The sequence below is a fragment of the Bubalus kerabau genome, chromosome 10 (assembly GCF_029407905.1).
Source record: "Bubalus kerabau isolate K-KA32 ecotype Philippines breed swamp buffalo chromosome 10, PCC_UOA_SB_1v2, whole genome shotgun sequence".
Lineage (NCBI taxonomy): Eukaryota > Metazoa > Chordata > Mammalia > Artiodactyla > Bovidae > Bubalus > Bubalus kerabau.
In genome coordinates this window covers 70,602,245-70,746,423 of record NC_073633.1, presented here as the reverse complement: position 1 = coordinate 70,746,423, position 144,179 = coordinate 70,602,245, and the positions used below count along the sequence as shown (strand labels likewise).

Below are 144,179 nucleotides of genomic sequence, written 5' to 3'. Positions count from 1 at the left end.
ATTAAACACTTTGATATTTATTTAAATGGGTGTTTAGGGAAGTTCTTGAAATTGCAAATACAGGTATTTGCAATTTTTATCTTCCTGGTTAAGAGTTTCCTGAAATAATAAATATTGATGAAGACAATAAAATAGTTAAATTATATTAACGTAGAAGACATACTGTTTGTTCATAGTTTCATTTCTCATTGTGGTCATTCTTAAGCAAGAGCTGAAGATTAGGCCCTTAACATCTGGGAGTATGATCAACCCAGATCATACTACTCTTGGAGTTGTCATGACTGAGTATCAAGTTTCTAAGGTGGTTTTTTCCAGCCTCCTTAAGTGTAAAGTTTTTCTATTCCTTCTTTGGATGGTCATTTCTTGGATCATTTGATGGTTCAGTGCCTATACAGCAGGATTTAGAGTACCTCTCATTTGAACACCACAGTGCAAACAAATACTAAGAGGATTTCTGATCGGAGTTTGTAGTCCACTTTTCAGCCAGGATCCAATAATACCTAAATTAAACTAAGAAAAATGATCTCATCCCCAATGTAAATACCACAGAACCAGGTATGGCATATTAGCCAAATTGTCATATTTTATCATGTCTTTGTTTGCTTCCTAGAGCATTTTAACAATATTAAAGATCCCAAAGAGGTCTGCAGGACTAGAAACACAATAACACAACATTCTTTTCCAAAACCATCAGAAGATACCCTTTAAGAGACCAATATTATATCTAAATTTTTCTATTCTGAGCCAGTGTCTGTCCAATTTCATGAACCTCTTGGATGAGAGCTACAGCCTTGGTAGAATTGTCTGGCTCTCCCTGGGTCACAGCATTCACCTACATTCTATACTTATAAAATATGAAGGAAAGAGGCTGAAAGAGAGAAGAAATCAGTCCTGAATTCCCGTTGGGCAATTAGAGGTTCAATTCTCCAAAACCCAAGTTTTCTCCTTGATTTACATTATCTAACAACATCTTGTTCTGAGAGAGAAACCAATAGGCCAAAATGGGCTCTGTGTGGGGTCAGAAACTATCTTAGAAGTAGGCAAGAGTTTGCCAACGTAACGAGTTCCCATACAGTGTGCCAGGAGTATCTAGCAGCCCGTTCTATACTATTCGAATGCCAGTCTTAAAGAGTCCCCTTTGATCTGTTTTTAGCCAAGATACCCTTAAGACATTATCATACAGTGTTGTAACATTTTGGCATCATGAATCAGGAATGATCCAGGGCCGGGCAATGAAATTTGCAGTAGTAAGATCATTAGCAAAAGACTTCTGAAAGTAAGACGGCCTTCAAAAATACACTATTTGTTTCCTAATTCTCTCCCAAGTTATATTCTGTGAAAGTTCAGTTACAGAGCTAGCTTCCATGAAAGGTGCCTGAGTATTGTTTTGGTAGAGACAGGAACCTTCTTTTCTAGATAAGATATAACAGAGTTTTAAATTTATGGCTGTGTGGCCAGTGGAGGTATTGCCATCTAGAAAACCACCTCACAGTCAAGTCTAGTTCCCAGAAAATCAACTGATTCATTACAAGGAACAAGTACCAAAGAAAGACAGGGTGTCTCTTAAAGAAAAATGTGTGCAAACCCAAGAGTCAATCTTGTTGAATGCATCAGGCAGTTCACTACTAAAAAATAGCCAGATATTGAACTCATATCAAAGAATGATTGAGGAGACAAAAAGCAGAATCAAGAATGGAGGCTTTATAGGGAATACAAAGGTAGCCTTATACCAACAAAAGAGGCAATAAGATAGCTATTAATATAGAAACAAAGAAAAAAAGAACACATGTTAATATACGGTCTTGTTCAGTGTTCAGTGGATCCTGGGTAGAAGCTGTCTACAGTAGTCTTCTGCTTCATCTTGAAATCTCAGGTGAATGCCATCTCCTTCCAGAAACTTTCTACTTTGGACGATTCTTAGGAACCTTCAGGGACTTCCGTGGTGGTCCAGTAGCTAAAACTCCACGCTCCCAATGCAGGGAGCCTGGGTTCAATCTCTGGTCAGGGAGCTAGATCCACATGCTGCAACTAAAGATCCTGCATGCCTCAATGAAAATAAATAAATAAGCAGCCATCATTTTAATTTTTTAAATTAATTTATTTTAATTGGAGGCTAATTACTTTACAATATTGTAGGGTTTTGCCATACATTCACATGAATCAGGCATGGGCGTACATGTGTTCCCCATCCTGAGCCCCACTTCCACCTCCCTCCCCTTCCCATCCCTCTGGGTCATCCCAGTGCACCAGCCCTGAGCACCCTGTCTCATGCATCGAACCTGGACTGGCAATCTGTTTCACATATGATAATATTCATGTTTCAATGCTATTCTCTCAAATCATCACACCCTTGCCTTCTTCCACAGAGTCCAAAGGACTGTTCTATACATCTGTGTCTCTTTTGCTATCTCACATGTAGGGTTGTCATTACCATCTTTCTAAATTCCACATATATGTGTTAGTATACTGTATTGGTGTTTTTCTTTCTGGATTACTTCACTCTGTATAATAGGCTCCAGTTTCATCCACCTCATTAGAACCAATTCAAATGTATTCTTTTTAATAGCTGAGTAATATTCCATTGTGTATATGTACCACAGCTTTCTTATCCATTCATCTGCCAATGGACCTCTATGTTGCTTCCATGTCCTGGCTATTATAAACAGTGAGCAGGCATCATTTTAAAAAAAGAAAAAGAATCTTCAGTTTGAGGTCTCCTGTGGTGACTTTATTGCTGTGATTCAAGCATGGTTTGTGAGCTGTGCTTAGTCGCTCAGTCATGTCCAGCTCTTTACAATCCCATGGACTGTAGCCTGCCAGGCCCCTCTGTCCTTGGGGCTTCTCCAGGCAAAAATACTGGACTGGGTTGCCATGCCCTCCTCCAGGGAATCTTCCCAACCCAGGGATCTAACCCAGGTCTCTAGCATTACAGGCAGATTCCTTACTGTCTGACTCACCAGGGAAGCCCTCAAACATGGCTTATGCCTCTTTAATTCAGTTCAGTTCAGTACAGTCACTCAGTCATGTCCAGCTCTTTGCAACCCCATGAACTACAGCATGCCAGGCCTCCCTGTCCATCTCCAACTCCCGGAGTTCACCCAGACTCATGTCCATCAAGTCAGTGATGCCATCCAGCCATCTCATCCTCTGTCGTCCCCTTTTCTTCCTGCCCCCAATCCCTCCCAGCACCAGAGTCTTTTCCAATGAGTCAACTCTTTGCATGAGGTGGCCAAAGTACTGGAGTTTCAGCTTTAGCATCATTCCTTCCAAAGAACACCCAGGGCTGATCTTTAGGATGGACTGGTTGGATCTCCTTGCAGTCCAAGGGACTCTCAAGAGTCTTCTCCAACACCACAGTTCAAAAGCATCAATTCTTCGGCACTCAGCTTTCTTCACAGTCCAACTCTCACATCCATACATGACCACTGGAAAAACCATAGCCTTGACTAGACGGACCTTTGTTGGCAAAGTAATGTCTCTGCTTTTGAATATGCTATCTAGCTTGGTCATAACTTTCCTTCCAAGGAGTAAGCGTCTTTTAATTTCATGGCTACAGTCACCATCTGCAGTGATTTTGGAGCCCCCCAAAAATAAAGTCTGACACTGTTTCCCCTGTTTCCCCATCTATTTCCCATGAAGTGATGGGACCAGATGCCATGATCTTAATTAAGAGGCATAAATCCAAGGAACAACCTTTTGGGATATCACTACCATGCTAGTTAGCTAATATGGTCTTTCCCATCAGGATTCAAGAGCCGTCATTCCCTTATATTTCTTCCAAAAGCCAAGTCTTCAGGTTTTAGGTCATAAAAGAATATTTAAGTGTTTAGGAAAGACTGCTCAGTTCACTCAGTCATGTCTGACTATTTGTGACCCCATGGACTACAACACGCCAGTCCTCCCTGTCCATCACCAATTCCCAGAGTTTGCTCAAACTCATGTCCCTTGAGTCAGTGATGCCATCCAATCATCTCATCCTCTGTTGTGCCCTTCTCCTGCCTTCAATCTTTACCAGTATGAGGGTCTTTTCCAGTAAGTCAGTTCTTCGCATCAGGTAGCCAAAGTATTAGAATTTCAGCTTCAGCATCAGTCCTTCCAATCAAGACCCAGGACCAATCTCCTTTAGGATGGACTGGTTGGATCTCCTTGCAGTCCAAGGGACTCACAAGAGTCTTCTCCAACACCACAGTTCAAAAGTATCAATTCTTCATTGCTCAGCTTTCTTTATGGTCCAACTTTCACATCCATACCTGACCACTGGAAAAACCATAGCTTTGACTAGACGGACCTTTGTTGGCAACCTAATGTCTCTGCTTTTTAACATGCTGTCTAGGTTGGTCATAAGTTTCCTTCCAAGGAGTAAGACTTTTAATTTCATGGATGCAGTCACCATCTGCAGTGATTTTGGAGCCCCCAAAAAATAAAGTCTGACACTGTTTCCCCTGTTTCCCCATCTATTTCCCATGAAGTGATGGGACCAGATGCCATGATCTTAATTAAGAGGCATAAATCCAAGGAACAACCTTTTGGGATATCACTACCATGCTAGTTAGCTAATATGGTCTTTCCCATCAGGATTCAAGAGCCGTCATTCCCTTATATTTCTTCCAAAAGCCAAGTCTTCAGGTTTTAGGTCATAAAAGAATATTTAAGTGTTTAGGAAAGACTGCTCAGTTCACTCAGTCATGTCTGACTATTTGTGACCCCATGGACTACAACACGCCAGTCCTCCCTGTCCATCACCAATTCCCAGAGTTTGCTCAAACTCATGTCCTTTGAGTCAGTGATGCCATCCAATCATCTCATCCTCTGTTGTGCCCTTCTCCTGCCTTCAATCTTTACCAGTATGAGGGTCTTTTCCAGTAAGTCAGTTCTTCGCATCAGGTAGCCAAAGTATTAGAATTTCAGCTTCAGCATCAGTCCTTCCAATCAAGACCCAGGACCAATCTCCTTTAGGATGGACTGGTTGGATCTCCTTGCAGTCCAAGGGACTCACAAGAGTCTTCTCCAACACCACAGTTCAAAAGTATCAATTCTTCATTGCTCAGCTTTCTTTATGGTCCAACTTTCACATCCATACCTGACCACTGGAAAAACCATAGCTTTGACTAGACGGACCTTTGTTGGCAACCTAATGTCTCTGCTTTTTAACATGCTGTCTAGGTTGGTCATAAGTTTCCTTCCAAGGAGTAAGACTTTTAATTTCATGGATGCAGTCACCATCTGCAGTGATTTTGGAGCCCACAAAAATAAAGTCTGTCACTGTTTCCCCATCTATTTGCCATGAAGTGATGGGACCAGATAGCATGATCTTAGTTTTCTGAATGTTGAGCTTTAAACCAACTTCTTCACTCTCCACTTTCACTTTCATCAAGAGGCTCTTTAGTTCTTCTTCACTTTCTGCCATAAGGGTGGGTCATTTGCATATCTGAGGTTATTGATATTTCTCCTGGCAATCTTGATTCCATCTTGTGCTTCATTCTGCCCAGAATTTTTCATGATGTACTCTATATATAAGTTAAATAAGCAGGGTGACAAAATACCGCCTTAATGTACTCCTTTCCCTATTTAGAACTAGTCTGTTGTTCCATGTCCAGTTTTAACTGTTGATTCCTGACCTGCATACAGATTTCTCAAGAGACAGGTCAGGTTGCTGATCATAGTCGCTGATAAAACTGTATGTACTACAGGACCATTTTTTAAAGGGTTTCCTACTAAAGTTAAAAACTTTCATTGCATCCAAAGCATTCCAAAACCATAGACTTATCCAAAATCATATCTACTCACATTGCATGAGTTGAATCTCCTAGCCCTAGCTAATTGGCAAGTTCTGATGAGTGCAATGAATCCTGCCACCTGCACAAACATTACCCTCTGGCAAGAGGTCATGTTTTGGACATGAAGTGACACCTGTTATAGTGCATCCCACCTGTTTCAGTTTTAAGGTATGACTTGTCAAAAAACAAGATTAAGTCTGGATTTTAGTAAATCAGTTTGGGGCACAGATAGTTCACAACAAGAGGTTGAATATTTATGAGTTCCTCCATCTTCAGATTATAGAAAAATAACAGAAATTTAAAAACCAAAATCATGACTGGGAGGAGGCATGGCGTCTGGTCAGAGAACTAAGATCCCTCATGCCTTGTGGAACAGCCAAAAAGATAAATTAATGAAAAAAAAATTTAAGTAGAAAGGTTTATAATTAGGCAGATCCAGATCTGTTAAGGTTTAGATTTACAGGGAAGTGCTTCGGTTACCCACGATTTAGTTAAATCATATGATAGCAAGGCAATTTCAGTAACCAGGGAGATCCAGGAATCTTCCTAAATATTTCATTGTACCAGTCCAGATGGGCATCCCTGGTGGCTCAGATGGTAAGGAATCTGCCTGCAATGTAGGAGAGCCGGGTTTGATCCCTGGTCAGGAAGATCCCCTGGAGAACAGAATGGTAGCCCACTCCAGTACTCTTGAATGGAGAATCCCATGGACAGAACAGCCTGGTGGTCTTTAGTCCATGGGATCACAAAAAGTCAGATGCGACTGAGTACCTAACACTACCACTACCACTAGTAGGGGAAATTTTTTAACAGTTTGTAGAGAAGGCAATGTCAACCCACTCCAGTACTCTTGCCTGGAAAATCCCATGGGTGGAAGAGCCTGGTAGGCCGCAGTCCATGGGGTCGCTAAGGGTCGGACACGACTGAGTGACTTCACTTTCACTTTTCACTTTCACGCATTGGAGAACGAAATTGCAACCCACTCCAGTGTTCTTGCCTAGAGAATCCCAGGGACAGGGGAGCCTGGTGGGCTGCCATCTATGGGGTCGCGCAGAGTCGGACACTACTGAAGCGACTTAGCAGCAGCAGCAGCAGCAGCAGTCTGTCAACAGTAAGGGATTTACTGCTGGGTAAACTGTGTCTAAGCTAATAACAAAATCATAAACTTTTTTTGAAGTCTATGTCTTTCTGAGCTAAAACAGTAAAATGATAGTAGGATTAGTCTTGGTGTGTACCTCATCTTTGGAACCCAGATAAAAATCATCCACATATTACATGAGATTAGAACCACAAATAGTGGTTGAGGACTTGTAAAACCTAAGAGGATACCTCAATAAACTCCTGTGGCCTAACAACTCAGGTATACTAATGATTTTCCCAGAAGGCAAACAAGTACTCGTGATTTTTATTTAAAGGGACACTAAATAAAGCAGAACACAGATATACAGCTATAAAATATATAGTCTCTGAGGCAACCGAGATCAAATAGTCTTTGGGTTTGCTACCATGTTGTATAATAAAAAATTCAACAGGCCCTTGGACTAGGTAACAAAGCTAATGGGCAGCTGTACAGCCCAGTGGTAGAAATAGCCCACTAGTTCTGTTATCTAGTCCAAACTGGTACTGCTCACCATACAACCGGCCAATAGATCAAGAGATGAGTTACTGGGGCAAGGAATAGTGACTTTATTCAGAAAGCCAACAGACTAAAAAGATAAGGGACTATTGTCTCAAAGAACCATCTCGCTGAGGTCTGGATGCTATTTTCTTCTATGATACAGGGTTGGGGGTTGGGGGCTGGGAGTCAAAGGTAAAGTAAAAAGCTGTTCAGTTCAGTTCTGTCACTCAGTCTTGTCCAACTCTGCAACCCCATGGACTGCAGTACACCAGGCTTTCCCGTCCATCATCAACTCCCACAGCTTGCTCAAACATGTCCACTGAGTCTGTGATGCCATCCAACCATCTAATCCTCTGTCATCTCCTTCTCCTCCTGCCTTCAATCTTTACCAGCATCACAGTCTTTTCTAAAGAGTTAGTTCTTCGCATCAGTTAACCAAAGTATTGGAGCTTCAGCTTTAGCATCAGGCTCTCCAAAGAATATTCAGGACTGATTTCCTTTAGGACTGACTGACTTGATCTCCCTGCAGTCCAAGGGACTCTCAAGAGTCTTATCCAACGCCACAGTTCAAAAGCATCATTTCTTCGTTGCTCAGCTTTCTTTATGATCCAACTCTCACATCCATACATGACTACTGGGAAAAAAAAAAACATAGCTTTGACTATATGGACCTGTGTTTGCTATGACCAGTGCATTCTTCTGGAAAAAATGTTAGCTTTTGCCCTACTTCATTTTGTACTCCAAGGCCAAACTTGGCTGTTATTCCAGGTATTTCTAGATTTCCTACTTGTGCATTCCAGTCCCCATTGATGAAAAGGATATTGCTTTTTGGAGTTAGTTCTAGAAGGTCTTGAAGGTCATCATGCTAAGTCGCTTCAAGTCGTGTCCGACTCTGCGCGACCCCATAGATGGCAGCCCATCAGGCTCCGCCATCCCTGGGATTCTCCAGGCAAGAACACTGGAGTGGGTTGCCATTTTCTTCTCCAGTGCATGAAAGTGAAAAGTGAAAGTGAAGTTGCTCAGTCGTGCCCGATCCTCAGCGACCCCATGGACTGCAGTTCCAGGCTCCTCCGTCCATGGGATTTTCCAGGCAAGAGTACTGGAGTAGGGTGCCATTGCCTTCTCCAGAAGGTCATCATAGAACCATTCAACTTCAGCTTCTTTGGCATTAGTGGTTGGGGCATAGACTTGGATTACTGTGATATTGAACAGTTTGCCTTGGAAACAAACAGAGATCATTCAGTCGCTGTTGAGATTGCACCCAAGTACTGAATTTCAGACTCTTTTGTTGATTATGAGGGCTACTCCATTTCTTCTAAGGGATTTTTGCCCACAGTAGTAGATACAATGGTCTTCTGAATTAAATTAACCCATTCTGGTCCATTTTAGTTCACTGATTCTTAAAATTGATTTCTAAAATTCCTAAAAGTAAAAAGCTATAAGTTGTTGCAATTATTTCCTGGTTTTGACCAAACTCCAGAGAGTATGTGTTAATTTTTTCTTTCTTCAGCCATTCACAGATGGGCTGGGTCAGGATGTTTCCTGTAAGCCGAACAAAAGAATTTTAGCTTAACATTCAGACAAAGGAGACAGGGTTCCCAGAGATAGGCAATTATGTATACTTAAAGCTATAGAGAATTCCATGGACAGAGGAGCCTGGTGGGCTACAGTCCATAGGGTCACAAAGAGTTGTACATGATTGAGCAACTAACACTTTACACTCACTTTCATAGGCAGAATCCTTTTGGTAATTAATTAACTTGTAGCAAAAGCAATAGAATATAAAGGTTAAAGTAAAAGAAACAAATGTAATATAGAATCAGATTTGTTCTTCCCTATTACAGTTCTGTAACTATATAACTATCAACATAAAGAGTAAACCGGGGCATGTTCAAATTTTCAGAAATTGAATTTATTCAAGAATAGCAGAAGAATTGCCATTTGAGAAATGCATACTATAAGCAACTCTGTTAAAGGATTGGGGTGGGTGGTATTTATGGATAAGTACAAAGATGAGGTTATGCAATGAGGGAAATACAACTTCAAAAGATGCTCAGAGCAAGAAATAATGTTGTTTCTTAGCTCAATCACACTACATGCCCTAATAGGTGAAGCTATATATTGTTGAGATCATTCCTGCTTTTGGAACCTGGAAAGATCAAATAGAAGCCTGCAAACCTGAGTGACCTCACCCTGGAAGATACTTTTGTCATGTGATACAATGATGGACTACACTAATTATTAATGACTAAATGGGACTGAAGGAATGTAACAGTATCTTTTGTCTTTGTATTTTAGGTTACATCTACACTGGCATTGTTAGTAAGATTATGATACTGAATATAGTATTGGTATTGATAGTCAAATCTATTTGGAAATGGAGTTAAAATCCTGCTGGGCTGGATGACCCACAAGCTGGAATCAAGATTGCCAGGAGAAATATCAACAACCTCAGATATGCAGATGATACCACTCTAATGGCGGAAAATGAAGAGGAACTAAAGAGCCTCTTGATGAAAGTGAAAGTGGAGAGTGAAAAAGTTGGCTTAAAGCTCAACATTCAGAAAACTAAGATCATGACATCTGGTCCCATCACTTCATGGCAAGTAGATGGGGGAAAAGTGGAAACAGTGACAGATTTTATTTTCTTGGGCTCCAAAATCACTGTGGATGGTGACTGCAGCCTATGAAAAACCTAGCATATTAAAAGCAGAGACATCACTTTGCCAATAAAGGTCTGTATAGTCAAAGCTATGTTTTTCCAGTAGTCATGTACAGATGTGAGAGTTGGACCACAAAGAAGGAAGAAGGCTGAACACCAAAGAATTGATGCTTTCAATGCTAGAGAAAACTCTTGAGAGTCCCTTAGACAGCAAGGAGATCAAACCAGTCAATCCTAAGAAATAAACCCTGATTACTCACTGGAAGGACTGATGCTGAAACTGAAGCTCTAATACTTTGGCCTCCTGATGTGAAGAGCTGACTCATTGGAAAAGACACTGATGCTGCAAAAGACACTGATGCTGGAAAATATTGAGGCCCGGAGAAGAAGAGGGCAACAGAAGATGAGACGGTTGGATGGCATCACTGACTCAATGGGCATGAGCTTGAGCAAACTCTAGAAGATGGTGAAGGACAGGTAAGCCTGGCATGGGTTGTAATGAGTTGGGTTGTAATGAGTCGGACACGACTTTGCAACTGAACAGCAACAAACAACAGTAACAATCCCCACCCCTCATTGGCTGCTCCAAATGTTCAGCATATAAATAGAATGATAGCCAAAGGCCAAGCAGTAGCCTACAGTATAATAAAGAATTTCTTTGGCCCTTGCCACTAATTCCTTGAAAAGAGATGGTAAATCCTTGCAATTTTCTGAGTGATAGGGTTTTTTGTTATTTATAAACCCCTTGGATCACACCTGAGTTTATGCTAAGAGGTAAGATGTTTCAGGATGGGTGTTGGTCACCAGAAAGACCAGCCATGTGATTCAATGATTGGCAACTTGAGCCAGCCTGACCTCAGGGGAGGAGAGGAGGATTGGAGATTGAGTTCAGTCATGTGGCCAATAATTCAGTCAATCATGCCTCTGCAATGAAACCCCAATAAAAACTCTAGATTCCTGGTTGGTGACCTCATCAATGCACTGGAAGGATAAGGCACTTTGACTCCATAGAGAGAGGGCTCGGAAGCTCTGCAGAACTTCCCAGACCTCACCCAGTAAGTCTCTTTACTTGGCTGGTCCTGATGTGTATCTTTTATAGTAACACTGTAATTGTAAGTATGGGGCGTGGTGTGTGGGTTGTCATGTCCAGCTCTTTGCAATCCCATGGACTGTAGCCCCCTAGGTTCCTCTGTCCATGGAATTTTCCAGGCAAGAATAATGGAGTGAGTTGCCATTTCCTACTCCAGAAATCTTCCCAATCCAGGGATAGAACCTGTATCTCCTCTTGCATTGGCAAGCGGGTCTTTACCACTGCGCCACCTGGGAAGCCCCATTTGTAAGTATAACATTTGAGAAATGGAATATTTCTGGCCATATCAGTCATCAGCAATTGCAGCCCTCCAAGGTGAGCCCATGAGCCTGTGGGAACTCAGAAAGGAGAATACCTTCTATCTAGCAGCTATCAGACTACGCCACTCCCAATAGTGAGCCCTGAGGAACTCAGGATGTGAAAACAACATACCAGCCCCAGATTTGCATCTCCATACATAGAAAAGTGCTAAATTCCTTAACTTGGGATATCTGGTTTTCTTTAATTCACAAAAATACTTTTGACGTTCAGACTACCTGCCCCCTGTTGCAAGCTTCTATATAACCTGGTTCCTCCCACCCCATCCCCCCAGTTCTCTCAGGGTTACTTGAGATGCTGCCTTCCAGGCTTAAGTCCTAAAAATTTCTGCCAAATAAAAGATAACTCAACTTTTAGGTTGCATGTATTTTTTCAGTCAACATACTTTTCTGAGATCTGTGAGTCATGACAGCAAATTAATAAACATGAAAGGGGTCTTGGGAACACCTTGGATTTGTAGCTGGTTGATCAAAACGGCCTGGGGCCCTCACTTGCAGCTGGAGTCGAAATGAACAATTGTTATGGATTCTTCCCCTTAACCTGTGAGCCTGCTGCTTATTCTGAGTAGTTAGAATTGAATAGTTTTGCGACACCTCACTTGATGTCAGAATAACAGGGGATTGTGGAATGACTATCTTGTTTGTGGTCCCCATGACCACTGGAATGAATTTACAACCCTGCCCACTGGGCTTTCTGTCCTTTATTTAGGCTGCACCAGGATCTTAATTGCTGCACGCAGGATCTTTAATTGCGGCACTCAGGATCTAGTTTCCTGACCAGTGATTCAACCTAGGCCCCCTGCACTGAGGGCACGGAGTCTTAGCCATTGAACCACCAAGAAAGTCCCCAAACTGGGTTTTTTACTTCTGAGAAGATAGGAGTGGTACAAAGACAAGAACAAAGCATAATGAATCCTTTCTTTGTTAGGCTCTCAACTGTAGGTTGAGACCCCTGAGAACTCTAGGTTCAGGGGTTCAGGGTTGGCCACTCCAGAATGTACTGCTTTGGCATGTGGATTATTTCAAGCTAAAGACGATTAAGACCCAACCTACTCAACAAGGAGGGCTTCCCAGATTGTGCGAGTACAAAGAATCCACCTACCAATCAGGAGATGCAAGAGGTGTGAGTTCGATCCCTGGGTCAGGGAAGTTGGCCTGACCCAGGACCTTCAGTGGTCCTGAAGTTGGAAATGCCAACCCACTCCAGTATTCTTGCCTGGAAAATTCCATGGGCAGAGGAGACTGGTGGACTACTGTCTGGGGTCACAAAAAGTTGGACACAACTTGCAGACTTGACAAGAGCTTTTTCCTCCTCCTTAACAGCCTAAAAAAATTTAGATAGAGGAGCTAGTCCACGAACTATCATCAAAGATAACTACAAAGAATATGGGCAAGATGTGGTAAGCTGCAGGGGAAGCTCGGCAGGGCCTAGAGATCAAATTCCTCTGTGTCCTTTGTCTCTGTGTGGCATGGCAAACGTTTATTTACCGAACATTTACTCTTCCCATCTTCTTATAAATCATCTTCCCTTTTGAAGTCTCCCACTACTACTGCCTTCTTCTTAGCTCCAAATGCCATATAAGCTTCAATTTCCTGACTGCCTGGGGGTCTCCTATTCTTATGGGGTCCCCATACACATGTAATTAAATTTGTTTTCCTCCTGTAAATCTGTGTGTTGTCAATTTAATTAGACCAGCCAAAGAACTGAGAAGCGAAGAAAGGAAAAGATTTCTTCCCTTACAAGGATATTGTGCAAGTTTGGATAGACGTTTAGATAAATCTGAACTTTGATAGGTTTAATCCCAATAATCCTGCAGATAGCAATATAATTTTTTGCTGTTACTCTTTAATACATTCAATTTCAGCTTGATTTAGGCTCAAAGATATCTGTAAGTCAATGCTCAAATTAGTTACAACTGCCTTATAATTAGAGAAGTCTCTAGGAAATGGCAACCCACTGCAGTGTTCTTGCCTGGAGAATCCCAGGGACGGGGGAGCCTGGTGGACTGCCGTCTATGGGGTCGCACAGAATCTGACACGACTGAAACGACTTAGCAGCAGCAGCTAGAGATTTCAAGGACGCAACCACTGGGAAAGCATTTAACCTGGCAATTTCATTTGTATAATGAATCCCTCTCTTTTAAGTTGGTGGGTGAAGTGTCACAAAGAAGGAAAGACTGTTCCTCAGTTAAAGGTCCCAGAGTGACAATTAAGGTCTGGGTCATGGAGAATATCTGAAAATAATTAGGGACACCCACCAAAACTTAACATCTTTCTTGATTTCCTATCTCATTCTTTAATGGTTCATGTTTTTAAATATACATATGTATCTATTCTGTTTCTTGGATAAAAAATTTTACCAAGGATCAAAAGAAGAAACCCTAGAATTTAAATGGGGAGATCTGTGTATATATATATATATATATATATTTCTTTGAGCCCCTATTTTTGGAGGGAGGGGGCAAGAATACTGGAGTGGGTTGCCATTCCCTTCTCCAGGAGATCTTCCCTACCCAGGGATTGAACCCAGGTCTTCCGCATTGTAAGCAGACACTTTATTGTCTGAGCCACCAGGAAGTCATATCTCACAGTGGATTTCTTCTCAAACTGACTATGTTTATGTTTTAAACAAATAAAATGCCAGTTAATGTGAAACTCAATCACAAAGACTTGAGATTTTTGCTTTATGAAAACAGAGAACTGAAATTCTTTTATGCCATCAATGTGCCTTCAGAGTCCGTGAACCATGCTCTGCTTTTATTTAGGGGTAGAATGTTTTCCTGTCAGACCCCTTTCTTCCTGTTTCTTGGTAGAAACATGGTATAGAGTGCATCTCTTGCTTCCTGCTAATGTACAGGACACTGCTGCACAGCCCACTTGCAGTGCCTACCAGCCCTGCTCTAGGACATGATTTCTCCTGGTTCTGTTCTTCACTTACTTCATATCCTGTGCTTGATGGGAGTATGTGACATGCTGCTCCAACACTATTCAATTAGTGTTTGTCTTTACACTGGTGCCCTTGCTTACTGTATATGTTGCTTACAGCAGCAGTTTCAGGGGTTCTGCAGGGCTGGAGAAACCATGCATTCAGGAGGCCTGTGTGCAGTGGATAACAGACCAGTTACATGCCTTATGAGGTAGTCAGGAGACAGATCTGTAGGTTTGCTTCTCCACATTCTGATACCACAAGCTAAGAGGAACAAGGTTTAAGGGGTAGCGACTTCACTTTCACTTTTCACTTTCATGTATTGGAGAAGGAAATGGCAACCCACTCCAGTGTTCTTGCCTGGAGAATCCCAGGGACAGTGGGGCCTGGTGGGCTGCCGTCTATGGGGTCGCACAGAGTCAGACACGACTGAAGCGACTTAGCAGCAGCAGCAGCAGTGTGTTAATGGGCTTCCCAGGTGGATCAGTATAAAGAAACTGCCTGCAATGCAGAAGACACCAGAGATATGGGTTCAATTCCTAGGTTGGAAAAATCCCCTGGAGGAGGGCATGGCAAATCACTCCAGTATTCTTGTCTGGAAAATCCCATGGGCAGAGGAGCCTGGTGGGCTACAGTCCATAGGTCACAAAGAGTCTGACATGACTGAAGTGACTGAGCACAGCACAGTACTAACTACATAGTTTGTTGACCCTGGGGAGGCAGTTGTGTGACAACAATAGAATTTATGATTGATACTGTACTGCCCATATTGGGGAAATTTCTCCCTGTGGGCTTAAGTGTAAAATAAAAATTGGACAATTGATTCTGCCTTGAAGCACCTTCACTCATCATTCACTTCGTTGGTTTCCTCTCTACTTTCTTAGTTAACACAGACAATTGTTTTTCCAATGTCTTTTCAGTTTAAAAAAACTGCAAGTGTCTTTAAGAAGATTCTCCTTCTTCCAGTGGTTAATGACGGGTAAGTGCACCTAGCTTTTTTTTTTTTTTAAATCTTTAAGCCTATCAATTTGTTCTGATTCTTACTCTGTTTTTATTCTAAGACTCTTTTCAATATGCTCAGCAAAGTGTCTTAAATTAAATCCCATGTCATATTAAATTAAATCCCATATCATTGTCTTAAGGTCATGCACGAAAAGGTAGGAGAGAACTGGATCACATCCATTTTAGGATCTACTAAGATGGGCTTCCCTATGGCTCAGATGGTGAAGAATCCACCTGCAATGCTGGAGACCTGGGTTCAATCCCTAGGTAAAAAAGATCCCCTGGAAAAGGGAATTGCTATCCACTCCATTATTCTTGCCTGGAGAATTCCATGGACAGAGGAGCCTAGCAGGCTACAGTCTATGGGGTCACAAAGAATCAGAGACAACTGAGCGACTAACACAGAAGATATTAAAAAGCTGATCCTTGACATCTCGAATTGTACTCATTCTTTCTCTGCTTATAGGACTGAAACAGAGTCCAGCCTATTTTCATAGGGAACACTTCGGAATAGTCTCCAAAAGAACAGGCACACCTTCTATATAGCTTTTAGAAATTCCTCTAATTTCTTGCACAATCAGCATCTTTTAAGTCACCTCAGTGTCATCTTAGTCTGCCTTTTCCATCCAATTATTTTGTATCTGAGGTTTCCTCCAAAATTGCCCTATGATGCATTTTAACAATAATATAAATTTCTTTGCAGATATCTGTCAGTTTCACCTAGACTTTCAAAAGTCTTAAAATGGAACTGAGGTCAAAATGAGACTAGGGAATAAAATCAACCACAAATGACTTTTCCTATTTTCAGTTAAGAGATAAATGCTGTTTGGGGGTTTTCCCAAGAGGGAAGGGGAGCCGACAAGAGACACAGGACAGAGGGAAATGGAGGAGCAGTAAGAGTAGGATGAAGGCCATTAGGTTATATTGTGATCTGTGGAGATTATGTATGCTGCTGCTGCTGCTAAGTCGCTTCAGTCGTGTCCGACTATGTGCGACCCCAGAGACAGCCTCCTACCAGGCTCCCCCGTCCCTGGGATTCTCCAGGCAAGAACACTGGAGTGGGTTGCCATTTCCTTCTCCAATACATGAAAGTGAAAGTGAAAGTGAAGTCGCTCAGTCATGTCTGACTCTTAGCAACCTCATGGACTGCAGCCTACCAGGCTCCTCCGTCCATGGGATTTTCCAGGCAAGAGTACTGGAGTGGGGTGCCATTGCCTGGAGATTATGTATGGTTAGTCACTAAGTTGTATCTGGCTCTTTGCAACACCATGGACTGTAGCCTGCTAGGCTCCTCTGTCCATTTCTGTTTTTCACAATTTTGTTTTATTCTGTGGCCAAGTAAACCCTTCAGGAAGCAATTTTGGGATCTGAATTTCTTTGGGTACTTCTTTATACCAACCCCAAGACTGAATATCAGGTGAATAGAACATTGGATGTTTTAGACTTTGGCCTCTTTTATTCTAAAGTACTTCTCAAATGAACAATTTTGTCCACATCAAAGGGTCCCCAAAGTAGCTACTATAATGCTAAATTATCACTGGTGAAATTGTGCATTTAGAAAAATAAATATACAAGATTATGTTACAGCACAAACATATGTAAAAAGTAGGAATCTGGCTCAAAGAATATATGAACTCTAATATAGACCAGAGTGGGCAGCTCATTGGTTATTTATAGAAATAAAGTTTTATTGGAACTTGTCCATTTATGGCTGTATAAATAAGGACAATGGCAGAGTTGAGTAATTAGAAGAAAGGGTGCATGGCCCACAAGTCTGTAATATCTGAAACTTGACCTTTTACAGAAAAAGTTAGCAGGTCCTCAGTTTAGACTAAGACAAACCCAGGAGAGCCTGGAAATGGTTAGCTGTTGTTGCAATTAGATCAGCTGACTCTGGCCACACCATTGTGACACTTAGAACAAGTAACTAATGTTTTTGGCTTTTGGGACCACAGTGTGCCTTTTACCACCAAAGCCACTTGACAAAGGTGTTTGCTGGACTTGCCACTTTGTACCATGCATAAGAATCTGGTATTGTTGAGCTTGGAACAACCTTCCTAAAAGTCAGCTCAGAGAGACTGTATCTTCCTTACCTCCTCCTGGTCTCTGAATTCAGCTGTATCCAGAAAGCAATCTTCATCTCTCAGCTGCTTCCAGGGTAATGGCCAGGATGAAAGGGGTGTGAGTTTATACAAACCCATTTTGATAATCCAGGATTCAACACTGACCCCTGGGCATGCTTCTTTCTTTCTCTCTTGGCAACCTCAGGTTGGCCTGATGTACATCTTCCAGTAAAAATGCCCAGCCAGAAAAGAGCCTGGGGCATTCAAGCTACTTCTGGTTCAGTCACCTGGATTCTCTTATTGGATCAATATCATCGTACATCATTAGGATAATAATCATTTTGTTGAATACGCTGCTCACCGAATTTTTCCATAGCAGCACAGACGGGTCAAAGTAGGGGATATAACAAGTATCTGTGAGTTTTGTTTTGTTTTCACTTTTAGCTCTGCTTGGTCTTCATTGCTATGTTCAGGCTTTCTCTAGTTGCGGAGAGTGGGGGCTGCTCTTTGCAGTGACTTCTCGTGTTGTGGAGAATGGGCTGTGGAGTCCTGGCTCAGTAGTTGTGGCGCTGGGGCTTAGCTGCTCCGCAGCATGTAGGATCTTCCCGGACCAGGGAGCTAACCTTTGTCACCTGCTTTGGCAGGCAGATTCTTAACCACTGGACTACCAGGGAAGCCCTACTGTGATTTTTATAAAAATTCTTTGTCTGTCTTGTGACTGAGGCTTTCAGACAAAATGTTTGTGTGCAGTGGAGGCTGACTGGGGAAGAGGGGAGTGATGTTATAGATACCGGAATAGGTCACACTGGTTTTGTGCTAGTGGAGGGACAATAGCACCTTGGCCCTTAGAAGGGACCACCTCAGACTGCAGAGTTATGGAGGAGGAGGAGGAGCACTAATGATCTTTGTGTTTTATTAATAGAATCACCTTAGGGGGTCTTCTTCACAAAGAAAAATGCCCCATTTATAAGCAGGAAAAAATACCATGTTAGAAATGGTTACAAGCACCTTCAATTTAACTTGCTGGAGGCTTTGTCCTCCCCTAACTGATGGCTCTGACCATGATTTGATTGCCATTCTCCTTAACCTTATCAAAAAGTTTGTGAGAAAAAGCAGAGGATGACCCCAGATCCTGCATCTCCCATTCAAATCACAAAGTGCTTCCTCTGGTATCTTCCCCATTTCCATTCTGTCATTTTGTGTGGTAGACAGATGTCCCCTAGCTGATGGCTGGACAAGCACAACAGGTTGTACGGACTACCTTCAGATAGTTCCTCAAAAAATAAGGATTAGACTCCATCACTGAAACTAAACTGGAAAATTAAGGCTTGTCAGGTGGTCTGGCATTCCCATCTTTTTCAGAATTTTCCATAGTTTATTGTGATCCATACAGTCAAAGGCTTTGGCATAGTCAATAAAGCAGAAATAGATGTTTTTCTGGAACTCTCTTGCTTTTTTGATGATCCAGCAGATGTTGGCAATTTGATCTCTGGTTCCTCTGCCTTTTTTAAAACCAGCTTGAACATCTGGAAGTTCACAGTTCACATATTGCTGAAGCTTGGCTTGGAGAATTTTAAGCATCACTTTACTAGTGTGTGAGATGAGTGCAATTGTGTGGTAGTTTGAGCATTCCTTGGCATTGCCTTTCTTTGGGACTGGAATGAAAACTAACCTTTTCCAGTCCTGTGGCCACTGCTGAGTTTTCCAAATTTGCTGGCATATTGAGTGCAGCACTTTCACAGCATCATCTTTCAGGATTTGAAATAGCTCAACTGGAATTCCATCACGTCCAATAACGTTGTATGTAGTGATGCTTCCTAAGGCCCACTTGACTTCACATTCCAGGATGTCTGGCTCTAAGTGAGTGATCATACCATTGTGATTATCTGGGTCATGAAGATCTTTTTTGTACAGTTCTTCTGTGTATTCTTGCCACCTCTTCTTAATATATTCTGCTTCTGTTAGGTCCCTACCATTTCTGTCCTTTATCGAGCCCATCTTTGCATGAAATGTTCCCTTGGTATCTCTAGTTTTCTTGAAGAGATCTCTAGTCTTTCCCATTCTGTTGTTTTCCTCTATTTCTTTGCATTGATTGCTGAGGAAGGCTTTCTTATCTCTCCTTGCTATTCTTTGGAACTCTGCATTCAAATGGGTATATCTTTCCTTTTCTCCTTTGCTTTTTGCTTCCCTTCTTTTCACAGATATTTGTAAGGCCTCCTCAGAAACCTGTATGCAGGTCAGGAAGTAACAGTTAGAACTGGACATGGAACAACAGGCTAGTTCCAAATAGGAAAAGGAGTACATCAAGGCTATATATTGTCACCCTGCTTATTTAACTTATATGCAGAGTACATCATGAGAAACGCTGGGCTGGAAGAAGCATAAGCTGGAATCAAGATTGCCAGGAGAAATATCAATAACCTCAGATATGCAGATGACACCACCCTTATGGCAAAAAGCAAAGAGGAACTAAAAAGCCTCTTGATGAAAATGAAAGAGGAGAGCAAAAAAAGTTGTCTTAAACCTCAACATTCAGAAAACTAAGATCATGGCATCCGGTCCCATCACTTCATGGCAAATGGATGTGGAAACAGTGACAGACTTTATTTTTCTGGGCTCCAAAATCACTGCAGATTTCCTAAAGGAAATCAGTCCTGGGTGTTCATTGGAAGGACTGATGTTGAAGCTGAAACTCCAATACTTTGGCCACCTGATGCGAAGAGCTGACTCATTTGAAAAGACCCTGATGCTGGGAAAGATTGAGGGCAGGGGGAGGAGGGGACGACAGAGGATGAGATGGTTGGATGGCATCACTGACTCAATGGAAATGGGTTTGAGTGGACTCCAGGAGTTGGTGATGGACAAGGAGGCCTGGTGTGCTGCGGTTCATGGGGTTGCAAAGAGTCGGACACGACTGAGCAACTGAACTGAACTGAAGGCGTGTCAGGTGAAGGGACTCTACGTGGAGGTGCTGTCACCCTGTGCCCTGGATTGATGTAAGTCTCACTTGAGGAAACCTAACAGTGATAAACAACATTTTCCTTCCTGGCTCACCATGTGAGCCTCCAGGACTGGAATTCTTGTGCAGGAGCCAGGCATTAACTTGCCTCTCTCAAAATCAGGATGACTTTGCTCCTGAGGGGTGGTCATAAGACACCTTCAGGTTTTTAAGGAAATATCACCAGTTGATCATGTAGCCTTCAGATGATTATGAAGATCAGTCCAAAAAGAGGCTGCCCTGGATTACTGGGAGGGGTCTCCCAGGGAGTCAACGGGCTCATTATTTATGTGCATCCTTGCAGGTGTTATCCCTATAAGGGATATCATTGAATTAGAAAAGGCTGTGTAAAATTTGTCCTAGAATTTAGCTACACGCTGGGGTTGAAACTGAGCTGTAGTTGCAGGTAGACCTCTATGGCCTGTGCTCTTTCCATGTAGAATGCTGCTGCTGACCTTGCTGGCATGAGGTTGTGTGCTAGGCAGTCTGACCTTATTATGGCAGGTCTGGGATAACATCACAACCGGTTAATTTAGGAAGTCCAGGTGGGCATAGAGAGAGCTGGAGGTACAGGTTCACAAAGTTGGCCAACTAATAATGGTCCAGGGCACTTCTCTGAAGGTCCAGTGGTTAAGAATCCACCTTGCTATGCAGCGGATGTGGGTCCAATCCCTGGTCAGGGGTGCAAGATCCCACATGCCTCTGAGCAATTAAGCAAGCCCATATGCTGCAAATAACACCTGATTCAGCCAAATAAACAAATAATTTTTAAAAAAGGAAACAACTAGTAATGAGCCCAGGACTCTTTCTTTTGCCTTGTAGCAAGGCCAAGCACAATGAATATGTTGAAACCTTGCCCCCTGACCTGGCTGTCCTCCTGCAGACTGTGTTTATATGCTAAGGCTGAATAGCTCTCTGAGTCTGCCTTTAGGTATTTGTAGATATGCAACTCATCACACGGTGGCTGGATACTTGAGAAAAGAGACTAGAAGCATAGGAATGCAATCTATAGTTTTAGTAAATGGATTTGTTCTAAGGTATAGAGAGAATTAGATAGGGGGTGAATTCAATGGGCCAGGAAGTAAGGAGTACACAGGCATTCCTCTAGTATGTGGTTAAATCCATTCTTCTATAGCAACTGGACTAGAGGAGTTATGGTAAAAGAGTAGACATGTATTGGGGAAAACTTGAAACTGATCTCCGAAACATGGCTACAGATTAGAGATCCTGGTCTGAGATGATGGACTTGGGGGAACCAGTGAGTTGGAAGATCTTTGACAAGATCCATCTATGTTATCAAGAAGTTATAGGGATCTTAAGCAATAGATGTGGCCATTTGGCGGAGAAGGCAATGGTACCCCACCCCAGTACTCTTGCCTGGAAAATCCCAGGGACGGAGGAGCCTGGTAGGCTGCAGTCCTTGGTGTCGCTAAGAGTCGGGGACGACTGAGCGACTTCATTTTCACTTTTTGCTTTCATGCATTGGAGAAGGAAATGGCAACCCACTCCAGTATTCTTGCCTGGAGAATCCCAGGGACAGAGGAGCCTAGTGGGCTGCCGTCTATGGGGTCGCACAGAGTTGGACACGACTGAAATGACTTAGCAGCAGCAGTGGCCATTTGGATGCTATTAACCAAAACCAGGTTGGCATTGTGGCCCTGGCCGGGGCAAAGTGAACAGAGAATACTTGTTTTCTTCTTCTCTCTGGAAATCTGTTGGAAGGTCACCTCAGAAAGTTCTCACTACCAAGGAGGTCATTGCAGTAGAAATTAGTAGGCAGAAAGTAGAACCTGACAGAATACTTCCTGGAAGCCCCCTTCCTACACCCAAGAGGGCTGTGAAAAAAATTCTGAACGTTATTATTTCCAAGCAGGGAGCTGGAAGTGAGAGCAGGTAAGCCTGCCATGGCTCATGTGTTGCATGGTGAGGGAACACTATAGCTAAGGCTGCAAAGGGCAGGCCCAAACCCAGGACCAGGCTGAAGTACGAGGAGGGCCGGGGCTACCCGTTAGCTGAGGAAGACTGACAGCCTTCCCTTAAATAGTCTTGCTGCATTGCCAAGGTTGAAGATACAGACAAGTATACAAGCAGTCACTTCAGTTGTGTCTGACTCTTTGCAATCCTATGGAATATAGCCCACCAACCTCCTCAGCCCATGAGATTCTCCAGGCAATAATACTGGAGTGAGTTGCCATACCCTCTTCCAGGGGATCTTCCCAACCCAGGGATTGAACCCACGTCTCTTTTGTCTCCTGCACTGCAGGTGATTCTTTACTTCTTAGCCGCTGGGGAAGCCCTTCTTGGCCACCCTGATCATTCTGTTTAAAACGAAGGTCCTCCCACCCCCTGAGCCCCTGATGTGCTTCAGCCTGCTCTAGCTTTTCCGTGGCAGTTTTCACCTTCCAACATACTATGTCATCTACTTCTTTATGGGGAATATGGTTAACAGTCCATCTGCTCACTCCCCTAGAGCAGGAAACTTTTTTTTTTCACTGATGTATCCGAAACACCTGGTACATCATCAGTTCAATTCAGTTGTTCAGTTGTGTCCGACTCTTTGCGACCCCATGAATCGCAGCACGCCAGGCCTCCCTGTCTATCACCAACTCCTGGAGTTCACTCAAACTCACGTCCATCGAGTTGGTGATGCCATCCAGCCATCTCATCCTCTGTTGTCCCCTTCTCCTCCTGCCCCCAATCCCTCCCAGCATCAGAGTCTTTTCCAATGAGTCAACTCTTTGCATGAGGTGGCCAAAGTACTGGAGTTTCAGCTTTAGCATCATTCCTTCATAGGTGCTTTAAAAATATCTGTTGAACAAGTAAGGAACTTTAAAAAAATACTTGACTTGTCCAAGTCCATCCAGGCTGCTATAACAAAATATCACAGACTAAATTGATTATAAACAACAGAAATTTATTGTTCACAGTTCCGGGGGCTGGAAGCCCGAGACCCGAGTGCCAGTATGTCTCGGTGAGGGCCTTCTTCTGATGACAGAATTGTAGTTGTGTCCTTACACGGCCTCAGGGACAAGGGCGCTCTCTTAGGACTTTTTTTATGAGTATTAATTTCATTCACAAGGGCTCTGCCTTCATGACCTGCTCACCTCCCAAATGCCCCAACTCCTAATACTATCACTTTGGGGGTTTGACATTTCAACATATGAATTGAGGGGGCGGCAGGAAACACAAACATTCAGACTATAGCATGGTTCATGTTGTTTGTTGTTTGGTCCCAGTCGTGTCCGACTCTTTGTGACCCTGTGGACTGCAGCATGCCAGGCTCCACTGTCCGCCACTGTCTCCCTTTGCTCAAGTTTATGTCCATTGAGTTGGTAATGCTATTTAACCATCTCATCCTCTGCCACCCCATTCTCCTTTTGCCTTCCATCTTTCCTGGCATCAGGGTTGTCAGTGCTATATAAGTGTTAGTTCTCAAGGGAAAGAAAGTTCTAGAGGAAAAGAAAGAAGAAAAAAGAAATTTTGAACATAAATATAAAATTCTCGTTGTTAAATTAGCAGACCTAACCCTTCCTTAATTCACTTTAATTTAGGAGAAGCCAGTTGGTAAAGTTACATTTTCACACGGATTCATTTTGATATTTGGCAAATCTAATACAGTTATGTAAAGTTTAAAAATAAAATAAAATTAAAAAAAAAATAAATAAATAAATATCTAAGAAAGGGAAAAAAAAAAAAAAAAAAGAGTTTTGTTTCTTACAACCATAAACAGCAATTCATTTAACAAAATGTCTAGACAGCAGTTCCTCCAGATCTGCCTTAATGACATATTTTAATTAGTAGATACTGGCATATAAACAAAGAGTCGAAGCCCTTCATCACATTCCTTTTCAGATACAGAGGGAAAGCTGATACCTTAAAAACATCATCTCTACAGCAACACAAATTGTGTTAGTTTGCTAGGGCTGCCAAAGCAATGCACCACAGATTGAATGGCTTAAACAGGAATGTCTTTCTTACAATTCTGGAAGCCAAAAGTCTGATATCAAGGTGTCATCCAGATTAGTTTCTTTTGAGGCTTTTCTTCTTGGCTTGTAGGTGGCTGTCTTCTCCCTGTCTTCACATGAGCTTTCTTCATGTGTGTTTGGTTTCAGATTTCCTCTTATAAGAATACCAGTCATTCTGGATTAAGGCCCACTCTCATTTTAATTTATTTACCCCTTAAAAGACTATCTCCAGGTACAGTCCTATTCTGAGGCACTGCAGCTTAGGGATTCAACATATAAATTTGGGAAGGGCATAGCTCATAGCAATAGTAAAATTTAAAAAGAAAAATATTTGTATTGACAAAGGATAAAATTAAGCAAGATCTTTCCTTAGCTAAGCTTAGTTGGACAAAGAATATAAGGTATCATGCAGGTCTCTTTTGAAATCTGTTCAAGGTAGTCAATTTCAAAGTACATATTTGGAACAAACTGAAAATTTCTTCAATGTTTTTTGCCTATAACTGTACCTAGGCAATGCTAATTTTTAGGAGCATTATTTGAGCAGCTTCTGAAATTTTAAAGAAAGGACTGTTATTTGAGGAAGAGAATGCTTTTTGTAAATGCCATATAGCTTTTTCTCTATTAAAAAAAATAAAGAAAATAGATGATTTTAAAATATCTCTGTTTCCAGAATTTATACACTTTCATAAGAAATCAGACATTTTTAAGTTATTTTTTGATTCAAGAATTGTGGTTGTCCTTTTTAAAGTCATTATTAGTAAGTAGCATATATTTAGCTCTCTAACCATTAGAGGTCTGTAATCTCTAGAGTATTTGATCTGTCTGCCCTATCCAGTTCCCTTTCTGGGAATTGTCCTTTTCCCCACTTCATATGGTTACATAGGGAGCAATTGCCAATGTTGCTCCATCATCTGAAATATTGACACCTGTGCAAATTGACCCAGTGATCTGGCATCCAGATCAAAGTCTATACAGGTGTCAAGAAACAAAAAGACAATCCCATAATAGGGGAAAATATTTGCAAATCATATATCTGACACAAGGGGCCTGTATCCAAACTATATAAGGAGCTCTTATACTCAACAAATGTCCCATGGGAAATAGAGTTGAATAGAAATTTCTTCAAATAAGTTATTCAAATAGCCAATAAACACATGAAAAAATATCAAACATCATTAGCCATCAGGGAAATGCAAGTCAAAAACACAAAGAAATGCCATTTCACATCCACCAGTATGACTGTAATAAAAAAAGACAACAAATAATAGGAGTTAGCAAGGATGTAGAGAAATTGGAACCCTTGTAAATTGCTGGTGGGATTGAAAAATGGTGCAGCCACTCAGGAAAACATGGATGAACCTCAAAAACATGATACTAACTGAAAGAACCAAGACACAAAATGTCATATATGATTCTATTTATATGAAACATCCAGATTAGGCAGATTTTAGAGACGGAAACAGGTTAGTGGTTGCAAGGAGCTGGGTGTAGAGAGGAATGACTACTAATGGGTATAAGGTTTCCTTTTGGAATTATGAGGATGTTCTCCAATTAGATATTGGTGACTGAGGTATACTTTTGTGAATATACAATAGATTCTCCTTTTTTGTAGTAGTTCTATTCTGTAAAGTTGCCACAAACACTGGATTAGTGACTATTGAGTATTGTTCCTAAGGGAAATATAGGATTGAGTTCCCAAAGTTTCTGGTCATAACATTTTCATCTATTAGTCTTACAAAAGCTTGTTTTGTGTGTATTTCTGTTTAAAGACACCTTACTTAATATAGATTTCTTATAATTAATTTTATTTAATATTACTTTATATTAAAACACTGGCCAGGAAGAGTTTAACATTTTCTTCACCCTGGATAATGTGACAGTCCATTTCTTTGGCTTTCCATGTCACAACTATGCTACCTAATATAGTTTGTGCTTTTTTTAAAGTTGGTTATCATCTCATGAATCTACCAATTTAGCCACTTTTCCATCACCTCATCACACACTATAAGTGTTACATCAGTACTTGGCAGATTTCCTCTTCCTTTGTCTGGAGGTACAGCATTGTTGTTTAATTAACATTGACCTCATAACCAAGAGCACTATAATTCATGCCTGAAAAACAATTACCTAACATGTGTTTTCTCTGTCATGTCCCTCCCAGCCTTCCTGTGTTTAGAAACACTAGACAGCACTTCAGCACTTTGAGCACTCCATAGTTGAAGGCCATTCTAAACAGCAATATCACCAACAAAAGCACAAAAGTGTTAAAAATGTGCCCTCAATAGACTACAGGAAAGGTACTTGGCTTCTAGTACGAGAGTGTGTATTCAGCAATTCAGATTTTTCACCATTCTTCTCAGGTCCATGAATGAGCAACTAGATCAAAAACCACTGAGGTTTACACTTTAAAAGTGAACTTGACAGTATTGTTGAACCCAAGTTTACATGCCTGAAGCATGGTAAACCCAAATAAACCAAAGCATCAGAGTTTGGAGCAGGGAAAGGTTTATTGCAGGACCAAACAAGAAGACTGGCTAGGTCAGGCTCAAAAAGCCCAAACTCCCCAGTGGTTTTCAGGGAAGTTTTTATAGGGAAAACTTGTGGGGATGTCTGCAGGATGTGTTCTCTTTCTCTGATTGGTTGGCTGGTGAGGAGGTAACAGGGCCATATTCCAGGAATCTCTATCATCATCCTTCTGGTTCCTAGCAGTCTGGGGTCCAAAGCTTGCTTGTTCAGCCTGAGGTTACAATCTTCAATCTGGGTGAGGGCCTTAGTTCCTGTAGAAGAACTCAAAGATACGTATCAGATTTAACAGAAGAATCAGGACCCTGCCTCATCACTGTACGATGGTGTCATGTATGGGTGTGAGAGTTGGACCGTGAAGAAGGCTGAGCCCCAAAGAACTGATGCTTTCAAACTGCGGTGCTGGAGAAGACTCTTGAGAGTCCCTTGGACTGCAAGGAGATCCAACCAGTCCATCCTATATCAGTCCTGAGTGTTCATTGGAAGGACTGATATGCCAATACTTTGGCCACCTGATGCAAAGAACTGACTCATTTGAAAAGACCCTGATGCTGGGAAAGATTGAAGGTGAGAGGAGAAGGGGATGACAGAAGATGAGATGGTTGGATGGCATCACCAACTCAATGGACATGGGTTTGGGTGGACTCCAGGAGATAGGGAAGGACAGGGAAGCCTGGCATGCTGCAGTCCATGGGGTTGTGGAGTCGGACATGACTTAGCAACTGAACAACAACAAGAAATTGTTTCTTGACTACCTTTCCTTTGTTTTTGCATTTCCTCACTCCCCTAATTACTAACTTCTTGAATCTGCCTTTGGAACTCAGGAAAGTTGAAGCCTTTCCCTACAAACAAATAACAGGGAATATGAAAAGGCTTTTGTATAGTGAGTCCCCTACATACAAATAAGGTTCCATTTCAAGAGTGAATTCATAGGTTCAATTTGTTTGTAAATCCTTCAAAGTTAGTCTAGGTACTCAACTAACACAATTGGCTATATAGTACTGTATTGTAATAGGTTTATAATATTTTCATACATATGATACACAAAAAACAAATAAATACAAAAAATAAAGAAAACATTTTTAACCTCACAGTACAACACCTTGAAAAGTACAGTAGTACAGTACAACAGCTGGTATACAGGAGCTAGCATCTAGTGAACAGGAAAGAAGAGTTACTGACTGACTGAGGGAGAGGAGTCGGGAGATGGTAGAGTTGAAGGATTGTCAGCAATAGAAGATGGAAGACAGACTGCAATTTCACTCATACCTGATGCTGATGGAATGCACATTCACATCTTTGAAAGCTTGCAACTTCAAGTTTCATGTGTAGGGGACTTACTGTACCTGGGAGGGCCCAGTAGGGTCCTGCTCAGCTTCAATAATATGTGAATTTTAAAATTATGTCTCATTAAAGCTGTTTTGTCTTTATTTTTTTACTTAAAAAAATATCAAGTGGGCAATTCTACACATAACACATAGAACTCATGATATATAGCTTTTTTTTTCTCCCATGTATCCTGTGAAACAGAAAAATACCATTCTATTCCATGAAAAAAGAATGAAATTGACTAACAGAGAGAAATAGACAAAGAAGAAACCCAGAAAGAGGACTTTCTGGGCTGTTTACAGTGCTCCAGACCCTGATTTCTATTCTTTGGAGGCCTGCTTACTCAGTTCTTTCTTTGATCCCACTGTAAGCAATGCTCCCTTCTTCCTTAAGCTGGCTCAGGTAGATTCTATTTCTTGAAACCAAAATAATTCAAATTAATATAATAACTTTTTTTAGAGTTTGTATATATAGTTTATTGTTCTTGTTCAATCACTAACTTGTGTCCAACTCTGCGACCCCATGAACTGCAGCATGCCAGGCTTCTGCCCTTCACTATCTCCCGGAGTTTGCTCAAGCTCATGTTCTTTGAGTTGGTGATGCCATCCAACCATCTCATCCTCTGTTGCCCCCTTCTCCTCCTGCCCTCAGTCTTTCCCAGCAACAAGGTCTTTTCCAGTGAGTCAACTCTTCACATCAGGTGGCCAAATTATTGGAGCTTCAGCTTCAGCATCAGTCCTTCCAATGAATATTCAGGGTTGATTTCCTTTAGGACTGACTGGTTTGATCTCCTTTCTGTTCAAGGGACTCTCAAGAGTCTATATAGTATATATATATATAGTTTTTTAGAGTTTATATATAGTATTGGAGTTTATATATATGATATAATATTATTTATAAATAATAATTTTTCTGGAATCTTTTTATCAAATGATGAGTGAGTTTAATTAGGTCAACTAGAACTTGAATGAACATTGAGATGGCTGTGAACCATAAGACTGAAATTCATGAGAGCAAGCTGGCATCTTGGTTTGGTCTATTCAGTCTAGTCCTACCATCCATTCCCTGTATGAGAAATGTTGAGTACTGTAAGGTATTCCTGGCACCGCAGTGTATTAGGATCCCTAGAACAAGCTCTCTTCAGGATAAGTAACAACTTGATTTGTGGTCCTGACTCTATCACAATGAGACATCTGTAAAAGGAGGCGATCAGAAAAACAATCAGTCCTTAAGGCCTCTTGCAGCTCTGATATTTTTTGTTATTTAAATTAAACATACTTCTTAAAATAGTTCACACACTATAGATTATCTTACTAAACCCTCCTTTATGGCCATCACAGAAGGTAAATGTCAACTCAGGCTGACTCAGCCCAGTGCATCCAGATCAAGTTACAGTGTCCAAACAAGCTCTATTCCAGCTCTCAGCTGAGTTAGCAAATTCCTATAAAAGATTATAACTGATAATTTAAGTGATATTTTTGCAGAGAGACCTTGGGGCATTTTAATCTTAATAATACAAAAAAGGGATTGTAAGCCTCTTTTTCCCTCTCTCCTCACAAATATTCAAACTCTTCGCTGTCCAAGAGCCCAAATGAGATTTCCCAGGTGATTTGAACCATTGGTATACAGCAACCTGGGAGGGTCTGGGTGGAGCAGTGGTTCTCAGAGTTTCAGTTCAGTTCAGTCACTCAGTCGTGTCCGACTCTGTGCGACCCCGTGGACTGCAGCACGCCAGGCCTCCCTGTCCATCACCAACTCCCGGAGTTCACCCAAACTCAGGTCCATTGTGTCAGTGATGCCATACAACCATCTCATCCTCTGTTGTCCCCTTTTTCTCCCACCTCAATCTTTCCCAGCATCAGGATCTTTTCAAATGAGTCAGCTCTTCGCATCAGGTGGCCAAAGTATTGGAGTTTCAGCTTCAACATCAGTCCTTCCAAGGAACACCCAGGACTGATTTCCTTTAGGATAGACTGGTTGGATCTCCTTGTAGTCTGAGGGACTCTCAAGAGTCTTCTCCAACACCACAGTTCAAAGCATCAACTCTTGGGCACTCAGCTTTCTTTATAGTCCAACTCTCACATCCATACATGACCACTGGAAAAACCATAGCCTTGACTAGACGAACCTTTGTTGGCAAAGTAATGTCTCTGCTTTTGAATATGCTGTCTAGGTTGGTCATAGCTTTCCTGCCAAAGAGCAAGCGTTTTTTAATTTCATGGCTGCAGTCACCATCTGCAGTGATTTTGGAGCCCCACAAAATTAAGTCTGTTGCTGTTTTCACTGTTTCCCCATCTATTTGCCATGAAGTGACGGGACCAGATGCCATGATCTTCATTTTCTGAATATTGAGCTTTAAGCCAACTTTTTCACTCTCTTCTTTCACTTTCATCAAGAGGCTCTTTAGTTCTTCTTCACTTTCTGCCATAAGGGTGGTGTCATCTGCATATCTGAGGTTATTGATATTTCTCCCAGCAATCTTGATTCCAGCTTGTGCTCCATCCAGTCCAGTGTTTCTCATGATGTACTCTGCATATAAGTTAAGTATGACAATATACAGCCTTGATGTACTCCTTTTCCTATTTGGAACCAGTCTTTTGTTCCATGTCCAGTTCTAACTGTTGCTTCCTGACCTGCATACAGGTTTCTCAAGAGGCAGGTCAGGTGGTCTGGTATTCCCATCTCTTTCAAAATTTTCCACAGTTGATTGTGATCCACACAGTCAAAGGCTTTGGCATAGTCAATAAAGCAGAAATCGATGTTTTTCTGGAACTCTCTTGCTTTTTTGATGATCCACCGATATTGGCAACTTGATCTCTGGTTCCTCTACCTTTTCTAAAATCAGCTTGAACATCTGGAAGTTCACGGTTCACGTATTGCTGAAGCCTGGCTTGGAAAATTTTGAGCATTACTTTGCTAGAGAGTGAGATGAATGCAATTGTGCAGTAGTTTCAGCGTTCTTTGGCATTGCCTTTCTTGCAGCTCTCAGAGTTTAGCCTGTAGCAGAATACCCTGGAGAGCTTGTTAAAAAATAGATTGCTAGGCTCCACCCCAGAGTCTCTGATTCAGCAGGTCCCAGTAGGGTCCGAAATTTTACATTTCTAGCTTGTTCCCAAGCAACATGGACTCTAGGTTATTAGTTCAGAAACAAACTTTGAGAACCATGGAAGAAAAATTCTCAAAGAGGCGATGTTTGGAGTCAGATGTTTTTGCCCCTGAGAGGTTGTCAATTTGGGGAATTGTTGTAACAGACATTTCAGAGCCTCCATGTTGGTTTTCACTTGACCTTCATCTTTCCTGTTTTTAGCTTTCCTTGTGGCTCAGCTGGTAAAGAATCTGCCCCCAGTGTGGGAGACCTGGGTTCGATCCTTGGGTTGGGAAGATCCCCTGGAGAAGGTAAAGGCTAACCACTCCAGTATTCTGTCCTAGAGAATTCCATGGACTATACAGTTGCAAAGAATCAGATACAACTGAGCAACTTTCACTTCACTTCATCTTCCCTATTTTTAGCTTTCCTAGAGAGATAGGGAGCTTCTCTTAAGAGCTTTCTAAAGCATTAGGTATATCTCCTGTCAAAGTCCCATGACATGACATTCCTGAAGCATCTGCCTGATTGATATGTAATGTGAGAATAGTTCCTTAATGAAACTGGTACATTCAAGCCTTACATGAATATTTTATGCTGTATCCTTTATCAAGGGTGACTTATCTTAGAGATGCAATTTTCTGGTACTCGATGAGTGCCTAATATGCACAAAGTACCAGATTAAGGGCTATGAATGCATGCCTACATGTACTGGCCACAATGTACTTATCATGGCTCTGTAGAACTCAGGGTACAAAGTAGAAGATGGCCTGTGGCATTAAGAGGGCCTGGGCAAAATTCTATCAAGCTCTAGAAGTGATCTCAACTGGTTTTGGTTTGGTTTTTCTTAAGGTTGTGAGCTTCTGGAAATTTGTCACTCCGTCACTTTAGTGCTTTTATGTCTAGTGCTTTTGTGGTACTATGAGGGCTTCCCAGGTGGCTCAGTGGGTGATGAATCCACCTGCAATGTAGGAGGCATGAATTCAATCCCTGGGTTGGGACGATCCCCTAGAGGAGGGCATGGCAACCCACTCCAGTATTCTTGCCTGGAGAATCCCATGGACAGAGGAGCCTGGTGGTCTACAGTCATAAGGTCGCAAAGAGTTGGACCCAACTGAAGCAACTGAGCACACACGTACATGGTACTATGAATGATTACTCTAACATTAGTGGTATAACATTGTCTCTCTAAAAAATATAAAGAGAGAGAGCAGCATAGGACCAAAGAAAACAAAGGGCCACTTATGGAATAAGAACCAGGTGACTGGCCACCCTTAATGGTTCAGTGGAACTCCGTTCCCTAACCTTGTCTCTTCTTCTTCCATCTCTCTCTCACACACCTCCAACCACACTGTCCCTTTTCAGCCTACCCATGGGCTAACCAAGCTGGACAATTTGCAGTTTTAGAAAGGACAGAGAAAAAGAGCATGAAAATAGCTCGCTCACCTTATCATTTGCAGCTGTTGGAACAAACATCCTTGAAATTCCACTGGGATCTGCGTTTATTTTTAGTCTTAGAATCAGGTGGTCTGGTATTCCCATCTCTTTCAGAATTTTCCACAGTTTATTATGATCCACACAGTCAAAGGCTTTGGCATAGTCAATAAAGCAGAAATAGATGTTTTTCTGGAACTCTCTTGCTTTTTTGATGATCCAGCAGATGCTGGCAATTTGATCTCTGGTTCCTCTTCCTTTTCTAAATTCAGCTTGAATATCTGGGAGTTCACGGTTCACATATTGCTGAAGCCTGGCTTGGAGAATTTTGAGCATTACTTTACTAGCGTGTGAGAGGAGTGCAATTGTGTGGTAGTTTGAGCATTTTTGGCATTGCCTTTCTTTGGGATTGGAATGAAAACTGACCTTTTCCAGTCCTGTGGCCACTGCTGAGTTTTCCAAATTTGCTGACATATGTGGATCACAATAAACTGTGGAAAATTCTGAAAGAGATAGGAATACCAGACCACCTGACCTGCCTCTTGAAAAGCCTGTATGGAGGTCAGGAAGCAACAGTTAGAACTGGACATGGAACAACAGACTGGTTCCAAATAGGAAAAGGAGTACATCAAGGCTGTATATTGTCACCCTGCTTATTTAACTTATATGCAGAGTACATCATGAGAAATGCTGGGCTGGAAGAAGCACAAGCGGAAATCAAGATTGCCGGGAGAAATACCAATAACCTCAGATATGCAGATGACACCACCCTTATGGCAGAAAGTGAAGAAGAACTAAAGAGCCTCTTGATGAAAGTGAAAGAGGAGAGTGAAAAAGTTGGCTTAAAGCTCAACATTCAGAAAACGAAGATCATGGCATCTGCTCCCGTCATTTCATGGCAAATAGGTGGGGAAACAGGGGAAACAGTGGCTGACTTTATTTTTCTGGGCTCCAAAATCACTGCAGATGGTGACTGCAGCCATGAAATTAAAAGACGCTTAGTCCTTGGAAGGAAAGATATGACCAACCTAAACAGCATATTATATAGCAGAGACATCACTTTGTCAACAAAAGTCCATCTAATCAAGGCTATGGTTTTTCCAGTGGTCATGTATGGATGTGAGAGTTGGACTATAAAGAAAGCTGAGTACCAAAGAATTGATACTTTTAAACTGTGGTGTTGGAGAAGACTCTTGAGAGTCCCTTGGACTACAAGGAGATCCAACCAGTCTATCCTAAAGGAGATCAGTCCTGGGTGTTCCTTGGAAGGACTGATGTTGAAGCTGAAACTCCAATACTTTGGCCACCTGATGCGAAGAGCTGACTCATTTGAAAAGACCCTGATGCTGGGAAAGATTGAGGGCAGGAGGAGAAGGGGATGACAGAGGATGAGATGATTGGATGGCATCACCAACTCAATGGACATGGGTTTGGGTGGACCCCAGGAGTTGGTGATGGACAGGGAGGCCTGGCATGCTGCAGTTCATAGGGTTGCAAAGAGTCGGACACAACTGAGCGACTGAACTTAACTGAACTGAAATAACTTTATGCAAAGCAATCTCTAGAGTATTTCAAAACATATAAATGAGAATGTGTGTGAAATCCAAACTGTGACATAACTTTCTACTCAACATGTATTTAGTTAGGTTAGATACAAGTTTCTGCTCATACTTAAAATTGAGCTGGAAGATATCTTAAACTTTTAAAATTAAGATATAACTGACATAAAATTATCTTAGTTTCAGGTATACAAATAATGATTCAATGTAGGTATATATTGCAAAATGATCATGGCAGTAAGTCTAGTTAATACACATCACCACACATCTTTTTTCTTGTGTTGAGAACTTTAAAGACTTTCTTAGCTACTTTCAAATATACCATACAGCATTATTAACTATAGTCACCATGCTATACATTATGTCCCCAGCATTTACTTATTTTGTAACTGGAATTTTATACCTTTGACCCTCTTCACCTCTTTTGCCCATCCCCCACTCCTACCTCCAGAAACCAATCTGTCCTCTATAATCTAAGAGTTAGTTGGGTTTTTTTGTTTTTTCAGATTCCACATAAAAGTAAGATCATATGGAATTTGTCTTTCTTTTTCTGACTTACCTCATGAAAAGTATCTTAAATTTTTAGCAGTAAGTGGGGAACAAAATGTACCTATATCCAAATTATTATAATAATAAAGAAAAATTTAAATGTACTCTCAATACATGTGCATGCATGCTCAGTCATGTCCAACTCTTTGTGACCCCCTGAACTGTAGCCCACCAGGTTCCTCTGTCCATGGGAGTTTCCAGGTAAGAATGCTGGAGTGCGTTACCATTTCCTTCTCCACTCAATACACAAGGCTATGATTTTTTTTTCTAAAAAAGATCTATTCTAAGTATATTTCTTTTCAAAAGTCAGAGCAAAAGAGACTGTGGTAAATACTGTTAGTCTTTTTTTTCCAGCCATGCCTGCAGCTGGTGGGATCTTTGTTCCTAGATTAGGGATTGAACCCAGGTCCCAGAAGTGAAAGTGCCAAGTCCTAATGACTGGACTGTCAGAGAATTCTCTATTTTATTTTTTAAACCAAGTGAATGATCTTTCAGTTTCCTTTTAATTCTAAATCCTGAGAGACTGCACCAATGTACCCCTAACCTTTTATCTAAATGATTTTTTGAGGCATTTATGATCTTACCTCCTAACTGTTACTGTTGATTAGGCATACTGTTCCATTCAGAGCTAAGCTTCCCTCTTATACAAGATCTAAGAAAAAATATTTTGAAATTATTTATAGAGCTGTGTCAATGGATTTGAGGCTATAGTAACATTAGCTGAAATATGTGTGATATAATAGAAAGCACAATAGTAAGTTCTGGCATTAACTAGCTGTAAGACTTTGAATAGCTAGCTTACTTCAAATCTCTGGGTTTTAGTCTCTTCATCTATGAAATAGAGTGACTGAACTTGATAGCTCTGAAATAGAATCACCTAGGAGCTTCTCAAAAGTGTCCATGCCAACCCCCATGCCTAAGCTCTTATACTCCAGACCACCCCAGCCAAAGCCCAGCAGGTATGTTCTGAAAAAGCTTTCAAGGTCATTCGGGATGGTCTTCTGGATCCTCCCTCTTCTAAAGATTCTCCAAGGATATAAAATATATCTTTATTTTTTATCACTTTATCTCTAAGGGAAGCCAAGTAAGAGAAACACTTAAAGCCCCTCAATAAAAATTTGCATATTTATTAATATTTTTAAAAGATGACTTCCTGTCTTACTTTGATTGAAATCTTAGAATTTCAAGCTCCCAGAAACCATTATAAATGTAGCTACCCCCATAGCTTTAAAAATGAGACTGGATTCTATATTGTTCTAAAACTGCCCAAACTTTATTGGCCTCAACATTTGGCTTATTTTCATACTGGAAAGTCCTCTCTCCCTCTTTTTTTTCTTAACTTTATTAGGAAAAAGGGAAAAAAGAAGTATCCTTTCTAGCTTAGAATCATTTAATCATAATCAAAACATTTGTTAAGTACCTTTTATGTCTGATATAATGCTAGAATATACATGCTGCTGCTGCTGCTGCTAAGTCGCTTCAGTCATGTCTGACTCTGTGCGACCCCATAGATGGCAGCCCACCAGGCTCCCCCGTCCCTGGGTCTCCAGGCAAGAACACTGGAGTGGGCTGCCATTTCCTTCTCCAATGCATGAAGGTGAAAAGTGAAAGTAAAGTCGCTCAGTCGTGCCCGACTCTTGGCGACCCTATGACTGCAGCCTACCAGACTCCTCCATCCATGGGATTTTCCAGGCAAGAGTACTGGAGTGGGGTGCCATTGTATTCTCCGAGAAGATACATAAAGCAAGTTAAAAAGAAATCATTGCTGCTCTCCGAAAATACATTCCAAAATCAGTAGCATTAAAAGCAAACTGTTAAGGTTTATGGTTTCATGACTCGAGGTATAGAATATTCTCTTGATCCATCACGTACTTCTTATTTTCTAAAATACATGTGTCTTTTTTGCCACATACTCAGAATGCATTTTCATTCTGATTCAATAAATAAACTAAAAAACAGACTGGATCCCTTGTCTTCTGAAGCACCTTGAGTTCAGGAAATGTGGATAATCATTGTAGCTTCAGTGCCTAGTACCCTGCCAAGCACAAAGTAGGTGCCCAATAAATGCTGGACTACATGAATAAATGGATGTGTTACCTCCTTCCTTGGGCCAATTCTCCAAGGCAAAGGTAGAAAAAGCAACTGAGATGGCAGGTTGCCTCGACTACTCTGAATCTTCACACAGGGCACTGGGAGAGTGAGCGGCCATCTTTCCTGGATCTAAGTTTCTCATTTCTGAAGTTTCCTTCCTAAGAGTCATGCGGTGCAAAGACCCTGTGAGACACTGTGGCTACACAACCACATGATTGATTATTTTCATTGACTTTGTCTTTTAATTCTTTAATTAATTGCCTCCTGATTTTTGAGGCTGCCTAAACCTTGTTTGTTTTGTTTTTTAAATATTGATGTTTATTTATTATTATGAGAATTAAAAAAAAATAATTCTAGGGGTTACTTTACAATGTTGTGTTAGTTTCTGCTATCAGATCAGATCAGATCAGGTCAGTCGCTCAGTCATGTGCGACTCTTTGTGACCCCATGAATCGTAGCACGCCAGGCCTCCCTGTCCATCATCAACTCCCAGAGTTCACTCAGACTCAAGTCCATTGAGTCAGTGATGCCATCCAGCCATCTCATCCTCTGTCGTCCCCTTCTCCTCTTGCCCCCAATCCCTCCCAGCATCAGAGTCTTTTCCAATGAGTCAACTCTTCCCATGAGGTGGCCAAAGTACTGGAGTTTCGGCTTCAGCATCATTCCTTCCAAAGAAATCCCAGGGCTGATCTCCTTCAGAATGGACTGGTTGGATCTCCTTGCAGTCCAAGGGACTCTCAAGAGTCTTCTCCAACACCACAGTTCAAAAGCATCATTTCCTCGGCATTCAGCCTTCTTCACAGTCCAACTCTCACATCCATACATGACTACTAGAAAAACCATAGCCTTGACTAGACGAACCTTTGTTGGCAAAGTAATGTCTCTGCTTTTGAATATGCTATCTAGGTTGGACATAACTTTCCTTCCAAGGAGTAAGTGTCTTTTAATTTCATGGCTGCAGTCACCATCTGCAGTGATTTTGGAGCCCACAAAAATAAAGTCTGACACTGTTTCCACTGTTTCACCATCTATTTCCCATGAAGTGATGGGACCAGATGCCATGATATTCATTTTCTGAACGTTGAGCTTTAAGCCAACTTTTTCACTCTCCACTTTCACTTTCATCAAGAGGGTTTTGAGTTCCTCTTCACTTTCTGCCATAAGGGTGGTTTCATCTGCATATCTGAGGTTATTGATATTTCTCCCGGCATTCTTGATTCCAGCTTGTGCTTCTTCCAGCCCAGCATTTCTCATGATGTACTCTGCATAGAAGTTAAATAAACAGGGTGACAATATACAGCCTTGACGTACTCCATTTCCTATTTGGAACCAGTCTGTTGTTCCATGTCCAGTTCTAACTGTTGCTTCCTGATCTGCATACAGGTTTCTCAAGAGGCAGATCAGGTGGTCTGGTATTCCCAGCTCTTTCAGAATTTTCCACAGTTGATTGTGATCCACACAGTCAAAGGCTTTGGCATAGTCAATAAAGCAGAAATAGGTGTTTTTCTGGAACTCTCTTGCTTTTTCCATGATCCAGTGGATGTTGGCAATTTGATTACTCAGCCATAAAAAAGAATGAAAATTGAGTCATTTGTAGAGACATGGATAGACCTAGAATTCATCCTATGGAGTGAAGTAAATCAGAAAAACAATTAATCATATATTAATACATATGTGCTATATATATGAAATCTAGAAAAATGGTGTTGATGAATGTATTTTCAAGGCAGGAATAGAAACATGGACATAGAGACCAGAGTGTGGACACAAGGGTGGGGAAAGGGCAATGAATGGGGAGATTGGGATTGACATATATACACTACCATGTGTAAAATAGATAGCTAGTGGGAACTTGCTATATAGCACAGGGAGCTCAGCCTGGTGCTCTGTGGTAAACATGCTTAGTTTTATAGCAACTGCAGTGGTGACAGCTTCCAAACAGTTCATCGCTGCTAACTGCTGTTCACACTTACTCAGCTTTGTGTACCTGGCATCTCACAGAACACCTGGATTGAGGAACAGTAGGGTTCATTGCAGAGGCTGCTGTATCTAAAAAATACACATGCTTGGGTCCCAGCTAAATCAGGTTCTGATTTAATTGGTCTTGAGAGCCACCTCACATCAGAATGTCTAAAATTTTGACAGTTGATCGGAAGGTGCAGCCAAGCACCTATGGGACAGACTCCACACACTTATTCACTGCCCCTTATTAAGAGGGAGATGAGTTGTTCATCAGAAGCCATGAGGTGGCTAGAATTTTTCCTAGCTTCCTTCTAGGATCTTTCCCTTTGATGGAGTCAGAATTCAAAGTGTAGAAATAGGGGTTGCTACAGAGAGAAATGGGCTTTTCTTGTGGCCCAGATGGTAAAGAATCTGCCGGGATTGTGGGAGACCTGGGTTCGATCCTTGGGTCAGGAAGATCCCCTGGAGAAGGGAATGGCAACCCACTCCAGTATTCTTGCCTGGAGAATTCCATGGACAGAGGAGCCTGGCTGGCTACAGTCCATGGGGTCGCAAAGTGTCAGACACGACTGAGTGACTGACACAAAGAGAAATGGGCACCCTTGTCACCCCTTTATGCACACCACTCAATGGCTCACGTTGATCCTGAAGTAAGACTCAAAATTCTTATACTGTCATGCAAACCCCCTACCAGGACCCCACCCTGGCTTTCTCACCTCAACTGGTGCTCCCTCACCTTCTCTAGAGCAGCCTTCTTTCAGCTCTCAACTGCCATGCCTCTCCTCACTTCAGACCGTCCCAGCTGTTGTACCCTCTTCCTGGAATACTGCCCACTCCTCATCCTGACTCCCAGCCAACCCATTCACTCATCCATTTGCCTCAATAACTCATATGCAGTGTTGAGGCTCACGATTAAATGTTCCTTGGTCAGGGAGAATGTTTTCTTTGACCTTCAGATTAGGGGTTATTCTCAGCACATAGGGTGACACTCTTAAGGCTATCATCAATTATTTATTTGGTTAATTGTTCAATTTCTGTCTTCTCTCTGCAGGGATGGGATGGAATCTGGCTGGCTCACCCTTCAGGGGGCTCTGTGGTCAAATCATTCTGTAACCCTTGGCATATTATTTAACCTCGCCAAGCTTCAAGTTTCTAATTAGTGAAGTGTTTGTGTCAATAGCGCCCATGTCATAGGACTGTGTAGGAATTAAACGAGGTCATTCATGCAGAGGCTAGTGATCTGATGCCAATCACATAATAAATGATAAGAAAAATGTTAAGTATGTTTATTTTGTGGTGAAGATGTAGGGCTTCCCTGGTGACTCAGATGGTAAAGAATCTGCCTGCAATGAGAGAGACCCAGGTTCGATCCCTGGGTTGGGACGATCCCCTGGAAAGGGAATGGCTACCCACTTCAGTATTCTTGCCTGGAGAATTCCATGGAGAGAGGAGCCTGGCGGGCAGGAGCCTGACAGGCTGCAGTCTATGGGGTCGCAAAGAGTCAGACACAACTGAGTGACTTTCATACTTTTTAGCTTAGATATGGTTCCACATGACCTCTTAGGGTTCTTTCCAAATCTCCTCTTACAATTGTGTGATATCACACAGTTTTGGAGTTTGTGCTGTGCTGTGCTAAGTTGATTCAGTCATGTCCAACTCTGTTGTACTCTTTGGACTGTAGCCCGCCAGGCTCCTCTATGGGATTCTCCAGGTAAGAATACTGGAGTGGGTTGCCATTCCCTACTCCAGGGGATCTTCCTGACCCAGGGATAGAACCCACATCTCTTATGTCTCCTGCATTGGCAGGCAGGTTCTTTACCACTAGTGCCACCTGGGAAGCCCCGTTGGCATTTAGGGACTAAATAAACAACAGCTCTTTTCCTCCTTTCCAAAATATGCAACCAAATAAGAAAGAAAACATGAGATAGAAAAATAAACACCTGTTAACTTTATAACAGGCAAAGCAGATGGGACAAGGTGATTTTAGCTGTAAAGCCAAAGGAGTTTATAAGACCCTTCCCAAAATCCATTCATGCCAACTCTGAAATAGCAGACCTCATCTTAGGTGCAGAGCTGCCTCAGTGAGCAGACCACAGAGAACAGCAGAAGATATGGGTGTCCCAGAGACAGACTGGCCCAGAAAGATAAAACCCCAAAGGGCCAGAGCCAAGCCCAGTCACCAATCAGGTTAAGTTATCCAGTCTCCCTGGGAGAGGGGAGGATGGGGGACAAAGATAAAAGGAGTCCTGACGTGCCTATTCCTCCTGACGAGGAAATGGACCAACCATCCCTGTTTGGAAACATGAGGCATGGGAAATAAATACTGTCTCTTTCACAACATAGAATTTTTTAAAGCTCGTTTTTTAAAATAATATTTATTTTTATTTACTTATTTATTTGGCTGCTCTAGGTCTTAGTTGTGGTGTGCAGAATCTTTTTTTTTTTTTTTTTTCGGTAACTTTAAATGTTTTCTTTTGTATTGGGTTATAGCCAATTAACAATGTCGTGGTAGTTTTAGGTGAACAGTGAATGGACTCAGCCATACATACACATGTATCCATTCCCCCAAACCCCTTCCCAAGGAATTTTTTTTTTCACTTCCAGTGTGAAAATTCTTAGTTGTAGCATGGAGGCTATAGTTCCTTGACCAGGGATAGAACCTAGGCCTCCTGCGTTAGCAGCACAAAGTATTAAACCACTGAACTACCAGGGAGGTCCTCAGTGCTAGTTGAATGACATTTTCCACAAAATAATTGGAAACTTTACTTTGAAAAAAGTCAGTTCCTAGTGCACTACAGGAGGCATGTAAAAAGAAGTTTGGTGAATAACTGGTTTTGGTTGTCTTTTAACTAAGTTGGTGTTTCTTTGTATCTATACATATAACATTATTTGAAGACAGCATCAAAACTCTAAAGTTGAGGCCTTTCATGAAGTTCAAGCTCAAGCAGATGCTGCACCCTTACTCTTGCCCCTTCTTTGAGAGAGAACCTGATTTTCAGATGAATGCAGGTCTGTGACAAGGTTTTCACCTGTTAATATCAAAATAAGAAAAATAAGTTACATAACTTTTTTTTTCACAAAAATTAAATGCTTGTGAGACCTTATCAAGACTTATCACACAGTTTTGAAAATCATGGACTGTAAAGAAATGAATTCAAACTGTACCCTTACTGTGTTACTTTGGATACATTACCTCTTTGTACCTCAATATCCTCATCCATAAAATGGGAATAATAATAGTATCTATCTAACAAGGTTGTATGAACAAAATAGTACATTCAAATGGCTTAAAACAGTACCTTGCACATAATATGTTCAATAGTTTCATTGACCGTTATTCACTTTGAAAGATCAGTCTTTATTCTGAAATTATATCCACTCTTTTATTTTGATATTCAAATGTCTTTATTCATGAAATGATAGCAATAGTTTGTAGTCAATCTCTTTTTCAATTTCCTTACTTGACAAATTTGCAAAAAAGTTGGCAATCTTATATTAGTCCTTCCAATCTTGTTTTAAAATTTAACTGACTCATGAAAAAATATCTAGAAATCACTAAACTATAGTACCCTGACTCCACTTTCCTTTTTTGAAGTCCTTAGAAAGCATCACTACAAACAAAGCTAGTGGAGCTGATGGAATTCCAGTTGAGCTATTTCAAATCCTGGAAGATGATGCTGTGAAAGTGCTGCACTCAATATGCCAGCAAATTTGGAAAACTCAGCAGTGGCCACAGGACTGGAAAAGGTCAGTTTTCATTCCAATCCCAAAGAAAGGCAATGCCAAAGAATACTCAAACTACCGCACAATTGCACTAATCTCACATGCTAGTAAAGTAATGCTCAAAATTCTCCAAGCCAGGCTTCAGCAATACGTGAACCGTGTTGTTCAAGCTGGTTTTAGAAAAGGCAGAGGAACCAGAGATCAAATTGCTAACATCTGCTGGATCATGGAAAAAGCAAGAGAGTTCCAGAAAAACATCTATTTCTGCTTTATTGATTATGCCAAAGCCTTTGACTGTGTGGATCACAATCAACTGTGGGAAATTCTGAAAGAGCTGGGAATACCAGACCACCTGACCTGCCTCTTGAGAAACCTATATGCAGGTCAGGAAGCAACAGTTAGAACTGGACATGGAACAACAGACTGGTTCCAAATAGGAAAAGAAGTATGTCAAGGCTGTATATTGTCACCCTGTTTATTTAACTTCTATGCAGAGTACATCATGAGAAATGCTGGGCTGGAAGAAGCACAAGCTGGAATCAAGATTGCCGGGAGAAATATCAATAACCCCAGATATGCAGATGACACCACCCTTATGGCAGAAAGTGAAGAGGAACTCAAAAGCCTCTTGATGAAAGTGAAAGTGGAGAGTGAAAAAGTTGGCTTAAAGCTCAACATTTAGAAAACGAAGATCATGGCATCCGGTCCCATCACTTCATGGGAAATAGATGGGGAAACAGTGGAAATAGTGTCAGACTTTATTTTTGTGGGCTCCAAAATCACTGCAGATGGTGACTGCAGCCATGAAATTAAAAGACGCTTACTCCTTGGAAGGAAAGTTATGTCCAACCTAGATAGCATATTCAAAAGCAGAGACATTACTTTGCCAACAAAGGTTCGTCTAGTCAAGGCTATGGTTTTTCCAGTGGTCATGTATGGATGTGAGAGTTGGACTATGAAGAAGGCTGAGCGCCGAAGAATTGATGCTTTTGAACTGTGGTGTTGGAGACGACTCTTGAGAGTCCCTTGGACTGCAAGGAGATCCAACCAGTCCATTCTGAAGGAGATCAGCCCCGGGTGTTCTTTGGAAGGAATGATGCTGAAGCTGAAACTCCAGTACTTTGGCCACCTCATGCAAAAAGTTGACTCATTGGAAAAGACTCTGATGCTGGGAGGGATTGCGGGCAAGAGGAGAAGGGGACGACAGAGGATGAGATGGCTGGATGGCATCACTGACTCAATGGACGTGAGTCTGGGTGAACTCTGGGAGTTGGTGATGGACAGGGAGGCCTGGAGTGCTGCGATTCATGGGGTTGCAAAGAGTCGGACACGAGTGAGCGACTGAACTGAAGGTAAAAGGATAGAGAAATATATTTTTAAGTTAAATAACAGAATATTACCAACTCTCCTGCCCCTTTATCTACATAACTTATCTTTGTTGCAAATTACCAAAGACCCATTGGGTATTACCCAAAGGTCTGTGAAATTGTCTGTGTGTTTAACAGGCTTAACTCATGGACAATTATTTTGCCTATCTGTCTTGCTTGGCAACACGCAGAGGTGAATTTATGATAAATACTACTCAGTGTTGATGATGTCTGTGGAAACAGTGATTCTCAAGTTTTCTGTCACCCAATTTGAGGCAGTGGAGGCACTGAATGAACAAACTACTCATAAGCAAATTGACTGAAAGACAGCAGAAGATACCAAGTGAAAACAAACCTCATTTCTCTCCCGGCCTGACTTTATGAAACTGCCACCATCCTAATGCTCACTGCTGCTGCTAAGTCGCTTCAGTCGTGTCCGACTCTGTGCGACCCTAGTGGGAGGTAAACTCTTTTTTTGTTTGTTTTTCCTCCAGTATTATTGAGATATAATTGACATACAACACTGTATAAATTTAATAGGTACAGCATAATGATTTGATTTCCATACATCATGAAGTGATTATCCCAGTAAGGTTAATGAACATCTATCATCTCATGTCCCTAGCTCAGTTGGTAAAGAATCTGCCTGCAATGCAGGAGACCCGAGTTCGATTCCTGGGTTGGGAAGATCCCCAGGAGAAGGAAATGGCAACCCATTCCAGTATTCTTGCCTGGAGAATCCCATGGACAGAGGAGCCTGGGAGGCTATAGTCCATGGGGTCGCAAAGAGTCGGCCACAACTTAGTGACTAAACCACCAACCATCATCTCATATGGATAGCTTAGCCATCCTCTCTTAAATTTTGCCTCTGATGCATTCTTTTTCTCTTCTAAGGGATTGTTATTGTTCAATCACTAAGTTGTGTCTGATTACTTCCAACCCCATAGACTACAGCATGCCAGACTTCTCTGTCCTTCACTATCTCTTGCAGTTTGCTCAAACTCATGTCCATTGAGTTGGTAATGCCATCCAACCATCTCCACCTCTGTCCCCCTTCTCCTCCTGCCCTCAATCCGTCGCAGCATCAAGGTCTTTTCAAGTGAGTTGGCTCTTCACATCAGGTGGACAAAGTATTAGAGCTTTAGCATCAGTACATTCAATGAGTATTCAGCGTTGATTTCCTTTAGATTTGGCTGGCTTGCTCTCCTTGCTGTCCAAGTGACTCTCAAGAGTCTTCTCCAGCACCACAATTCAAAAGCATCAATTCTTTGGGACTCAGCCTTCTTTACGGTCCAACTGTCACATCATACATGACTACTGGAAAAACCATAGCTTTAGGGAAAACCCCATCAAAAATTTAGATCTTCTCACACAAAAACACAAATATTGTATGATTCCACAATGTGCATGCGTGCACGCTAAGTTGCTTCAGTTGTGCCCAACTCTTTGCGACTCTATGGACTGTAGCCTGCCAGGCTCATCTGTCCATGGGATTCTCTGGGCAAGAATACTGGAGTGGGTTACCATGTCCTCCTCCAGGGGATCTTTCCAACCCTAGGATCGAACCCGTGTCTCTTACATCTCCTGCATTGGCAGGTGTGTTCTTTACCACTGCTGCCATCTGGAAGCCCATGATTCCACAATAGAGGTAGTCAAGTTCATAGAAACTAAACTCTTATTTTGAAATAAGTTGGTAATTAAATAAGGGAATGAGAACCTATTTAGTATGGAAGTGAGAATCCATGTCAGCAATAACACCCAGAAGTTCTATGAATTCTCTTGAGATAAATTTGCAAAGTTCAGGACACTTTCCCAAGACCCTCTATTTGCTTACACTGCAGCACTACAGCTTAAAACTGTGATTGATCCTAGCCATAACCACACTTAAGGGGTAATGTTTATTACAAACATAGAAGCCTTTCCTCAAAACCAATGTGTGAAAGTTTCCATTTGTATGAAAATAAGCTGGTTTCCTCCAGTGAACTCTGGGCATCTGGCACATCTTCACCAGTGGGCAGAGGATGATGCCAAAGCAGCAGCCTCTTGTCGGAACTCTTGATCTGCCTCCCCAGATGGCCTTCTTGGAGAGGAAAAGAGAGATAAGGGAGATGCCTGACTTCTGAGAATGTGACAAGTGACAGTTTCTATCAGTATTTATTGCTACTTGGCAAAATAAGGGAAGTCTAAATGCAGGCTTCTGTGAAACATGTTGGCAATCATAGACCATCCTGAGCTGTGCCTTTGAATCCAGGAAAGTAAACATTTCATCTCTCATAGCCAGATAACAAGCCTTATGAGCTACGGGAATTTGAACCTTCCTTCCCCGAAATAAGGGCTTCCCTGCTGGCTCAGTCAGTAAAGAATTTGCCTGCAATGTGGGAGACCCGGGTTTGATCCCTGGGTGGGGAAGATCCCCTGGAGAAGGGAATGGCAACCCACTCCAGTATTCTTGCCTGGAGAATTCCACGGACAGAGGAGCCTGGTAGGCTACAGTCCATGGGGTCTCAAAGAGCTGGACATGACTGAGTGACTAACACTTCACTGAAATAAAAGCTATCATTTATTGACCAAAAGATTTATATGCATTGTCTTTAATTGTTACAATTACCTTTCAGATGAGTATTGCTACCCCTGTTTTCTGTCTGAAGGAAACCAAAGCTGAGGAAGATTTGGTCGTCTTGCATAAGAGCACACAGCTGGTAAACCAAGGGCTCAAAACTTCAACTCAGGGGTGTCTGGCTCCAAGGCTCAGGCTCTGGCCGCTGAGCTAATGGACTGCTTGCTCTCTTAGCAAGTCTGGGTAAAGTAAGGTTGCTCTCTTCAAGACTGGACATGGACCATGTTTGTGAACCTTTCTAATTAACCTCTGTTCTGAAATGTTTCTCAGAAAGGACAACACCATTCTTAAGCATTTGGCCAGCTTGTTTCATCCTGTCATTTTCCCCAAATCTAAAGCTTGGAATGATGTGTTTTTATTTCCATTTCCTCTTTGGTCTGAAGTTGATTCATCTTCAGTTCAGTTCAGTTCAGTTCAGTCACTCAGTCATGTCCGACTCTTTGCAACCCCATGAATCGCAGCACGCCAGACCTCCCTGTCCATCACCAACTCCCAGAGTTCACCCAGACTCATGTCCATCGAGTCAGTGATGCCACCCAACCATCTCATCCTCTGTCATCCGCTTTTCCTCCTGCCCCCAATCCCTCCCAGCATCAGAGTCTTTTCCAATGAGTCAATTCTTCGCATGAGGTGGCCAAAGTACTGGAGTTTCAGCTTTAGCATCATTCCTTCCAAAGAACACCCAGGGATGATCTCCTTTAGAATGGACTGGTTGGGTCTCCTTGCAGTCCAAGGGACTCTCAAGAGTCTTCTCCAACACCACAGTTCAAAAGCATCATTTCTTCAGTGCTCAGCTTTCTTCACAGTCCAACTCTCACATCCATACATGACTACTAGAAAAACCATAGCCTTGACTAGACGGACCTTTGTTGGCAAAGTAATGTCTCTGCTTTTGAATATGCTATCTAGGTTGGACATAACTTTCCTTCCAAGGAGTAAGCGTCTTTTAATTTCATGGCTGCAGTCACCATCTGCAGTGATTTTGGAGCCCACAAAAATAAAGTCTGACACTATTTCCACTGTTTCCCCATCTATTTCCCATGAAGTGATGGGACCAGATGCCATGATCTTCGTTTTCTGAATGTTGAGCTTTAAGCCAACTTTTTCACTCTCCTCTTTCACTTTCATCAAGAGGGTTTTTAGTTCCACTTCACTTTCTCTCACTAAAGTGAGTGATAGAGTGACTTACTTGGGAGAGCCTTCCAAGCAAGTTTTGTCAGTTTTCAGTCAATAATCATTTTTGCTAATAATTCTTAAGAAGCACCTGATTCTAAATGTGTGTTCTTCTGACAATCACCTGGAAAAATGGAGATGAAAAAAATTGTTTTATTTCAATGAACTAACCATCTGTGATGGTGTGTTCTCAGTCATGTCCTAATCTTTGCGACCCCGTGGACTGGAGCCTGCCAGGCTCCTCTGTCCATGAGACTTCCCAGGCAAGAATAACTGGAGTGGGTTGCCATTTTCTACTCCAAGGGATCTTCCTGGCCCAGGGATTTAATGTGTGTCTCCTGCATTTCCTGCATTGGCAGGCAGATTCTTTACCACAGCACCACCTGGGAAGCCCAACCATCACTGATGACATGACTACAAATAAACTATTGAAAAGAGGTTTTTATAGAATTACAATTAGTACCCCAAATATAGCATCTTTTTCAATATATAAAGACAAGTAGAGGAAATTCAATTAGCTTAAATGTCTTTATTTGGTTTCTGCTCTCAATCCTGACCTCCATCACTGTAACAAACTCAGTCAAGGTCCTTGTGTCTGGACAACAATATATCAAAGGGAGGTCCTAGGGAACAGCACATGCATCCAGAATCTGACCAAGGGTAAATACCTGAGATCAGGAAAGCTAGAGATTAGTGCCAAAGTTCAGAATAATAGCCAATCAGCTGAGGGTTGACTAAGCCAATGCAGAGGCGTTGGGACAAGCTAAGTCACATAAGGAGACACTAATCAGGTGTAGGCAGATCAGGCAAAACAGTGGGAGCCTGAGAACATTCTAGGTGTGTACTGAGAACATTCCCTGTGTACTGACCCTGACCCAAGAAACTGGGCCAAAGGTTGAAGGGAAGGATCCAACTACGATGGAAGATCTTAGAGGTAAGACTGTGTTCTGGACTGAATGTTTATGTCCCCCTAAAATTCATATGTTGAGATTCTGACCCCTAAAGTGATCATATTAGGAGATGGTGGTGCGTGATTAGGTCATGAAGGTAGAGCCCTAGTGAACAGGATTAGTGCCCTTATAAAAGAGGCCCAAGAGGGACTTCCCTGGTGGTCCAATGCAATGCACAAGATGCAGGTTCAATCCTTGATTAGGGAACTAAGACTCCACAGGCCTCAGAGCAACTAAGCCCATGAGCTGCAGCTAGAGAGTCTGTGCACCACAATGAAAGCTCCCACATGATGCAAGAGTTCCCTCATGTCTCAACTAAGACTTGACACAGCCAAATGAATTAATTAATTACTTCTTAAAAAAAGAAACAAGAAAATAGGGCAAAAGTTTCAGAAGGATAGAAGCAAAAATTGAGAGCCTCTGTCTCATGACACATAAGTCACATGGGCTTGGATGCCATGTAGAAGAACCGTCTTTCGGGACCCCAGTACCCGGAACTCCTGCTGGGGCAGTGCCCCCTACCCTTATCCTCCAGAGGCTTTGCCAATGTGAACTGATGCATGAAGTTGGCCAGGATTGTATTTCATTTAGCAAAAGCTACAATATGACATTTCTTTCAGACTCTTAAATTCTGAAAATTCCTTTTCAAGAACACTAAAGCCTGAACACTGGAAAGGAAAGAGTCAGAGCAGCTGGAAGTGTAATATAAAACACAGTAAGATAAGAGAAGAATGAAAAAATGAGAGAAGCATAGAGATAATAATTAAGATCATGTAAGCAGTCACTAAGCCATATCCAAATATCTCCCTAACCCTCAGGACACTCTCACTGTTTCAATAGCTTTAGTTCCCTCTGGGTTAACATAACAGATCAGTTTAATTGCTTACATCGTGGTTAGTGCTAACAATGGCTGGCCAGATGCCCTCCATTTGGCAAAAGAGTCAAAAATCTTACATAGTCACAGATATCAAATTTGGGAATAGGTAAATTAATCACAGAGGATCATAGCTAGACACCACCTTAGCTCATTTTCCTCCTATTGCAGATGAGAAAAGTCAGACCCTGTGAGGCTGAAAGGGTTGCCAGAGGTCACAGGTCTAGTTAGTGGCAGATCTGAGTCTAAAATCCCAGTTTTCTAATTTCTTGTCCCATACTTATTCCACTCTTTCATTCCCACAAGCTACCATTCACTCCACATCTTGGAATACACATGCTTTCCCTGATCTCTGTCAGTAGTACCAACTTTTATCCTTCCATTTCTGTGAAGGACCCTCCTAAGGACTGCTGGGATCCACAAGGCCGACCGCACCCACCTACAAAAAGAAAGAGGAAGTTGCTATAGCCCATATACTACTTTGCACACCTAGTGCTCTGCCTGGAAAAGTTCTGAAAAATACTTCCATGTAATAGTAATAAACAATAATAATAAAACAGTCAATTAGCTCTCCAGTCATTTGAGTACAGCTGACGGGCCAGATGACAGCAGGGTAAAGGGTAAGCCATCATTGCATAACCACGTCCATGGTAAGCTATAGAGAACATGGTTAAAGCATAGGAAGTAAACAGAAGAAATCTGAGCAGGAAAATGGGCTTTGCTCAATATTATTGCCAATCAAATTGAATTGCTTTTCAGTTATTTCTGTGAAAGAAGGAATAATATTTATGTTCATTTGGGGAAAGTCATCTAAGAGGTTGCAATATCTTTTAAAATATGTATCTGAAAACTCTTTATTCTTGGAGTAAAGCCAAACTTCAGGAACGCTCATTAAGGTAGGCTATCTTTGCAATGAAGCAGGACCATTAAAAATGGATAGCATTGACATTTTCAGGAGGCTGAGAAAAATTGTTCCTCGTGGGTCATAAACATTGAGAAAAAAAAAATGCAAAGCACTTTCTGAAAATGGAAATGCCCTAATTCTTGATGCTGGTGCCTCCTAGCTTTTGTGGAAAGACAACATTTCTTTAGAAGGACACCTCTGCTCAATTTGAGAAATGTGTTTGGGGCTGGTCTCTTGTGATATCCACTTACACAGAGCCTCATGATACATTAGCATCACTGATCAAGCAACAAGGTCTACTGAGAGGCGGTATAATGAATGAAAGCAGTCGGTACATAATTCAGTCCTTCCTCATGGGTTTTTCCAAAGTTAGATTTCCAACAACATGCCTGCACACACCATCTTTGGAACTGTTCCCTTGTCTTTACAATTGTTGTAGACAATCTCATCTTCTTTAATCCATCCTTTTCCCCATTTTTATTTTTTTTTATGCAAAATCTAATTTTATTTTATTTTTAAACTTTACAGTACTGTATTGGTTTTGCCAAATATCAAAATGAATCCGCCACAGGTATACATGTGTTCCCCATCAAGGAGCGGGCTGAAATGATGTTACTCTTCTGCTGAAAAAAATATTCTATTAGCATGTTCCTAGTATTACAGAATAAATTCTAGCCACACAAGGACAGTACTTGAGAGCCTCTATGATCTAGCACAAACAAACTTTGCTTGGCACAAAGTGGAAAGTAGTTATTGTTTTACCTTATATTTGGTTTTGTTAATGTGCCAAATGAAACTTTTATCCAATTCTTTTAACCATTTTTAAGTTTTCATTCCCCCTTCAGCTAATTTTCTGTTCGTAGATTTTGCTCAGTTTTTTGATGGGAGCTTATTAGCTTTTCCAATCTACAAATAGGAACTCTTTATATGATTTATAATCTCATGTCAGTCATCTTTATGACAACTTTTCCAGTTTGTTGATGATATTAACTTATGGGTGAATTTAGAGAGTCAAAGCATTTACTGCTTAATTGATAGGGCCAGAGTTTGTCTTCCACACAACTCATGTCTAGAATCTCTTTTTGGAAACTTCCTCTCTCACCTTCTGTCCTTTCTGTTTTCTACCAGATTCATATGGAACTACTATGGAGTATTTTCTGGCTCCAGACCTTTCATACACTGACATTGATTGGTCTTATGAGTGTCAGCTCATTGTGCCTTTACCAATTTGATAAACTATTGTAAATTTATAGAGTTAATGGGGGAAAAGTTATCTTTTTTCCTTCTGGATGGTAGAGCTTCCTCTGTGCCCACAATGCCCTAGCTGGGCCTGGGTCCTACTATTTTTCAACCCTAGATTATTAGTGTGATATAGTAGAAAATATGGTCTCTGCCCACTCTCCCCCTTGCCCCCTGCCTCAGTTCCTGGCACTGAGCTCCTGAAACCCTTGTAATCTCTTGGGTGATAGAAGTGCCTTTTGCTTTAATAAAGAGATTGTGATTCAGCTCCTGGGTGTCTTATGGATAAGGCCTGGCTTCCCTAAAAACTGAGTCTTAATTAGAAGCTTAGTGTTTTCAGACCTGCCCCTACCCCTTCATTCTCTTGAGAAGGGAGAAGGAATGAAAATGGAGTTAGTGATTGATCTTGCCTCTGTGGTGATGTCTCCATAAAATCCCAAATGTACAGGATTAAGAGAGCTTCCCAGTTGGTGAACACATGGAGATGCAGGGAGAGGGCGGGGAGCTCCAGGCCCGTTGCCACATCCCTTGCCCTTTGTATCTCTTCATCTGACTGTTCGCTTGTATCCTTTGTCATATCCTTTAATAAACTGGTAAACTTTTCCTTGAGTTCTATGAGCCATTCGAGCAAATCAATCAAAATCAAGGGGGAACTTCCCTGGTGGTCCAGTAGTGAAGAATTCACCTTGCAGTGCAGAAGACTCAGGTTCATTCCTTGGTCAGGGAACTAAGATCTCACATGTTGCAGAGCAACTAAGCCCATGCACCGTGACAACTGAGTCTGCAAGCTCCAGATCCCATGCCACAACTAGAGTGTCTGTGCACCGCAAGGAAAAATCCTGCATAATGCAAGGAAGATCCTGTGTGCCGCAACTAAGACCCAACAAGACCAAAATAAAATAAATAAATATATCTTTAAAAAAAAAAAAAACAAGGAGCAACTGTAAGAATCTCAGATTTGAAGCCAAATTAGACAGAAGTGGTGAATGCCCTGGAGACCTGCTTTTTGCAGTCTGCATCTGAAGTGTGGGGGGTGGGACATCTTGTGGGAAGGAGCTCTTAACTTGCAGGATCTGACACCATCTCCAGGTAGAGAGTGTCAGAACTGAGTTAAAGTGTCACCCAACTGGTGTCATGGAGAATTTCTTGGTGTGGGGGAAAACCTCCATACGTTCAGGGGCCAGAAGTGCCTAAAGTGAAGTTTCTGTGTGAAGATAAAGGGGACACAGTGGGGAGAAAGGCAGTAGGGAAGAACTGGGTTTTTCCCTACATAAGAGGAAGGGGCAAGTTGAGGGCTTTCCTATGTGGTGAGAAAGTTGTCATTTAAGAGTTGCAGTTTCTTTTGTACCCAGAAGTGAGACTTCTTTCTTTGCCTTTGTAGGAGACTATTCCTTTGTTCTTGGGAGAAACCATTAAGATACTTGACCTTTTTAGTATATTAACTTGACCACAGATGCTAGATGTTCTGATCACATACTGTTCTGTGCTAGTGGATTTCAAGCTTTATCTTCCTCTTTTATGTTGGGAAGGGGAAAGACAGGGAGAAGAGGGGAACTGACAGTTGTCCTTGGGGACTGGAAATTAAAAGGAGAGGATGAAGGGGAAGTTTTGTGACTCTAGGCAGAGTCTTTAAGTTGCAGGTGGAAGGTGTGGCTCAGAGCCCGGAAGAGGGCTGATATCTCCTCCCCCTAATTCAGCCCTGCGCTGTTCTCGGACCTGAATGGTGGAGGCTCTGGAAGAGTCCAAAGACAATGACTTGGTAAAGCTACCACCAATAATCAGGAAGGGACAGAACATTAGCAAGGCAACAATAAGGTCCCTTCAAGATTCCTGGAGGCCAGTAAGGGCATGTGGGTAGACAGTGTTACCAGAGCAGTTGAAATGGAACGTGGTGGGCGAGGATGATTATTGCAGTGGACAGAACAAATTGTAAGCAGATGTAAGCCATCCTTCTGGGGGTAACAGGAAACACTGGAGAAATGACTGACTAGCAGTTAAGTAAGTAGGAGCTCAAGTTATAATTTGGGCATTAAAAACTTAATATGACCTCATTTATGCTTTAGTCAAAAGCCTGGCCATACCAGTTGTATACATTTTAAGGATACATATACAAGAATAATACTCCTACCTTTATTATATAACTCAAGAAAGTGCTTCAAATTATGGGCATATATCAGACAAGATAGGAAAGGAGAACCCACCACAGCAGGCTATTGAAGAAATATTTTGAATTAGCTTGAGCTTTGCAATGTCCTTCCCATCAAAACTGAACAAAGAGGATAAGCCCCTGGTGGGACATTATGAGAAAGACGATAATATCTGTAGAGTATTTTTAAATTATGCAGGTAACATACAAATGTATGCTTATATAAAGTTCAATTAATATAGAACTTAAGGTCCAATTTCATTTTCTCTCCACCACAGAAGTAACAATATGGGTAATTTACAGCTTATCCTTTTAAACTTTACCAATTATTTACACATATGTAGGTGAATATATGGTTTCCCAGGTGGCCCAGTGGTAAAGAATCTGACTGCCAATGCAGGAGACAAGAGTTTGATCCCTGGGTTGGGAAGAACCCCTGGAGGAGGAAGTGGCAACCCACTCCGATATTCTTGCCTGGGAAATCCTATGGACAGAGAAGCTTGGTGGGCTACAATGCATGGGGTCGCAAAAGTGTCAGACACAACTTAGCAATAAAACAACAACAAAGGTGAATATACACAAACATGTATCTATACACATATATAGAGTGTGGGTTTATTTGTGTTTTTAATGTAAAAATGCAATCAAACCATAGGTCATTCTTCTGTAACTCATTATTTTCACTTAGTGATATGACTTAGAGATCTTTCTGTGCAGTACCTTCTTTGTAATTGCTCTTTGCATAGTATTCTATAGTTTCACAGGTGTAGAATAGATTATTTAACCATTCTTCTACTTTTATTTCAATACCAAAATACTTCCTATTCTTGGTTGCTTTTTTGTTTTGTTTGCTCTTACTGTGTTGTTTTCAAAACAGAGATAATATACTATGTCTTTGTTTGTAAGCATTTAGAAAAGATAATCTCTCTTCCATCTCTCCCACCCCCCCAAAAAAGTTCTGTAGAAAACCTGTGACTTCTCTGAGAAATTTCAGAAAAGACTATCCAAGTAAAGTATTACAAAAATATATTTATCATCTAAAATTCTAAAGATGAAAATAAGTAATTCCCTTTGCTAAATAATGTTCTATTTCCTTGTTTACATATAAAGAAACTTATCAATAACTGTTTCATTTTACCAAGACCATGGACCATGTAACTAATCTACTGGAAAGTTCAGAACCAAATTGTGGTCCATCTCTGTTTCACAAATATATCAGACTTAATCTACTTTTAGTGTCTGACTTCTTATTTTTCTAAACTCACTTTTCCCCTTTATCCAATTTTTTCACTTATACTCGTTGTTTTGAATGCACTTTTAGAAATCAGTTTAAATTCTTTTTGAATAGGTGAGAGGGTGAACAGATAATTGGAAGGGTAGAGAATGGAAACAGTTGAATGAGCTCACTTTTTTTAGCTGCATCTGCAGATATAATTTTTGTTTTCTAACAAATAACTGCCCTTACTGTAGTAAACATTTTGCAAAGTCTCCTTTGTACCATATGCTTTTCAGTCTTTGGAATGTTGAATTCCTGAATCTGTATTTATGATTTTACATTTACCATTTTCACTTACATATACAAGAGTTGTCCAAGTAAAAATTAATCTAGACATTGTTTATATATATATATGTTCAACAAAGTTGTTTAAACACTTGATTGCATACTCACTGTCTGTAGTGGGTTGAATAGTGTCTCCCCTAAAATTCTTGTCCACCTGGAACATTAGAATGTGACCTTTTTTGGAAATAGAGTCTTTGCAGATACAATGATTTAAGATGAGGTCATACTGGATTAGAGTGGGACCTAAATCCAAAGACTAGTGTCTTATAAAAAGAGGAGAGGACACACAGCAACAGACACACACAAGGGAGAAGCCCACATGAAGATGGAGTGATTGGATTGATGCAGCTATAAACCCAAAGACTGCCAGCAACGGGTGGGAGCTAGGAGAGGCATGGAACAGTTTCTCCCTTAGAGCTTCCAGAAGGAAGCTGCCCTGACGAGACCCTGTCTTTGAACTTCTAGCATTCAAAATTAGGAGAGAATAAGTTTCTACTGTTTCAAGCCACACAGTTTGTGAAATCAATTACAGCAGCCCTAGGAAATGAATTGGAGAAGGGAATGGCAACCCACTCCAGCATTCTTGCCTGGAGAATTCCATGGACAGAGGAGCAACTAACACAACACTTTAGGAAATGAACACACAATCCTTCTATACCTTCATTAAAATTATCTCAAGAGCACCTGTGGATTATAGTTTCTAACCTGGAACTACAGTAATATGAGTGCCAAGGTTTACAATTTCCAATTTGAGAAGTGTGGTGATACGAATAACCTGATGAAGAACTCTTTGTTCACCATCACTGCCAATTATTAGGTTGAATCCGAACTGCCAAACATAAGAAGCGAAGAAAGAAAGAACATAATGACAAGGCCACTGTCACGCATTTCTTTTTTTTTTTTTTTCTCTTTGCACTAGGTCTTTGTTGCTGTGCATGGGCTTTCTCTAGCTGCCTCAAGCGGGGGCTCCTCTTCCTTGTGGCATGTGGGCTTCTCTACTGAGCAGCACACAGGCTCAGTAGTTGAAGTTCCTGGGCTCTAGAACCCACAGGCTTCAGTAACTGCAGCAGACAGGCTCTGTAGTTGTGGCTTGAAGGCTCTACAGCACAGAGCTCAGACGCTATGGCACAGGAGCTTAGTTGCTCTGCAGCATATGGGATCTTCCTGGACCAGGGATTGAATCTGTGTCCCCTGCATTGGCAGACAGATTCTTATCCACTGCACCGTGAGAGAAGTTCTATACTCATTTCTTGTATTTAAAATAGAGGTTGTTAATCTTGAAGTTTATATTTCTGAAGAAATTTGCTTTCCTACCATCCTATTTTAATTTATTAATGACCTCACACTAGCAACTGTTTAGCGTGTTTCAAAAAGCCAATAGGAAAGCTGTGAAAGAGCTAGTGAATCTAGAATTACCTGTTGTTCAAACTGAAACCTTATATGTTAAATGCTGATTTGTGATATAAGGATAAATATACTTTCTTAAGCAGCAGTTGCAAAAACAGTGAATTGATTCTGCCATTCAGTCCTTTAAAAACTCAGCAAATCACCCAGAGTTACTCTAATGGAAATCTCTATTGAAACATAGCTTCTTTCTTCTCTGCTTTTTCTCTTGTCCTATGAAAACCAGAATAAACTACACACATACAAGATTCTGCTTTAAGATTAGGCTGATTCTTTCTCAGCCTAATATTATGCCTATTAATTATTTTGCATTGAAGACCCATATGAGTTATATACTATATACTTTGTGAATAAATAAGTAAGTACTTTCACTTTATCCTCAGGGTGAGCTAGGAAAGAATCCTAAAGCACCAAAGTCATCAAATGCATCTCTAATGGATACATAATGTGGACCTCACAGCAGCCTATGGTTATAGCCCAACTCACTTTTATATAATGAAAGATCAGGGAGACAGCCAATCTCCTCTTTCTGATATAAATAAGTTGATGATGATTTTGTGGCTGCCACTATTAAGTATGCAATACTGTATTGATCTACCTTTTCTTTCATTTGGATACATACCTTCAATATAAACTTTTTCATTTTAACATATACCTTCAATACTGTTGACCTTTATGTCCAGAAGAAATATTTTAAAAATTTATGAGGTTTTGGTAAGTGTAGTTTTGCGGGTAGATCTCTTACAAATCGTTAAGTAAATGGATTTATTAATTCTACATCTTAAGTGTGACTTCAATTAAACATAAAAACAACCATCAGTAAAATAGCTCTAGATAATAAATATTTGTTGAATGAATAAACAAAAGGATGAATGACTTTATTCATTATGTATTTTTGTTATTTCTGCTTGCCTAGCTGCCTTTTGATTGTAACTCAGCTTCCTGTATTGATTTGCCTTTAAGGAAATAGTGACTCTTGTGGTCATTCTGGAATTACAGTTATTTTTCTCACAGGAACTAAAGAGTTGGCATTCTGGGTTTATCTAAAGATACCTCTAGATGTTGCAATGTGGCTGCAGTCTGAATCTGCCTGCAATGTGGGAGACCCAGGTTCAGTCCCTGGATTGGGAAGATCCCCTGGAGAAGGGAATGGCAACCCACTCCAGTATCCTTGCCTGGAGAATCCCATGGACAGAGAAACCTGGCGGGATGAAGTCCATGGGGTCATAGAGTCGGACACGACTGAGCGACTAACACTTTCTAGATGTTGACTTCTTCACTGTAGGGTCTAGCATAGTGCCTGAAACTCTATAGACATCTTACACAGGTTCAAATGAATATTTCCTGCTTCAGGCTAGTTATCGTTGCATTTAGTCTGTGACCAAAGACACTCTGTGCTATGGTCTGAATGTTTGTGTCTCTTCAAAATTCATGTGTTGAAATCCTAATCCCCAAGGTGATGATGTTAGGATGTGGGATCTTTGAAAGGTGACTAGGTCATGAAAACCCTTATAAAGAAGGCTCACAGAGCTCCTCAGCCTCTTCCAAAAGTGAAGACCCGGTGAAAAGATAACCATCTATGAACCAGGAAACTCTCACCAGACACAGAATCTGTCAGCATCATGATCTTGAACTTACCAGCCTCCTGATCTATAAGAAATAAATGTTATTTATAAGCCACTAGTTTATTATATTTTGTCATAGCACCCTGACTGGACCAAGACATGCACATTTTAAGAAATGAAATACATTTTAATTCTAAAAATAAAAAAATAAAATATAAATTTTAATGTACCAGATGGCTTATCAAATAGGAAATGCAGAAGTTGAAGGGTACGGTTATATCACTTTCTTCACTCTAAATATTCTGTCATATACTTTGGACAAAGTTATTTCAAGTGGAAGTGTGGGTTGTTGACTCAATAAATTATATGGCATAAGTCTAACTCTAATAATTTTACACAGATGAAAATGAATTAAAATGGACAGTAGGGACAACCTTTAAGAGAGAAGAAAAGGAAACATGGCCACGAAATTGCACCATGTAACTTTTGAGAGGTGGAGAGGGGCAGATGGCTGTTATTGCGAGATAGCCCCTGCCCTGTGGCCCACAGTGAAGGGAGGGTGGCAGGATGTGCAGAGGAGATGCTACAGTCTCTTATACTACAAACCAGCTGGCTCTTCCTCTTTTTCTTTCCCCTACCAACAAGAACTTTCCAGACTTGGCTCCACATCTGCCCGGTTACTGTGGTACCAGAGATCCACAAATGCCAGAAGTCTGAATCGATCATACTTATTTGGCTTATGTGAAGAAGCTTTGGTCTTGGGTAATTATTAAAATAAAATAGAATGTTTTACATAGAACCATGGAAGTTCAGATACTGCTGTGCGAATCACATACACTAATAAGGTAGAATGGTAGGGAGTCACCTGACACCTGTTTCAACAGGTGGGGACTGGAATAGAGGAACACTTTCCCCTCAAGATTATATGATCTGAAAAGATGGTCTAGAAAGCAAAGGTAGGATAGTGGTAGCAGGTAGAATCAGATAAAAGATGACTTCTTAAAGCAGAAAACGTTGAATAGAGCAGCTTTGTGGCTTTGGCCTCAATATGGCTAAGGAATAACAATGAAATAAACACATACAGTTATGTGAAATTAGATATTACACTTTCAAATATCTTTTACTCACTGTCAGCCTGAAGTTGACTACATGTTCTTTCCTAGAACCAGCTCATTTCCAAAGGGCAGAGGCAATCTCAACTCCCACAAATACTGGTTGACATGTGCCTTCACCAAAGTCTAAATCAAAATAGAAAGGTCAGGAAATAACCTGAGGTTCCCTGTTCCTCCTGCCAACTGGATTGTGATTTTTTTCATCATCTCTGAGGATCAACATCTTTAAGAAATATCATGCAACCTAAAAGAGTGTGGCCTTATGCAATGATCTTATGACAAGATAATCTTCTCAATATAACCTAAAAAGCATAACACTGAAACAATAGAAACATTCATTCAATACAGAGGAGGGAACAATTTTCTCTCTTTTTTTCCCAGAGGATAATACTCACTAGTGGGAACTGTGCTGTCCTCAAGAGTTAGACTTTGATACTCTGATCAGAGTGCTGTACAGGTAGTCCATCAAGAAATCTAAAGATGGGGTGGGCTTCTGGTGGTCCAATGGTTAAGAATCCACCTGCCAATGCAGGGAACATAGGTTTGATCCCTGCTCTGGGAAGATCCCAATGCTGCATGTCAACTAAGCCTGTGTGCCACAGCTACTGAACCCCAAATGCCTAGAGTCCATGCTCCATAAAAGAATCCAAGAGAAACCTATGCACAGTAGCTCTCACTCACTGCAACTAGAGAAAGCCCATGCACAGCAACAAAGAACCAGAGCAACCAACATTAAATAAATAAAAGCATAAATAAGTCCTTTTTTAAAAAAGAAAAGAAACCTAAGGGGATAGGGATATTTTAAATGTTGTGATATGCCTTATATTAAACGAGCTTTATAGTACTTTGCTCAAACAAACCTGTCCACACCAGGACCCAGAGACCATACAGAGACTGAGACAGAACTGTGTTTGAATGTCTCCTGCGGAGGTGCAGATCAGCAGTGGACTGCTGCAGGGGCAGGGGCTCTGGGTGCAGTAGACCTGGGTATGGCATAAGCCCTCATGGAGGAGGTTGCCATTAACCCCACCATAGAACCACCAGAATTTACACAGGACTGTGGAAACAGACTCCAGGAGGGCACAAACAAAATCTTGTATGCACCAGGACCCAGGAGAAAGGAGCAGTGACCCCACAAGAGACTGACCCAGACTTGCTTGTGAGTGTACAGGAGTCTCCAGCAGAGGCATGGGTCGGCAGTGGCCTGCTGCAGGGTTGGGGCCACTGAGAACACAGCCCTGCCCAAGAACAGAAAGCTGGACTAAAGATTTACTGAGCATGCCCCCCGCCCCCATCAGAATAAGACCCAGTTTCCCCCTCAGTCTCTCCAATCAGGAAGCTTCCATAAGCCTCTTATCCTCCTCCATCAGAGGGCAGACAGAATGAAAACCACAATCACAGAAAACTAACCAATCTCACATGGACCACAGCCTTGTCTAACTCAATAAAACCATTAAAGCCATGAAGCCATGCCATGTAAGGCCATCCAAGACGGACAGGTCATGGTGGAAAGTTCTAACAAAACGTGGTCCACTGGAGAAGGGAATGGCAAACCACTTCAGTATCCTTGCCTTGAGAACCCCATAACAGTATGAAAGGCAAAAAGATATGACACTGAAAGATGAACTCCTCAGGTCGATAGGTGCCCAATATGCTATTGGAGATCAGTGGAGAAATAACTCCAGAAAGAATGAAGAGACAGAGCCAAAGCAGAAACAATACCCAGGTGTGGACATGACTGGTGATGGAAGGAAAGTCCAATGCTGTAAAGAACAATATTGCATAGGAACCTGGAATGTTAGGTCCATGAATCAAGGCAAATTAGAAGTGGTCAAACAGGAGATGGCAAGAGTGAACATCAACATTTTAGGAATCAGGGAACTAAAATGGACTGGAATGGGTGAATTTAACTCAGATGACAACTATAGCTACTACTGTGGGCAAGAATCCCTTTGAAGAAATGGAGTAGCCATCATAGTCAACAAGAGTCAAAAATGCAGTACTTGGATGCAATCTCAAAAACCATAGAATGATCTCTGTTCATTTCCAAAGCAAACCATTCAGTATCACAGTAATGCAAGTCTATGCCCCAACCAATAATGCTGAAGAAGCTTAAGTTGAATGGTTCTATGAAGACCTCCAAGACCTTCTAGAACGAACACCCAAAAAAGATGTCCTTTTCATTATAGGGGACTGGAATGCAAAAGTAGGAAGTCAAGAAATACTTGGAGTAACAGACAAATTTGGCTTTGGAGTACAGAATGAAGCAGGGCAAAGGCTAATAAGAGTTTTGCCAAGAGAAGGCACTGGTCATAGCAAACACCCTCTTCCAACAACACAAGAGAAGACTCTACACATGAACATGACCAGATGGTCAATACCGAAATCAGACTGATTATATTCTTTGCAGCCAAAGATGGAGAAGCTCTATACAATCAGCAAAAGCAAGACCGGGAGCTGACTGTGGCTCAGATCATGAACTACTTATTGCCAAATTCAGACTTGAAGAAAGTCGGGAAAACCATTAGATCATTCAGGTATGACCTAAATCAAATCCCTTACAATTATACAATTAGTAGAAGTGACAAATAGATTCAAGGAATTAGATCTAATAGAGTGCCTGAAGAACTATGGACGGAGGTTCATAACATTGTACAGAAGACAGGGATCAAGACCATCCCCAAGAAAAAGAAATGCAAAAAGGCAAAATGGTTGTCTGAGGAGGCCTTACAAATAGCTGAGAAAAGAAGAGAAGTGAAAGGCAAAGGAGAAAAGGAAAGATATACCCATTTGAATGCAGAGTTCCAAAGAATAGCAAGGAGAGATAAGAAAGCCTTCCTGCAAGATCAATGCAAAGAAATAGAAAAAAGCAATAGAATGGGAAACACTAGAGATCTCTTCAAGAAAATTAGAGATATCAAAGGAATATTTCATGCAAAGATGGGCTCAATAAAGGACAGAAATGGTATGGACCTAACAGAAGCAGAAGATATTAAGAAGAGGTGGCAAGAATACACAGAAGAATTATACAAAAAAGATCTTCATGACCCAGATAAACCACAATGATGTGATCACTCACCTAGAGCCAGACATCCTGGAAATCAAAGTCAAGTGGTCCTTAGGAAGCATCACTATGAACAAAGCTAATGGAGGTAATGGAATTCCACCTGAGCTATTTCAAATCCTAAAAGATGACATTGTGAAAGTGCTGCACTCAATATGCCAGAAACTTTGGAAAACTCAGCAGTGACCACAGTGCTGGAAAAGGTCAGTTTTCATTCCAATCCCTAAGAAAAGCAATGCCAAAGAATGCTCAAACTACTGCACAATTGCACTCATCTCACATGCTAGCAAAGTAATGCTCAAAATTCTCCAAGCCAGCCTTCAACAGTAAGTGAACCATAAACATCCAGATGTTCAAGCTGGATTTAGAAAAGGCAGAGGAACCAGAGATCAAATTGCAAACATCGCTGGATCATCGAAAAAGCAAGAGAGTTCCAGAAAAACATCTACTACTGCTTTATTGACTATGTCAAAGCCTTTGACTGTGTGGATCATAAAAAACTGTGGAAAATTCTGAAAGAGATGGAAATACCAGACCACCTGACCTGCCTCCTGAGAAATCTGTATGCAAGTCAGGAAGCAACAGTTAGAACTGGACATGGAACAGACTGGTTCCAAATAGGAAAAGGAGTGTATATTGTCACCCTGCTTATTTAACTTATACACAGAGTACATTATGAGAAATGCTGGACTGGATGAAGTACAAGCTGGAATCAAGATTTCCGGGAGAAATATCAATAACCTCAGATATGCAGATGACACCACTCTTATGGCAGAAAGTGAGGAAGAACTAAAGAGCCTCTTGATGAAAGTGAAAGAGGAGAGTGAAAAAGTTGGCTTAAAACTCAACATCTAGAAAACTAAGATCAAAGCATCTGGTCCCATCACTTCATGGCAAATAGATGGGAAAACAATGGAAACAGTGAGAGACTTTATTTTGGGGGGCTCCAAAATCACTGCAGATGGTGACTGCAGCCATTAAATTAAAAGACACTTACTCCTTGGAAGAAAAGTTATGACCAACCTAGACAGCATATTAAAAAGCAGAGACATTACTTTGCCCACAAAGGTTCATCTAGTCAAAACTATGGTTTTTCCAGTAGTCCTGTGTGGATGTGAGGGTTGGACTGTAAAGAAAGCTGAGCACAGAAGAATTGGTACTTTTGAACTGTGGTGTTGGAAAAGACTCTTGAGAGTCCCTTGGATTACAAGGAGATCAAACCAGTCCATCCTGAAGAAAATCAGTCCTGAATATTCATTGGAAGGACTGATGTTGAAGCTGAAACTCCAATACTTTGGCCACCTGATACAAAGAAGTGACTCACTAGAAAAGATCCTAATGCTGGGAAAGACTGAAGGCGGGAGGAGAATGGGACAACAGAGGATGAGATGGTTGGATGGCATCACTGACTCAAATCGACATGAGTTTGAGTAAGCTGTGGAAGTTGGTGATGGACAGGGAGGCCTGGTGTGCTTCAGTCCAATGGGTTACAAAGAGTTGGACACAACTGAGTGACTGAACTGAACTTATAGCACTTTGCTCAGGCTTCCCCAGGTGGCACAAGCAGTAAAGAGACCACCTGCCAGTGCAGGAGATGTAACAGACTTGTATTCAATCCCTGGATCAGGAAGATCCCCTGGAGGAGGGCATGGCAACCCACTCCAGTATTCTTGCCTGGAGAACCCCTTGGACAGAGGAGCTTGGTGGGCTGCAGTCCACTGGGTGGCAAAAAGTCAGACACAACTGAAGCGACTTAGCACAAACACACATAGTACTTTGTACCCTGTACTATACCACATATGTTTCCTTGTATGTATCTCCTACTAGGCAGTAAGATCCTTGAAGGAACTGAGTCTCTCCCATTATCTTTGAATTAGAATCTAGCACATCTAGATTCTGGTGCATAGGTGACATCAAAATACTGTAGAATTAATGCTATAATGGATAACAAATAGATCAAAGCTCAGACCTTATTTCAGATTCTGAAAACTGTCCATAGAAAAGACTGGGGAAGAAATTGACACACAGGGGTACTCAGAAAGCAACAGAAACAGAAACAAATGCTCTGATCTTACATGCTCTGAGTCAGGGCTGCAATGTCCAGCTGGTTTTTCATTGTGCAAGATTATCCAGCCAAGGGCACAAATTGGAGCAGATACCGTACCTATGTTCCATTTACCAAGCCATGAACCCCAACAGTACTTTGTATCTGCCCATGGGAAACAATGCCATTTTTTAAAGAGAATTTAAATTAACTTTTAAATAATTAAAATGTCCTTTAAATAATGACAGGTTAGATCTCAAGAGCAAGAAAAAATTCTCTATCAGTCTGATTCCACCACAGATGGAGGTGGGGGTGGGGGGAAGAAATTGAATATTGGGACTTCCCTGGCAATCCAGTGGTTAGGACTTCAACTTCCAATGCAGGGGGTGCAGGTTCAATTCCTGGTCAGGGAACTAAGACCCCACATGCCTCAAGGCCAAAAAAACCAAAACATAAAATAGGAGCAATGAGTAACAAATTCCATAAATGGTGCACACCAAAAAATCTTAAAACAAAAAGCTGAATATTTGAGTCTGATCTTGAGAATACTGATGTTGGAGATTGTTTTTCTCTGGATTCTCAACACAGGGTGATTGGCTTTATAAGCATTTTTTTTTTTTTTTTTGTAGTGTCAAAGAATCACATAGGGGAGCTTCAGCATTCAGCCTGTTCCAGAAAATGAGCCACAGAATCAGAGATGCATAGAGAACAGGAAGAAAACATGAAGGTTACAGAATCACATTGCTATGAGACTTTTTTCAAGAGATCACCTAGTCCAATAATTACTTAATCTTACAGATGAGGAAACCAGAAAAATGGAGGTTAAGTAACTAGCCGTAGCTAGTTATCAAAACTAATTCTAGAACCTGACTTTCTGGTTTTCGATTTAGTAATCTATCGTAACTGGCTGGACTTGACGTTTATTATAATCAACATTGACTGTGCATCCACTGTGGGAGAGATTGAGACATACAGACTCGGTCTCCAACAGGGGCCTCACGAGGTTGAGAAAACAGGAAATAAGTATTGAAAGACAAACAATAATACCAGACGGCATATGAAAGCAGATCTAGACCTGGGTTTGAGTGGGAGTGAAGACACCACATTAGGAATCAGTGGGCAAGAAGTGGAGTGTCCTCGCGTGGGCCAATTCTGAAGGGACCAAAGCCAGGTGGCTGATAGGGTCCACCCAGGGCTGCAGGCAGGCCTAAGGTCACGGAAGCAGTGTCAGGAGAATCCAATTTCCCGGGGCCCTCTCAACCGGTAGCTTAAGCCTTGGCTCATGACCCAGATCGCAAGGATGAATCCGGTAAAGCTTCTCCACACCTGGGCTCTGACCCTCAGAAGGGCGGGGGCCGAGGCAGCAGCACCGCAGGGAAATGGGAGCGGAGGGGAGGAGAATTGAAAATTCCTGAGCTGACCGGTATCCCATGGCGGGAGAAGCAACGGGGGCCGCGCCTGCCCTGTGCGGGTTGAGAAGGGGTTTCCGGGACGGCGCGCGCGGCCGGCGGGGCGGGGCCCAGGGGCAAGCACCGCCTACGTCGGGCTGCGTGACAATGGGGCGGGCGGCGGCACGCGGCTGCGGAGGCTGGGGGACTCAGCGGGGGTGGAGCCGCCGCTGCCTCTACCGCCGCAGCCCCCCTCGGGATTTGAAAGATTAAAAACTCTGGGTGGAGAGGGCCGCGACGTTGAATGTGTGGCGGAAGCGCTGGGGACCACGGCTCGGCGCCGAGCCGGGCGGCCGGCGGCGTCTCCACAGCATGAATTACCCGGGCCATGGGTCTCCGCGGAGCTCCGAGCGTAACGGCGGCCGGGGCGGCGACGGCGCCGCCTGGGAGCTGGGCTCGGACACGGAACCCGCGTTCGGGGGCAGCGTCTGCCGCTTCGACCACCTGCCAGCCGGGGACCCTGGCGATGACGAGGTGCCCCTGGCCCTGCTGCGCGGGGAGCCCGGGCTGCACTTGGCGCCGGGCGCGGAGGACCACAACCATCACCTGGCGCTGGACCCCTGCCTCAGTGACGATAACTATGACTTCAGCTCGGCCGAGTCGGGCTCCTCGCTGCGCTACTACAGCGAGGGCGAGAGTGGAGGCGGCGGCAGCTCCTCGTCGCTGCACCCGCCTCAGCAGCCGCCGCTGGTCCCGTCGAACTCGGGGGGCGGCGGGGCGGCTGGAGCAGGCCCCGGGGAGAGGAAGCGCACCCGGCCCGGCGGCACGGCCGCCCGGCACAGATACGAGGTGGTGACGGAGCTGGGCCCGGAGGAGGTGCGCTGGTTCTACAAAGAGGACAAGAAGACCTGGAAGCCCTTCATCGGCTACGACTCGCTCCGCATTGAGCTTGCCTTCCGAACGCTGCTGCAGGCCACGGGGGCCCGAGCCCGGGCCCAAGACCCTGACGGCGACCATGTGTGCGGCCCGGCCTCACCCGCGGGTCCGGCCTCCAGCTCCGTGGAGGACGAAGACGAGGACCGCGTCTGCGGCTTCTGCCCGCGCATTGCGGGGCACGGGCGCGAGATGGAGGAGCTGGTGAACATCGAGCGGGTGTGTGTGCGGGGCGGCCTCTACGAGGTGGATGTGACCCAAGGAGAATGCTACCCGGTATACTGGAACCGTGAGTAGCCGGCCGGGGGAGGGAGCGGGACGGGCTGCCTCTGCAGGGGCCGACACGCACCCGGGTGGGTTTGGAACCTAACTGCGGGGAGAGCGAGGCGCGTGAGGCCTGGCGATTGGTCCGAACAGGATGGACACCGTGCAGGCAAGCGCCGGCAGGTGAAGGGTAAAGCGAGCAGATGGCAAAAGCCCAGTCGCCTGGGGTCAGGAGGAGAGGATACTGCCGAGGTAGCGCCTCCTGGGTAAGCCGGGTGCTGCAGCCCTCCCCTGGAGGTAATCCAGGAATGGATGGCCAACCCGAAAGGTTTAATTTCGTGATTCCTACCTGAGCTTTGTCCATCCAGGGATCTGAATCGGTCTCGTTTACCCTGCACTGCTTATGATTTAAATACCGGTTTGGCTTCTGGACTGGAAATGTTTGAGAGAATCTGAATAACGGTTCCGTTATGGATTTGGAAAAGAGAATCAATCCCTGGCGGGAAGGGAAGGGATAGAGGTTGTTCTCACCGGTGCGTTCAGGAGAGGTGGAAAAGCACTGCTCGAAGCAGTTGTGACAAGTGGGTCCGCTCACACTCTTATGTGGAATACTCATATTTCTCTCCCAGGTCCTTGCTTACGTATTTTCATTTTTGCCTCTTAACCTTGAAAAGTTACAAGGCTTGGGCCTTGGTTTTTCTCATCTGTAAAATAGGGATAATTGTATCTATGTCGTAGGGTTGTTACGGAAATTAAATGAGGTAATATGCTTAAGGGCCTGGGAACTGTGTTTGGCACACATGTGAATAGTAAGTCCTTATTCCTTAGATAACAATGCAGTTAGGTTTGTAATTAGATTAAGGAGGAAGACGGTCAGAAATATCCGCCATTGCATGTAACAGATGTTTTATTTGTAAAATAAATATTCGATGGTACATAAGCTATTGGCGCCCAGTAATTTGTAATATATAGCTGTAATTTTTATGGGCCCAGTGCTCTAGGTCAGATGTCTTCCTTCACTGTCACTAACCTTAGGTCTTCCGTACACCTTATAACATTCTGCCTTGTATTAATTACGTGTATTGATGACTTAGCTTCCTTTCTGTATGTTTAGCATCTAATGGGGAAAATCCATCATCTTTATCTTCATGTTCTCATTGAGCCTAGTGCAGAAAATTTTTTAAAAACAGATATTGAATTGTATATTGTGATTCTAATGTTAAAATATTCACATGTTAAGCATGAGTCACTAAGACAGCAATTACAACACGTATCAAATCACCAAATAAAACAAGCATAGCAGGAAATTCAGTTTCTTACTTCCCTTTGATGACATTGAAGGCATTTGTTACCACTTTCATAAAGCCAGATTCATCTAGGACCCACCATGTCACTCACTCACTTCTTTTGATTATAAGCTCACAAAGGACAAGATATGCTTGCATTCACTCATTCATTCATCTTTTTTCTTTTTACCAGTATTTGTGCATCACACAGTACTCTTGTGAAGGCAGTAGGAAAGGTGGAAGAAAGGACAGTCCTTACCTTTGAGGAGCTTCCCACTAAGTCTTTTTCTACAAATGACCTAGACATCATGATAGATTTTTATCTTTTGAAGACAGAAGGACAAGGACTTATTGGAGTCAGAAAGTGGGATAAAATGCAGGGCATTCTTGGAGAGGGGGCTGGAAACCAAGAGATGAATCTTACCCTTTTAGGTCAACTAAAGTATAGTTACCAAGAATACTGTGTGCTCTTTTGATTTATGATAAGATTGTTAATGCTTGCATAGTGCTTGACTGTCTACAAAGCGACTTTTCGCATTCGTTATTTCATAGTGATAGCAAATGAGTGCTAATGTTCTTTATATGAAGAAGCAGAGTTCAGCGAAGTTAATGAACTTGTCCAAGGTCACCCAGCTGGAACGTGGTAAAACAGAAAGGCATTCCAGCTAGGTGGGATAACATATGCAGTGATACAGAAGCATGAAACTGCATGGCATTTTGAAGAAAGAAGGGCTGTACCTGCAGGGGTCAAAACACAGAGCCTAGCTTTGGAATTTGACCACCACAGAGATAGAGGTGTTTGATCAGAGACGAGAGTTTGTGAAGGAAGCCCCTGCCTTGTGAGTGCTACGTTTAGGAGAGTAGCTAGAAAAGGAGGAGGGCGGATATGCAGTGTTAGGGAATTTGGACTTTACCCTGTTGAGCGTCAGGGAACCAAACACTTGAAGGCTGTCTATTACTTAAGTGACTAGGGACCACACAAAGGCTGAATTGGACAGGTAGAGAAGATCATTAGAATGCTAGTGTCATAAATCGAGCAACAGTAAGGGCCTACAAAAATTAACCTGAAAGGAAAAGTGGTCTTAGTCCTCTCAAATCATCTTTCCTAGATCAGATCACCAGTAGACTAGTTATAGCTTATAAATTAATTTTTGTTTGGCATAACAGCAACACTTATTTTGACTCCATTTTTGCATTTTCTAGATAGCTTTCTGCAAGATACAATCCAGTATGTGTCCCAAGGCTTAATATTATTTACGATGAAAATGCAATAGTGCTTTTTGCCCATGATTTACTACTTCTCACAAAATTTCATGTAACTTCCTTCTAATTGGTTTTTCAGGTCTCGGTGTATTATTATATAAGTTTTCACACTGTCTAAGGAGAGTTCAATCCCAGTATGATTTCTTCAGCCTTTTCAAATGGAAAAATTTATAAATTTTGCAGCTTTTGACCTTTCTCTTATTTTACTTTTTAAACCTTTCTGGAAATTTTCTGACTACTGATAAAAAGTTTTAAAAAGTCCAGTAAGTTCCTACATACCATGGTGATAGGATTCCAGTGACTTGTGTGACCTAATTGAGTCACTTTATCTGGGTATTGAAGCCAATAAGTTAGCTATAAAGAAAGCTGTTAATTTATTTTTACTCTTCCTTTCTAATAGATAAAATTTGAACCAATTTGGAGTACATGAATTGGAAGGGGAATAGAAGTTTTGTCTACCATAGCTTAGAAGCCCATATTATTACATATGAAAAGAAGTATTAATTATAGGAAGCTTATTTTTGTTTTATTGACTGTTTAGATGTTTTTCTGACTGCATGTGGACCTTTTAGATAAAAATTGATCATTGCTGAGTAATGGCTGAGTAAACTCCCTCACTCCCCATGTTTTAACTAAGCTCTTTGTAGCCTCTTTATAGGCTTGTTTTGAGAATTATTATAACATGCTTAGAACAGTGGTGGCACAAGCACTAGGTGTTAACTGTATCTGTGTGGATCTAAGAAAGCATTATTGGAGAAGGCAATGGCACCCCACTCCAGTACTCTTGCCTGGAAAATCCCATGGATGGAGGAGCCCAGTAGGCCGCAGTCCATGGGGTCGCTAAGAGTCAGACACGACTGAGCGACTTCACTTTCATGCATTGGAGAAGGAAATGGCAACCCACTCCAGTGATCTTGCCTGGAGAATCCCAGGGACCGAGGAGCCTGGTGGGCTGCCGTCTATGGGGTCGCACAGAGTCGGACATGACTGAAGTGACTTAGCAAGAAAGCAATATACCTTACTTGTAGAAACTTTTGGTTAGTAAGACTGGGTATTCAAATTGTTAAGTTTGTTTTCACTGGTCTTTACCTCATCACAGGTGAAAATTTTTTTTAATTTAAAAATCATTTATTGTTAATCAGCTACTGCAATACAAAATAAAAAGTTTAAAGAAAAAAAAGGAAAAAAATCATTTGAATTCTAATCTTCAGATTATCTAGAAAAAGAAAGATGTAAGTTGCTATGAACCTGGCATCTCAATTAAATTGATTCTTTTTTAATTTTTATCGGAGTATACTTGCTTTAGCATGTTCTGTTAGTTTCTGCTGCACAGCAAAGTGAGTCAGCTGCACATATATGTAGATGTATATCCTATAAATGTTTGTCAGGAATAATAGCAAGAAAGTGGCCAAAGCATTTAGTAGTAGTTATGGGAAGGCATTTAGAACATCATAGAGATTTTTGATGAGTTAAGAATAGTTTTAAAGCAATTCTGGTAGCAGTGATGTGTGCAGCATGCACTAGGGAATATATATTACTAATTTCCATTCACTAACTAAAGTTATTTTAATTGACCAAATGTTTATATGAATGTGTAGTTTCCAGAAGCAGTTATTAATTATAAGCCACAGCTTCCCTTACCCCACCCTCCCCTCTTTTTCTGTACTTATAAGACCTACATGCATTATTATCCTAAACCATTTGTAGTTTCAGATACTTCAGAAATTAATCGGTCTTTATGATACATTGAAGAGAAAATATTATTATCCCAATAAAAAGGTAGAAAAATTAGGGCTTTTTCTGCAAGTACCCAGATTATATGGTGTTTATTAATTTGGCACAGCTGTAACTGTCTTTTAGGTCTTTTTTATTCAAGGGTTAATAACCTTGATAAGTAATAATCCTTTATGAAGCACATGACATCATGAGAAAGTAATAAGAGTCCAAGTTGTTAGAAGGTAATCTTTCTTGATCAGTTTCTGCCTCCAGTAAAGCAGAACTATAGGGATTAGAGACGCCTGACTCTGAAAAACTATCAGAGAATTGCATTATTTCCCACTCGTTCAGCCTGGAAAGCAGCCTTGGGTATCATTGGAATTCTATTTGTTCAGGTTTTTAGAACCCTGGCAAAAGTCTTCTGAGAGCTCCATTCCAGATTAAGCCTGCTTTAGACCATTTTTCAATGACCTACTGAAACAGCACAAAGATAATGAATGAATAGTGGGTGACTTGTACGGAGGGCAGGACTTGGCACCACCCGATGGAGGCATTCAGGACTTTTCTTTCCCTTTGCATTGTGCCATTAGTTTAAAAACTGATATCAGTTATTGATCCACCTTGTTTGTGTACAGCTCAAATGTGATATTGCATGTTGTGCAAGTTACTTTATATAAATGTTCAGAGTGCTTAGTATGTTTTTCTTTCTTCCATCTGTCATCACCGTCTTCTCTTCTTTCTTCCTTTACTATTTTGCCTTTGAAAAGACTTTTTGTACTCTTCGTTCTCCCAAATTATATCTTCCCTAGTGGCTCAAACAGCAAAGACTCTGCCTGTGATGCAGGAGATGCAGGTTCAATCCCTGGGTTAAGAAGATCCCCTGGAGAAGGACATGGCTGCCCTCTCCAGTATTCTTGCCTGGAGAATCCCATGGACAGAAGAGCCTGGTGGGCTACAATCCGTGGGGTCCCAAATCTCTTCCAAATTGTATTTCCTGGGTCTTTTATCCTCACATCACACCCTCTAATTTCTGTTTTGCTAAGATCTTTGATGTCTGAAACCCTAGGGCTGATTCTTTTCTGTAGACAATAAGGAAAAGCTGGATATGCTGTGGTGATCGTGAAATCCTCTGAGAATTACGGTCACTGGGTGAGAAGAGCAGGGGGATTAAAAGGAGAGAGGGAAATGCAGCCTGTGTTCACAGGAAGCCTAAGATGAAGATTACTGGCAGAAGAGATGCGGAGGGCAGGCAGTTCCAGAACCCCTGATTGTTGGGGAATCTGATCCAAGACCTTTATCTTTTCATGAGTCTGATGAAATTTAAACTGTGCCCTTTATCAAGAATAACTTCAACACTGACGAAAGGTATAGATACAGTCTCTTCTTTTTTTGCCACAATATATTCCTAAAAGCTCAGTTAAAAAGTAAATCAAAGAAAAACATTTTTATAGCCACTGTATATAACCTACAATTCTACTTTTTGAGTTTGCCTTGGTAAAGGGAGATTGTGCTTAAAAAAAGATGTTGAATCACTGACAGAAGAGTGGATTAATGGGATGAAAAGCATAATGCAGATACTTTTTGATATCCCTGATTTAGGGGACAGGTGAAATTCAAAGTGGTGAAAAGTAGAAATTGCTTGTGCCAGAGAACTAAGGGAAGTTGGTAGAAATATTGATAGAGGCATATAAAATTCTATATTGTTGTATTCTATATTCTGTATTGCTTTCTAATTTTGCCAGATTACCATACATAAGAATAAACTATACAATCATTAATATTTGTTCTAAGTGCTTGTTACATTTAGCTATATCTAGGTAATCTTTATATTTATTACACTTGTATAGTCAAATAAACTCTCTTGACTGACTATTGGAGGCAAGGCCAGCCTTTGGAAATTATAATGTTAGTAGTATTTCTGTACCCCAGGACCTCAGATATCTGGACTCTTTAAGAAATATAAATTCCATCTGAATAGATGGCTTTTCCAAATAGCCATCTATTGAGAGTTAAGCTTTTATTTGCGAAAGTATAATTTTAACTGTGTGAATGGAAAACTCTAATATTACTCTTCCCTCTTTGGCTACTTCTTAGAGAACCATCATTCTGAACATCAATGCAGATAGTCCTTGGGAAACATGATACAGAACAAAGAACTGGATGAACTGTGCTAAAACATAAGATTCTAAATCACATGTCATAGAAGGAGCTGCAAAAATAACTTTAGGTGAAGTACAAGGAACAGAGTTGAAATTACTTCTGAGCCTTGATATACATAGATAAATGCAATCTCGCATTGTATTTTACTACTTACTACAGATGATCAACTTTCAGTTAATATTTTAGACACGAGTACATTATTTTCTTCTTATTCTATAGAATTGCTAATAGGCAGGCCCCTCGGGTGTATCTCGTTTCTACCTGATTCACCTAGGATAGATCGTCAGGAAAGTTTGCATTTTAACAACCAACACATTTTAATGTTAAGTACCCTCTGGTGGCTCAGATGGTAAGGAATCTGCCTACAATGCGGGAGATCCCTGGTTCGATCCCTATGCTGGGAAGATCCCCTGGAGAAGAGAATGGCAACCCACTCCAGTATTCTTGCCTGGAGAATCCCATGGACAGAGGAGCCTGGTGGGCTACAGTCCGTAGGGTCAAAAAGAGTTGGACACGACTGAGCAACTAACACACACAAACCATTTATTCAACTGAACTCTGGGAGTTTTGATGGACCAGGAGGCCTGGCGTGCTGCAGTCCATGGGGTTGCAAAGAGTCAGACACGACTGAGCAACTGAACTATTCAACTTTACTGTTATACTAATTAAGACATAAGAAATATATTCTTTAAAACCCCTATGGCCTTGTTTCTTAAAAGAAGCAAATAGTATTTAAGGTATAATTATATTGTCCAGAGTTTCTTACCCTTGTGAAATGGATTTAAACTCAGTGAGTCATAAATATTAACAGTAGCTTTTGCCTAAATTAAATTAGTATTTTTAATGTAATTGTTACTTTCAGGTGGGATCCCCAATGTGTTTTGAGGTTATAGGTATTTCTTTCATAAGGTAGAATTTTTTATGATTGCTCGCAATGAATGAAATTTTGGAGTTGCAACATTTGTAGCCAAGCTAAATGATGATTAGGACAGTGACTGTTTAGTTACCTTTGTCCTACAGTATTCCTCTAGAACATAGTTCCTGTCTAGTGAATGAGCAAGTGTTCAAGTATTAGAATGGAAGGCAGCGTTTTATTTAGTTCTTAATTTACTACCTTTCATTCTGTTTACCACTTAAACATAATTAGTTTCATACATAATGTTTTTACTCTGTCATCCATGTTTTGAGAAAGTTTGTTAACTTTAATATTGATTTTAATGTGAATTATCTCATATATGTACAAAAGTCTAGATTACATAACCAACAATTAGTATTCTCCCTTGCTTAGCTTATTAAACATTACAGGTATAATCAAAATCTCCTCTGTGACATCTCCCATTCCCTTTTCTTCAGTCCAAAAATAATCCCTCTCCCAAATTTGTGGTTTATTCTCTATGAAACATCAGAAATAGCAGGTGCAGGTAGCAGCCACCATCCCTAGGACTGAGATAGAGCACCCAAGGAAAAGGCCATTACCTCTCAGTGCTGAGATTCTGACCCAGAGAGTGTGGCAGCAGTCTCATGTGCTGCCCCTCTGGGACTGCTGGAGATCACCAGTGCTGGGGGAAGGCTTCCTTTGGAACTCGCCACAGGCTGCCTGCAGGGGTGTAGGAGAAGTAGTTCAAGGGAGGTGCCTGGCAGGTGATACTCCAGCATGAAACTACCTGGAGAGTTGTGGTCCTGGCTGAAGCTGACCGTGGGAAGGGGCCACTGCTGTTAGCGCCTGGGCGCTGCTGAAAAATACAATCCACACACTGCAATAATTCAAAAGGTGAGCACACTGGAACCAGAGAGAAACCCCTTCCTCTTCTGTTACAAAGGACAGTTTGGTGGAAGTAGTTCATCAATATGTTAGCCACATAATGGTTTAAGTGGGCCTCTGTGGGGTTGATCTGGGACCCTAGCCATCATTTACAGCATTAATTCTATGAAAAGTATATTCAGAGTGTATAGTACTGGATAGTAGGTTTACAACAAGCCGTACTAAATGACAACATATTTTTCTTAATCTTCCACCTCTTCGTTTTCTAGCCTCGTCTCTCATATCTCCTTCACTTTTCCTTGTGTCTTCTACTTTTCTTATATCTCTCGTCCTTGCTTATCTCTTCTTCCACTGAATAGCAGCACTCTGCCATTCCTGTTTTCCCTTACTCTGTGACCTCCTTCCTCTTCAAGTTCTGTGTGGTCAAATTTTCCCTGGAAGTTTCTAGAGGCATGAATCATAGGCATGCTTTGGACCCTAAGTGGGTAAAGCTGTAAGGGCATAGCTAAGCTGGAGGAAAAGTGCCAAGACTTTCTGTCTGTGCATATCATACATTGCGGAGTACAATACGGGTTGAAATAGTTCTTGAAAATAGTCCTTTAGGAATCATAATTGTTCCATCTGCCTTCTGGTATAAGTGTAGCTTTTTAATACATAAAATGTTTATTGCCAGAATTCCTCTACCCACACATAAGAGAGCCACTCAGGCTTGCTTAATGAAGTGTTCATAGTGGAAAATGCGCCTTGCAATTGTTTTCTTGTCAAGGAAGACCCACATTTTTTCTTTTGGGTCCAGTAAAGACCTGCCTTTTATCATGATTTACCTAAGAGTTATAATTACCTGGTTGTTTTCTTCCAGGCAAGTGGTCATGATAAGTACTAGTCTTTATATTAAGTTTAAATTGACTCTTGATAAGTGTTGTTATAAATGAAACATAATACCTTTGTTAATCTAGTTATAGCCTATTAATCCATTAGCCGTTTGAAAAATTTGTCTCTGGTCCCTGGCTATGTATCTAGGTCTTTCTATTCCATTAACTACAAAGTGAAGTGACATTTTAAGTATATATCTATGCAAGTCCCTATCAGCATGAGGTTCTACTGCTTACGATTTTTAAAAGCCAGAATAACAGTGGCTTTAAACACAAAAGGGTATGTTTCTCTAAAACAGAGGCTATACCTTAAAGAAGTATAGATAACCTAGAGTTCGGAGCTATGCGGCAGCTCCACTGTAATCGGGAATGGAGGTCCCTTCTGCTATTCAGCTTTTCATTTGTGACTTGATCTAAGAGATCTTCAGAAGCTCAAGACATAGGAAGCAGAAAAGGTAAGAGGGGAAGGTCAAAGAGCTATACCACCAGTAAACTCTGCTGTATCCTATCACCCAGATTCAATCACATGACCAAACCCAGTTGCCCAAGAAGACTAGAAATGGTCTTTTTATTGAGCATACTACTGCCCTGGATAAATTGGTGTTCTGCTACAAGAAAGAGAGAGAGAATAGGTATAGGATAGGCATCTAGCAGTTTCTTCCAAAATATGTGATCTTTTTTTTTTTTTTTTTTTTTGCTGAATATATAAAGATTCTCCTGAGAATAAAAGAGATTATAAGGAATCAGTTCATGTAATTAGGGAAGTTGGCAAGTCTAGAATCTGCAGAGATGTCCCAATTCAAATCGATAGGCCAACCGGCCACTGTTAAAACCAAGAAGAGCCAGTATCCCTGTTCAAAGATCACCAAAAAGAAGAACTTAATATTCCAGCTTGGTGGCTGTCAAATAGAATTCCTTCTTATTTGAGGGAGGGTGAGCCTTCTGTTCTAGTCAGGCCCTCAACTGACTGAATGAGGCTGCCTACCCGCATTATGAAGGTCAGTCTTCTTTCCTCAAGTCTATGGATTTAAATGTTAATCTCACCCAAAAACATCCTCATGTTGACATGTACACACTGCTGTATTTAAGATAGATAACCAGCAAGGACCTACTGAATAGCACACGGAAATCTCAATATTCTGTAATAACCTAAATGGGAAAGGAGTTTATAAAAGAATAGATAGATGTGTATGTATAACTGATTCACTTTGTTGTACACCTGAAACTATCACAACATTGCTAACAAACTGTACTCAAATATGAAATATAAATAAATAAAAACTAAAACACCTTCACAGAAACACCCAAAACATTTGACCAAATATCTGGGTAACTTTTGGCCCAGTCAAGTTGATACCTAAGATTAACCACACCAGGACTTTCCTAGTGGTCCAGTAGTTAAGAATCCTCCTGTCAATATGGGGGACAGGTTCAATCCCTGGTCCGGGGAGATTCCACATGATATGGGGCAACTATGCCCATATGCCACAACTACTGAACTCAAACTGTAGAGCTTGCGTATTTGCAACTACTGAGCCTAAGTGCCCTAGAGCCCATGCTCTGCAATAAGAAAAGCCACTGCAATGAGTAGCCTGAACACCACAACTAGGGGAGCTAGCCCCTGCTTGCTGCAACTAGAGAAAGCCCATACACAGCAACAAAGACCCAGCACAGCCAAAAATAAATATAAATAAGTAAATTTTTTTAAAAATTTAAAAAGATTAATCACACTGAATATAAAACTGTGCATGCTCAATCGTGTCCAACTCTGCAGCCCCATGGACTGTAGCCCGCCAGGCTCCTCTGTCCATGGAATTCCCAGGCAAGAATACTAAAGTGGGATTCCTGCTCCAGGGGATCTTCCCAACCCAGGGATCGAACCCACATCTTTGCATCTGCTGCATTGGCAAGTGTATTCTTTACCACTAGCACCATCTGGGAACCCCCGATATAAAACTAAAACCATGTATATATAGACATGCCAAACATTATCAGTTCATTTCAGTCACTCAGTTGTGTCCAACTCTTTGCGACCCCATGGACTGCAGCACACCAGGCTTCCCTGTCCATCACCAACTCCCGGAGCTTGCTCAAACTCATATCTATTGAGTCAATGATGGCATCCAACCATCTCATCCTCTGTCATCCCCTTCCCCTCCTATCTTCAATCTTTCCCAGCATCAGGGTCTTTTCCAGTGAGTCAGTTCTTTGTATCAGGTAGCCAAAGTGTTGGAGTTTCAGCTTAAGCATCAATCCTTCCAATGAATATTCAAGACTGATTTCCTTCAAGATTGACTGGTTTGATTTCCTTGCAGTCCAAGGGGCTCTCAAGAGTCTTCTCCAACACCACAGTTCAAAAGCATCAATTCTTCGGTGTTCAGCTCTCTTTATAGTCCAACTCTCAAACCCATACATGACTACTGGAAAAACCATAGCTTTGACTATACAGACCTTTGTTGGCAAAGTATTGCCTCTGCTTTATAAATGCTGTCTAGATTGGTCATAGCTTTTCTTCCAAGGAGCAAACATCTTTTAATTTCATGGCTGCAGTCAACATCTGCAGTGATTTTGGAGCCCAAATAAATAAAGTCTGTCACTGTTTCCATTGTTTCTTCATTTGTTTGCCATGAAGTGATGGGACCGGATGCCATGAAGTGATGGGACCGGATGCCATGATCTTTATTTTTTGAATGTTGAGTTCTAAGCCAGCTTTTTCACTCTCCTCTTTCACTTTCATCAAGAGGCTCTTTAGTTCTTCTTCGTGTTCTGCCATAAGGGTGGTGTCATCTGCGTATCTGACGCCAAACATTATAGACATTTATAATGTAGAAAGAGAAAGTTCCTTATAGTCCCACTTCCCCAAGATACCTGTTAATAATAGCTTAGGGTATTTTTCTCCACTTATTTTCAGTACGTATACCAATGTATACTTTTATAAAACAGGATTATACTATTTATAACTGTATACGCACATGCACAAATATATATGCATGTAGTATTATGATTTAATTTTTCATTTTAATTTTAGACATTATTCCATGTCTTCTGAATATTATTTCACTATGGATTATTATCCATTCATATTTTGACGTATTTAATGAATATTTTTAATACCTACTGAGCCAAGCATCATTTATATATTCAATATCTGTTGGTAGAAATTATAGGTCATTTTGTTTGATTTTATTTGTTTTCTATTATAAAATGAGCTAAATGCCTTTGTAGTATATCTTTAGGCATTTTTGTAAGAGTTTCTATAAAGTGTATTTCTAGGATTGGTCTATAAAAGATACATGTGTTTTTAGGTTTTAAAAAGTACTGCTAGGCCAGAGTTTCTCAGTCTCAGCATTATTGACATTTTGGGCCAGATAACTCATTGTTGCACCTTGGGTTGGGGGTAGCTGTTCTCTTTACCAACATCCCCTGGCCTAGATACCAGTAGTACCACACCCCAAAACCTGATGAGTAAGGGGTGAATTTGAGGGTGACTTAGAAGATAAATAGTACTCATTGTGTGTCCAGTCATAGTTGTAAGGCACATATAAAGAGGAGACATCCTGGATGATCCCAGATTTCTGTCTTGCTGCTGCTGCTAAGTCGCTTCAGTCGTGTCCGACTCTGTGCAACCCCAGAGACAGCAGCTCACCAGGTGACCTGCTAAATACTGTCAGTACACCACTTGCATGATACGGAATACAGATGGAATAACAGATTTGTATTATGTTTCTTCCAGGAACTTTGTGTGTCCCATGGCTTTTTGTGATTCTAGTAGCTATTAATTGTTCTACTAGGAGTCGTTTGGAGAAGGCAGTGGCACCCCACTCCAGTACTCTTGCCTGGAAAATCCCATGGACGGAGGAGCCTGGAAGGCTGCAGTCCATGGGGTCGCTGAGGGTCGGGCACGACTGAGTGACTTCACTTTCACTTTTCACTTTCATGCATTGGAGAAGGCAATGGCAACCCACTCCAGTGTTCTTGCCTGGAGAGTCCCAGGGACGGGGGAGCCTGGTGGGCTGCCGTCTGTGGGGTCACACAGAGTCGGACACGACTGAAGCAACTTAGCAGCAGCAGGAGTCGTCTAATTGGCAGTTGAATGTTTGGGTTTAGAGTTTGAGACAGAGGCCTGAACCAAAAGGATGTAGTACTTGACCACATATTGGTGGAATTTAAAGCTTAGGTGTAAAGCTCCCAAAATATACATCCAAAAGAATAAATGCTTAGATTTATTAGGCTTAAGAGGAGAAAAGTTTTGGGAGTGTAGATGTGTGCTAAAATTTGTTTTACTCTTTTTGACTCTGCTTTTTAACTTCCATGTTTTTTATGGAGAAGCATGTTTGGCTCTGGTTTGTAAGTCTCATTATAGCCTAGCAGTGTAAAATTTCCCAAATTATTTCTTTTAAAATTACAGCTGAATAGACTGTATTTCTTAGGGAGAGAGCTAAAAAGGGACTTCTCCTGTTTAAGAATATAGGTTGCATTGTATGGTAGAGAGTTTGAATGAACTTTGGAGTCAAACTTTGGTTGGAATCTTGGTTCTCATAATACTTAACAGTGTACCTCTAAACAAATTATTTAGGTTCACTGAGACTCATTTTACGCATTTGTAAAACTGGGGACATCATTGCTATCTTTAAGATTAAATGAGATGAGCTTATGGATCTGGAGGATAATGGAAGCTATCCAAATGTTAATCTCCACACATTTTCCCCAAAAGCCACATACATTTAAACCATACATAGGTGACACATCCAACATTACTACAGGATGGACGATACCATAAATTTTAAGTTAGCTGTAATTAAAGAAACAGCAAGTTACAATAACTCTTGTTACTGCTATAAACCTCTGAATCTGGAGAGTGCGGCAAGGAGAGGCTTAGTTCAGTTCAGTCTCTCTGTCATGACCATCTTTTGCGTTTGCTGCTTTGGCAAGTGTATTCTTTACCACTAGCGCCATATGGGAAGCCCCAATATAAAATTAAAACCATGTATATATATATAGACATGCCAAACATTATCAGTTCAGTTCAGTCGCTCAGTCGTGTCTGACTCTTTCTGGCCCCATGGACTACAACACGCCAGGCTTCCCTGTCCATCACCAGCTCCTGGAGCTTGCTCAAACTCATGTCGATCGAGTCAGTGATGCCATCCAACCATCTTATCCTCTGTAATCCCCTTCTCCTGTCTTCAGTCTTTCCCAGCATCAGGGTCTTCTCAAATGAGTCAGCTCTTCACATTAGGTGGCCAAAGTATTGGAGTTTCAGCTTCAACATCAGTCCTTCCAATGAACACCCAGGACTGATCGCCTTTAGGATAAACTGGTTGGATCTCTTTGCAATCCAAGGGACTCTCAAGAGTCTTCTCCAACACCACAGTTCAAAAGCATCAATTCTTCTGCATTCAGCTTTCTTTATAGTTCAACTCTCATTTCCATACATGACTACTGGAAAACCCATAGCTTTGACTATACAGACCTTTGTTGGAAAAGTCTCTGCTCTTTAAGAGACAGTGAAAGAAGAGAGATCAGAGGTTAAAATGAAGCAGAAAACCACTCACAGAAAGAAAATGTCCCCCACACATCAAGCAAAATATGGCCATAGACTTGAAGCTTGGTAATTAATAACACTTAACTGTGAAGAAAGCTGAGCACCGCAGAATTGATGCTTTTGAACTGTGGTGTTGGAGAAGACTCTTGAGAGTCCCTTGGACTGCAAGGATATCCAACCAGTCCATTCTAAAGGAGGTCAGTCCTGGGTGTTCTTTGGAAGGAATGATGCTGGAGCTGAAACTCAATACTTTGGCCACCTCATACAAAGAGTTTACTCATTGGAAAAGACTGTGATGCTGGGAGGGATTGGGGGCAGGAGGAAAGGGGGACGACAGAGGATGAAATGGCTGAATGGCATCACCGACTTGATGGAAGTGAGTTTGAGTGAACTCCGGGAGTTGGTGATGGACAGGGAGGCCTGGTGTGCTGCAATTCATGGGGTCGCAAAGAGTCGGACACAACTGAGCGACTGAACTCAACTGAACTGTGAACTGAACTGTAGGGAGGGTGTGTGAAAGCGAGAGGGACAGAAATAGCAGCATCAGAGAAACATTGCTGGTGGGAGAGGAGAAAAGGATACTGCGCTTTGGAGCTGTGACAATAAGAGGAAAAAAGTAAGGAGAAAATGAAGGGTCCTGGAGAAATGAAAGGAAAACAAGAAACACCAGTCCAGTCTTCACTTAACCACTGCCACCCCTGCCACCACTATAGGAGCTGCTCTTAATAATGTGCAGCAGCAGACACTCTGAAACTAAGAAGTCTGTCCCTAAAATACTCATGAACAGAAATAAATGCCATACAAAGCTACTGCAAGAGGAATGCAGGAAGTGTGAATCAGTACATTTCCACTGATTATAGTTCTTCCCCAAAAAGCAAACACAAAACAAGAGAAACTGTACATGTAACACTCCAACCAAATATTCTGAAATTTATGGGCATACTAGTAGGGACATTGATGAAGGTAACGCTGATGTAAGGGGCACTGATAAAAGAAAGGAAAACAACCAAAAGAATGAAAATGAGATGAAAGAAGTGAAAAGCTTCAGAGAGAAAGTCCTTAAAATACAATATAGGCAAAGGAAGCCCCAATGTATTTATAACTAGATTGACTGCAGAAGAAATCAGTGGAACAGAACTAAATATTAAACCATAGTCCAAGGAAACTTTTAAGAAATAAGAGGAAAACTGAAATCTACAAATTAAAAGGACCCACCTCGGCAGATAGATCCAAAACAATGAACTTTGAGACATAGACTGTTAGACTTTAGAGACTAGAAAAACTGTTTTAGATTTGAAGGTAAATTTTTTTCTGGACCCTAGGTGGGGGAAAAAAACTCATATTACTAATTTAAAAATTAGATTTGCATCTGACTTCTCTAGAAATGATATACAAAGGAAGGCTGCAGTGAAATAGCATTTTTTAAAACTAAAGGAAGCACAATTCAAGCTTGCCAACTGCCTTCAAGTATTGAGGCTATAGAAAAACAATGAGAATCTAATAGATTATAGATCCAATACTAAAACAGTGGTGGAGATATGGGTACAATTGTTATATGTAAGTGAGTCAGGAGACAAAGGAAAAATAGAATAAGATCATTCCCTATTGTAAATAGTAAGTGGGAATTTTGGATACCATTTAAAATGGACACACCGCATAGTAAAAGTTTGAGTAAACAAAAAAGGGATTTAGGACGCTCAAAAATGCATAAATACACACATGAATGTGTAAAAGTCACCACTAGAACCAAAAATGCAAATGTTCCTAAATACCAAAGGAAGACTTTTGAAAAGCAAAATCATCAACTGGAGAAAGAGTTGGAATAATAAAAATGGTGATTATAGACGAATATTTCAAACATACCAGTTATATCAATAAGCATAAGTGGGTTTAACTCACGTGTCAAAAGAAAAACACATCTAAAATAGTAAAAAAAGGTTAAAAATAAAGAGATGTGCAAAAACATCACAGGAATATGGAAACAATAAGAAAGCAGTTGTAATCTTGATAGACAAGGCAGAATCTAGTTAAAAAAAATCATCAAACACAGCAGTGTGCTTTATGTTAAAACCCCATAATTCTCAATGAATTTCTATTTTTGAATATCCACCAAATACAGCAAACACCTGACTATTGCAGAATTGCTACAGGAGAATAAAGGATAATGCAAGAAAAAATAGAAACACATAATAGATTTTAAATACATCACTACATGTATTTAGTACATGTACTAATGTACTGATGTACTTTTATACCAGTACATCAGTCTGGTATAAGTGATTCATGATCATCTAATAAATTTTCTGTTTCAGAGTAGGAATTGGCCATTGGTTTCTTTTAATGGGAATGGGAAATGATATTTAGAGATCACAATCTTTATATCAGGATTGCTCACTTAAACAGGGTTGGTCTTTCTTTTCTAAGTCTTTTCAGTACACAAAGCTTAGGATATATATGTTTTTTTTTTTTTAAGAGAAAATATACATTGTTTTATGCTGACATTTTTAGTTGAAATTTAAAATACAGGTTTATTTCTTTCACTTTTATATTTGTATCTCTTTACTTTTGCTAGAAAATCTTAGTTTCTAATGATATTAACAAGATTAATTATTCATCTTAATACCTGCACTTTGAAATTAACAATACCAATATTATTACAATCATTAGCAATTAGTATAGCTACTGCAAAAGGTTTAAGATGTATTTGGAGTTCCTTCTGTCCATAGGGTTATATCCTAATATATATATACAAATTACTGTCTTTTGAATCCACTTGAAGTAATTTTTCTATGTGTAGTTAAACCACCAACTCTCTTTATTTTTAGGCTTTTGTTGTTTTGCTTTGCTTTTGGGTTTTTTTAATTAAAGAATTCAGGATAACTTAGATGACAGTCATGGTTTATAAATAACAACTAAAAGTATTAAGTTTTGGAGATAGTGTTTAATCAAAAAAACATTCAGTTTTTCAAAAAAATTTTTCTCAATTTTTTCCTGAAATGGGTGAGGAATTTACTGTAATTAACAGTTTCATTTGTTTCTGTATGCTCACTGGGAGCCCTTGATCTCTAAAGCAGCCCTAAAGAATGTACCACACTACTACAATATACTATTTCTAAACTATTTGTGGGTATTTATCTCAGTATTTTCTAAGACATTCGAATTATCCATAGAGTCTTACATGAAGTTTGTCAACCACTTAGCCTACTGATTTGGTTACTTGGGGCCTCAGTTATATAGATAACTGCTCCTCTCCCTTTCTAACATCAGGTAACTTTTATGTTTAATATTTAATACTAGTAAAATTATATGTTGTAAAAAAATTATATACTATGGCTTGAAATCTGAAATTTAGAACTTTAAATGATTCTGTTGGGTCACACAAGTCTGTTTTTGCCGCAGCAGTAGCAAAATATAAACTTGTAGTCAGTATGTCACTTCTTGGGAGCTTGGATCATAAAGCATAATTCTGTGGTTTCTCTTTTCAGAGTCCGATAAAATACCAGTAATGCGTGGACAGTGGTTTATTGATGGTACCTGGCAGCCACTAGAAGAAGAAGAAAGTAATTTAATTGAGCAAGAACATCTGAGCCGTTTTAGAGGTCAGCAGATGCAGGAAAGTTTTGATATTGAAGTGTCGAAACCCATAGATGGAAAAGATGGTAAGACCAATTAATACATTTAATATGTTTTATAAACAAGTAAGTTATTGACAAAACTTAGAGTGGCTCCTAAGTTTGAAATAGTAATTCAGAAATGTTAAAATTTATACGATTTCTGGTTATTTCAAACATTTGATTGTTATTTTAGAAGAAAAACTGCTATAAATTTCTCAACTATTTCCATTTTTATTTTACTTAACATGTACTTTCACTGATATGACACTAACATGATTTACCGTAAATGTACAAATTGTTGTAATATACTTTATGAATTAGTCCTTTTGAGTAGCTTTTTAGTTACGAAAGAAAATTGAACTTATAAAAAAATCCCTTGTTATTCTACTGAAAGAGTACTTTTGCTAATATTTTAATGTTGGTTCTCCTGAAGTTTAAAAAAGCTTTAATTTCCTTTGTGTAAGTCCTGTCTAGCTGTCTTGATATTGATAACCATATCAATTTTTAATTTGAAACAATCTATTCCTTATATTTCCTTATTCAGCATTTGGATTTTCTTTTTTTTTGGCAACAGTTTAAAATACTTATATACTAGCCAAGATGATCATGTTTCATTATGTGTCTGATCTTGAGTAAAATTCAAAATGTGTGGTCAAGTTAAAAATACTTCTATTGTTCATTTACTGCAGGCAGTGGGATCAACTATTCTGGTGAGTATAACAGTATAGGTAGATTAGAATTTGTAGATTTCTCTTTTTTTTCCTAAAAGTGTTTCTTCATCCATGTTTGTCTTTGTTTGGGAAGTTTCTTGGCAAGCCCTACTTAAGCGAGTGAATTAGACTATGAATTAGTGATTTTTCTCCCTCCCCTTGTAAAACATCTATAAAGCAGAAAAATTCAATTATTGATCAAGTAATTCACAGGATTCAGCTTGGAAGAAATGAATTATGTAGTTGGAAGTAATTGTTTATATAACATCAGTTCAGTTCAGTCACTCAGTCATGTCCAATTCTTTGCATCCCCGTGGACTGCAGCACGCCAGGCATCTCTGTCTTTCACCATCTCCCAGAGCTTGTTCAAACTCATGTCCATTAACAATAAGCTTAAAATTGGGTGTTTTTTATATCTTTAAAACTCTACGAGGAAAATGGTGGCTTCTAAGTAAATCGGTGATTAAATCTAAGAAATGTTTATTATATGCCAGATACCATACTCTAGGAATTTTAAGTATTTCATTTTCCTAATCCCTAGAGTCAAATATGTTCTTATTTCACTGTAAAATTCAAGCTCAAGGTTCTTAAATATCAGTATATAAGAACAGCTCAGTGTCTATAAGGCAGAGCTGTGTCTACATTCCTGAAGACTGCCATAAAGACAATACTTTGATTAAAGCACAGATACCAAATTTTGTATATGTCTGATCTTTTATTGGTGACTGACATGTTTTAGAACTTCTCATCACCATTCTAAATAATCACAAAAACCTACTTCATAGTATTTGAAAGGCTGAACTTTTTTCATAATTTCATATCTATTGGAAAAGACTGAATTCTAGATTTTTTCCTATTAATTCTCCTTAAGTCTTCTCTCAAAAATGGCAATTCACCTTAACAACCCAGTTTATACTCCCAGATTCTTTACTATTAATGCATGGGAAAAACCCAAGAGCTTCAAGGGGGAAAAGGATGAGTATGAAAAATAAAAATGAGTATTTTGTCCCCCTTTCTCATACTACATTCAAAGCATTTCTTTTCCACTTGCTAATTCGCCCTGTGGAAGTTAGTCATTAGCTCTGTTTCATCTCTAGATCCCATCTACTTGGAATCTGAAATGTTAAATGGAGCAGCATACTCAAATTTTCTTCAAAGTGCTCTAATTTTATGAGCCAGTCATTTAAGTCTGATAAAAGAACATGGTTTATTTGTATGAGAAAATTTTTCAGCATGTCTTTGAGCTTGTCAATCTAGGATATTACTGTATTTTTTGATAGCTTTAAAGATACAGATTGGGTGGTAAAATTCTAATTAGTAATAATAGAAAATTGTTAAAGTATAGAACACTTTGATATTGTAATCTTTCAAATTGATGATCTTTTGAGGTTCATTAGAAGAAAAATTGATTTTTTTAATATATTGTGACATAAAACATCAGGATGTTTTATTATCAACAAAGTTCAATTCATTGTATGTACTGTTGTCATGAATTTCCAGCCACTTTGTTATTCAGTATTACGCAGAACATACGTTTATGTATTAAAATGTGATTTTTGACTTTGAAGATTATGGGAAATTCTGTAGTACATTTGAAAATTATCACTAGTCTTGAGGAAAGAACATTTGCTGTCCAAAAAACTAGGTTGTTGGAAAAATAACTCAAATTTGCAATACAAAAATAAAAAAGTATTATCTTTTGATTATTTTGCTTCTTACCTTTAAGTTTCTGAAATTTCCTATTTTATTAATTTTAGGGGGAAAATAGTTTTTCCACTTAAATTTTTTTATTGTACCTAAGTAAAGCCTTGACTCTTCATATTGCTAGAAGATTTTGAATATTCTTTGTGCAAATAGTACTATGCTCATTACTTTTGTAAAAAAAAAAACACAGGGTTTTGTCCTTCAAGGAGTTTTAAACCATTGGGGATGACAAAGCCTGCAGATGAACAGTTACAGAGAATACAGACAAGATAACAAAGTAGACAGTGCATATTATACATTCTTGAAAAAGAGATATAGAATTGGCAATCAGTGCAGTGGAGTTACTCAAATGAGGCTTTCTGAGAAAGTGTCATATTTAATAATTTAAAATTTTTAAAAAAAGCCTATTCAGGAACTCTTTTTAAGTTCTCTGGGGAATTCCTAAGAAGCTTAACAGAGTTCTTGCCTTGAAGTGAAAGTGAAAGTCGCTCAGTCGTGTCCAGCTCTTTTCGACCCCATGGACTATACAGTCGATGGAATTCTCCAGGCCAGAATACTGGAGTGGGTAGCCTTTCCCTTCTCCAGGGGATCTTTCCAACCCAGGGATCAAACCCAGGTCTCTCCGCATAAAGCAGATTCTTCACCAGCTGAGCCACAAGGAAAGTCCCTCTTTCCTTGAAGGACATTCAGATAAAATCCTAATTCCTTTTCCTTCTGACCTTATCTGTATCTTGGTTAGTGTAGTTATTGACACAAATACACTGAATGTATTTATTATCTTCTTATTAATTATCCTACTAATCTTAAACACTGAATTAAATTGATTGAAGTTTAGCATAACTTATTTATCTTTCAAAGAAAGATAAATCCCCCAAAGTATAATCGTATTTTGTGATTTAAATTTCATTTTCTCTGAGTTAAAAAATGATTCTCTTCCAACCCCACCTCCTAGGCTAGGATACATTTATCTGGCAGCCTAACAAATGAAAGGTAGAAGTTCACTGGGGATTAAAGTTATTGTAGAGTTAATGTTAGTTGCTCAGTTACGTCCAATTCTTTGCAACCCCATGGACTGTAGCCCACCAGGCTCCTCTGTCTGTGAAACTGCCAGGCAAGAATACTGGAATGGGATACCATTTCCTTCTGGGGATCTTCCCAACCCAGGGATTGAACCCTGGTCTCCTGCCTTAACGGGCAGATTCTTTACCATCTGAGCCACCAGGGAAGTGCTTGAGTCATAAAATAAAGGCAGGGCTTCAAATAAGTTACTTTGTAAATATTTAAAAGTCCTAGAGTAGTATCTCACTTATTTTATAATTTATCTATCCAAGCAGTAATCAGTAAAAAATGGTTGAACTAAATGAATTAGTCCTACAACTGCTCTGGTCAAAAACTGTATAACCTCAATCCAATTACAAGAAAACATCAGACAAACTCAAATTGAGGGACATTTTACAAAGTAACTCACTAGTGTTCTTTGGAAATGTTAAGGTCATAATTAACCAGATGGAGTCAGGATCCTTTTAATAGTGTTTATCAAATCACCATAATGTAAACTTTAAATTTCTTATAATTTTGTCAGTTGTACCTCAGTAAAGCTGAAAAAAAAATTTTTTTTAAGTGTCAAAGCCATGAAAGACAAGGAAAGATTAAAGAATTCATCACAATTTAGAGGAAACTAAGGGAACATAGCATCAAAATGCAACATGGTACCTTGGATTGGATCCAAAGACAGAAAAGGACTTTAGTAGAAAAGCTGGAAAATTCTGAATAAAGTCAGTATTTTAGCTGATAGTATTATATCAACCTTAATTTCTTAGTTTTGATCATTGTACTGTATAGTTATGCTAACATTAGGAGAAGCTGGATGAAGGATATATATGGTAGTGATAACTCTCTGTACTATTTTTGCAGCATTTCTGTAGGTTGAAAATTATTCCATGATAAAAAGATGTTATTTTTTTTTCTTAAGGCCAGTAGAGAAATTAAAATAGTAAAAAAAAAAAAAAATATATATATATATATATATATAAAACAAAAGAAACAACAAAAGGAGAAATAAATACAGATAAAACAAAGAAAATGAATGGGAAATGGTAGACCTAAATTCAACCATATCAAAAACTATAGTAAATGTAAGTGAAGTAACACTCCAATTGAAAGGCAGAGATTGACAGATTTGTTTGGAATGCACAATCCAACTATATGTGTCTACAAGAGTCATGAAGTGAAATAAAGTGAAAGTTGCTCAGTTGTGTCCTACTCTTTGGGACCCCATGAACTACAGAGTCCATGGACTTCTCCAAGCCAGAATACTGGAGTGGGTAGCCGTTCCCTCCTCCAGGGAATCTTCCCAACCTAGGGATCGAACCCAGGGGTCCTCTTTGCAGGCAGAGTCTTTACCAGCTGAGCCACAAGGGAAGCCCAAGAATACTGGAGTGGGTAGCCTATTCTTTTTCCAGCAGATCTTCTCAACCCAGGAATGGGAAATGGAACGGGGGTCTTCTGCATTGCAGGCAGATTCTTTACCAACTGAGCTATCAGGGACTCAATATAAAATCACAGATAGGCTAAAAGTTTAAAAAAAAAAAAAAAGACTTTTTACTGTTCAAGCTAAGTTGGGATGCTATGACAGCACAAGTGTCGGTGGATCCCCAGGGATTTATAGCATTTAACAATTCGGCATGTAGTCTATATACCTATCCTATTGCGGGATAAGGATATCCCAAACTGAATATATCATTTCCAAAGTCTAAGGCCAGGAAGGGGAGAGGAGGGGAGAATGCGGAAAAGGAAGGAAGGAGTAATAACCCTTTCTCACCAGCTTTTCTTTTCCTGTTTGGTGGCTAACAGGATTCCTATCTTCTAGCTTTTAATTATTAATCAATTTTTACAAATGTATGTATTTAGTTCTGTGAGATCCAAGAAGATTGACAGGAGTTTTCTCATTCTAGTTGGCAGATGTGAGATGTGCAAATCTCCTTTCCCTGAAGTTGAGATTATCCAGGTTGCCAGCTTTTGCAAAGGGAAAAGTTATAAAGTTATTCTATTTTAGGGAGTAGTATACTTCAGCAACCTCCTTTTTGATACCCTGCTTTCAAAATTATATAATGAAGGACATTTCTGTAAGACATGAATTATAGTAAGCAAATTTATTGAAAACACTGTCTTAGTACTTAAAATCTTTTTCCTTGCTGTGTAAGACTTTACTACAAAATGGAAAGTTTTATTAAATGTTAGCATTTAATTAGAATTTTCAGTTGTATTTTGAGTTTGTGCATACTTTTGCTAACAAACACAATGTAAGAATTCTTAACTAAAACTTTATTTTAGTGATCCTTGTTGGAAAGATCAAAGGACAAAAAGGATCACCTTTTTGTGTCTACTTGCGGTGGTACTTAATTCTTTGCGTTGGGTTGAAAAAAATTAAACTCTCCATGCGGATGTTGTAACAAAGCAAATGCTTTTCAAGTGAAAATAAGAATTAAATATGAGAAGAAGGTTAATGAGGGTGTTTGTAATTTTGTGAAAATGTTTTGAATATGTTTCTCTGATTTTAGTATATTGGGATATTTGTCTTGTTGTTAATCCTTACATTAGTATTCCTTTAGGTAAAAGCTTTCATTTTTATATATTGACTAGCTTTTAGAAAGTGTTTACATAATTTTAAAGTGTGATCGGGGGGTCCATATGTTTCCCTCTAGTTATTTCTTAGTGAGGGCATTGTTAGTTTTGCTAGTAGACTTGTAAGTCTAGGCTTTGTTTGAGCAGTAATGTCTCAGGTGTATTTCAGATTTGATCTACTTGGATATGTTAGCTTTTTCCTAATGATTTTTTTTTCCTGCAAGTGGTATATCTACCCCTTAGTAAGTGACCAGAAAGCACATGAAAGAAGAAATATGTTCAGTGAAGAAAATTGTTTTGGTTGTCATTTTCCACCCTTCTGTGACAGCGAAAGATTTTTATAATCCTGATGTTACAACTCAGCTTGTAATTACTGTCTATACTTTTTTTATAATCACCTAATTACATATAAAGTTATGAAATGCCTTGTAAGCATTTCTCAATTACCTTTATCACATGTATCTTTAAATTTACTTTATATATAAAATTTTTTTTAATTTCTAATACTATACAGTTGGAATTAAGTATTTTTGTATTTGAGCATTATTTAATCTTTGAATGTCACGTTAATGTAGAAGAGAGTGAGGATGAAAATCAAATGTGTGAAGTATATAAATTGCTCAGTTGTGTCTGACTCTTTGCGACCCCATGGACTATACACAGTCCATGGAATTCTCCAGGCCAGAATATTGGAGTGAGTAGCCGTTCCCTTCTCCAGGGGATCTTCCCAACCCAGGGATTGAACCCAGATCTCCCACATTGCAGGCGGATTCTTAACCAGCTGAACCACCAGGGAAACCCAAGAATACTGGAGTGGTAGCCTATCCCTTCTCCAGCAGGTCTTCCCAACGCAGGAATCGAACCAGAGTCACCTGCATTGCAGGTGGATTCTTTACCAGCTGAGCTACCAGGGAATCAAATTTGAACTAAATCATAAAGATTCTGTGATTCATTAACTGGACTGTAGAGAAACTGATTGTAAGATTTAATTCTTAGTGGATTTTTTTTTAATAATTGCTTATTTTAAAATGTGAAGAAATTTGTTGATATATAACTAGCAATATTTGACAGGGAAAGTGTTGACTTTAAGGTTATTTACTGATTTGCCAAATATCAAGTCTGTCTGGCTTTACTCGGTTGTCTGTTTTGTACTTACAAGATGTCACAGCATACATTTTTAATAACTTTTTCTTGTAATTCTGTCACTAATAAATCTTTCATTATTTTATCACTAAAAATCAGTTCAAAGTAGAGCTTTCGGTTTAATTTTGTTGAAAAGTTTCATGTTTACATTTTTGAAAATATTTTAACAACTTTGTTGAATAGAATTGTGAAAAGAATATTTCTACAGGAAGGCTCTATTATGCTTCAGGGAGGGAAAGCATCTAGTAGAATGTGTACTATGGTATGTTCTCAGGAAAGCTGCATTAGATGTTTAATATTGTTTATTGCATTTTCAATTTGCATATCAGATGTTGGCTGTGTCATAATCACAAATTTGGTGAGAGTAAATAACCTTAGTATTGTAAAGATGGGGTTTTATTAATCTCTTATGCATAGAAAAATACCGTGTTTTGTTTTTTATTCTATCTATACAAAGATGTTAAAAATGGTGATCATGTAGGTGTCTTTAACTGATATATTTAGATATCATTTGCCTTTTTACTTTGAGTAAAAGTAAAAGCATATATTTGATAAACATTATTAAACTAATATTTTGCTTCACTGATTTTTAATTGGAATTTATATAAAGCATTTAGAATAATGTTTGTCAAATACAACTAATTTTTTAAAATTAATACAACAAAAAGGCAAAATGGTAAACCTCATTTAAAATTTACTTTGAAGCTCAGTGTTTTTGCTTTCTTAGTTGTCTACCACCTCCCTCCCTTCTCCCTCCCTTCTCTGTTCAAATGGAGAGGATATAAGGAGAGTACAGATGCAGCAGGTCTTAAACGAAAGCGTTCCCAAGGTACAGTAATTGTAGTTTTATTTCTCCTTGTAGATATATTCCTGGCTTGTAGCTTTCAGTTGCATCTATAGCATTCAGTTGTACTTAGAGCATAGAAATTATTAGTTTTATAGAAATGTATCCAGTGTTATTTTGGTTAGTATTAATTATAAGTGGTATAAACATTTGCAAACCATGTATATAGTTCAGCAATAGGATATTTGCCAATATTAACATGCTTTAAGACAATGTGAATGGTTTAGAGAGAAACAAAATTTTGTTGACTTAACACTGTTAATATCTTGGTCTTATAGTTTTAATGTTTTAAGAATATGTTGCTCAGAACTGTTTTAACAAAAATGCAGTTTTGAAACATTGGATTAAAAGGCTTAAAGTACTGACTTAAGAATCAGACATAGATTTAGGAAAGTAAATAACTTAAACTCTTGCAAAAGATTTTTTAATTTATGGAAAGTTCTTTTAGTTAAAAGACTGAGTTTTTATACTGGGTTTGTGTTTTGTTTTGTTTTGTTTGCAAGGGAAGGTATTATTCAGGTTTGTTATGTTAATTGCATCTTGGTCTTGTGTTCAGTGTTAGTAGTAATGTGTCCTGGTAGGTCAGGAAGGTATAAATTGGTTTTTCATAAATTTTTGAAATGGCATTTTTAACCATAACTCCAAAATACATTTTCTTGGCAAGGATTTGCTTTTCTTTGTATTCTAGTAAGAAATACCTTTTCACAAAAAGTGTCTTATGGTCTTAGATCTTCACCAGGACTCTATCCTCAACAGAAGAGTCAGACTCTGTCACTAGCTAGTTTTGTGGCAAGTCACTTAATCCCTTTCTTTATACCTCTATGTGTTTATATATAATGGGACATAATATTTTGCTTTAAGAGTATTTTAAAGACATAAATTAGGCACAATGATTTGAAGGTGACTGGTTTTATAAAGGTATGTGAATTTTTCTTACCTCTATATAAGAGATAAAAGTTTAAGTCCTTCAGACTATAAGAATTATCAAAAGATGAATTGGTGGACATGTTTTGAGAATTACCTTAATCTCTTGCTTCCACAAACATTACTAAATTTGTGATACATGTCAAACAGTATGCTAGGACTGTGTTTGGTGGTAGTGATACAAAGTGATTAAGGTATAGTCCCTGCCTCACAGAGTTTGTTATTCCCAGAGAATATAGGTTTGACTTTTTTTTTTTTTCTTTAGATCTCATTTCACCAAGCATACCTCATTACAGAAATGAAATAACCATACTAATTTGAACATAATAGTAGGAAAAAACTGATTTCTTTTTAAAAGCTCTTTTAATTTTGGGGTTCTGTTATGGTGAGCAGTATCCAGTGATAATTGGCTTTAATACCCATTCCCAAAATACCTTATATTCTAATAAATTAGGTTATTCTCTTCCCAGTTTAAAGATAATTTTTTTTTCACCTGAGTCTTGCTTTATCTTATGCTGAGTAGTTTCCACAGAACAAAAAGTAAAGTCAACAGAAGAAAATGGAACTTAAGTTTCTATATCAAAGGTACTGAGGACTTTCATGAAGGTATATATCCCTTAGACCTAAGGAATGATCACATAACCTGGGAAAGCAGTTCTTTAATAATCAAAGCATATTTCCTAAAGAGGTTAAAATTATGGTAGTTAAGCCAGTTTTATTCCATGTTGTTCTAACAAGTTCCCTTTTCCTATAGCATGTTTAATAATTTATAAAGTCCCTGTCCGTGACTTGTTTCACATCGATATATGTTTCAATAAAAGTTTTTTGTTGAACTGAGTTAAAATATTCATTCAAAAAAATCTGTGTATTTTCACTTAAATGAAGTTTGTCTTGGAGAACTTCAGATTTTTCCTTTTTGCAACAGCTATTCATAGTTTCAAATTGAGTCGAAACCACGTGGACTGGCACAGTGTGGATGAAGTATATCTTTATAGTGATGCAACAACATCCAAAATTGCAAGAACAGTTACTCAAAAACTGGGATTTTCTAAAGGTATTTGTTAAATATTATTAGAGTTTGTCAAAATGTTGGGACTCTGACTTTTTCTCTTATATTTAAAATAGACAATTCAGATTTTATTTTCAGTATATTTTAAATATGTATTAAGTTTTATACAGTTTCTACCATGTTAAACTAACTTTTATTAAAGTGACTGAGTTGACGTGTATTCATTAATAAATAATTATATATAAGAAATGATCTGGCAAGATTATTAAATATGTTTTTTTACTTCTCAAAGCACAAAAGCAGTCAGACCTGAGGCAGTGATGTGAAATAAAACATAGCGGTTGAAATTGTGTCAGTTGAAACGACAATTGACAAGCAATTGAAACAGTGTCAGGAAAAGTGAAGACTGGAAATTTTTCTTTGGATTTAGTGAAATGTAGATCATTGGTGACTTAGATGAATTTCTGGGACAGAGACAGATGGGCATGAGTTGAAGTTTAAGTAGAACCTGAAGAAATGGAGGCATTGAGAATAGACAAATCTTTAAACAAAACAAAATTGACTAAAAGGAAGAAAAGAGGGACTGATACCTGGAAAAGATGTGAGTGCATATCAAAAAATATTTTTTCAAAAATTTTTTCTGTCTGATAATTTTTTACTATCTTTTTAAAGTCTTTGATAATAGATGTGCTTACACATTTATTTGTTCATTAGTTGTATTTGTTTTGTGGATTATCACACCTTTAGCCCATTTTGCTATTTGGATGATTCATTTCACTTTTTGATTAATAAGTTCTTTAATTAACTTACTCTGTGTCATGTTTTGCAAGATGTTTTCCCATTTGTTATTCTTCTTTTATCTTTGCTTCATAATATTTTCTTACAGAGATGTTCTTAATTTTTATATATTCAGTTCATCTTTTTTTCTTTTTGCCTTGTTTCTGGCTTCACTGTCATGTCTAGTTCAGTCCTTTTTATTAGAGCTAATCATTCTATATCTTACAAATTTTATCCCCCCTATTTTTTTCAATATAGTGAAAATGCTATCTCTGTAATAAGTAATAAGCTTAGAACCATAATTTTCCCACAGCATCAAGTAGTGGGACCAGACTTCATAGAGGTTATGTAGAAGAAGCGACATTAGAAGACAAGCCCTCTCAGACTACCCATATCGTATTTGTTGTGCATGGCATTGGACAGAAAATGGACCAAGGAAGAATTATCAAAAATACTGCCATGTGAGTGTTTTGATGACTACATTCTCCATCTAGTCAGAGTCCAAACTTTTGTCCAGGGTATAATATAGTTTAATCATTAGTCTACATGTTTCTCCGGTGCCAGCTATTCTGTTTCAGTTGTAGATGAAGCTTTTGGACCAAATTTTGAGAATGATCATATCTAGGTGATGATGATAATATTTATTTGATTTTTTTTCCCTCTTAACATGGAGAAGCGAAGGGATAAGAAAGCCTTTTTACTTAATGTATTATTAGTTTACATTAAAGTTTACATTAAAGTTGAAAGCAAGAAAAAAGTCTAGTTTTAAGTTTCTGTGTTAATCTCTGCATTGCAGAAACTGAGAATACTGTATAATTCTGAAAAAGCTAAGAATTGTGTAAGTTGCCAGTTAGCAGCTTAACTTGTCCAATTAATTATAACCAGAGGAAACTGAACCCTAAATTTTACAGAGAACAAACAGTGGGTGTTTTGCCAACATGCTAGGCAGGTTATTTACCTCAGTTATTTGTATTCAGCTTTATTCTAAAAGCTTGTTAAGATGTTGTTGGGAGAAGGAATGTTCATATATGAGTTTCAAAAATGTTTAGGACAGTGTGAAAAGGAAATTTTAGAGTTATGGGTTCTGCCACAAACTTGGCTCTCAACTTGCAGCCAGTATAAAGAAAAATCTGATCAGATTTATAATGTGATGAGAAAAAATCAAGTGTTGAGAACACAGTTTATCAGGTTCTGAAATTTCAAGTAAATGTGTTTCTTGAATCCTGATAAAGCAAATCCTGTATGATACCAGGAACTATGTCCTCAGCAATATCTCTATAATAATACAATGTTGAGTTCTATTTTACTTTTTATTGTAACACCTTTTAATGCCAGCTTATGGGTTAAATTAAAAGTACAGTTCAATTTGAAAAAAAAACAAAAAATCTTTTGTCAGACACTGCCAGGTCATTCTGATCCTTGTCATTCTCTGTAGCTTGTATTACAGAGATCTCTTCCCTCTGATTCTGATTTTCTTTTCTGATGATTTGTACTTCCCACAGTATTTACATTCTTGTGGCAAGATGCTAATCTTCTCCTTGGTTACCTAAGGAATCTGAGAAGTAGGTTTAATAACATGTTCTCTCTGGAGCTATTCATATTTGGAAAGGTACCAGCTTGATTTCTTTGGGTACAAGTGAGGGAAAACTTAACTCAGAAGGAGGATTTAGTAGTCCATAAAACTGAGAAGTCTAAGATTTGCCAAACAAGTTATCAGAATCCAGTTTCTATCTGTTCTACACGCCTTCATTTTTTAGCTATTTTCAGACATCTCCTGTGGTTCTAGATGTGGTTTATATCATCTTGTATTCGAGTTCAGGAAGAAGAAAATTAGTCTTTTTTTCCAGAAGTCCCTGCTAGTCTATGCATTTTAATGACTGGTAGTATCACCTGCAACTGCCTGAATCTGTACACGACCATGATCTGATCTGCTGGACTTACCGTCTTTCCATGACATCACCCTTATGGCAGAAAGTGAAGAAGAACTAAAGAGCCTCTTGATGAAGGTGAAAGAGGAGAGTGAAAAAGTTGGCTTAAAGCTCAACATTCAGAAAACTAAGATCATGGCATCCGGTGCCATCACTTCATGGCAAATAGATGGGGAAACAGTGTCAGACTTTATTTTTCTGGGCTCCAAAATCACTGCAGATGGTGATTGCAGCCATGAAATTAAAAGACGCTTACTCCTTAGAAGGAAAAGTTATGACCAAACTAGACAGCATATTAAAAAGCAGAGACATTACTTTGCCAACAAAGATCCGTCTAGTCAAGGCTATGGTTTTTCCAGTGGTCGTGTATGGATGTGAGAGTTGGTCTGGGAAGAAAGCTGAGCGCCGAAGAATTGATGCTTTTGAACTGTCATGTTGGAGAAGACTCTTGAGAGTCCCTTGGACTGCAAGGAGATCCAACCAGTCCATTCTAAAGGAGATCAGTCATTAAGGAATTGCAATTCAAAACCACAGGGAGATACCACTTCCTATTGACTACAATAACTCTTATCAAAAAAATAGAAAATAGCAAATATTAGCAAGGATGTAAAAAAAAAAATAAGAACCCTCATATGTTGTTGATGGGATTGTAAAATAGTACAGCTGCTTTGGAAAACAGTTTGGCACTTTCCTCAGAAAAGTTAAATGTGGAGTTAACATGTGAGCCAGCAATTCTACTTCTAGGTGTATACCCAAGAGAATTGAAAGCATGTATCTGCAGAAAAACTTCTTAATATTCACTGCAGCATTATTTATAATAGCCCCCCCAAAAAAACTAAATGTCCATCTACTGGTGAATGGATAAACAGAAGTGATATATTTATACAATAGAATCATTCAGCCTTAAAAAGCAAAGAAAATCTGATTCATGATACAACATGGATGAACCTTGAAACATTATGCTAAGTGAAAGAAGCCAGACACAAAAGACCATATATTATAGATGTTATTTATCTGAAAAATCCAGAATAGGTAAGTTCATGGAGACAAAGTTGATTTATGGTGTCAGGGCCTAGAGGGAAGAATTACGGGATTTAACTACTCTGGGTAGAGTGTTTCTTATGGGAATAATGGAAGTGTTCTGAACTTAGATAGTGGTGTTGGTTATACAACTTAATGATACTAAAAGCCACTGAATTGTTTAAAAATAAATAAATAAGTAAAAGCTACCGAGGTCATGTCTAAAAGAATACAGAAGTAAATTTGAAGAGACTCACTGACCAGAAAGGAAACGATTTAAGCATCAGTAAGGATAATAACTACAATGGTTTAGAACAGTTCAAATATGTTTTAAATCTATGAGTTAGTAATAATGTCAAAAAATATAAAACCTCTTAACAACTCAGTATTTAATTGTTAATAAAAGAGAAGACTTAACCATTTATCCTGCTTTTTCTCAGTTCATACAGAAACTATTTGATTGTATCACAAAGCAGCAAGCAAGTATTTGATGTGGGGGAATTTCTCTTTCCTGAAGTGTAAGGAGTAGTGAGATTTAAAAAGCACTTTTTTGCAACCATGGTAAATTAGTGGAGCTAAGCAGTGATCACAGCATTTGCTAGTATCACCAGAAAAAGAGAAAACCAGATATGTGTGTGTGTATGTATATATATATGGAGTGGTAGTCTAGCCAAAACAGTAGAACTTGAATCTGATAAGACCCCTGTATCTCACCGCCAAATAGGCAACAAGAAGCACTAATTAAGGAACTCTATGGGGATGCAATCATTAAAAATTAGATGAGAAACCCTGCAGGACATAAAAAGAATTACAAAGCCAAAAAAAGCAAGAGAGGGATCTATAGATTAAAAGACACTTAAGAGACATCTACCATTTGCAATGCATGGGCTGTATTTGGAGCTCAGTTCAAAAGTTTAAAAAAATATTTTGCTGTACCTTAATTTTCAAAGTAGAATTTAAAAACCTATATTGTGTGGAGAAATAGATGAAATAAGACAGGCCACAATGTGCTAATTATTTAGAGGTAGGGTATTTTATTAGGAGGGCATAGCAGTCCACTCCAGTATTCTTGCCAGGAGAATACCATGGACAGAGGAGCCTGGCCGGCTACAGTCCATAGGGTCACAGAATCGGACATGACTGAAGGGACTTAACACACACACACAGGGTATTTTATTATATATTATTCTCTCCACTAAAGACTTATAATTATTTAGAATATAGTATCAAATCTTGAAATATTTGCAGTCAGAGATGACAAATTTAAGAAAACAGTTTTGAAATGAAGGTGTCTAGTATTACAGACTATTGTATAATGTAGCAGTAATTTAAACATAATTGGACAGAGTTATAAGCAATTTGGAAGTGTTATGATTGAAGGCATTTTATACCATGTAAATGCATATGTGAAGTTGCTCTGATAGAGTTTTGTTTTGGCTTGGTTTTTTTAAGGATGAGAGAGGCTGCAAGAAAAATAGAAGAAAGGCATTTTTCCAACCATGCAACACATGTTGAATTTCTGCCTGTTGAGTGGCGGTCAAAACTTACTCTTGATGGAGGTACATTTTGTTTAAAAATTAAATGATTTAGTCAATGGAAATGAAGTGTTTTTAATTTATTTGTCTTGATGTATACTCACTCTTTGTTCTAGATTATTTAGGAAAATAAAATCCATTTTTTAAAAAAATAAGTAATTATATTGACTTAACATCATTTTGGACCACTGTATAGATTTCTCTAATAGTACAGTTTTCATGAATGCCCTAAAGTTTTTGACAGAAAAATGACTTGTCAATACTTTTAAAGCATTTGTTGTACAATTTCATATGAGCTTACAGTTTCTTCCTGATGATTTTCCTCCCTTGTATTTGGAAGATAAAATCTTAGGTTTTTTTGTTTTATTGTCATTCCTGCATTCCTTGGGCTGATGAATTTTACTCTAACACAGAGAAATTACATAAAATATGCATCTTTACAATAAGTTTTGCCCTTTGAATATTAAAACCATTAAAATAGAATGTTTAGGTTGATGCTTTTGAACTGTGGTGCTGGAGAAGATTCTTGAGAATCTCTTGGACAGCAAGGAGATCAAACCAGTCCATCCTAAAGGAAATCAGTCCTGAATATTCATTGAAAGGACTGATGCTGAAGCTGAAGCTCCAATACATCATAAAAAACAATGAAATTTTGCCATTTGCACTGACATGAATGCACTTGCAGAATATTATGCTAAATGAAATAAGACAAAGACAAATACTATATGATATCACTTATATATGGAATCTTTAAAAAAAGCAAACTTGTGAATATAACAAAAAGAAACAGAACAAACAGGTGGTTACCAGGAAGAGAGGGACAAGAAAGGGGATTGAGAAGTACAAACTACTGCATATAAAATAAATAAGCTGCAAGGGTACATTGTATAAAACAAGGATAATAGCCAATATTTTACAATAACTCTAAATGGAGTATAACCATTTAAAATTTTTGAGTTACTATGTTCATCTAAAGCTTATTGTACGTCAGCTGAACATCAATAAAATTTTTTTAATTTAAAAAGAAAGATCCTTAGCTTGTTCCTGATTTAAAGGAAGTGTTTTCAATCTTTCAGCACCAATAAGTACATTGATGTTTGTGGTAGTTAAATACCCTTCATCATTTTTCAGTTAACAAATAGTAAAATTTCAAGAAGGTAAGTTTCATCAGATTCAAAGGTAGTCTTGAATATTTAAACTTTAATATAAAACACTGAGGGAATGTATTTATTTCACTGTTTTTTTCCCTAAAATTATCTTCTCAGTTCATTTTTTTTTTTAACTTGTAGACACTGTTGATTCCATTACTCCAGACAAAGTGCGAGGTTTAAGGGATATGTTAAACAGCAGTGCAATGGACATAATGTATTATACTAGCCCACTGTATAGAGATGAAGTAAGTATCATGATTATCTTGTTGCTTATTGGTTATTTTTTAGAGTGATACAATGTGTGTCCTGAATTTTAACATGTTCTCTTTTGTTTTACAAGCAAATGAGAAATTATAGCCTCTATTTCATAGTGCATTTGATAGTCTTAAGCTGCCCATTGGGACCCTTAATGTTGTAACATGGTAACAATATTGTAACATGATAATAATATTGTAACATGATAATCTTGGAAGTGAGAGTTTGGTTAGAAAATAGCTCTGTGAAAATATGTCAGTTTTCATAGATCTGATTAATATCTTTGAGTATTGTCCTCACAAAAGTTTTAGACACTTAGAGTTTTGTATATAATAGGCCTACTTTTATTGTATCATTTTTATAGTGGATTTGTATAGATCTCAAATGGTAATGGTGCTCATCCATCACAAAAGTAACCCTAAAGGGGGTGAGGGAGTGAAAGTTTAATCAGAGGGATGAGAGAATTTCTATGAATGCAATTCGTCACTTCATTGGTAAGAGAAAAAGAATTCGGTTTCATGGAAATAGCAGTATTAAGTACCTAACATGCATTAACTTGTTTAATTCTTACCTGTGAAGTCAGTATGATTAGTATCTTCATCTGAAGGATGAAGAAACTAGTATAAGGAGTAATTACCAGTAGAGCAGCTGTGCTGCTCCAAGCCAATCCATTGCGAATTTTGTTCATGCACATTCATTCCCTAACTTTATCCATGATATCTTTTGTATATCTATAGAAGCATGTTTGCTTAGTTGCCATAGGAGCTTCCTTCTCTTCCAACTACCATTCCCTTAGGATTTTTCTTTATTTCTCTTTCTATATCCCCAATTGCCATATTGGGGATATAGAATTTGCCAGTATTGGGCAAGGTTTGCCTTGATCTATTTGAAAACAGTAAAAGCAGCTTCGGGCTTCTCAGATGGTGCAGTGATAAAGAATCCACCTGTCAATGCTGGAGATGGAGGTTTGATCCCTGGATCAGGAAAATCCCCTGGAATAGGAAATGGCAACCAGCTCCAGTATTCTTTCCTGGAAAATTCCATGGTCAGAGGAGCCTGGCAGGCTACCATCCATGGGATTGCAAAGAATTGGACATTACTGAGCAACTGAGCACATACACACAAGACCTGTAAGCAGAACTGCTCTTCTGGACTTTGTTGTTCAGTCACTCAGTCATGGCTGACTCTTTGCAACCTCATGGACTGCAACACTCCAGGCTTCTCTGTCCTTCACTGTCTCCCTGAGCTTGCTCAAACTCACGTCCTTTGAGTCGATGATGCCATCCAACCATCTCATCCTCTGGACTTAATTCTGATCAAAAAGGAAGGCCTAGTCGGTGAAGTAGAATTCTAATAATTTCCATGTTTATAGGCCTTTATAGTGTACAGTGGGTATTGAACTATAGTATTGCAAGTAAACCAGTGAGAGAAGGAAAAGGGAAAGAAAAGGGCTGAAAGCATATTACTGTACACACACATACACACACACACAGTTGGTAGTATCCCTAAGAAGGTATCCTGAGTCTTCAAGACTAACATGCTCTGAGTCATGTCCTCTAAAAGTAGCACGTGCTTTTTTAAAAGTTGGCATTAATATCCAGAAAAACTAAAAAGGGAAAACTGTCACATTCAAACCTCTGACCACTGGCGAATGATGACTGAGAAAGTGATCACCTTTTATTTTGCTCTTGTATCTTCAAAGATATTCTCCTCAGAATGGAATTGAGTAAAACAGATATTCAGTAGGAGAAGGGAACTGATAGCTAATGTAAGTGAAATGGAAGGAGAACACCCAGGGCTTTAAATTAGTTGGTTTTTTGATCCAGTTGAATTTAATGGAAAAGCACTGAGAACTTGTGTCTGAGATTCATCAGCAATCTTCAGCAGTGTTTCTGAAACATACCTTTTTAGAACAGTCAGTTGTGCCCGTTAAAAATACCCCCATGGGGGGCATTGGAGTTGAGGATATTAATGTGAATTTATGACTTTGAAAAGAAGTGGGTATATGTGGATAACATCTATATATTTAAGCATACATGTTTAAACATATATATATATATGTTTATGCATGTATTATGCATGTTATGCATATATATATGCATGTATTTCCTACCTCTGTCCACTGAAAGGACTAAGAAGCAGACACCCCAACCTAATGAACACACCTAGCACCCAGATCTTTGCCTAGTACTGTTACTCCCCACTAAGAAAAAGTAGAGTTTCTTGGGAAAATGGCTTCCAGGACTAGGGCAGGATAGGTTCAAGTCAAAGCTGGAAGAACTTGTTTTGACAGAAGGTGGAAAACTGCTCAAAAGAACGATGAGGCAAGACGCATGGACATAGAATGACTTAAAGAAGCAAATCCCACTGACCAAATCTGGAAGAATTTGAACACCAAAATAATTTAGTATTATTACTTATTGTAGGCTTCCCAGGTGGTTCAGTGGTAAAGAATCCACCTGCAATGCAGGAGACTTGGGTTCAATCCCTGGTTTGGGAAGATTCCCTGGAAAAGGAAATGGCAACCCCTCCAGTCTTCTTGCCTGGGGAACCCCATGGACAGAGGAGCCTGGTGGGCTATACAGTCCATGGGGTCACAAAGAGTCAGACATGACTTAGCAACTAAACAGCTATTACTTATTGTAAGGAATTATTAGTATATTTTATAGAATTATAATAAGGTTAATGTACTTAAGAATTTTAAATCACTGAAAAGTTTGTAAGTCCTTATCGCTTATAAATAGATAAACAAATTGGGAAGAAGAGAGGTCCTTTGCTTACAGTAGAATGCCCAGAGCTTACTAGTAAGTGTGGAAGGAAAGCTGGAGTTGGAAAGGTCTCATTTTGCAGCCATCATGATAGGATCAAGCAGGAGAGGACTGGGCAAAAGTCATCAGTGAATGCTAAAATGAGGATAGTTGACATTTGAATCAGTTCTAATGAGGTGTATGAAACTGGAGCCTATTATACAGAGTGAAGTAAGCCAGAAAGAAAAACACCAATACCATATGCTGCTAAGTGACTTCAGTCGTGTCCGACTCTCTGCGACCCCAGAGACGGCAGCCCACCAGGCTCCCCCGTCCCTGGGATTCTCCAGGCAAGAACGCTGGAGTGGGTTGCCATTTCCTTCTCCGATGCATGAGAGTGAAAAGTGAAAGTGAAGTCGTCAGTTGTGTCCGACTCTTAGCAACCCCATGGACTGAAGCCTACCAGGCTCCTCCATCCATGGGATTTTCCAGGCAAGAGTACTGGAGTGGGGAGCCATTGCCTTCTCCGCAATACAGTATACTAATGCATATATATGGAATTTTAAAAGATGGTAACGATAACCATGTATGCAAGACAGCAAAGGAGACACAGATGTCTAGAACAGTCTTTTGGACTCTGTGGGAGAGGGCGAGGGTGGGATGATTTGGGAGAATGACATTGAAACATGTATAATATAATATGTGAAACAAATCGCCAGCCCAGGTTCGATGCATGATACAGGATGCTCGGGGCTGGTGCATTGGGATGACCCAGAGGGATGGTATGGGGAGGGAGGGATGGTATGGGTTCAGGATGGGGAACATGCGTGCACTTGTGGCAGATTCATGTTGATGTATGGCAAAACCAATACAATATTGTAAAGTAATTAGCCTCCAATTAAAATAAATAAATTTATGTTAAAAAAAATAAAATGAGGGTAGTTGTTTGATGCAGAACAGAGTTTTTGCATAAAGTGTATCCTCTTGACTGCTTTTAGTTTAAAAATAATGAAGGACTTGCCTGGCAGTTTTGTGGTTAAGACTCCATGTTTTCACTGCAAGGGACGTGGGTTTAATCCCTGGTTGGGGAACTTAAGATCTCACATGCTGCACAACCAAGGGAAAAAAAAACACCTTTAAACAACAGTAACTAAATCATGTCACTCCCTGGGTTAAAATCTTGGTTGACTCTCATTAGAATAAAACCATAATTAAAGAAAAAAACAGAATGGCTTTTAAAAAAATAAAGAAAGGTATACACTGGAAAAATCCAGCAACACCTTTATGGGTTGTTTCTAAGGGACATCCAGAGGAGGACAGAGCATAATTTATGCAGCATTCCAATTAGAAGGGAACGTCAGATGAATGTAAAATGAGGAAGTTGTAATTTAAAAGTAGGAATTGAGACTGTATTATTTTAAAATGTTAATATAATAAGGAAAAGAATGGCTGTGGAAAATGTTTCAGATAGAGAAGATTAGAGAGACATGATAGTTAATTTTAACTTCTCATACTAAACTATATACTGTACTGGATCAGAGGAAACACTACAAAGGATATTATTAGATCAACTGACAAAATCTGAATGGGACTAGATTAGATGAAATATGTGAATGTGAATTATGAACTTGATAACAGCACTGTGCTTGTTATGAAATATACGCTGGAGTATTTAGGGGTAAAAGACCATGAAATACGTAACATGTCCTTAATGGGTCACAAAAAAGTTGTGTGTGTGTTAATAGAAACAGAACAAATGATAAGGCAAATAGAAAAATGTTCACACTAGGTGAATCTTGGATAAAGCCTGTGAAAGATCTTTGTGTAGTTTTTTATTTTGCAACGCTTTATAAATTTGAAATTACTCCCAAATGAAAAGTTACGAAAAAGAAACTAAAAAAATACTTTCGCAGGTTCCTTCTCTGGAGATCCTGACTCAGTGGGTCCGAGATAGAGCCTGGGAATTTGTGTTGTTGACAGTTCCGCAGGTGATACCATCAGAAAAGTTTGACAAACATTTCTTAAGTTGTTGTGAAGAATTAAAGAAAATAAAAAAGACTTAGAAGTGGGCAAAAATTGTTCTTATTCTTTAAAAAGGAAAGCTGATTCTGCAAATCAAAGTTAATTTAGCACAAGGTTGGTGTTAGGCAGGGCTTCCCTGATAGCTCAGTTGGTAAAGAATCTGCCCGCAATGCGGGAGACCTGGGTTCAATCCCTGGTTTGGGAAGATCCCCTGGAGAAGGGAAAGGCTAACCACTCCAGTATTCTGGCCTGGAGAATTCCATGAACTTTTTGGTCCATGGGGTCGCAAAGAGTCAGGCATGACTGAGCGACTTTCACTCCTTGGTGTTAGGCAATATCTAGACTGAATTATTTTTCAATAGTGTATGTTTCCTGAGGGAAGTAATGACAAATAACAGCCAGCAAAGATTCTGTAGGATTAAGGCCTGTCTGGTGAATGAACCTTGTTAGGTTTATTTGATAGGCACAAGAGCCTTTTTCCTCTTCCTCAGCCTTTGTAGTCAAATAGATGCAGTTTTAAAGTCTGCCACTTAACTAGCTTACATAAAATTTCTCAATTTCTCAGCTTCCTCACTTAAAATGGACATATACTACACAATTGATAAAGATTGTCATGGGGCTTCCCCCATGGCTCAGCAGTAAAGAATTCGCCTGCAATGCAGGAGACACGGGTTAGATCCCTGGGTCAGGAAGCTCCGCTGGAGGAGGGCATGGCAACCCACTCCAGTATTCTTGCCAGGAGCATCCCATGGACAGAGGAACCTGGTAGGCTACAGGGTCCATAGGGTCACAAAGAGTCCGACACAACTGAAGCGACTTAGTACACAAAATTGTCATGAGGATCAAAGATATTATGATATAGTTTCCAGTACAGTTCTTTGAGCTTAGATTTTCAAGTTGTAATGAAGTATATATCTGTCTTTATGTATTTCAAGGGCTACCATTTAAAAAAAGGAATAGATTTACTCTGTTAATTCTAGAAAGTAAAATAAGGAAAATATGGAAAGGAACATGTTTGATTACTCAATGAAGAACTGTGTAATAACTGAAGTTGCCTTAAAAATACAGAAGTGTTAAAAGGAAAAAACTTCTAGATAATGTAAACAGATGGATTTTAACTAAACTTACTGTGTTAATCATTTCACAGTATATATCTGTATCAAATCATTACATTGTACACCTGAAACTTAAACAATGTATATCTCAATTATATCTTGGTAAAACTGAGGGAAAAAAATTTTTTTTAAATAGAAGTGACCACTTCTGGATAAAGGTACTCACTGAGGTAGATATTGAGCTCTTCATCCCTTTACATGGGTGTTACTGAAGGGACTTTTATCTTCACAGGAGTTTGAATTAAATCATCTCTGAGGCCACTTTTCACTCAGATTTCTTCAGTGCTCATGGGAGGACCCTAATTAGTGATTGTGCACTAAAAAGTTGTGCTTTGGGGAAAATTTTTATGTACTGAACAGTACTTTTTAGGTCACACTTTCTGAGGACCAATTTTTGTTTTTGTTTTTTTAAAGGAACTAACTCCAATCTATCAAGACATCATTAGAGAGCCTTTGGCTCTTTTCTTCAACCCTAAATAAAGTAACATGGAAACTCCAGAGAGAACTGTTACCTCTTTGGTGCAACAGAACTCTCTTTTCAACAGATTTTTAAAAATGAAGAGCTAAAAAGAGAATTGTCATGGTCCTATCTTGCCATTGCTGTTTGAAAATTGTTTAATTGCTATATATGACTACAACTCTAAATTACTTTTTCTCATTAAAATTTCCTGAAGGAGAGAGAAGGACAAATGACTAATTATGTTCTTCAGCCATATTTTAGGTGTTTAGAATCTCTCTTGAAACTGCTGGATTTTTTTTCCTTTTTGGTTGACTTCCTTGATAAATTTTAATTTTTGAGCAATGGTTATGAAAGTTAGAAACTTTTAAACTTTTGAAGAGCCATCTAATGCTTTCTCTGTGTGAGAGTTTAGCTAAATTGATTAGATAATATTATAAAGTTAATAAAATTAAGATAACAGGGTATATCATTAATCTTGGTTCAGATATCCCAAATGAATATAGTTGGTCACAAAGGGATGCTAGCTGGAGAAATATAAATGGATCAGAAAGGAGAAGGGGAAAAACAAACCCTAATTAGAGTAGACTTTTTGGACATAACATCAAGATGAATTTCTTTTTTTGCTGCTGAGTGGATGATTTATAAAGACATTTAAAGGTAGTGCAAGGCTGTTTTGCACGATAAGTTGTCTTTCAAAATTGTAATATATTGACCACAAATGTTCCTAAATGTGTAAGCTGCAGACAGAGATTTTAAGTTCTACTATATCTGGATATGTTCTAATAAGAAAACACAAAGATTGTTTCTAGTCACATAGAAGATTATTAAAACAGATGAAAACATCAGCTCTTCAGAAACTATACATTCTCTGTTTCAGTCCGTGGTGAAATACTTTAGTGTTGAATAAGACTTTCTCTTTGTTGGATATTTACTTTTTATGACTGCTAGATTAAGGAAGTTATTGGTATAATGAGTGACGCTTTAAATTTTTAAAATATGAAATAGCTTAATCACTGGTAGAGGAACTGGTAGATCTTTTCCATTTTTTACTATTTAATTTTAATGTGGGTGGTATTTTAAAAAAAACAAAAAGATTGGGTTATCTTTTGCCAAAGTACCTAGGTATTTATCTTTTGGTGTTTCTAGTTCTCATGCCTGGAAAATCCTATGGACAGAGGGGCCTGGTGGGCTGCAGTCCATGGGGTCGCTAGGAGTACATGACTGAGCGACTTCACTTTATTTTTTCACTTTCATGCATTGGAGAAGGAAGTGGCAACCCACTCCAGTGTTCTCGCCTGGAGAATCCCAGGGACGGGGGAGCCTGGTGGGCTGTAGTCTATGGGGTCGCACAGAGTCGGACATGACTGAAGCAACTTAGCAGCAGCAGCAGCAGACTTCATGGTAGGAGTTTTAAAATCAAGCCCTTCAAAAGTAAACACTATCAACAAATGTTGCTTTTAAAGAAATGTATTTTATTAAAAAATTAGCTTTTTCAGTACCTCCCTTCATGTAGATTATAAATTAAGAAAATTACAAAGTTGTAAGGGTTGGTTCATATTCTTATCAAAGCCAAGTCCAAAGCATTACATTATAGCTCCCTTTGAACAAAGCATGTAATTTCACATCATACTGCCTACTTTTTAAATTCTGTTGACTAGAATTACCTACAGCCTATGTCTTGGGATATTTTTATAGGCATTTACCACTAATGTGTGGTCCCCAGAACTGCTGAATCTGAAACTCTAGGATGGAACCTAGCAATCTATATTTAACAAGCCCTCCAGACCATGTGCATGGTTTCAGTAGCTTTAACAAGGACCTCAGTATTGTACAGTAGAGGTCTGTGAGGTTAGCAACCAGAACATTGCACCTTCATTCATGTCACTGCCAACCCAGCCAAGCATGAATGCTCAAATAATTTCCAGTTTGATTCTGCTAAAGAATGTTCAATGAACCAAATGGAGGCAACTTGTCTCTTGAAACAAAATAACAAGATATGGAAGCAATTAGTAATTAACGTTTGTATGTCTGAATAACAGCTGACATATTAAAAAGAACTGAAATGAGAAGTTGAGTATCAGGAAGTTTATAACCAAATAGTAGTAAGCAGTGATAGGAAGAGGAGAGGACTACCTTAAAAATCAGGTCAGGGCCCTGTATGAATGAACTTGAGTAACAAAAGAACGTTGTTCTTCTCACTTCATAGAATACTTCAGTAATATTTATTAAAGCTAAATTTCCAAAGAAAGCAGTTTTATAAAGAAAAATGGCTAAGATACTTCCTGCCGGGGTCCAGCCCCAGCTGATCCAGGGTATTCGAAGGAGAGACGGCATAGGCGAGGGTCAGGAAACAACTGCTTAATTAAACTTTAATTAAGGATATAAAGAGTAATAGAATAAGGATAGCTCAGTGAGGAAATTCAATGGAGAAAAGAGGCTGAAATAAGAATAGCTCAGTGAGGAAATTCAGTGGAGAAAAGAGGCTGAGTAGCTTGGTTTACGCGGGAGACCAATAAAACTTCAAGACAAGAAGTTTGCACCACTTACGTAGGCCGCAGGCGTCCTTCCGTTCTCCCGAAGGAGAGGAGACACTGAGGCCTCCCCGGTCGGATCTTAGAAGCCCAGGCATGAGGCAAGCATGGTGGGTTCCGCGCTCCAGATGGAGACTCAGCTAGAATTTGGGAGAGAGAGTGACATGGGGAGACCAAGTTTCAGTGAACAAGGCCCGCACTTTATTTTCCAAAGTAGTTTTTATACCTTAAGTTATGCATAGAGGATAATGGGGGAAGGGGTAGAGTCATGCAGCAAGCCAGGCTTTCTTCCTGCAAACTTATCATATGCAAAAGCTTAGGTGATTTGCATCATCTTCTGGCCCGGAGGCTGTTAACATTTTAAGACCCTTTCTTCAGAAAGCTTATTTTTCTCTAAAGGTGATTGGTCAGGAGCCACCCTCCAAAAGCATTAAAGTTGCATTCCTACAGAGCAAAGGTGTGGTGGGCTATAACAAGAAAAAGAATTAACTCAAGGGTCCCAGGTTACAAACATTAAAGCTACTACTTACACCAATTTTATTAATCAATACACTGCCAGGGACACAGCAGGTAAGGAGTATGGAGACTTAGCAGCAAACATTGGCCCAACAAGTGAAAAACCCTTCACCAATACAATTTCTAATCAATCTTTTAACTACTCAAAGGAATCTGTGTTTAGGCAGTTTAGAACATCTCCTGCCTCTCACAGTTGGGAGGCTCTGAACAATCACATGTGGCCGGAAAAACCCATTCAGGCAGGCTAGAGGATTTCCAAAGGAGTTTGTAGGTTGAAACACTGTCACACCCAGGAATTATTAACTGGAGCTGTAAGCTAACTCTTTTTTTCAGAGAGAGGTAGTGGGGGACAGCCCCCATAAAGTCAGAGGTGTAGGTGAAAGCAAAAAGCAGAAAGTAGGCAGACTCTGGTTTGGGAGGTAGATGCTCGAGAATTTCCAGGGGGACTCCTGAGGCTCGATCCGCCTTTGCGTATGCCGAGCCTCCTTCCTCGTGACCTTTGTCATGGGTGGAGCTCCTCACGCTGGCTCCCAGCAGTGATAGAATTCCAGTTGAGCTATTCCAGATCCTGAAAGATGATGCTGTGGAAAGTGCTGCACTCAATATGCAATATGCACTCAATATGCAATATGCCGGCTCCCGGCAACTTCCCACATTATTAACTTCTAAACCTTAAAAAATTCCTACTTGTTTAAAATAGAACTTTTTTAAAGTATTTTAAAATACTTTATATTATGTGTGGGAATGTGATGGGAATTTTGGGATATCAGGTACATCAACATAACCATTTTCCTTAGTCATACAGTGACTTTTCATTACGTTACTCTTTCTAAATGCAGAAAGTAATAATGTATATAATATGTTACATATATAATGTTAGTAACCCTGTTATCATAAACTCAGATATTCTTTTCCTAAATTTACTGCAGCTTACAAAGTACAAGGTACAAGACTTTAGAATAGCATATAAGTCCATTACAATGAAGAAAAAATATCCAGAGGCTTTTTGGAAATCTTACTAGAATCTGCATGGAACTTTTTTTTTTAATGCATGAAACTGTTGGCTTAAGTAGTTGATTTAAGGACTGAAAGAATCTGTGTGGGTAACATCTGTCTTTGTTCTTTAGTGTTGCTATGGATTATAATATTATGTATATCTTTACATTGGGAAGATCCTCTGGAGAAGGGAAAGGCTACCCACTCCAGTATTCTGGCCTGGAGAATTCCATGGACTGTATAGTCCATGGGGTTGCAAAGAGTCAGACATGACTGAGTGACTCACTTTTACCTTATATCATTTCCTGTAGGGTTCTGAAGCAGCTGAGGTAATTTTAATAACCTAGATATATCTGGCTAGTAATAGATTTTTCTTTCTTAGTGTATTTGATTTTAGAAGTAACCTTTATAGAAGTGATTATTCTAATTTGATGTTTTCTGATTTCAAACAGCTAGTTAAAGGCCTTCAGCAAGAGCTCAATCGATTATATTCCCTTTTCTGTTCCCGGAATCCAAACTTTGAGGAAAAAGGGGGTAAAGTCTCAATAGTGTCACATTCCTTGGGATGTGTGATCACTTATGACATAATGACTGGCTGGAATCCAGTTCGACTCTATGAACAGTTGCTGCAGAAGGAAGAAGAGTTGCCTGATGAAAGATGGATGAGCTACGAAGAACGTCATCTTCTTGATGAACTCTATATAACAAAACGACGGTAAAAAATCTCTTAAAAGAAATTAAAATGTCTTCATGGAATCACTGGACTTCTTAGTAGAAAACTTCAGATTTTTCATAATAAAGAAAAAATACATTGTTTAGGGTACAGAATAGAATATTCAAAGATTATTGAATAATATGCCTAATCAAGCAAGAGACTATTAATTTTGATACTAATTACATGTGTTTTCTGTAGCATAAAATTACCATCTTCCTCTTTTTGCTTCTCTTTTTTTCTTCACAGTTAATTAGAAATGAAATCTAAAACTTATTCCATGCTGAGTCACTGTGTAGAATCTGATGGGCCTCCACCTTATTAGTATTCTGAAAATAATTTTAAAGCCCTTTTTTCTTGGCAATATATTTTAGACAGATTTTATAATTATTTAATCATTTACATCCTTTCTGATACTATCTTTTTTAATTGGATGCATTATCTATTTTTTTCTTCTGATACAACTGGTAGATAGGTTAATTGAACAAAATATAAAACATAAATCAGGTAGAAAGAAGAGTATAAAAATCATGCATAATCTCATGTGAGAACTGTTAATGTGTTAGAATATTTTCTTTAAAAAATAGTAAATATATATACTATTGTATCAGACGCACTCGAGATTATAAGTATCCATTAAGTTAATAAGCCCCTGATTCTGTTAATCCTAGAATATGCCTGATACTGTCTTTTAATTCTTTGCTACATTCCTATCTACATCTCTAATTACATGCTCTTGTTCTTTTGATGGTCATTCAACTGACTCTAAGAGATCTGTGAAACATCACTCATTTTGATAGCATTATATAAAACAGCCAATTTAGTTAACTTAAACTTTTACTCAGGAAGAATTGAATTTACTTTCGTCATATAGAAATTGTCTAAGGATTTCATTAGAATTTTATTAATAAGTACCATAGGGAAAACACATAACTTTTATAGTATCAAAATAGCTAATAGTTTTGAAAGAAAATGTCATGTTGCAAACTTTAGCACTGTATTTTTTGTTTGTTTTTTGTTTTTGTAATGCTGTATTTTAGACAAATTCAAGTAAAATGTTTTTAAAAGGTTTAGAAAATGAACTGAACCTTCTTAAATTTGTTCCACTGTTTATTAAATGTAAGTACATACAGAGCATTGTATTAGGAAAAAGTTGAAATAACCTGTGTTCATCAACAGAGAAAGGCTAAACTGGGTTTATCTATATGATATGGGCAATTAAACAGTTGTTATAAAGACTGAAGTAGGTTAGGAGGCAATGAAGTGACAAGATTGCTAAGATTCATTATTAACTGTAGAAAAAGGAAAGCCATAGAAAAGGGTGTGGTATGAACATTTGGTGTGGTTTTTTTAAAGTGTGTATATGCTTGTATGTGCCTCACATTTTACTCAAGACTCCCCCCTCCAAAACCTATTAACAGCATGTATTGGAAGAATGGGGTACTTTTACTAATTATTTTGTAAACTTTTATAGACTTTCTGTACTACAGCAAGTTCATTTATTAAATACTGTCAAGGATTAATTTGAGGAATTGGATGATTTCTTTATGCTTAGTAGACTAGTGAGCATCTAATACTTACGAAATCATGAATATGAATGTGTACGTAATCTCATACTCCTCCCTAGGCTACGAGAAATTGAAGAACGGCTACATGGATTGAAAGCATCATCTATGACACAAACACCTGCCTTAAAATTTAAGGTAAGGAAAGACAGATCAGATTTTCATTGTTCATCTCAATTTTTTGTCAAGCATCATTTGAAGCATGACGTTAGGGATCAAATGAAATCCTAATTATTCTTTGAAATGAATTTTTTTTTTAACCCTTACAGTGTGTTGGACCCTGCTGGTTTCTAGATTCTACCAAGAAAAGAATGGACAAGGCTCAAAATACATAACATGGCATTACTGGGGTTATTATATAGAATAATATATAGGCACAAGAAGGAGGTTTAATTTTGCCTATAAAGGTTTATAAATGAATGACATTTGTACTTAATCTCTGTAAATTGGATATTGCCAAGTAGAAGAAAGAAGAAATGCTCTGTTCTTAAAAAAAAACAGCATAAACCAAGGTGTGGAGGGGTATAACCCATAGTATGTCCAAAAATAGAGACAGATCTGGGAAATATCTAGTATTTAAAATTAAACATTTGTGACCAACTAGTTGTATATGGTAAGGAAAATAGCTGGAAGTATATCAGTGATGATTCCACGGATGGAAAGCTGGCGTGTCAGCTGAAGTGTGTGACAGAAGCACAAGATGTGCATGTAATGCAGTTAGTTTGGAGCAAGGTGAGCAAGCCAGTTCAGCTAGAAGATACAAGATGCAGGGCATGGGGGCTGTGGGAAAGTAGGAAGAGAACCTAGATTTGATGGGATAGTGGAAAGCTTTTCAGGGTTTTTGAGCATCAGAATAGATCTGTCTTAACAGTGGTTTAAAGAATAAAAAGTAGCAGAGAGACATTGACATTGGCCTATTGGAAAGGACACAGCTTATAGCTGAATAACAGCTTATTTGCAGTGTTAAATGGAGCATGACATAAGTCTCCTAATACTCATTTCCAGTTGAATATATGCCCATGTCTAGTATACTGTGTTATCTCTTCTTGATACCTGTTTGTTTTATCATAGGAACTTAACATACATGTTACATGCTAGAATGATGCAGACATACTTATTCAATCTATTTCTCTGACTTATAAAGTTTTTTTTTAACTTAAACATTTATAAGCCGTATAATAAAGTTATAAGATACATTCAAAACCCATAAGAGCATGGTCTTTGAAGTCACCCCCACCTGGAATTTGAGTTCCATATCTACCACCATTATTATATATGATCAATGTTAAATATGTAGAATTGCTCTGATAGGAAAAATAAACTCTTCTATTTCATGTCCTGGGTTTTGTTGAGTATGATCCACTAAGTATATTAGAATCTCAAAATTAAATTATCACCTTACTAGAATTTATGCCCTTGTCAACCACAAATTGGGACTTGCCATCTACCTCCATAAGGGTTAAATCATGTGCTGCTGCAGCTGCTAACCTTCAGCAGCCCCCTGAAAGGAGTTCAGGGTGAAGAGCAGAAATGAGGCATTCTGTACTCAGGGCGAGGGGCGGGAGGGATTTGGGGGGTGGTTGGGAAGACTAGCAGGACAGGTCTTCAGATAGCTAGGTATTTTCCCGAGCCAATTTTATGAGCACAATTCTTGTATCTCCTCATGTCTTTAAAAGCACTAAAATCATTCATAGTGATGACTGTTGCTCGTGACTAGCAGAAACCTTCTGGAAAAATATGTGCTTGATTGCATGTATTCCTCCTTCACCAAAATCACATATATACTGACCTTCCCCCCTGCACCTTTGGAACAGTTTCTCAGAGCTGCCTAAGGTGCTGTCGCCCAGGATGCAGTCCTTATATTGCCCCAAATAAAACCTAACTCACAATTTCCTGTTGCGTGTTTTTTTAAGTTGACACCCTATAGTTGGTATATCTTTCTAATACATGGTCATGTAGTCTAATAATATGAATTTTTAATTATGTAATTACTTATAGAGAAAAATATATAGATAACTGAAATTTAAAATTCCCAGGTGGCACTAGCGGTAAAGAACCCGTCTGCCAATGCAGGAGACGTAAGAGATGCTGGTTTGATCTCTGGTTCGGGAAAATCCCCTGGAGAATGAAATGGTCACCCACTCCAGTATTCATGCCTGGAGAATCCCATGGACAGGAGAGCCTGGCAGGTTACAGTCCATGGGGTTGCAAAGAGTCGGACACAAATGACTTAGCATGCATGCTCAAAAAGGAATATGTAATACATTGGCAAATTTATTTAGAACTTCAGAGTTCTAAAAGAAACAGAAGTCTTATATGCCTGTTAACTGGCAGATGACTTTACTTTCAGAATAAAATATTAGATTTGTCACATGTGACCACTGAACTTTAAAAAGAGCAAAAAAAGTATCAACAAACATTAATCTGGAGAGTAGAAGACTTCGATTGTGATCATGAGGCTTTGCCACTAACTAGTAATGTAATATTAGCCAGATTACTTAATATCTCTGAATTCCTCTGTTCATTGATCTCTATACAGAGTACTTAGACTAAATGTCTAAAGTATTTTTTCTTCACCCACAAAATTCTTTTGACAGCTGTAGATAACACTAAAGCAGTCATTACTCTTACTGGAGAGATAAGTAATTCCTTTGTGTTTGTCAACCAAACTGCAAATCAATCATAAACGAAGAAAAGTTGTTTAATCCATGGGTTTAGCAAGTTAACAAACATTTATGAAGTGCCTGACCAATGTATAAACCATTTTGCTGGGGTGTACGTGTGCATGCACACATGCATGTGTGTATCAAGCAGAAAGGATTTACAGAGCTTTCTCTTCTATCTTAACTATTTTTGTATCTTTATCTTTTATTCTTTTCTCACTTTATAGAGAGTAATCCTTTCAGAATTGATGCTTTCATCCCTGTCACTGTTATTCCAGATGCTTTTTCTTATATTTTTTATTTTTCTTAATACAGTTCTTCAGCCTTCAAACATCTTTAAGTTACTCCATTCTTTAAAAACAAAAATTTCTTAAACTTTATTTAGCTTTAAGCTACCATTTCAAAATATATATTCATTCATATATACTTTTTCACTTGGAAAAAAAATCTCCAAGGGCATGGGAAGAGATTAAAAGATATGTAAGATTGGGGGCAGGGACACTGTTACAGTATAGTCCAGAGGAGAAGTGATGAAGCGAAATGTTAGAATCTGTTGGAATGACTTCTTAGATGTTGGAGATAAGAGGGCGGAATGAATTTGTGATACCTTGAATCAAGATATGGAACATAGAGAGGTAAAGTGGGTTTAGGAGGGAAAGCTATCATGTTCTGGATGTAATCCAGTACTCATGACTACCCTGTTTTTCTTGAAGCCCTCTCCTCCCTTGACTTCCATGCTGCTTCATTATCCTGGTTCTCTTTCTTCTTTAACCCTCTCTTCTGTAGTTTTAGCTACTCATCAGATGCAGACGTTCCTTGTGGTTCTATTTAAAGCCACTTTATCCTAATTGATTCCTAAGCAGTTTTATCCATTCTCTCAGTGTTATATATCACTTCTGTAATGGTGACACATAGACTTAGATGATGACATAGTCAATTCCATATCTCCTGTCCTAAATTCTCAGTTACCTGTTAGGTATGTTCAGATACCTCAAACTAATTATGAACAAAAATGTGGTTTACTTAATTTTCCAGTTCATTCACAAGCTACTACCAGATTTACTCCCCTCCTAAAATGTGGGCCAAATCCTGTTCTCTTTCACTACCTGTAAAATAAATTATGCCCTGTTTTCTTAGTCAAATAGTCAAGGTTCTGTACATTTCTCATTCCAGTTACATTTTCCCCATAGCCAGTCTTCAACCTTATCAGATTGTTTCTCTCCTCTAAATTAAGCCAGGTTCTTTTCCGCCTCAGCTTTAGGTTATGTGGTTCTATCAGTATGGAATATCTTTCCAGCCCCAGTGTATCCCAACCCCAACTTTGGAAATCCTCTTCATCTCTTATGGCCAGTGCACATCCTTTATCTATTCACCTGTAGCACACTTTCCCTCTCTTATGCACTATTTTACTCTGTCTCCTCTGCAGGATTATAAACTCTTGGGTGTAGAAGCTCAGCCTTATTGGTCTATTATGTTTCAGAATACCTAATATTACTTTACACAAAAAAGTAGCTTAATAAGTCTTCCTTCTCCTTATTCTCATTCTTCATTTTCTATTACATTTAAAGGTACTGAAGCTGCTCCTGGATAGTTTAAAATAATTAATGGTGGTTATATATTTAACAAGTAATGCAAATACAATCTAGACACAACTCATTTAAAATGATATATATTTGGAGATAATTTTATTATTTGTATTTTACCATATATTACATTATGTCCAAATTCTTTGAAAAACAGTTCACCATTTTTTAAATTTAGGGTGACTTTATCATTGTAGGTTGAAAATTTCTTCTGTATGGGATCCCCACTAGCAGTTTTTTTGGCATTGCGTGGCATCCGCCCGGGAAACACTGGAAGTCAAGACCATATTTTGCCCAGAGAGATTTGTAACCGATTACTAAACATTTTCCATCCAACGGATCCAGTGGTGAGTTGTAAATATGGATATCTGTGTCTCAATATTAAATTTTTCCTGAGAGAATCTGTAAGAAATCTTGCAAGGTACTGCTGAATTGATGAGAAAGTATTCATTTACAGACATCTCTTATTTTATTGCACTTCACAGATAATGCAGTTTTGTTTTTTATTTTTTACAAAGAAGTTTTGTGGCAACCCTGCATTGAGTAAGTCTATTGATGCCATTTTTCCAACAGCATTATTTTTTAATTAAGGTATATATTTTGCTATTTATACATAATGTTGTGGCATATTTAATAGACTTTTAAGTATAGTGGAAACTTAACTTTTATATGCATTGGGAAACCAAAAAAATTGTGTGATTCACTTTATTGCGGTGATCTAGAAGCAAACATGCATTATCTCTGAGGTATGCTTTATCTATTACACTTGATAAGTTCATATTTTTTAAATATTTTTCTTTGGTTTAGGGATTAGGAAGTAAAATACCTTAAAGATGTTCTGTTTATGTTGTATTTGTAGAATGAAAGCATAATGTAAAAGTACTATCCAGTTAATGGATCCAGTTAATCCAAAGGACAGGAGTATTCTGAACTTTCAAACCTTAACCAGTTGTAATTCCAGTAATGTAGTAGCCATAAAATTTAAAAATCCACTTTAAATACTTTGTTCTCTAAAGCATGTTGCAACATTGAAATGTGTGTGGTAGATCCTCTTAAAATTGAGAATATTTAAATACTGTGTATTAAACATGGAAAAGTGGAAGAATTTATTTTAGACTGGTAGAATTACAACATTTTGGATTTTTGCATTCTGTTATGTTTGTAAATTTTTCTAATGTAAATAAATTTAAATTTTTGTAAATAAAAATAAATTTTTCTAATGTAAATAAGGATCTTGCATCCAGGTGAACAGTTTAATGTGAAGTAAGATTTTTGGATGAGAAAAATTCTTCATTAAATCATATTGGGAACAAGTATTAAATATAACTAAATTTAAGACATACTATTTTAAATAGCATTTATTTTCTGAAAAACAGCTTTACCAAATAAATATAACATTGACTAAACGCTAGAATTTTAGAAAATTTTCCATATGTTAAAAAAAATCAAAACTACTATATTTAAGAAATAAATTTCACTGAAATGGAATCTAGTGTTAAATTCAAATACTGACTGTACAATCTTGGCCAGGTCACTTCTGAGACTATCTGTTTTTTATCTATATGATGCAGATGATGATATTTACCTCAAGGTTGTTACGATTAAGTAAAACATGTGCAAAACACCTAATTAGACCTTAAGTGTATTGTTATATCCATTCATTTTACTGATTTTCCTATAACTTGAAAGTGAACTTAAGATTGTAGGTGAACTGTGAGCTATATTTTGTATAATCTTAAACTTTATTATACAGTTGACCCTTGAACAGCTCTGGGGTTGGGGTACCAACCTTGTGTTCAGTCAAGAATTGGTGTGTAATCTTATAGTCAGCTCTCCATATCTACAGTTTCGTATCCACAGATTCAACCAATTGCAGACCATGTAGTGCTTTAATATCTATTTATGGAAAAAAAACACACACATATAGGTGGACCCATGCAGTTCACTCCTGTGTTGTTTAAGGGTCAGCTGTATTATGGAGGATTACAAACTCATTATTACAAATTATTTGTTATTCATTTTACAGTTTTTCTGTGCTTTTTTTTTTTTAATAGTTATGTCAGAACTGTGCTAGGCAGTTTTTCCAAACTTATCTATTCTTCCCAACATCCTTCTGAGGTAGTAGAAATTAGGAAGTATTATTTCTTTTCTACAGCTTAAGAAACTGAGGCTCTGAGACTTTGTGACTTGGTGAGTGTCATATAGTTAATAAGTGACAGAGGCCAGAATATGAATGCAGGGAATTATATGCCAAGTCCATTGCCTTTTCTGCTATATCATCCCTATTTCACCTTAGACAAATGGTCTTATATCATCATCGCATGTACTACATTAATCTGCTTGAAAATAGGGTCAACTGAGAGCTTAGATGTTAAAAATTGAGCTTATTTACTGTGTTCCAAGTTACTGTTTACTGCTTCAGTTTTGTTCATGAGACTTAATATTAATCTAATTGCTAGATGTTATCAGAACATAATAAAAAGGAATATTCCTCTGAAAAACAAGGTCTTCCCTATAGTTCAAACTTCCCTGTAGCTACAAGGTCTTCCCTTGTAGCTCATGCCCGCAGGCAGGAGACCGGGGTTCAATCCCTGGGAAGATCCTCTGGAGAAAGGAGTGGCAACCCACTCCCAATATTCTTGCTTGGAGAATCCCATGGACAGAGGAGACTTGCAGGCTACAGCCCGTGGGGTCGCAAAGAGTCAGACATGACTGAGCAACTAATATTACTGAAAAACTAATTTAAAGGGCACTATTAGCCTAGACTAACTCTAATTTTTTTGTAGTCTCATCATTAAGGATATATAATTAGACAAACTGCATATTATTAACAGTGAAGAAATAGGAATACATGTTAGGAATGTCAGGTTTTTAATCATTTCCTAAGGTCCTCTCAGCACACAGTAGAATCAGAATGAACAGTTTACTAAAACCTAAGCATTGTGCCTTAATGTTTTGTTTCTTTGAATTTTTTTACATCAAGGCTTATAGATTAGAACCATTAATACTGAAACACTACAGCAACATTTCACCTGTGCAGATCCACTGGTATAATACATCCAATCCTCTACCTTATGAGTATATGAAGCCAAGCTTTCTTCACCCAGCAAAAGATCCTACCTCAATTTCAGAGAATGAAGGCATCTCAACAATACCAAGCCCTGTGACTTCGCCAGTCTTGTCTCGCCGACACTATGGGGAATCTATAACAAATATAGGCAAAGCAAGCATATTAGGTAATTTCTCTTCGGTATTCCTCATCAATGAACTTAAGCAATTTTATATAGTCATTAAATTTTAGGTACCTGGAAATACTCTATATATTACAAAACATCTGAGAGTTAATGTATAGAGTTAACTACTCTCACTTCTTACATTTGAAGGCAAAAGCCCTAAATTCTCTAGTTAGATCAGATCCTGTGGTTAGAGAATATAAGAAACCTTGATGCACACACACACAAAAAGGTGGAGGCATCAAGTTCCTCATTTTAACCTTGGCCCCATCACTTGCTGTGAAATCTGGAGAAGTCACGTAGTTTTTAATGCTCGTCTCCCTCATCTGTGAAATGAGGGTGTGCTTGAGTACTAAGGGTGCCCTTGCCAACCCATTCTCTGATCTGTGTCCTAAAAGTCTCTCAAATCGTGTCCTCCTTGAGAGCAACAAGAATATTGAATTTCTCTTTGCGTGGTCTCCAGTTCCACCCACAGTGTTTGGTGTGGCGCTGGAGCTCAGTTGTGTGCCACTTTGTCCTTTGCTTTTGGTTACAAGTTGCCTTAATATAAAATGCCACAAGATGGCACTGTAAGCAGGCTCTATCTGCTGGATTCATTAATATTCATCATAGAGATTGTTTATTCACAGCTTTTTATAACAGATCCACTTCACTTCCGGAGTAGGCATACCAATAGTAAATATATGCCCATGTGAATGGCATGATTCTTTTTATTAACATTTTTAATCTTATAAAATACTTTAAAAAGCAAAGATCACTTGAATAAAATAGAATCTTTTTTTCTTTGGAAGCTATATTCCTGCAGTTTGTACAACTCTCATTCTGTTCAACACCATTTTTATTTAGAAACCTACAATATAAATTGCAATTTTTTTGTGTTCCCACCCTGGAAAAACATGACTAGGGCTTAGTCTCTCTGCCAACTGACTGTAATTACGGGTGGTGCTCTTTAGCCTGGTATGTGGTGTAATTCAGCAGAATGACTGGCCTGTTTTGTGAAATGCAGGGGCTGCAAGCATTGGAAAGGGACTTGGAGGAATGTTGTTCTCAAGATTTGGACGTTCATCTGCATCACAGTCATCTGAGACATCAAGGGACTCCATAGAAGACGAGAAGAAGCCAGTTGCCTCACCGCCCATGACCACCGTGGCAACGCAGACCCTTCCACACAGCAGTTCTGGCTTTCTTGACTCTGCATGTTAGTTCATACTCTTCTTTCCAGGCTTATACTGTGTCCTTTTTAAAACTGGAGGAAGACAAAGAGCATTAAGATATTAACACTAGCAGTCCACTCTGTAATCTAAAGTCCGCCCTAGCTTTTAAAGAAAAAAGTGCTTTTCCTCTACTTACATTTTCAGGAATAATTCGCAGGTAAATGCAGTTTTACTCTCTGCATGGGTGAATTAAGTTAAGAACATTAATAAGTGCCTTGTTGCACAGAGATCTTACACATCAAGCATAAAACAAATCTCTTTGTGGTAAGCACTCCCATAAAAGTAGTTTTTTTGTTTTTATTTTTAAACATGGTCTTCTCAGCTTTAAAAATTCATTTAGTTGCTGCAGATCTATGGTATATCTACTCTTGATACCGTTTTTAAAATGCCCTGCCAAAACCATCCTGGTACTAATCCCATAGCTCCCTTTATCAACCTAATTATAAAGCCTTCAAAACTTTAATTGTATTGGATCCACTCTGTGGCTTCCCATCCTGTCCCTACTACCTTGTGTAAAATACTCAAGAAATGAATGAAAGAATGGATAATTATACTGGACTTAGCAATAGAATGATGCTTTATTTAATTTTTTCCAGTGGATTTATAAGGTCTAAAATCTTAAATAGTTGTGAAACACTAAAACAGTTAGTGTACATTTACTTCTGAGGGTCTAAACTTAAAGCTTATTTATCAATGTCCAATGAAGTAAAACTAGTGAGTCCTAGTTTCCATTGACTTACATAGGGAAATGTAGATTCTGAAACTAGTTACTTCCTTTCCGTAACTATAGCAAGAAGAAAATTTTCTTTTCTTTCTCTAAAAATGTTTAAACAGTTCATTTCAGATGCTTGGCTTTGTTTTCTTACCGTGTCTGCTGCTCTTAATTTTAAAATAACCAGCATTCATTGCCGTTCATAAAAAATTAAAAAGGAAGTTGAGATGTGACAGTCCTAGAGGCTGGATCTTTCTCCATAGTCAGCCCCACTCCACGATGAATTATCCTAGCCATTGCTGAGTTGGACATTCCTATTTGGGCCAATTCCATTTTTTAAACTTAATCCTATGCCTGACTCTGAAGACTAGAAATTTTATAATTTCAAGCCTTTTGAATACTGCCTAAAAAATTCATTTTAGATTTTGATATTTGTACAAAATTCATATTTTTTATGAGTTACTCTATGATTTATTGCTTAATAACAGAAATGAGATTGTGAAAATATAAAATTTTGTTTTAATATGTAGATGTCAAAAGAAAACTCTAAACTTCTGAAGAAAAATAACTTAAAGAATTTTGTAAGATGGCGGGTAAAAAGCCACAATTACTTGTAATGTTAATGCACAGCAATGATGCTAGTAAACATTAGGGTGAATAAGGGAACAAGAAGAGCAGGGTCAAATTTGAGCCCCAGAGAAGAGGTAAAGAAGACACAGAATTCTATAGGATCTGAGGGAAAAAACTGTCTTTTAGCATTTTTGCTATTTAACATAGAAATTTCAAAGTAATAATGATAATAAAAAAGAAACTTATTTCTTCTTCCAGGACATGTGAAGGTAGAAATGCTTAGTTTTATTGCGTTATAATATTTTAACAAAATATGTTTTCTGTCATTCTTGCATATAAATTCTTTGTTGGTTCTAATGGTAAATTACTTACCAACTATAGACTCAGCTAACTGAGCTAACATGATTTCTTAGTTTCGTGTTTTCATCTTTAGATATAGATTTTAAAAGTCCAACTTTTAACACTGGACAACTTCTGTAGAAGAATTATGCCTTTTAAATCAAATCCTCTAGATTTACCTCTGACTTGCTTCAGTAATATACTCTTCTCTGTAATCCTGATTTAGATAAATTTCTTAAATCATAATTGCTATTTTGGCTGTATCTTGCAAATCATAAAACCATTCTTCCTTAAATCTTCTTTCTGGAATTTGATCACTGTGATTAGGTGATTCTGGCTTCCTTCTTGCTCACATTGATTGCCTCAGTTCTTCTCGATAACCTTCATTCTAAGGCTACCGACTTTGATTCTCCTGCTTTTTTGAGGGTAAGATGAACACAGACTGAATTCGTGATCAATCAGGGTTTCTCTCTTTGAAGAGTTAGTGTTGTCAATTGAAACTACTTCGTTGACATCAAGTTGAAGCATCTTATATAGCTGCTCTTCATTTCTTTTGAAAAGTATAGGCTTATTTCTGGTGGTTTTACTGTTTCTTTTCTTGTACTCCCTTGTGTTTGTAACATATCATGAAAAGAATTTGTTTCTTTTAGCACTGTTTTGCCTCTAGGTTAGAACTTAAATGAACTATAAATTTGAGGGATGTTTGAGCGTTAACAGATTATGACATTGTATTTCAGAATTAATTATGCTTACATTTTCCATGACAGAGCTCTTTGCAGAAACCTAATTGTGTACTTCTTTTTGTTTGCTAGGATTAATCAGCTTATTTGGGAGTATTGTTCTAACTTTTGGCCACTGCATCACTGAAGGCCATTTATAACCATCAGCCAACACTTTACAGCATCTTGTGTTTTGTTTTTTTTTTTCCACAGATTTCAGACTTCAAGAATCGTTCTTTAATCTCCCACAACTTCTTTTTCCGGAAAATGTAATACAGAATAAAGATAATACCCTCGGTATGGTATATGTCAGGAATAGCATTCAGAACGCTGTAAAAACGGTCTACTTAGATTTCTTCTGCTCACTGAAAACTTGATCAGTTTTTCTATGAGAGCAGCTTGAATGTTACCATTAACAGACTATTTCAAATGTATTCTCTTCCTGTATTTCCTAATCTTAAATGGTAGTGGTCCTGAAACCAGAGTATTCATTAGTTACTTAGTGTGCTAAAGTATGTCATACTCCTATATGCTTCTCCAAAGAAGGAACTGTTTAGAGAGAGAAGAAAAGCATTAGGCCATTTTCTTTCTTCTCTGTTGCCCTCCAGCCTTCAGAGAGCTTCACTGCTCTTTTCATGTAATATGTTTAAATATAGAAGGATTTCATAGTATAAAGAGTTTAATCATTCCTAGTTATTTCAGATATTAATAACACTATCCCTAGGGCTGTTATAATGCCACAGATGATACCTGGTTTCAACACAAATATTTAATGGTCTTTAGAGGTATAGGCTTGCTTTGAAAAAAATTATTGGCTACAAGAGATATTTTCAATCTCCTGATTTTCAGCAGATTCAAAATGTATTAGTAAAAATTAATCTTAGCAGTTTAAAATTTTTATCTTAACTTCTCATTCCTTTTTTTTCTATATCTCCTTTCTCTTTCCTTTTTTAAAAATAATGGATTTTGTCTTTAACCAAAAAAGTAAGTTACAAGTTTCTCCTTGTATTTTCAAACCGTATCTAATTTTGCAATTTCCATGTTTATAATTGCTAATTTTCATGCATTTTTTCTTCTTTCAAAAAAAAAAATCTTGACTAGATATAGCTCCTAAAACAGGGTGTCAGCATAACAAGCTGATTTTGGTTTTTGGCTCCATGACAGCAGTTTGTGATGATCTAATTCAGTGAACTCCTCTCAAGAAATGATTTTTATAAGTGCTGTCTCTAGTCCCTTGCTCATGTAATAGTCACTTCTGTAAAGAAATAACTGACTTGTGCTTTTTGAATATTTAGAAAAAGGAAAATTAATCCATTAATCTATTTGTCCTACATTCAAGTAGTCCTTTTATCCACTCCCTTAAAGCCATCCCAGCTACCTAAGCAGTTAGACCACTTGTCATAACTACACCACATTGATTCAGATGGTAATATGTATATGGCTTCTATTTTCTCTTCTCCTGTTTTTATTCATTCAACAATTTTACCATGAGGCAAGTAGATAGTCACTAGAAGAGACACCAAGATGAACCAATTTCAGTGCTGCCCATAAAGATGTTAAATGCTTATGTGGAAACTTAAGTATATTTTAGAGGGCATATATTCTTGTAGGGAAGGTGGATATTATGGTAGAATGTGATGAACCTCATGACAGAGATTCTAAGGAGAGAGAAAATGTTTTCACTTGGAGAAATGAAAAAAAAAGGTTTTGTGGAAGTAGGACTTAAATAAGCAGAGATGAAAAGACATTGCAGAGAAAAGAAACAGCACAGCACAAGCGAAAACACAGAGATGGGAAGCACAGGTTATGCAGAGATCTAGAAGTTAGTTCTGAGAAGAACCAAGGATGAGTAGAAGGGAGTAGTTCTGAATATGCTGAGGAACGTTTCTCCAACCAGGTGGTAGAGGATCCAGCAGATCTGGCCATCCCCAGAAGTTCCTTTGTGTTCTTATGAGCCTGTGTTTCCCCAAATAGCCCATCTGTTGTCAAATGTTAGGTGTCTGAATGTCTTTCAGAGTAGATTAGTGTTGGGAAATTTGGAGATCAGAAAATGGCAACTAATTATAAAGCTCATTATGGAGTTTTTGCTATTTTTTTTAAAATAAAGGATGTTTAGAGAATGTTTTTAAATATATTTGGAGCTATGATAAGTCACAAAATGTAAATATTCCTTGACTATCAAACATCTAACTACATAAAATATATGGTTGCTCTGAGGCAAAGGAAAAATAAGAAATAATTTATCAAGAACTCTGAGCATATATTGCAAATGACTCTTTTGTCAGTCATTTGGAAACCCAGTTTCCTTTACTAGTACTTTCTACTTAGTACTAGATACTAAGGTTTTCTTAGTATCTACCTAAAGCCTAAAATCATGCAATTATAATCATAATTGCTATTTATAAATAAGATAATTTTTTAAGATTCATTAAGTTTTTGAAAATTTCTCTCCAGGATGTTAAGACACTCCCTTTAAATAGAAGAAACCTGTCCAGTTGGTAAAATGGTTACTTTCTATTCATGTATTTTACTTTTTAACACCATATTCCAGGTTGACAAGCCCTGTGCACAAAAGAACACTCTACTGAAGGCAGAGTGCTGAGGAAACTCTGCCTTCAGCCTGGGTAGATGGCAGACATTTGCTTGGAGAGTAAGGAAGGAAATGTGCCCATATGCATGACTCCCCCAAAAAGAAAATAAAAGGTGAAAGTGAAGTCGCTCAGTCATGTCCGCCTCTTTGTGACCCCCATGGACTGTAGCCTACCAGGTTCCTCTGTCCATGGGATTTTCCAGGCAAGAATACTGGAGTGGGTTGCCATTTCCTTCAACCCATGTTTTAAAACAGTGAAAGCAAATTATTGATGATTGTTAAAAGCCAGCAAATTTTTTTTTCATTTTTACCTCTCCTCAACTTTCAGGAATCTTAAATTCTCTTTTTGTAGATATAGGAATATTAACTCATAGGCACTCCAGAGAAAAGGATTAAGTGATTTTATGTTCTCCGTTTTCTTGACCTAATTCAGTGAAAGAAACTAGGAAAATACTAACCTGTCTGATGCCACCCCTTCTTGATACAATAATGAGAAAGCAGGTCCAAGGCAACTCCGTGTAGATTTGGGCCGACTTTGGCCAAGAGCACATCTCACAGCATATGTAGCATAGTACTACCATGTAGTGATCTCACACCGTTGGGAATTCTGTGGTCTGCTTAAAGAAAAAGATGAGACATTGGCACACCTACATCCACCCATCCACCCACCTGTAAAACCAACACGAATATGGTGTCAGCTGCAAACCAGACTGCCTGGGGTAAACCTTTTAAGGAAGATGAGAGACTGTAAAATAGGTTCATCGAGTACAAGCTGGTTACCTAAATTTCCATTTTGATGGGGACAACCTACAGATAAATAGAAAGGGAGGGGATGGGGTAAGCCAATCTAGTTAATGACACTTATTAAAAATCCTGTAGGTGATAAGAAGGACAGGGACACATAAGGAGACAATAAATTCATCATTTGGGTTTGTAGTATACGAAAGGCAGTGTTGCACAGTGATAGCACATTAAGAATACATTTCAGGGACATAAAATCAAAGTGGAGCCGAGTAACACTGGTTGTAACAAGAAAAATCTCCCTTTAACTTTAGAATAACAGTTGTTTAAGACTGTTGGACTAGGAAGGCATTCTACAGTGGCCTTTAAAAGGAATTCTTAGAAATAACATGGTATGGGCTTTACCAATTTTAATGTGTATTTCCCATCTCTTTGTTTTTCCTCTTATTTCTCCTTTTTTTCTTCATAACTGACTTCACCTTGACTCCTCTTCAAGGAGTCAAGTTGTGTTTAAGAATTCATTTCTTCTTTTCATCTTCTTGTCTGTTATGCCAGAATGTACCTACGAATTTTAACACAGATGTCCCATGGAATACGAAAAATAAAAGATTGACATTCCTATCCTGCAGTTCAACATGTGGATTTCAACTATTTCTGACTTCTTATGGACTAGCTTATAATTTAAATGAGAAAAATAGCAGTTTTGTAAAAAGTCTATGTCAATATAGTTCATAGTGCTTTATAACCTGATTGGGTATTTATACTGTTTGAGTGTAAATAAACCTTATCTAAAACTTTTTAGATAAGATCCATGGACATTCTTTGTCAGAAAAGCACAATTGAATAGAAAAATAACTATAAAGGCATTTTTAAATCACCAAATGGTATTGTTTAAAATAAACATTAGCTAAACGTTTATTTGAAATTGTGCCCTAAATTGATGTGATTTCCTTTATGTGATTTCCAAACTTCCTGGGTAAAGCAAAACCCAGCTTTTTCTCCAACCTCCTTAATTTTTGCCAATTTTTACTTTTTATACCTACTAGCACACTGAACAAAAGAGCAGATTTTGAGTCTGAACGGTAGTGATTTTTATTTTTAAGACAGACCCTTCAAAATACTGTATGGCTTATTGACAGCTTTCGAGGGATTCCCGAAGATGAAATTATCATTTGTCTAAGTGTTTTATCTCTTAAGGATTTGTTAGATGAACCAATTGCAGTGGTATAGCCTTGGATTTGGTAAGGTGATTTTTCTCACGTGTTACAAGGACTTTCTGTGTGTTTTAGAAAAAACTTAATTGAATTTACTGAGCTATTTGAGGACAGCACTGTTGTAAATGAAGTCCTTAATTTCACTTTCCCAGCCAGTGGATTCTTGAGCACAGGTATGTCCCAGGTGCATGTTTGGCCCAGCTGACAGGATAGAGACTAGACTACGTCGTGGCCCTTTGAGGAATTCAGCATAGTGGGGAGAAAAGCATTGTAGGACTGCAGTGGATGTTACCTTCCAGCATGTTCCCCTGAGCCAGCTGATGTAAAGAGCCTCCTCTGTGAAGGAGCCTTTGAGTGCGCTGTTGCACTCCTGCCGACATTATTGCATCTAAGGCAGACCCGTCATTCTGCAAGAAGACTATTTGATGTATCTTTCAGGTTAGGCACAAATTATAAATAGGAAGGCCAGGATTTGAGGCCAGTTTCTTTATTCCAAATATACTGTATGGTACCAAGTGAGATTTTTGTTTTCTTACTTTATTATTCCATACTGACCTGAGCATACAAAGGAGAGGGTTCACCAGACAGAATCCTAAGCTACTGAGGCTCTTGAGTGTTTTCTTCCATAAGATGAGAGTGGAAAGTCACTTTTTAAAAAATAGTAATAATAATTAGGAGAGTCACTTCTGTTTGGTTAATTTTTATCCTCTAAATCTAGTAAGTCTGTGCAGAAACAATCTTACTGTGATACTTACTCATTTGTTTGACTTCTTTTTAGTGGAACTGGATCACAGAATTGACTTTGAACTCAGAGAAGGCCTTGTGGAGAGCCGCTATTGGTCAGCTGTCACGTCGCATACTGCCTATTGGTCATCCTTGGATGTTGCCCTCTTCCTGTTAACCTTCATGTACAAACACGAGCACGATAATAATGTGAAACCCAGTTTAGATCCAGTCTGAACCCTTGAAGGACATTAATGGCCCAAAACTGATTTTTTCTTGTTAAATATGTGTGTCAAGATATGAAAGTTTCAGGTTTAAGTATGTTTCAGTTTTGTTTAGGGCAAGAAATATTTGAATTTGAAAGCACTTTATTTTATTTAAAAAAGCAAAACAAATGTTCAGTTCAAAAGAAGTTATTTATAATTTTCATCATTTTAATTATGAGTCTGACAGAACCCCTTGCAGAGGATCAAGGAAGACCTAGAATTGAGGAAGATTTAGGAACCTGCAAGCTTATAAATCACAATCTAATTTCTCCCAAATATAAAGGCATATTAATGGGTTGAACCTAATGTATTAACCAAAGTATGTTATAAATCTAAAATGATCAAGATCCAGGATATTCTATGTAAAGATCACAAGGTGGTATCATTGTTTTAGATTTGTATGAAAACTTACATTTCCACAATTTCTTTGAAACATGAGTAGAACAAGTTTAAAATGTTTTGAATTTAACTTGTTTAACTCTCTAATGCTGAGAGAAACATTTGAACTACTGTATAGTTTATTACCTCTGACTAATTGCTTTGTGTCAATGTATGAAACATTACATTTTTTTAAAATTTCTTTGAACAATTTAAGAACCACATTTATTTTCTATAATGTTAAGACCCTTTTTTCTCAGAACTCCATCTTTGTACTCTTCAGATGAATATATAGACACTGTGGTATAATTTCAGTATTTTTTCCATTAAAAACTTGTAGTTTCACACAAATAACACTAGTTCAATTATTTTGAAAAAGAAAGTGAACTTTTTATTATGTCACATGCACCTCAAAGAAAACTGAAGGTTTCTACTTGACACAGAGTACTCCAGAATAGGTACATTTAGTAAACTTTATTGGAAAATTAGTCAACTTCTCTGGAGTAGGGAGTATAACTCTTTTAATTAAGTATATAAGCATCTGTGTGCCAAACAATTAACATATAAAAAGGGGATAGAGTGCCCTAACAAATTTTTTAAGTGTTTTGAGGAATTGTAGTTGCAACATAGACACAATGTTCAGGATTCTGAGGCATTGAAAGAGTTTCCTTGGCTGTCATTTTTTCCACAGTGCTTTTCATCTGAGGAGCTCAAAGTGCTTTGTGATTTAATAATCTATGTAGAAGCTCCTTGAGGTAAGTGAATGAGTGTTATTCTCATGTTACATGTTAACACACTAAGGCACCAAAATATATAAAGTGCCTTGAATTAGATGACAAAGCAAACCAGGAGAGCTCAGATTGGAGACAGGCCATATTCTTTTATGTGCTGTTCATTGACTAATAATTCACACATGACCTCTTATTTTGCAAATAATAATAATAACAGAAGTTGCCATTCATAATTTGGAGAAATGACTGAAACCAGTCCTTCACCCTACTGGTCATATACATTCTTGGGTTCTCACACACAAAGGAGGAGTTACTTAGAAGGAATCAGTAGCCATTTCTGCTACAGCCAACCCTCACTTATGAGAGGCTTCCACTGGGTTCTCCTTAAGGTGCTGTATTTGCTTATCTCAGCTTCACAGAAGTCATTGTCAAACTAGGAGCAAAGTTGGTCAGTTATACATCTCACCTTCCTTCTTTAGAAGATATAAAATCTTTGGCTTACTTGTAGGCTTTACTTGGTTGGCCTTTCATTGAATTTGCACAACATAAAGCACTTCTTAGTGTTTAAAAAGATCCTAAGGCTTCATAGCCAAATATGTGACTCACTAAGAAACTCTTGCTATAAAAGGCTTTTAATGCTATCTTAGCAAAGCTGAAGCAATGTCTTTCAAATCTAGAGATTCCTGTGAACTCAGGTCATTCTCATACCCTGTTTATTTCATAGTTCTATTTAGTTTTCAGGAGAATTAAACTTCCATCTCATATACTGTTTCATTAAAGGTACACGAGCCTTTGGGTCTTAAGACATTCAAATGCCTCAGAGCTTTAAGGGATTATTCATTCTTAACCGCTAGAATGTCAAGAGCCCCTTTCACCTGAGGGGAGTGAAAACCTATCAAACCTTTTAATTTGATATTCAGTAAAAGGAAAAGTATACTCCCATAGCTATAGGAAGATATCAGCTTCCATTTTTTCATGTTAGGGAAAAAATCCAATTTAGCCACATGGAAGTTATTTGAATTCTTGAAAAGAGCAATATTAAAACCACCTTTTCGAAATGAGATATTCTGGATTATTGGACAGGTGTTTTGTTTTCAATTCATTATTTCATAAACATGGCGTTTTTTATTTCACAGTACTCTTCTTATTTCCATGTCTCTGCATGTTATCATGGAATGTACTTGTATATACTCAAATAATATACAGAGTATGTGTAATTCTAGCTTGATTTAGAAGCTAAGTCAGTTACTGAGTAACATTTTGCAACTTTATTCCTGCAAGTACTAAATTGGCCAAAAAGTTCTGTTTTTGATACATTAAAATTTTATTCTCTACTTTGTGTACCTGCTCTGATGATTCTTCTGAGTACTGGTCAGACCATTCAAACAATTTTAATCCAGTTAGGCCCCTAAGAATTTTTTTTTTTTCCTAAGAATTATTTATACTTAGAATAAGGAGGATGTTTTGTTAGTTCATAACTTTATTTTTGACAGTAATTATACTTGTGTTATAATCCAGCGTTACAGATATTAGCACTTATTATAAAATATTCTCGGTTTCCTGGTAACTAATTTATACTCCAGAAGTAAGCCTTAGGAATCTTTTATTTTACTTCTGATAGGTAGCATCTGTCAGCCTTTGGGAATTCTCACACTGAACATGTTCTTTAGAAGGTCTCAGATGGTGACATGTAAACATTCGTCTCATTTTCTGTTTCCTCACTGGGGCTGCAGTATTCCGATCTTACTCTGGCATTGCCTTCCCCTGAAGAGGAAACAGGAAGAGAAACCATCAGTGGACTGTCACAGCCAGTTCCATGACTCCTTCCAGTGATGACACTTGGAGCCCCTTAAGGTAGAACTAGACCGAACCTAGAGAGTTCGCTGTAAGGCCTACAGCAGAGGAAAAAGAATTGAGTTGCTTTCTGATTAATTAGGTGGTCAATATTTTTGTCTTCTCAGCCACAATGAGTAGGGCATTCGGACAATTGAGAAAACTAATTTGAGTGCATGTCTTAGAACTGTTTGAATAATCTTTTGTTAGCTTGGAAATGAGGCTAAGGAAGATATGTGATATTAAAGAAGGATCAGGGCAGAGCTAAAAAGAGGATGTAGCAGTCCTTCACTGGAGAAAGAACTAGAACTTGACCGGACAAGTCTGAGTGTTGGATAGTTGACTTCTGTGGTTATTCTCAGGTCTTTTATCCGGATTCTGCTTGTCATCCTGCTTGAATACTTCTGCCTCAGGCCTCTGCCAGTAATCTGCTGGTCCTCTGACTGAATTTGAAACACATGCAGGGACTTCCCTGGCAGTCCAGTGGTTAAGGCTCCATGCTTCCAATGCAGGGGTGTGGGTTGGATTAAGATGGCCACCAAAAAATGCATTAAGTATTTTTATGGCTAGGTATGGGCAATACATACTGTTTCCTGACATTTTATAATAACTTACCTACCTAGAAAAACTTTTGCTGTATATACAGCAGATTTGGCAGGAAGCATTCCCACTGAACTCTTAACTCTGTTAATTCTAGGATGGGTCTAAGAACCTTGCAGCCCACGCTGTCTCCATTTGCATTAGTCAAGGGGAAAGGAAGTTGCCAAGGAAATATTTGTAGTATTGAGCTTGGAACAGTGTACAGAATGGCAGGATATAAAATTTCATCTCGAAGCTCTCATTTAGTAAATGTTAGTACTGGCATGATAACAGCCTGTATTATATGCATCCTGTTTCAGTCGTCATTGGATATTTGCAGTAATTTTCAGAGGATCTTAAAATTTCAGTGTTTATACAGATTTTAGAGGTCATCTCATCCAACCACGTTTTAGTTTGATGTGAGCATTTAAATAGCATAAAGGTCTTGAAAAATAAAGGTGAGGGACAGCATGTTAGGTTCAGCGCAAAGACCTTGAAAGACTAAATACTTGGCAGTAGAGGAGGGAGGTTATGGTCTCTCTACAGAAAAATGTCATTGACCATAGTGGAATTCTGAAGCCAGAAGGGGTGTAGAGACCATCATTTTCCAAAATACGTTATGCAGACTTTAATAGATGTTGGTTCAGAAAATAAGTTTGGGAAATGCCAGCTTTAGAAAACTTTTACAGCAGGACTTCAGAAGCCTTCAGTGTATTAAATGCAATGTGAATCTGGTGCTGAGGGGCGGAGAAGGGAAGTTTTTCCAAACTTAACTTAACCATAGTTAATGGCAACCCATTCCAGTATTCTTGCCTGGAGAATTCCATGGACAGAGGAGCCTGGCAGGCTACAGTCCATAGGGTCGCACAGAGTCAGACATGACTGAAGCGACTTAATATTCAGCACAGCATTTATATGAATATACTTAGGAAAATGCTGTCACACTTAATTCCTACAGCGATGTATCCTTTTGTTTGACAAGTGACACTCTAAGATCAGATGGCCAGCCAGTGATAAGAGTCAGTGCCTATTTCCTTCCCATAATACATCAGGAGCCCCTAAAGGGCAGAATCCTCACACCCACCCACCCCCCTGGGCCGGGGCGGGGTTGGGGGTGGGGGTGTGGAGGGGATGCCTCTTTCTCATCCCCTCCCCCAGCTCCAGCTGTAATCTGATGCTGATGCTTTAGGAGCTGCAAGCTCTCCATGGAGGACTATAGGCTTGAGTTCCCCAGTTGGTCGCCTTTGTTCCCAGGCTCTTGTGAAAGAGTGCCTTACCTGGGCTGGATATACTTCATTTCATGTGTCAGATTTAAAATACCCAGGAAAAAAAAAAGCAAAAGAATGAAAAAATTAAGGAAAAAAAACAAAATGCCCAGGAAACATAGTTTTTCATTGTGGTGATAAATGCAAACTTGGTAGGGAAACAAGTTGCACACTGTTAAATAATATTTAATATTGCTTTTATGTCTTTTTCAAACTGTGCATATATTGACCTTTTATCAAGTCATATCAAGTAGAGCCCTTCTAAAACTGTCCCATCATAGGTTAACTAATAGAAATTTTAAAATTCAAGTATTTTATTTTGGGGAGACTAGGAGATGAGTTTCTGGTATGTGTGTCTTTTCCCCCAAAATAGTCTTCTTGGCAGGTAGTTTAGCATGTACTTTTCCTTGGCCTTTGTGTTGGATTACAAGTGGAAGTGCACTTAGCATTGTCCATTGCCTTATGGTTTTTCATTTATGTGTCACAGGGGGCAACTTGCTTCCTTCCCATCCTACCGTGGTCAGGCTATGTTGGGAAGCTATTCTTTAGGGAGGTTACATCTGGTCTTCTGCTGGAGTAAGATAAAAAACAAGTATGTTAATACATGACCTTTAATCCTTTCTCCTAGAAGAACATCAAATATCTGTGCATCACTCATATCTTCCCTTGACAACACCCACACTCACTACTGTCTCTGCTTGATCTCCAAAAATATTTGATTCCTTGTGAGCTTTGTGATAAACAAAAATATAACCATTTTGGGGGTCTAAGGCTGTCATAATAAATCCAAACTCTGCCAACAAGAATCTGGGGTTTTTTTTTACTTTTGCCACTAGGCATTCCCTGGTGGCTCAGCTGGTAAAAAGAATCTGCCTGCAATATGGGAGACCTGGGTTTGATCTCTGGATTGCGAAGATCTCCTAGAGAAGGGAATGGCTACCCACTCCAGTATCCTGGCCTGGAGAATTCAATGGAGTGTATGGTCCATGGGGTTACAAAGAGTCACAGGCGACTGAGCGACTCACATTTCTCAGCGGGAGGTAACACTATGACTCTTGGACTCTTAGGTTGTTGCCTTTCAGCTTCTGTGACCCTTCTGGTGTTCATCCTCCCTAAGTGCTGTCAGTGACTACAGTAACAACTCCCAGAAGGTGGGCTTTTTCATTTTCTTTTCTTCATTGCCTCTCATTTTCAGCAGTCAAGGCAGGTTGGTTTTCTCAGTGTTCACTTTTACTGAAGCATTTTTCTTGTTTGATCTGAGCAGTGGCCAGTTCGGATGGCAAAAAGTACATAACTTTAATTTTAGAATTTTTCCAGTCTTGATTTTTCTCATTTGGAACTTGTGCATTCATTCACCTTTAATAATTTCAAGGAAGTGAGAGGTAAGTAGTAGAACTCTCTCCTGGATTACACTTTTTCTCTAGATGAATTGATGCATTCATTATTTCATTCACCAAGCACAAGTCATTGTGCCCTCGATTGGACAACCTCAAAGAGTAGGCTGTTCTAAGCATTCTTGGGAACATGGTCCTCCTCATCTTTGTTTATGGCAATCCAGAAAGTTCGTGAAGAGTGCAAATATTAAAATCTACCTACTCATGAAATGAATTATGACAAACAATGTCAGGGAATATATAGTAAAAAAAAAAATATCTGTTGGTGAACAATGGCCACCACCCCACCTCTTACTAGGAGGGTTAATAGCCACTGTGGCACACTGGCTCCCTCAAACATGAGAGGGAAAAGTTGGTTTGTTTCGATCCTGTAAAATCTGTTCACAGCTTCTCAATCCAGGGTCAAAAAATGACCATAGTTCCCAAGCTTTTGGGCTAACCTGAATATGTGATAACTGATAGAAGATTAATGCCAAGAAGCCATGCAGATTGGGATCAACCACTACAACATTTCCAGTTAATTTCCCATTTCCTCACACTTTAGTTCATGCCAGACTGATTGAAAAATAGGGTTTGAGGTATAAGAATCTAGAAATTTCCGTGCTAGACAGACGTAATTCCCTCGAGTGGTATTAACTTTAGATTGGGAAATAAAAGGGCCAAGATGAATGGACACATATATTAATAGAATTGAGATGGGACAGTGTTTGAACTGAAGAAAAAGCAAATGTGGGGAAAGAAAGCTACTTGATGCCTGGTCAAAATAGTCTTGACAGCTTAGACAGTTCATTTTCTGAGAAAGGTGGATGATACAGTGGCATGGATCTGATCACAGCATTTCTTGAACTGAAGACCTGTGCTGGCTCCATTTATCTTTGGAGGCTCCCTGCGACATAGCCCAAGCTGCATCTCCTTCCTGAGTTCTATCTTTAGCAGCATTTCTGTCACAGCAGACTATGTAGCATTCACCTAAGAATGCATGTGTTTTAGTTACTGTAGTGGTGACTTGCTGTTTTGATCTACCCAACATCCTATTTCTCCTCCTTTGGGGTGGGCACTTGCCATCTATCTCTACAAGGATTAAATCATGTGCTGCTACAGCTGCTGGTTTTCAGCACCCCCTGAAAGAGTTCAGGGTTGAGAACAGAAACGAAGCATTCTGTGCTCCAGGAAAAACTGGCAGGACAGATCTTTAGAAAAGATATTTTCAGGAGCTGATTTTATGAGCCCAATTCTCGTATCTTCTTAGATCTAGAAAAGCACTAAAATCCTTCATGGTGATACCTATTCCTCGTGACTAGCAAACGCTTCACAAAACTAGCAGAAACCTGGAAAAATAACGTGTTTGAGTGTATGTATTCTCCCTTCACCAAAATCACATATATACTGGCCTCCCCTCCCTCTTTGAAGCAGTTTCTTAGAGCTATCTCCTGGGCTGCAGTCCTCATTTTACCCCAAATAAAACGACTTGCAACTCTGACATTATACATTTTTTTAAGTCGACATGGTCCTCTCTTCCCCATCTCTCTATGAATTACTGCCCTAGGCCAGCCCACTCTGTGTGGTTCTAAGTGGCTAATCCTAGTGACGTGTTGCAACCTTTCCCACCCTTGGTTAAAATTATTTTCTGTTTCGCCTGAATCCCTATTATTAAAACAGCTTGATCAAAGCACTCACCGTAACCATGCCAGGTGATGGGTGTATGTCTCAGGTAAGACCGTACTTCTCATCTCATAAGCCATGTTGATTATCCCAGAGTTAGGCACATACCCTAAACGAGACTGAGAAGAGGCTTTCTATCATATTGAATTGCTGGCCTGTATGTGCAGGCCTTCTGTGGCAATTCAGTAGTCTGGTGGGCATGGCATGATGTGAACATGTAGCCACCTGTAGTCAGACTTCACGTCTTCCTCCTACAACATGGGTTATGTCCATCTGCTATGGGAGAGAAGCAAGTGGAGAACTGAGGCAAATGCTACCCCTAGTTTTCCTGATTCCATTTGAATTTACTTAAGCTATTTTTCTTGGGTTCAGAAGAGTTCAAATTAATAATAAACCAAAAATAAGCTCCACCTCCCTAATAGAAATTCTGTCTTTTGAAGACCTCCCTCAATCCTCCGAAATTAATAACTACTTGTGAGTCCCTGTCATAGTCCATTTGGGCTACATAGCAAAAAATACCATAAAGTGGGTGGCTTGTAAACAACACTCCTCTCCACTCTGGAGACTGGGCAATCCAAGATCATGGCACCGCAGACTCAATGTCTAGTGAGAGACCACTTCCTCATTGACTGCCATCTTACTGCAATCTTGCATGACAGAGGGACAAGGGATCTCTCTGGGTTCACTAATCCCATTCATAAAGTTTCTACCCACATGGCCTAATCACCTCTCAAAGACCCACCTCTAAACACTACCATACTGGGGATTAGGTCTCAACACATGACTCTAGGGAAGACATTCAGTCCTTAGCATCCCCTATTAACAGTGTGTTTGTTGCACTGGTTTCATTTTGCCTTGATTTGGGGTTTGATCACCTGTCTCTTTTTCACTTGTTGACAGGCTTTTTAAAGGTAGGGAGGGACTTCCCTGGTGTCCAGTTGTTAAGACTTCGCCTTCCAATGCCATGGGTGTGGCTATGATCCTTGATCAGGGAGCTAAGACCCCACAAACCTCACAGATATAAAAACCAAGATATAAAGCAGAAGCATTATTGTAACAAATTCAATACAGACTTTTAAAATGGTCCACATTTTAGGGAGCATCAGTGGACTCTCCATAGGGCACTACATTGTAGGGTCTTAAATTTATTGAATTATATCTAGACTGGTAGTGTGTAGGTACTAGGAATAACCATGAATTTAAAAATATGAAAATCCATGCTTTCATGGAGTATATTGTCTAGTAGGAAAATTATTTGACCAAAATTCATAGGAATTGCTAAACCGGAAGAAGCCTTGAGAAGAGGCAAATCCTACCTGGAAACAAGAGGCTCGGGAAGAAGGGATCTTGCTTTTTCCACAACCAAAGAAAGCAAAATTAGTAGCTTCTGGGATGTAGCAAAAAAGGGGTAGGAAGTACATGTCAGGGTGAACTTGAAAATAGAACTTGGATTCTATTTTCTATTCTATTAAAAGACTGACCGTTGTACTTACCTGTGCAGAACAAAAATGTCTAACTAGGTGTTCACAGTTACTCCCCAACTTGTGCTCCATGGTAACTCAGTGGTGTTTCCTACAGAGACCAAAGAGATTTCTTGCTTGCTTACGCTGTTCCCTAAATGCAACAGTGCCTGTTGACATCTCTCTACCTTTGCACTCACTGTCCCCTCACCCTAGAGTGTGTTCTGCTTCTTTCCCATGTACTGAAAACCTTTACTTATTTTGAAGTTGGTAATCACTGCATTCATGATTAGAAAAAAAAAATTCCCAGTGCTTTCCCAGTTCCTTCCAGATGCAGACTAGTTTCTCTCTATGCTGCTGCTGCTGCTAAGTCGCTTCAGTCGTGTCCGACTCTGTGCGACCCCATAGACGGCAGCCCACCAGGCTCCCCCATCCCTGGGATTCTCCAGGCAAGAACACTGGAGTGGGCTCCAGACAGTAATTTATGATTAACCCTCTCTGCAACTGAAACATAAAGAAAGAGAAAACAAGCAAAGGAGGAAAAGGTGGGGTTTGTGGGAAATGGTAGTTAGTCAATTAATTTGCACTTGTGGAAGACATTATAATGTTCTGTTGTGATTTGTTTATAAACAAGGGAATGTATTCCAAGTTTCATGTGAACAGCTGTCAGCTTTAGGATCATGATATTTTTGGAGGGTAAGGACCCCAGTTTGTACATGGACATAATAAACGCACAAAGTTTTGTGTCAGTTCTTACACAAAACTTTTGCCTCTGCTGGTTGACTGACCATGTGCTGTACTAAAGATGACCTGTGTCAGCAAAGGATGCTGCAGCATGACGCAGGGGAAGGACTGCTCCCACAGTCAGTGACAGTGGAAAATGGCCCAGCCAGTGGGAATAGCTGGGGCATCTTGTTTGAGGCTGTCTGACTGGCTCCTTGTCATAACCCCAAGTTGAAGGACTCTCCAGTTTGACTCATCAAAGCCTGGAAATTTTTCTCAACTAGATCTGTGGTTGTGAAGATTTCCTGCCACTACCTGTCTGAAAGATTCTCTCCTCGTTTTTCATATTCAAGGATATGTCTCTATGCATGGATGGGGAGGAGGAGCTTACTAGCTTGCCAGATACATTAAATCCTCAATCATGTGACTTCTATAAAAATCACTGTTAACATTTACTGGCACTGTTCCAGATGCTTTAGATGAATTCCCTCGTGTCATGTTCGCAATGCCCTCCTGAGGTGAACACTGTTGTCAGGCCTTATTTTTCTACCAGGAAACCAGGACATAGAAAGGTTGAGGTAACCAGACCATGGCCGCACGGCTACAGCATGACGGTCGAGCTGCGGCGTGTGATGCTCAAGCCTGTGCCGTGCTGCCTCTCTCAGTGCAAGTGAGGGAAACAGTCCACGTGGGGCTTCAGACCAGACTCCACCTCACTAACTGTAGGCAAAGGTCTGAGGATGGTAACTCACTCAAGACTCTTAGCTTACACCCCTGCTTGCGTTCTCAATTGCTGGTAAAAGTAACCATGGTGCTCGCAAGCAGGATAGAAATAAGGCTATTTCATGAAAAGCACAAAACAAGGTGATCACATCCCACCTTGTCTCCTTCAGAGTTAGGAGCACAATGGCTGATGTCTTGACGAATGGATATAATCTTACCTGTACTCCTCTGGATGTGACTGGTGATAGAAGCAAGGTCCGATGCTGTAAAGAGCAATATTGCATAGGAACGTGGAATGCCAGGTCCATGAATCAAGGCAAATTGGAAGTGGTCAAACAAGAGATGGCAAGAGTGAATGTAGACATTCTAGAAATCAGTGAACTAAAATGGACTGGAATGGATGAATTTAACTCAGATGACCATTATATCTCTACTGCAGGCAGGAATCCCTCAGAAGAAATGGAGTAGCCATCATGGTCAACAAAAGAGTCCGAAATGCAATACTTGGATGCAATCTCAAAAACGACAGAATGATCTCTGTTCGTTTCCAAGGCAAACCATTCAATATCACAGTAATCCAAGTCTCCAAGTCTATGCCCCAACAAGTAATGCTGAAGAAGCTGAAGTTGAACGGTTCTGTGAAGACCTACAAGACCTTTTATAACTAACACCCAAAAAAGATGTCCTTTTCATTATAGGGGACTGGAATGCAAAGTAGGAAGTCAAGAAACACCTGGAGTAATGGGCAAATTTGGCCTTGGAATACGGAATAAAGCAGAGAAAAGACTAATAGAGTTTTGCCAAGAAAATGCACTGGTCATAGCAAACACCCTCTTCCAACAACACAAGAGAAGACTCTACACATGGACATCACCAGATGGTCAACACCGAAATCAGATTGATTATATTCTTTGCAGCCAAAGATGGAGAAGCTCTATCAGTCAACAAAAACAAGACCAGGAGCTGACTGTGGCTCAGATCATGAACTCCTTATTGCCAAATTCAGACTGAAATTGAAGAAAGTAGGGAAAACTACTAGACCATTCAGGTATGACCTAAATCAAATCCCTTATGATTATACAGTGGAAGTGAGAAATAGATTTAAGGGCCTAGAGCTGATAGATAGAGTACCTGATGAACTATGGACTGAGGTTGATGACATTGTACAGGAGACAAGGATCAAGACCATCCCCATGGAAAAGAAATGCAAAAAAGCAAAATGGCTGTCTGGGGAGGCCTTACAAATAGCTGTGAAAAGAAGAGAAGCAAAAAGCAAAGGAGAAAAGGAAAGATATAAGCATCTGAAGGCAGATTTCCAAAGAATAGCAAGAAGAGATAAGAAAGCCTTCCTCAGCGATCAATGCAAAAAAATAGAGGAAAACAACAGAATGAGAAAGACTAGAGATCTCTTCAAGAAAATTAGAGATACCAAGGGGACGTTTCATGCAAAGATGGGCTCGATAAAGGACAGAAATGGTATGGACCTAACAGAAGCAGAAGATATTAAGAAGAGGTGGCAAGAATACACAGAAGAACTGTACAAAAAAGATCTTCATGACCCAGATAATCACGATGCTGTGATCACTCACCTAGAGCCAGACATCCTGAAATGTGAAGTCAAGTGGGCCTTAGAAAGCATCACTACGAACAAAGCTAGTGGAGGAGATGGAATTCCAGTGGAACTATTTCAAATCCTGGAAGATGATGCTGTGAAAGTGCTGCACTCAATATGCCAGCAAATTTGGAAAACTCAGCAGTGGCCACAAGACTGGAAAAGGTCAGTTTTCATCCCAATCCCAAAGAAAGGCAATGCCAAAGAATTCTCAAACTACCGCACAATTGCTCTCATCTCACACGCTAGTGAAGTAATGCTCAAAATTCTCCAAGCCAGGCTTCAGCAATATGTGAACCGTGAACTTCCTAATGTTCAAGCTGGTTTTAGAAAAGGTAGAGGAACCAGAGATCAAATTGCCAACATCCGCTGGATCATGGAAAAAGCAAGAGAGTTCCAGAAAAACATCTATTTCTGCTTTATTGACTATGCCAAAGCCTTTGACTGTGTAGATCACAATAAACTGTG

General features: G+C 39.1%; 1 protein-coding gene and 1 long non-coding RNA gene across 6 annotated transcripts; one reads left to right on the top strand and one right to left on the bottom strand.

Moving 5' to 3' along the window:
- The first annotated feature begins 66,289 nt into the window (after positions 1-66,289).
- On the top strand, positions 66,290-133,794 carry DDHD1 (DDHD domain containing 1). Of its 5 annotated transcripts, XM_055538086.1 has the most exons (14): positions 66,290-67,303; positions 85,368-85,541; positions 93,405-93,506; positions 95,371-95,499; positions 96,545-96,692; positions 100,632-100,738; positions 102,004-102,110; positions 112,960-113,222; positions 114,847-114,922; positions 119,228-119,377; positions 122,014-122,266; positions 123,270-123,461; positions 126,031-126,114; positions 131,141-133,794. In XM_055538086.1, the coding sequence occupies exons 1-14, from the start codon at positions 66,454-66,456 to the stop codon at positions 131,320-131,322; spliced, it is 2,817 nt and encodes a 938-aa protein (XP_055394061.1). In that variant the 5' UTR covers positions 66,290-66,453; the 3' UTR covers positions 131,323-133,794. The 5 variants fall into 5 exon arrangements, with proteins under 5 accessions (XP_055394061.1, XP_055394065.1, XP_055394063.1 ...); XM_055538088.1 differs by lacking the exon at positions 93,405-93,506 and having other exon boundaries at positions 66,292-67,303; XM_055538087.1 differs by lacking the exon at positions 126,031-126,114 and having other exon boundaries at positions 66,294-67,303.
- A 2,895-nt stretch (positions 133,795-136,689) lies between these two features.
- On the bottom strand, positions 136,690-139,814 carry LOC129620617 (uncharacterized). Its single transcript, XR_008698605.1, has 3 exons — positions 139,713-139,814; positions 139,209-139,312; positions 136,690-136,708 (listed from the first exon to the last, which is right to left on the bottom strand). It is a non-coding gene; the product is annotated as an uncharacterized LOC129620617 (long non-coding RNA).
- Between the last annotated feature and the right edge of the window lie 4,365 nt (positions 139,815-144,179).

What these genes read in the sequence shown, in the direction of transcription:
- DDHD1 (XM_055538086.1), top strand. Translation starts at nt 66,454, where the DNA reads ATGAATTACCCGGGCCATGGGTCTCCGCGGAGCTCCGAGCGTAACGGC. An exon ending in TAAACGAAAGCGTTCCCAAG is followed by an intron (nt 93,507 to 95,370) that starts GTACAGTAATTG and finishes TTTTTGCAACAG; the next exon opens with CTATTCATAGTTTCAAATTG. An exon ending in AGGCAAAGCAAGCATATTAG is followed by an intron (nt 122,267 to 123,269) that starts GTAATTTCTCTT and finishes TGTGAAATGCAG; the next exon opens with GGGCTGCAAGCATTGGAAAG.